We start from the raw sequence: 102,738 nt of genomic DNA, 5'->3' as shown, positions 1-102,738 counted from the left end.
GGATAAATGCTGGGCTTTGTCCAGCCCATCGGACGCTCAGCGTGTCTGGGGGTCTATGGGGCAGTGGGCTGGCCTGGACGCTCAGCTTCTGCATGATGATTGGATGATCTGTCTGAGGCTGAATCCCTTTTTGATTGACAGCGAAATGAGCGAATCAGCGATCTTTTGGTGTAAACATCTGTGGGAGCATTTTCATTCTGTTCTGAGTTGAACTGGAGACTTTCCTAATCCTCTTAGCGGCATTTTCTTTGTTAAAAACGACTAGCGGACAAATGGACCTTCTATTTCTGGTAGGTTTTTTTTGTAGCTGCTTGTGTTTGGAGACTGACTTCTATCACTCTGACTTCTATTGCAGTTTCTGTCCCTACCGAGCAGCGGGTGCTGCTGAGCTCCTCCACCGTCACAAAGCACTCACAGGCGGACACACTTCACATTAGCCTCGCGCCAGTCCCAGCTAGCGAGCTAGCTAGGTAGCAAGCTGCACATAATGGCAGACAATTTGAATGTTGTGGACCGGATTTTGGTGAAGCCATTTGATAGTCTTCCTTACGAAGAAAAACTTAGAGTTAAACAGCAGGGCAGATCAACTCCTCAGATTAATTTGGTGCAAAAGGTGGGGAAAAGTAGCTCAGCTCTCAATGGTTTGCAGGCCAAAGTTAAAGCAATAGCCCCCAGTGCAATGTTTGTGCATTGCTATGCACACACATTGCTGTTATGTTGTGGATTTCTAAGTTCATTTTGGAGATTATTTAAGTATTGTATTTATTATTTAAGTATTTAATTTTGATTACAACTTTATTTTTCTGTAAGATAATGTGAATGTCATTTGATTCTATTTTGTATTTGGATATTGAACATTTTGCACACCATTACATCTGAAAGAAATTAAACTATTTAACGTGTTTACTATAAATGCAGTCTCCTGCCTGCTGATGTTACTTTCAAATAGTTAAATTAATGAGCCATACTTATACATCACTCTGTATGTAGAAGTTAATTAAAACATATTTATGAGTTTGCTACCCCTTTAAGGTTAAAAACAAGAATGACACCTGTATGATGTAAGATAATTACAAGTAATGCTAATGATTGTGGGTACGTTACACACAACAGTGTAGCCTATGGAATAATGAGGCATCTGGTGCTGAGGTGATGGTAGGGGGGGCCCCCAAATGAAATTCTGCTTAAGGCCCCATAAAGGCTTGGACCAGCCCTGTATATGTTTGTAGATCAGAGTAATTGAAGATGGCACGCAAAAAAAAAAAAAGAAAAAAAAAAAAAAAGAAAATTTAATTTGCACCTAAAAACAAAGTACACTTTTAGGGTCAATTGTCCTTTTTAATGATGCAGCTGCAACGCAATACCTCTAGAAAATCATATTACAACATCTGACCACGGCCTGCACACCAGCCTGATCCCAAAAACTGAAGCAGAGAAGTTCTGGAGAGGCATGTGTTGAATAATATGTAGGCAGACTCTCCAAATCGGCCATTTCAGCACTTGCGCCATTTGATATTTCTCAGGGGCCAAACTACATTACTCATTTTGTTTCACTTATGTCACAAAGGGTATTCTTTCCATCCATTTAAAACTTTTTGGGTTTGTTTAGAAAAAAATTCACCACACAAAGCTCCTCTGCATCCCATGCATAATGCTAAGCGTACCTCTGAAGAAACAATGAATGTTATGCATGGTATTATCTCGAGAACCCATTGGCTTATGTGGATAATAGACACCTCTATGGAACAGTCCGAGCCAATAGGATTGAGAGGCAGTCCCCAAATCTATGTCAGCAACATCATTCTCCAAACACAACAAAGATTATGCATCATGCGTCAAGAGAAATCACTGCCTTATTCCCCAATGTGTTCCACCTCCTGGAATGAAAACTTGGCAAAAACACTCTGGAATAATTTCAGTGCAAACCAAAACTGACCTTTCTTACAATTCTTGCTGTTTTTACCCCATAACATTCAGTCATAGATAGCCCAAACTATACCTTTTTGGAATCTTTGTGATCAGGCACATAATGTGGTATAGCTTTCAATATGACTGGAGCATTTTTAAATTTTGACCCCTGTGTAATTCTTCATTGACCCCTAGCTGGCTGTCATATTGGATTTTCAGGTGGCCAGCACTTTTCTTCTCAAACTTCTCAAACACTGATGCTAAATCTGTCTCTGTCTTTGGTTTTTCATTTATCTTTGATGTCTTTTTAGTAGAATGCAATGGGCCCCAAACCTGGGGTCTAAAGTTGCACCCTAGGCTCTATAGTTATCCTAACCAGATCTGGCATTGTATCCGAGGGCTCTCTTCAAGATGGTGATCATTCCCTTAATTACAGACAACTGCACCTCATGTGCACTTGGGTGACTGGGGATTGCCTCAAGGTATTTCTTCAGGTTCTTCTTCATCAGGCCTGTTGCTCCCACCACAACTGGGATGATATCGATGTCTTTCAATGACCATGTTGTTCGTACGTCATTTTTCAGGTCTTGGTATTTCGAGATCTTTCCCCTTTCCGCTCGATTCAGGCCGTAGTCATTGGGACTGTCACATCGATGATTTTGGCTGTTTTCTCTTGCTTGTTCCAGATGACAATATCAGGTTTGATTTCACCTCCTTCAATGTGTCTTCCTGCTGGGATCTCTTTGTCGTAGAAGACCGTTACTTTTCTGCTGGATGAGACTGGTGCTGGCTCGTGCTCCCAGACATGTTCTTTGACTTCCATCTCCGGTTCCTTGCAGACCTTCCAGTGGAGATATTGACAGATCTTGTTGTGTCTGGATGTATAATGCCCATCTGCCATGAGGATCTGGCATGCTGAAGTTAGATGGTTTACACTCTCAACAGCTGTATGACAGAATCTGCATTTATCATTCTGTGAGATCCCTGCCATTTTTTTGGAGTCCCTGATCTTGTGCTCCAATCAGAATTCTTTCTCCATCAAAACCAAGTTTTCCATTTTTTAGCCACTGCATTGATCCAACTTTGTCGATGTATTCCTTTTCGAGTTCTTCTTGGAAACATCCGACTCTTTTGTGCTGTTTCCATCTTTCCACTCAATGTTTTCCTTCTCTTTTGCTGTATTGGTCTCTGGTCTGTCTTGCAAGTTTTGTTGCAGGCATGAGACTGTTGCTTTTTCTCTCTTGTAGAAGTTCTCCGACAAAGTTTTTTGCCAGTTTAGTGATCGAGATCCGTTCGGTTAAGGCCTCGTGGTGTTGTGCGACCCTTTTTATGATTTCTTCTTCAGAGCTCTTTAAGTACTGTCCAATACTAATTATCGATGCTCTGTAGGCCTGGTTGATTTCAGTGAGACCCATACCGCCTTCTCTGCGAGGGAGATATACTCTGTCCATGCACTGATTTCTGTATGTGACTTTGTGGAGGGTGAGCATCTTCCTGGTTTTTGTGTCCAACTTATTAAGCTCACACTGTGGCCAGTCCACTATGCCAAACCCATAGGTCACCACTAGTATTGCAAACTGGTTTATGGCTGTGATCTTGTTTTTTTGGTGTCAAATGTGTTTTGCAGATCTTTTTTAAGCGGTTTAGGTATTCTAGTGTTGTTTTTGTTCTCATTTTCAATCAATCAACTTTTTTCTTGTATAGCGCCAAATCACAACAAACAGTTGCCCCAAGGCGCTCCACATTGCAAGGCAAGGCCATACAATAATTATGAAACACAGTCTACGTCTAAAGCAACATAACCAAGGGATGGTCCAGGGTCACCCGATCCAGCCCTAACTATAAGCCTTAGTGAAAAGGAAAGTTTTAAGCCTAATCTTAAAAGTAGAGAGGGTATCTGTCTCCCTGATCTGAATTGGGAGCTGGTTCCACAGGAGAGGAGCCTGAAAGCTGAAGGCTCTGCCTCCCATTCTACTCTTACAAACCCTAGGAACTACAAGTAAGCCCGCAGTCTGAGAGCGAAGCGCTCTAATGGGGTAATATGGTACTACGAGGTCCCTAAGATAAGATGGGACCTGATTATTCAAAACCTTATAAGTAAGAAGAAGAATTTTAAATTCTATTCTAGCATTAACAGGAAGCCAATGAAGGGAGGCCAACACGGGTGAGATATGCTCTCTCCTGCTAGTCCCCGTCAGTACTCTAGCTGCAGCATTCTGAACCAACTGAAGGCTTTTTAGGGAACTTTTAGGACAACCTGATAATAATGAATCACAATAGTCCAGCCTAGAGGAAATAAATGCATGAATTAGTTTTTCAGCATCACTCTGAGACAAGACCTTTCTGATTTTAGAGATATTGCGTAAATGCAAAAAGGCAGTCCTACATATTTGTTTAATATGCGCTTTTCTTGTGCTCAATTGTATTATGTTGTTCGATTCCCAAATATTTGTATGTGGAGTCTACGGCCAGATCTTCAATGTAGCTCCCTTCATCCAATTGTATGTTTTCAGTTTTTGTCTTTTTACCTTTTGTCATTGTGCATTTTGAGCATTTATCCAGTCCAAATTCCATGCCAATGTCTTTTGAGAACTTATGGACAGTTTTCACGAGGTGACTGAGTCCCTTTTTTGTGTTGGCATAGTTTCAAATCGTCCATGAACAGCAGATGGTTCACAAATTTGTTTTTTTTTTCCTGCTTCTGCTTAAGTTATATCCGATGTCATGCTCCAGGGTTTTGCTGAGCGGGTCCATGATTAAGCAGAATAAGAGGCGTGAAAGGCTGTCTCCCTGAAATATCCCTCTCTGAACTCGTATGTCTGGGATTGTTATTTGTCCCTCTGTGTGACTGAGGGTGATGGTGGTGTTGTTCATTTGTGCTCTCAGGAAAGATCTCATTTCCTCATTGATGTTGTAGAGTTCTAAGCATCTCATGATCCAGGAGTGTGGTACACTGTCAAATGCCTTTTTGTAGTCAAGCCAAGCCATGCTGAGGTTCCTCTTCCTTTTCTTGCAATCCTCCAGGATAACTTTGTCTGTCAGTAACTGATCTTTAGCTCCTAAACTTCTTCTGGAACAATCTTTCTGTTCATTTTCCAGGTAGCCACCAGTGTCAAGATGTTCATAAATGGCATCAGCTATGATTCCTGTCAGCCATTTGTACATTGTTGTTAGGCAGCAGATGGGTCTGTACTTGTTGGGAAGCTGTGTTTCCTTGGTCTTTGGAATTAGGCTTGTGTTCCCTGTCGTTAGCCAGTCTGGTGTGTCCTCTTCTCCGTTTAATATTTTTGTGAAAGTCACAGCATAATGTTGGTGTAATGCTGTCACTCTTTTCAGCCAAAAATTTGGGATTTTGTCGATGCCAGGTGCCTTGAAGTTACTGTATTCACTCATTTTCTTTCTGATGTCCTCTTCAGTGATTACAATTGCTGGCATTTGTTGTTTGTCTTTGTTTTTCTGTTTTATTTTTTCAATCCATTCAGCCTCTTGGTGTTGTTTTGGGTCTTCAAAGAGTGGTCTCCAGAATTTTTCAATTTCCTCTCTCTCAGGTGGCTGTTGTACTTCTATTGTGTTGTTTGCCAGCTTTCTGTACACTAGTCTACGGTTTTTTGCAAATAGTTTATCTGTTTTGCTTGTATTTTCTTGTCTTTGTTCCTAATTTGTGCTGCGAAAGCTTTTACTAAGGCTTGATGTTCAGCCAGCCTTCCACCTAGCTGTTTGTCTTCAACATTGTATTTTCTTTTAATGCGATTTACTTTAAGAAGATTCTTTTTGTGGTTTTTGTTTCCCAAAAATGTGGCCATTTGGGAGATCTCTGCTCTTAGGCGGCTGATTTTTTGTTGTAATTTCTTTTTCCATCGTGGCATGGTATTCTTTTTCTTATTTGTGGTTCCGTTTCTCTCCAAATCTTGTGGGACTAATTTACTTTGTATGTACCATGCCGCTCCATAATTTACAGAGTTTAACTCTGTCAATGTGGTTTTTTGGGACCAGTTTGGTCAGTCCTATGTTAACTTTTTGCAGGATATTTTTGAATTTTGTATTCTCTTTTAGTTTAGTCAGCTTTGGGCGCTCTTTCATGTCCATTTTTCTTGTTTCTTCAATCTTATTTGCCAATTCCTCTTCTAGTTCCTGCTGTTCTGGGTCTGTGTGCACCTGTATATTGTTTTGTAGATGAGCTGGTGAGTTGCTCATTTTTTCGGGAAGCAGTGAGTTGCTCATTTTTTCGGGAAGCAGTGAGTTGCTCATTTTTTCGGGAAGCAGTGAGTTGCTCATTTTTTCGGGAAGCAGTGAATGGTTCGTTTTTTCGGAGATGTACTTTTTTTTTTTGAGGGCAATCATTTTTTGGTGGTGCAATGGGTTACGTCAGAGGGCAGATGCCGTCTCTGATCATTTGCCCAACCTCCTGTTGCATCGCTTTTATTTCATCCTCCAGGAAATGTTTTTGTTTGATAAAGTTGGATTTTTGGGTGGTGAGAGTCTTACTTGGGATGTCTTTCTTACTTGAGCAGTGGTGGTGGAATATTTTTTGCCATTCTCTAGATGTCTTTGTCTGGTTTTTGGTGTATTTCATGTTGGCATATTCCATTGCCCACAGCAGTATCCACTCTTCCTCCCTCTTCCACTGACTCCTTTCAAAGTGGAGTTGTTTCTCTTTATCCATCAATTGATAATCTTTTATCGCTTCCTTTTGGGCTTCTTCCTTTATTTTTTTATTTCCTCTGCTGTCAGATATTTTGCAATTTGTGAGGCGATCGATTGCAGTTTTGCAGTTGTGGTGGCTTCTTTCTTTTGTGGTGGTAGATCCGCTTCTTTTATGCGCTCCTCAAATACTGCCTTTTTCTGTCTGCCCCACTTCTCATGCCTTGAGTAAGTGAAGCAGTGAAAGATCTTTTTCTTCTCTTCAATGGTCCAATTTACTGTGGCATAGTTTCGCTTGTTTCTTCTGGCCCATTGATGCTGTTGTTGCTGGAGTCCAGGATCAGAACTATGCTGATCTGGTGGATTATCCAGCTGAGTGTCCTGTTCCAGTATTTGTCATCGATCAGAACAGCTAAATGGTTTTCTTCTTGTTTGCCGATCCTTTTGTTGCTTTGAGCTGTTCATATGACCAGATGTTTTTCCATATTTAGAAAAACATAAATAGATAAACATATTTTTATCACTGTCATCAGTCTCAGTTCCAGAACTGTCTGAACTCCTGCCACTGGTATCTGGTTGTAATTGACTGTTTGCATAAACATGTGAAGGATCATTTCAGTTATCTGCTGCACTAACTGGCAATAATTGTTGCCGAAGTGTATCACTGTCATTTTCTACTCAAAAAAAAAAAAAAATCATCAAAGGTACTAATACAACTTTTTCCACTTATAAAAAAAAAAAAAAATCTTGGCATAAACAGGTTAATAAAGCTCAATTGAAATTGAAACTTGAGGAGAGAGAGAGACAGTCAGAGAGAGTGCTGTCTTTTCCTCATTAAGTCTAGAAAAATAAAGACTATAAAAGTCTATAAAAAAATAAAAGTACTTAATTCTTTCACCAAAACATCAAATCTAGGCTTTCATCTTAGATACACCTTCTGGCAAATTGTAGCTCACCTTTCAGGTCTCCTTTTTAAGAAAATCCTCATATAAAATCAATAATAATTATAATAATATTAAAGTGAACACACCTCTGGTACCGGATTGTAAAAGTATCAGTATATATCCAAATTCAGGTATTGGGATTGGAAGTGAAAAATTGTGTTTCTGTGCATCTCTGCACGTCTAAACCATCTCAGTCTCACCTCTCTGACTTTGTCTTCAAACTGTTCAACTTGTGCTGTCCCTCTGACATGTTTATTCTCGTCACTCTCACAGTGAATCGCAACATCTTCAGCTCTGCCTCCTGTCTTTTTGTTAGAGCCACCGTCTCCAAGCCGTACAACATAGCTGGTCTCATTACTGTCTTGCAAACTTTCCCCTTCCCTCTTGCTGATATTCTTCGGTCACAAATCACTCCTGCCACCTTTTTCCACCTACTCCACCCTGCCTGCACTCTCTTCCACACACTTATTTTGTACGGTTGACCCCAAGTATTTAAACTCAACAACTTTCACCACTTCTACTCCTTGTAACCACACTTCATTAGGCCACTGAGGTCCCACTCACACACGTACTCAGTCTTGTTCCTACTGACTTTCACTCCCCTGCTCTTCAGAGCATATCTCCACCTTTCCAGGCTAGACTCAACCTGTTCTCTACTCCCACTACAAATCACAATTAGGGCTGGGTACCGAACTTCAGTTCTTTTGTGGCACTGACTGAAATGCTTCGGTAGTAGAGAGTATCAAAACATGTCTCACCTTTCAGTGCCAAGTTTCGGTACCCAGAGGTTAACCACGTGCAAGAAGAGCAGTCCACAACCGTTCTCCTCAGCATTCAAGTCCACCTGTGGATGTTACAGAGTACGAGCAGCCTGATTCAAAATCTCCACCACTGGACTCACCATTGGGCTTCATCTGAGAGTACCAACGATGGCTACTTAATGTTATTGCAACTTAATATGTGCATCACTTTGAAGGTTGAAGCGATGAAACACTGCTTCGACCTGCTGCTTCGTTGGTTCTTTGCTTCGCTGCTTTTCAGAAGTGTCAAATCCACTTCTTAACCTCTCAAAGCCATTAAAATATGTCAATCATGAGTCACTTTGTGTGGATTAAAGTCACTAACTGGGACTCCTGTCTTGTCGCGAGAAAAACGAGAATCATCCTCCGTTCCATTCTCAAAGTTCCACACGCTGCACAGCTCTCTGCCGAGTCAAGTTAGAAAGACAGAGTCCCGTCGGAATTAATAACTTTAAAGCAAATCATTTTAAATCAAACGGTACCTCTTTCAAAATGTTGTACTACAAACAAAGTGCAAGCAATCAAAATGTTTGTTTCCCCTCACAAAATGAGATGTCCCGTGCTGACGTGCAGCAGCTGGCTGAGCTCAGCTCAGAAGTATGGAGTGACATTCATGCCAAAATGTCTGAAAGGAAATGCTTTTGACAAAAACTAGAGTGTTTTCAAGTGCTCTTTTGCACTGGAATTTGTTTATTTTTTTCTGTAAGAAAACTGCTTGGAGTGGAAAATTACCAAAGCTGAAAAATAAAACTCAAGATTTGTACTATGTGTAATGTAATTTTCTTTTCGTTAGAATTAATCTTATAAAATTGGTTTTGAAAAAAGTATCGTTCAGGAACCAGTATCGAAGTGAAGGTATCGGTGTTGGTACCGGTATCTAAAATTTTTGATTGATACCCAGCCCTAATCACAATGTCATCTGTAAACATCATAGTCCATGGAGACTCCTGTCTGGTGTCATCTGTCAACCTGTCCATTACCATTGTGAACAAGAAAGGACTCAGAGCTGATCATTGGTGTAATCCCACCTCCACCTTGAATGAGTCTATCATTCCTACTATGCAACTCAGTGCTGTCACACCATCATTGTACATGTCCTGTACTACCCTCACATACCTCCCTGCCACTCCAGACTTCCTCATACAATAGTACAACTCTTCTCTTGGCACCGTGTCATAAGCTTTCTCTAAATCCACAGACAATGTAACGCCTTCTGGTCTTCTGTATACGTCAACATTATTCTCTGAACAGACATGATTCCTGTCACGGGGTATCGTATTCGAAAAAGATATAGGAATAAAACAATGAACACTAAATGAGAAGTAGCACACACGTGCAGTGGCACCTGAACATGGTTGACTTACTGTGAGATAACACTTGGAACTCAGTGTGTGCAACTTTAAAGGACATGTCTCCCTTTTTTTTTTTTTTTTTTTTTTTAAACGTCCCAGTCAGTAAGACAACATAAAAGCACTCATGATTTTAAGTGTCTCTGCACACGTGCTAATAATTAATGATCTCTGATGTATTTTATTCCTTTGACTCTGAGCGTTGGCAGGTGCATTTCCAGAAAGCGTTTCACTTGGCAATCCTCTGCATTTACATTGGCAAAAGTCAGAATACATTATTTCCAGGAATTAGTGGACATTATTTAACGCGCCACGATCGTGAGAGACACAGAGCTGCAGCCGCGGCGATCGCATGTGGGCTTCTTTGATCGTGTAAAATTTACATTTGGAAATTATTCCATAAAATGTCAGTGAGGCTGGCATGTTCAGACTTTTACCCCTTTTGTGTTCTGTGGCTAGATTTCTATTTTGTTTTGTTTTTTTTTTTTTTTTTGTTTTTTTTTTTACTTTGAGTGTAAATTCGCAGCTGTGTATCTGTGCGTCCTGGCAGCAGATGAATTTTTTTTTTTTTTTTAAAGATTTTATTGATAACACTCATAATTAATCGTGCACAAAGCTGAACCTGGAGCAGAGATGGGTATTGACAGGCTGCCTTTATGACTCAGTGCACATCAACCTTCTTGGAGCCGCAGATTTTACTGTGACTACATCAAAATGAACAGGCATCACTTAAAAGTGAGTCATCATAACACATCACACTTATGTGAACTTTGGAATTAATCTGTGCCTCCATTCTGAACATTATCAGCTACATTCCACTGAAGCACACGCTGGTTGCGACGTCAATTGTCGGAAACACCAGGGTGCTCATAATTAATAATCCATTTTATTGTGTAAAATAAAAGTATACAAAATGTATACAGTGACACATCATGACAAGTAACAAATAAAACATTTGAACCATATTAAATACATCATAAGTTAAAATAGATACCTTAAAAACAGAAATAAATACATTAAAACCGATGACAACTGATAAAAGACCTGGTGGTGTTACTAATATAGTATGAATCATCATTTTTCTTAAAAGCATTAATGTTTGGTGAGAGCACCACTTCACTAGGCAATGAATTCCATTGCTAAAGAATTTTTTTTTCTAGGGTTTAGTCTAGACTACAGGTGGGCGATACCAGGAATTTTGGTAATGATCCGATACCAAGTAAATACAGGCCCAGTATTGCAAATATCGATACCGATACTTTTTCATATTTAAGCTTCAAGCTTCATAGTTTTCTTGGTTACCCACGTTAAATATGATCCTCCTTCTAGATCCAAAGGATCCAAAAGACCTAGGACAGAATTTCACCAAACATTGTACGTGACAACAAAATACTTTATCACAATAAACATTTTTGTTTAAAAAAATATCACTGAACACAACTTAAAACAAAATCTCCTGAGGTCGAGGGCTGACTCGAGGACAGCGCTGAGTGGGCAGGCCAGGCTGGCCCTACCTGCATGGCTGTTGGCTGGCGCCGCTCATCCACGTGTCAGCGCAACAACAGAAGACCAGAGGGGGGGAGGGTGCGCTGCTCTGTGTTGTGTGACACAGAGCAGCGCTGCTCTTACAGAGATTAGACTTTGATGAATCTGCGTGTGCAGCAGTCAGTGTGTGCGGGAGAAAAAACGCTTGAGTATCTATCTTTTTACACGAGGATCGTTCAATATCAATACCACCTGTATTCTACATCTGGAGACAAGAAGGATATAACTCAAAGGATTGCTGATCATGGAAAAGTAGAACTGAGAACATTTAAATACACAGACCACAATGTACTGGACTTGGAGCACGATATAGACCCGGACAATAATTTCTTCTCAAATATCAATGACAGTTGTTGCTATTATACAGATGAACAGTTTAATCGGATCATTAAAACGGATAACAAATTATCAATAATCCATTTCAACAGCAGAAGTCTATATGCAAACTTTAACAACATTAAAGAATATTTAAGTCAATTTAAAAAAATATTTAACATAATTGCTATATCAGAAACATGGATCAATGAAGATAAAGGAATGGATTTTGAACTGGATGGATATGAATTTAATTGTGTAAACAGAAAGAATAAGAGTGGAGGAGGAGTGGCTGTGTGTGGATAAGAACATGGATTATAAAATAGTAGACAATATGACAACTGTGATTGATAACTTATTAGAATGTATAACTATTGAAATATGTGAAGAAAAAAGCAAAAATGTATTAATCAGCTGTATATATGCTGTGGAGCTCCCCTCCACAGCATGTCTTTTTCCTGGTTCTCTCCCTCAGCCCCAACCAGTCCCAGCAGAAGACTGCCCCTCCCTGAGCCTGGTTCTGCTGGAGGTTTCTTCCTGTTAAAAGGGAGTTTTTCCTTCCCACTGTAGCCAAGTGCTTGCTCACAGGGGGTCGTTTTGACCGTTGGGGTTTTACATAATTATTGTATGGCCTTGCCTTACAATATAAAGCGCCTTGGGGCAACTGTTTGTTGTGATTTGGCGCTATATAAAAAAATTGATTGATTGATATATAGAGCACCAGGATCTAGTATTGAAACATTCACTGACTGTATGGGAAAAATGTTCTCAAAAACTAATCAAAAAACTGTGTTCATTTGTGGTGACTTAAATATTGATCTGCTCAATCCAAATAAGCATAAAATAACAGATGAATTTATCAGTATAATGTACAGTATGAGTTTATATCCAAAAATCACCAGGCCAAGCAGAATTACATCCCATAGTGCTACCTTAATTGATAATATATTCAGCAATGATATTGAGAATAACACTGAGTGGATTATTAATCAATGACATTAGTGATCATCTACCAGTTTTCATCGTTTCTAATAGAAACCATCGGCGGAATCAGCCAGAGGAGAAAATAAAATACAGGCGAGTGCGGACAGAGGAAAACATGAACACACTAAAGGATTTACAGGAGCAAAACTGGGAAAAGGTATACAGTGAAAGTGATGTTGATAGTGCATATGAAACTTTTTTTACAAATATTTACATCACTATATGATAAAAATTGTCCAATTAAACAAGACTACAGAAAACAAAAAATCCAAGATCGACCATGGATGACGAAAGGGTTACGAAATGCATGTAATAAGAAAAATACACTGTATAGAGAATTCATAAAACTAAAGACTAAAGAGGCAGAAAATAGATATAAGAAATACAAAAATAGATTAACTAATATTATACGGGTATGTAGGAAGGAATATTATAGTAACATATTATATAATAACAAAAACAATATTAAAGGAATATGGGATATATTAAATAGCATTATCAAAAATGGTAATAAAAAACAGAGTTACACTCAGTATTTCATTGATAATAATAATTTTTTTGTAAATATTGGACCAAGCTTGGCAGAAAAAATTCCCAATTCCCAACCTGAGGATTGGGATAATAATCTCATAGAAAGAAATCCCTGTTCAATGTTCCTCACAGCAGTGGATGGAAAAGAAATTATAGACATTGTGAATAATTGTAAATATAAAACATCTACCGATTTAAATGAAATTGATATGGTGGTGGTAAAACAGGTCATTGAATGGATTATAGAACCATTAACATACATCTGTAACTTATCATTTCAAACCGGTAAATTTCCCAATCAAATGAAAATAGCTAAGGTTGTGCCGCTGTATAAGACTGGGGATAGACACCACTTCACAAATTATAGACCTGTTTCTTTGCTTCCACAATTTTCCAAATTATTAGAAAAGTTATTCAATAATCAATCAATCAATCAATTTTTTTTTATATAGCGCCAAATCACAACAAACAGTTGCCCCAAGGCGCTTTATATTGTAAGGCAAGGCCATACAATAATTATGTAAAACCCCAACGGTCAAAACGACCCCCTGTGAGCAAGCACTTGGCTACAGTGGGAAGGAAAAACTCCCTTTTAACAGGAAGAAACCTCCAGCAGAACCAGGCTCAGGGAGGGGCAGTCTTCTGCTGGGACTGGTTGGGGCTGAGGGAGAGAACCGGGAAAAAGACATGCTGTGGAGGGGAGCAGAGATCGATCACTAATGATTAAATGCAGAGTGGTGCATACAGAGCAAAAAGAGAAAGAAACAGTGCATCATGGGAACCCCCCAGCAGTCTACGTCTATAGCAGCATAACTAAGGGATGGTTCAGGGTCACCTGATCCAGCCCTAACTATAAGCTTTAGCAAAAAGGAAAGTTTTAAGCCTAATCTTAAAAGTAGAGAGGGTGTCTGTCTCCCTGATCTGAATTGGGAGCTGGTTCCACAGGAGAGGAGCCTGAAAGCTGAAGGCTCTGCCTCCCATTCTACTCTTACAAACCCTAGGAACTACAAGTAAGCCTGCAGTCTGAGAGCGAAGCGCTCTATTGGGGTGATATGGTACTACGAGGTCCCTAAGATAAGATGGGACCTGATTATTCAAAACCTTGTAAGTAAGAAGAAGAATTTTAAATTCTATTCTAGAATTAACAGGAAGCCAATGAAGAGAGGCCAATATGGGTGAGATATGCTCTCTCCTTCTAGTCCCCGTCAGTACTCTAGCTGCAGCATTTTGAATTAACTGAAGGCTTTTTCGGGAACTTTTAGGACAACCTGATAATAATGAATTACAATAGTCCAGCCTAGAGGAAATAAATGCATGAATTAGTTTTTCAGCATCACTCTGAGACAAGACCTTTCTGATTTTAGAGATATTGCGTAAATGCAAAAAAGCAGTCCTACATATTTCCTAATCCTAGTCCTAATAGATCAGACAAATTCATAAGTAAACAAATTACTTACTGATAGTCAATATGGATTCAGAGCACATAGTTCAACATCACTTGCATTAATAGAATCAGTTGAGGAGATTACAAACGCCATAGACCACAAATTACATTCAGTTGGAATATTTATAGACCTTAAAAAGGCTTTTGATACAATCAATCATGACATATTAATCAGTAAACTTGAACAGTATGGGATTAGGGGGTTGGTGTTGCACTGGGTGAGAAGCTACTTAAGTAACAGAAAACAGTTTGTGAAGTTGGGGGAATATACATCATGCTTGGACAATGCTTGTGGTGTCCCACAGGGGTCAGTATTGGGTCCAAAACTGTTTCTAATTTATATAAATGATATTGTCAATGTTTCCAAAATATTAAAATTAGTATTATTTGTAGATGACATAAGCATTTTTTGTTCAGGGGGGATTTGCAGGAGTTACTGAGGAGGATCAGTATAGAAATGGGAAAATTGAAAATATGGTTTGACAGAAACAAATTATCATTAAACTTAAGTAAAATAAAATACATGTTGTTTGGCTATTGTAATACAGACATACAGGTTCAGTTACAAGTCGAGGGGTAGATATTGAAAGGGTACATGAAAATAAGTTTCTGGGGGTGATAATACATGATAAGATAAACTGGAAGACTCATAAAACATATACAAAGTAAACTGTCAAGAAGCATTTCAGTTCTAAACAAAGCGAAACATATTCTGGACCACAACTCACTCCGCATTCTTTACTGCTCACTGATTTTACCATATTTACAGTACTGTGCAGAGGTATGGGGTAATACTTATAAAGGTACAACACAATCACTATCAGTAATGCAGAAAAGAGCTATAAGAATTATTCATAATACTGGCTATAGAGATCATACAAATCCACTATTTTTACAATCCAAATTCTTAAAATTCACAGACTTGGTTCATTTTCAAACAGTACAAATCGTGTATAAAGCAATAAACAATTTACTTCCAGCAAATATTAAAAATATGTTTAACAGATCAGGGGATTGCAGTCTGAGGGGGAAATTTAATTTAAAGCATCAGTGGGCACGAACAACATTAAAAGGTTTCTGTATTTCTGTCTGTGGGGTGAGGATGTGGAACAGATTGGGAGTGGGGCTCAAGCAATGTCCAAGCATGAACCAGTTCAAACAGTGGTACAAAAATATGTTTTTTTCTAGGTATAGGGAGGAGGAAGGGTAATGAGGGTTAGGGTGTTTTTGTTTTTTGCTTCGGCTTGTAAATATATAGTATTTTGTATGTAAGTAGGTATATATATATATATATATATATATATATATATATATATATATATATATATATATATATATATATATATATATTGATATCGGTTTAGGTGTGTAGGAATCTATGTGTATATGTGGCAAAGGGTATTACTGGTTGTGGGGAAGAAGGGGTAGGGATAAATAAGCTGATGCTTCACCCTACCCCTTTTCGGACATGTTGAGTACACAGTAGGAACTTTTTTGTTGTTGTCTTTACTGATCTATCTTGTAATTGTTGTTGTATCAAATGTTCGAAATAAACAGTTTTCATTCATTCATTCATTCATTCATTCACCTGTACCGCGAGGAAAACCTTCACAGTAGTCGGGCTAGTAAGCCTTCCAGCTCTTTGCGCCCGTCTGCCTTCCGCGGAGCTTTATCCAGTTGCTTCTTGAAGCCATTAACTGAAGTTGCTGTGACTACGTGGGTGGGGAGCGAATTCCATTGGTTTATAACTTGTTGGCTGAAGTAATTTTTCCTCAAATCAAGATTATATCTTGTCTTTTCCAGTTTCATTGTGTGGCCTCTGGTCCCGTAGGTATTAGCTGCTCTGCAGAAGAACTTTGTTGTGTGGGCCGCTGAAGAGGAGGTACTGCTGGCACACCACCACTAGAGGGCGCCCTGCCTGGAGTGCGGGCTCCAGGCACCGGAGGGCGCTGCCGCCTTACGGGAGCAGCCAGGACGACAGCTGTCATCCATCACTGGAGACAGCTGATCCCAATCAATACGGAGGTATATCAGCAGGACGGCATCTCCACCTCATTTGCCGAGATATCGCCTGACCAAAGAGGTAACAATCTCTGCCCATACATATAACTAACCATTGTTGTATTTCTTGTGGAGCATTTGTAGGACAGCTGACTACTGAACAACTTTTGGATAAGTACTCACCTTCCTACACTCCTGTATCGTTGTTAACGAGAGGTGGAGGTGGACTCTCCACCCTCCGTGTTACTGGGTGCAGCCGCATCCACACCTGACTGTTTTTGTTCCTTGCCAGCAGTACCGGATCCGACGAGCGGAGGCAGTGGCCACCTGGGGATTCGGGACTTGGCGGCTCCAGTATTCCCGGGGTTCGGTGGCAGAGGAAATCGGGCTGGTTCCGGTTAGACTTGGACAGACGTCTCCTATCGTCGAGCCTGCCCACACGACACCGTTGTTATTGGACTCAGTCTCAATATTGTAATCGGCTGTGTTGTTGTGCCTGTTTTCACAACAGTAAAAACAGTGTTATTTGATTCCTCCATTTTCCGTTCATTTGCGCCCCCTGTTGTGGGTCCGTGTTCCTACACTTTCACAACAAACTTGCCAGATTCAATGCATTCGAAACCTCCCATGATTTTAAATGCCTCGATTAGGTCTCCTCTTGTTCTATGTACTTCTAATGTAGTCAGCCTCAGTTTTTTTAGTCTTGCTTCATAATTGAGGTTCTTCAAGTCATCTTTGTTGCTGCTCTTTGTACTCTCTCTAGCAAGTTTAAGTCCTTTCTATACCAAGGGGACCAGGCTTGTATTGCATATTCAAGGTGTGGCCTAACTAGTTGTTTATACAATTTGCCCATTATGTATGTCGTCTTATTAGATATATTACATCTGAGCATTCCTAGGATCTGGTTGGCCTTCTTCACACTCACAATACATTGATGAGTTGGTTTCAGGTCGCTGGTTATGATTATCCCCAGGTCTTTCTCTGCAGTAGTAGAATTTAGATTTACCCCTTCCACTGAATATTGGTAGTGGTTGTTTTTGTTTCCCACGTGCATCTTCTTACATTTTTCGATGTTGAAGACCATTTTCCAGTCTTCAGACCACTTCGTTAAAGTGTCAAGATCATTTTGAAGTTGTTGCCTATGATATGGGCTAGGAACTTCCAAATAAATTTTAGTGTTATCAGCGAATTTGATTATGTGCGATGATATATATTCTCATCAATATCGTTGCCATATATAATGAAGAGTGTTGGTCCTAGGACTGAGCCTTGGGGTACTCCACTTAGGAGCGGTGTATTGGTTGATTTCTTCCCATGTAATACTACTCTCTGGGTCCTATTTGATAGCCACTTTTCTATCATTTTGAAACCTGTTCGCTTATTCCGTGTGCTTCAACTTTTGCCTTGAGGCGAATATGTGGGACCTTATCAAACGCTTTGGCAAAAATCAAGATAAATAGTGTCCACTGGCAAGCCTTTATCAAGTGCTTCAGTTATTTCTTCCAGGAAGACAAGGAGATTGGTAAGGCAGGATCTGCCTTTGATGAAGCCATGCTGGGAATGCCTTATTAAAGAGTGGGTGTCGAGGCGGTTAATTATCCTCTCCTTAATAATACACTCTAATATCTTACAGACAGTACTTGTTAAGCTTACTGGTCTGTAGTTCGAGGGTAGTGCCTTTGAGCCCTTTTTGTATATACACATCATGTTTGCGCTCCTCCAGTCTGAGGGAACTATTCCTTCAGTTAAGCTCCTCTGGTAGATAATACTCAGAGGGGTTGCCAGTACATCCGAAGACTCCCTTAGTATTTTAGGGTAGAGTAAGTCTGGACCCGGTGCCTTGTTCGACACCAGCGTTGGTATCGATATTATCAAAATCAATTTTATTTATATAGCGCCAAATCACAACAAACAGTTGCCCCAAGGCACTTTATATTGTAAGGCAAAGATATACAATAATTACGGAAAACCCCCAATGGTCAAAACGACCCCCTGTGAGCAAGCACTTGGCGACAGTGGGAAGGAAAAACTCCCTTTGAACAGGAAGAAACCTCCAGCAGAACCAGGCTCAGGGAGGGGCAGTCTTCTGCTGGGACTGGTTGGGGCTGAGGGAGAGAACCAGGAAAAAGACATGCTGTGGAGGGGAGCAGAGATCAATCACTAATGATTAAATGCAGAGTGGTGCATACAGAGCAAAAAGAGAAAGAATCATGGGAACCCCCCCAGCAGTCTAAGTCTATAGCAGCAGCACTAAGGGATGGTCCAGGGTCACCTGATCCAGCCCTAACTATAAGCTTTAGCAAAAAGGAAAGTTTTAAGCCTAATCTTAAAAGTAGAGAGGGTGTCTGTCTCCCTGATCCGAATTGGGAGCTGGTTCCAGAGGAGAGGAGCCTGAAAGCTGAAGGCTCTGCCTCCCATTCTACTCTTACAAACCCTAGGAACTACAAGTAAGCCTGCAGTTTGAGAGCGAAGCGCTCTATTGGGGTGATATGGTACTATGAGATCCCTAAGATAAGATGGGACCTGATTATTCAAAACCTTATAAGTAAGAAGAAGAATTTTAAATTCTATTGTAGAATTAACAGGAAGCCAATGAAGAGAGGCCAATATGGGTGAGATAGGCTCTCTCCTTCTAGTCCCTGTCAGTACTCTAGCTGCAGCATTTTGAATTAACTGAAGGCTTTTCAGGGAACTTTTAGGACAACCTGATAATAATGAATTGCAATAGTCCAGCCTAGAGGAAATAAATGCATGAATTAGTTTTTCAGCATCACTCTGAGACAAGACCTTTCTAATTTTAGAGATTTTGCGCAAATGCAAAAAAGCAGTCCTACATATTTGTTTAATATGCGCATTGAATGACATATCCTGATCAAAAATGACTCCAAGATTTCTCACAGTATTACTAGAGGTCAGGGTAATGCCATCCAGAGTAAGGATCTGGTTAGACACCATGTTTCTAAGATTTGTGGGGCCAAGTACAATAACTTCAGTTTTATCTGAGTTTAAAAGCAGGAAATTAGAGGTCATCCATGTCTTTATGTCTGTAAGACAATCCTGCACTTTAGCTAATTGGTGTGTGTCCTCTGGCTTCATGGATAGATAAAACTGGGTATCATCTGCGTAACAATGAAAATTTAAGCAATGCTGTCTAATAATACTGCCTAAGGGAAGCATGTATAAAGTGAATAAAATTGGTCCTAGCACAGAACCTTGTGGAACTCCATAATTAACCTTAGTCTGTGAAGAAGATTCCCCATTTACATGAACAAATTGTAATCTATTAGATAAATATGATTCAAACCACCGCAGCGCAGTGCCTTTAATATCTATGGCATGCTCTAATCTCTGTAATAAAATTTTATGGTCAACAGTATCAAAAGCAGCACTGAGGTCTAACAGAACAAGCACAGAGATGAGTCCACTGTCTGAGGCCATAAGAAGATCATTTGCAACCTTCACTAATGCTGTTTCTGTACTATGATGAATTCTAAACCCTGACTGAAACTCTTCAAATAGACCATTCCTCTGCAGATGATCAGTTAGCTGTTTTACAACTACCCTTTCAAGAATTTGTGAGAGAAAAGGAAGGTTGGAGATTGGCCTATAATTAGCTAAGATAGCTGGGTCAAGTGATGGCTTTTTAAGTAATGGTTTAATTACTGCCACCTTAAAAGCCTGTGGTACATAGCCAACTAATAAAGACAGATTGATCATATTTAAGATCGAAGCATTAATTAATGGTAGGGCTTCCTTGAGCAGCCTGGTAGGAATGGGGTCTAATAGACATGTTGATGGTTTGGAGGAAGTAACTAATGAAAATAACTCAGACAGAACAATCGGAGAGAAAGAGTCTAACCAAATACCGGCATCAGTGAAAGCAGCCAAAGCGAACGATATGTCTTTGGGATGGTTATGAGTAATTTTTTTCTCTAATAGTTAAAATTTTATTAGCAAAGAAAGTCATGAAGTCATTACTAGTTAAAGTTAAAGGAATACTCGGCTCAATAGAGCTCTGACTCTTTGTCAGCCTGGCTACAGTGCTGAAAAGAAACCTGGGGTTGTTCTTATTTTCTTCAATTAGTGATGAGTAGTAAGATGTCCTAGCTTTACGGAGGGCTTTTTTTATAGAGCAACAGACTCTTTTTCCAGGCTAAGTGAAGATCTTCTAAATTAGTGAGACGCCATTTCCTCTCCAACTTACGGGTTATCTGCTTTAAGCTGCGAGTTTGTGAGTTATACCACGGAGTCAGGCACTTCTGATTTAAAGCTCTCTTTTTCAGAGGAGCTACAGCATCCAAAGTTGTCCTCAATGAGGATATAAAACTATTGATGAGATAATCTATCTCACTCACAGAGTTTAGGTAGCTACTCTGCCCTGTGTTGGTATATGGCATTGGAGAACATAAAGAAGGAATCATATCCTTAAACCTAGTTACAGCACTTTCTGAAAGACTTCTACTGTAATGAAACTTATTCCCCACTGCTGGGCAGTCCATCAGAGTAAATGTAAATGTTATTAAGAAATGATCAGGGGGTTTTCAGGGAATACTGTTAAGTCTTCAATTTCCATACCATAAGTCAGAACAAGACCTAAGTTATGATTAAAGTGGTGGGTGGACTCATTTACATTTTGAGCAAAGCCAATTGAGTCTAATAATAGATTAAATGCAGTGTTGAGGCTGTCATTCTCAGCATCTGTGTGGATGTTAAAATCACCCACTATAATTATCTTATCTGAGCTAAGCACTAAGTCAGACAAAAGGTCCGAAAATTCACAGAGAAACTCACAGTAACGACCAGGTGGACGATAGATAACAACAAATAAAACTGTTTTTTGGGACTTCCAATTTGGATGGACAAGACTAAGAGTCAAGCTTTCAAATGAATTAAAGCTCTGTCTGGGTTTTTGATTGATTAATTAATAAGCTGGAGTGGAAGATTTCTGCTAATCCTCCGCCTCGCCCGTGCTACGAGCGTTCTGGCAGTGTGACTCGGGGGTGTTGACTCATTTAAACTAACATATTCATCCTGCTGTAACCAGGTTTCTGTAAGGCAGAATAAATCAATATGTTGATCAATTATTATATCATTTACTAACAGGGACTTAGAAGAGAGAGATCTAATATTTAATAGACCACATTTAACTGTTTTAGTCTGTGGTGCAGTTGAAGGTGCTATATTATTTTTTCTTTTTGAATTTTTATGCTTAAATAGATTTTTGCTGGTTATTGGTGGTCTGGGAGCAGGCACCGTCTCTACAGGGATGGGGTAATGAGGGGATGGCAGGGGGAGAGAAGCTGCAGAGGGGTGTGTAAGACTAACTTTGTATTATCGATATTAGGATCCATCCGCCCGTTCAACCTAAAGGCTCAGGTCATGGCCTCTCAAACAAGCATATCTCCTAATCTCAAAAAAAGTACTCACGAGTACTTTGTTTTCGGACGTCTCCGTAGCTGTTTGTTGCAAATGCTGTATACTTTGAAACCGGTCACGGAAGTGCACAAAGTAATCCCGGTGGATGGTCACTAACAGCCTAAATCTAAATTATGATTTTGGTGCGACATGTCCTCTAAGGCTAGCTAAAGGAACATCTTGGTCTACTTAAATGTTTAGAAATCCAACATGCTGAGTTTGACAGAGGAAGCAAAATAAAGTGGCAAAGCCAGCAGAGACTCGAACGTTTCAAACCAAATACATTTTTGAGAAGTTGCGTTTTCGTACTCACGTCTCTAAACTCCACAAGTCCCAGCTCTCCGAGTTCACTGATGCAGTCGTACGCTGATCCGGATTGTAGAAAAAGTTGGGCTAAACACATTTCTTCACCTCGGAGCAGTGAACCCATTCTGACAGCTCCGTCTTCACCCCTCTGACTAAGATTAGCACGCTAACAGGTGGGACGGTCACACTTTCCGTAAACGATCTATCAAAGGTAAAATACAGGGAACTCCGTCGTCCTTTTTCATGGTTTGGTTCCTGAGGTAAAAAAAAAAAAAAAAATCCGGGTTCACAGTTTTAACTTCAGGTTCTGTCGCAGAAGAGGCTCTGTCTGCTAGCTAACAAAAAAGCTAGCACCGAAAGAAACGCTGTGGAAAAACTTCTATTTAAAATTCGAAAATAGCTGGAATTAATACTACTAACATCACGCGTTCGCAATTTTTATCTCAAATTCTCTCATGGCTCGAATAGTTTTAAGGCATCCGTATGCACTCAACACAAAACTCCACGTCACTTCACGGCGTGCAGAGGAACCTTTGTGACGCCGCCCCCACCGCGAGTCTGCGCACTGCACGCGCACCGACTGATGTCACGTTTGTGACTGTCACGAACTGACTGACGTGAATATGCAAATCTGGTACGGGGGTGATCTCAGGATGTTTGACAGCGTTTTTTCCTCCCTCATATTTATTATCAAGCAACATGTACATACAGACCTTTACTTCCGCCAACGAAGTTGGAGGATGTTTTCGCCCGTTTGTATTGTTCGTGAACAGTCTGGAGCCTGTTATTTTTCATATATCGTTATGAAATTTTTCCTAAAAATTCATATCCTGATAAGCAACAAGTGATTCAATTTTCTAGGTCAAAAGGCAAAGTCAGAAAAAATCTTGGAAAATTGAAAATATAACACGATGCTAAAATACCCTTGGCCGTATGAGCATAATAGGAAATAGAATGTGACCTTTTGACCTCTTAAAATAGGTCAAGGTTAGTCATGTTTGAACTAGTCCAAGGTCTGAGTCCCAAGAATGTTCCCTGTGAATTTGAAGACGCTGGCAGTAATAGAACTGGATTTATGCTAAGCACAGACAGATGGACGCAAAGCCTTCGCAGTACCTGATAGCCATATTTTGATGGCTTCGGGTAAAAATCCTTTAACATTGAAAGAATTTTTAAAAATTCCTAACTGTCAAAATCAATCAGATTTCTTTCATATTTGACAACATTATGTAGTAGGATGGTATCCTTTAACGACTGACAAAGTTTGATCCGGATCTGATCCAGATTACAGGTTTTGTGGCCATTTCAATTTAACACTGAAAACCCCATTTAATGTATATTTTACATTATATCTTAATCAAACGTGCCCCAGTCACTCTCATATTTGAAAATGAGGTGCAGACTGGCACTATCACCTGACAAAGTTTGATCGGGATCTGATCCAGACTGTGGATATTGTGGACATTTGAATTTAATATTGAAAAACTCATTTGGTGTACACTTTGCATTATATCTCAATCAAAAGTGCCTCAATCACTCTCATTTGTGATAATGAGGTGTAAAGTGACACTCAATGAATAGACATCTGATCCGTACAGCAGATTTAGCAGATATTTGATTTTAAAATTGAAAAGCTCTTTTGATCTATATTTTATATATACACTAACAGGACTTTGACCTTGAATTTTTTTCCCAAGGTAAAAATTTATGGAATTGGAAACTTGAGTTATAATTAATAATTAATTATAAACTAGAGTTGGTACCTTAAAAATGCATCTTTTTTCCTTGGCTTTTAACACCAACAAGGCTTAGTTTGATAATTTTTAAATTGCATTTTAGTGGTTCTTTTTTATTTTATTGTGTTTTAATTTGTATTATGTTTGTAGTGTACAGCACGTTGTGTCAGTGCTGGCTGTTTTAAGGTGCCTTATAAATAAAGTTGGTATGGTATGGTGCTCTAGTTTTATTTTGTAGTGTCATATATTTAATTTTGAACAATCTGAAGCTCCAAAATGTAGACGACAGGTGAGTCCATCCCTGCCAGTGTGTAGATGACAATTCAGGTCAGATTAGGTCTGGGAGCATGTGCTAGTGGAGTGCAGTGGATGCCACAATGTGCAGGTGTCACCACAGCACAGAACTGCCTTGGGTCATGGATGGCAACTCAACTGAACCTTTATTTCTAAAGCACGTTTAAAACGGCAGCAGTCGACCAAAGTGCTGTACATAATTAAAAAATGGGCACCAAGTTATCCCCAATCTGAAATGAATAAATTAAAATTAACAATAAAATTGCAACAGGCAATAAAACAAATAAAAGACAAAGCAAAATAAAAGAGTAAAAAATAACAGGAAATAATTAGATTTAATTAATTTCATTTACATTGCGCCAAATCACAACAAAGCTGCCTCAAGTCGCATCGCATAAGTAAGGTCTAACCTTACCAACCCCTCGAGCAAGCACATAGGCAATAGTGGTAAAGAAAAACTCCCTCTGATGATATTGAGGAAGAAACCTCAAGTAGACCAGACTGAAAGGGGCGACACTCTGCTTGGGCCATGCTGCCAACACACTAGACAAATATACAGGAAATTTTGGGAGTTACTGCTGGTGTCCAGGATGGGAGGCCTGCAGAAGAAGACACCCATTCCTACCTCTGGATGGAGCCGCACATCAAACAGAGAGAAAAAAACAGAAGCAGGCGGCAGAGAGACAACAAATACGAGGTCTGTTAGAAAAGTATCGTACCTTTTTATTTTTTTCAAAAACTATATAGATTTGATTCATATGTTTTCAGCCAAGCTTGAACCTTCGTGCACATGCGTGAGTTTTTCCACGCTTGTCGGTTGCATCATTCGCCTGTGGGCAGGCTTTGAGTGAGCACTGGTCCACCCCTCTCGTCGTTGTTTCATTGCGAGGAAATGGCGGAATGATTTGGGCTTTTTTTCCATCAGAATTTTTTCAGAAACTGTTAGAGATAGGCAGCTGGAAACCATTCGAAAAATTTATCTGGCTTTCGGTGAAAATTTTACGGGCTTCACAGAGAATAAGAGTGTTACTACAGCTTTAAGGACGTCCCACAATGGTGCACGGCACGCCGCGCTCCAAGCCGCCATCGAGAGGCAGAAACCACCACATCATTTCTAAACGGATCACTGTGTGGAGCCGGGACCGCCGTGTGCAATTTCTCTGGTTATCACAAGAGCTGGACATCAGCCATTTTCCAGCAGATTTTACTTTTAACAAGAGATTCTGTCATGGAAAGCCGCGCGGAGGCTTCGCGCATCACGACCGATTCGCTGATGAAGCAAGACAAAGGAACACCTCCGTTTCGGAGTGTTAGAGGACAAGTTGGGACATGCCTATCTCGGCTTTCAGTGCTTACCAGTCGAGTGAGTATAAGAGAAATTGTGGAGAGCTGGGCATCTGTGATGGTGACAAGGGCAACTTATACATCTGTGATGGCACCATCAATGCTGAAAGGTACATCCAGGTTTTGGAGCAACACATGCTGCCATCCAAGTAATGTCTTTTTCAGGGACGTCCCTGATTATTTCAGCAAGACAATGCCAAGCCACATTCTGCACGTGTTACAACAGCGTGGCTTCATAGTAAAAAAGTGTGGGTACTAGACTGGGCTGCCTGCAGTCCAGACCTGTAGCCAATTGAAAATGTGTGGCGCATTAAGAAGCGCAAAATACGACAACGGAGACCTGGACTGTTGAACAACTGAAGTCGCACATCAAGCAAAAAGGGGAAAGAATTCCACCTACAAAGCTTCAACAATTAGTGTCTTCAGTTCCCAAACGCTTATTGAGTGTTGTTAGAAGGAAAGGTGATGCAACATAGTGGTAAACATACCACTGTCCCTGCTTTTTTGAAACGTGGTACAAGCATCCATTTCAAAATGAGCAAATATTTGCACAAAAACAATAAAGTTTATCCATTTTAACATTAATTATCTTGTCTTTGTGGTGTATTCAATTGAATATAGGTTGTAGAGGATTTGCAAATCATTGTATTCTATTTTTATTTACATTTTACACAACGTCCCAACTTCATTGGAATTGGGGTTGTAGACAATACCATATTATCTGTTTCCATTTCTTGTTCTCCCAGTACACCTTTTCGTCTACTTCTCGGTTTGCCATTATTTCCAATCACATCAGTCTATATTCATTTTATTTTGAAATCTTTGAAATATCCATGTTTTTAACATTGTTCAAGAGTCTGCATGAAAAGGAAGACATGACATACTGCGCTGGCACCTCCTGCACACTGGTACCTGCTAAATAGTTCAGGAATGTGCATCCATATCAACTTAGGAATTTCAAGGCATCATTCAGCACAGGGCCTGTATGTGCAGTACCTAACACACACAGGCATTAGCGTACAAAAAAACTAAGCTGCCTGAGGGAGTACACTCAAGGGCTGAGCCGAAATGATTCCATAAAAAATATTATTTTAATAACAAAAAAGTGCAACAGTAAAACTATTTACAAAAAGCAAGAAGGAGATACTCATATAATATGGGAAAGCACATTTTAGTGACAAGAGAACATGATTTTGTTGTAACAGAGATTCAACATTCACCTATTATTCTGCCTCCACTTGTCTTCCTTTGCATTTTCATCAGGGGTCATTCTAACCCTTTGTTTTATAGAGAGGTGCTGTTCCACACCTGTCGTATTTGTCTCCATGGAGTCCCAAGAACAGAAGCAATGAGAAAGAAGAAAACCAAGATAAGGCCCTTAGCCAGTGACTGAGAATATGGCTCTCCTGTGGGGCATAAAGTCAGAATAAAATTAATTAGGACCAAAAGGGGGCAATCAAAGAGCACACAAGTCCATTGAGTAGAAACCCCTAATGTTGATGAACAGGAACTTCAGGAAACAGCATAGTTAATGAGTATATGTAACAGTAGGTTTTGAATCAGTTGGAATAATCTGTCGGCATTATTATCCATCCATCCATTTTCTATACCCGCTTACTCCAATAAGGGTAGCATCATTATGTAGTTAAAAAATAAAGTGATTTAATTATTTTTATTTTAATGTTTCTCCAAAATCTTAACTGATCAAATCTGAAAGTATTTTTGTGTTCATCTTGGCAGTGTCTATCATAATCTCAAATCCCCCCTCCAACCTCCAGGAAGTAAATCTTAAAAGAAAAAAATGTTGTCCAGCATTATCTGTATTGTTATGCTCCATGCCAACACGCTTGCACTTAACATTCATTAAAATTGTTCATCAACAACTCCTTCCCTTGGGAATGCTCTCATTCTCCCTACCTTTTCACTGAAGCACATTACAACTTAAATCACATCAAACTCTGAATCCATTTGTTACACAAAAAAACTATATAAAATCTGTAAGTCAGTGTTTTGGAATGCCACCATCTCAGACTAATTTTGACGAGTACTAAAATAATGTCAAAAACTGTATAACCACTAAAGGATGGCACAGTAGTGCACCAGTCTCCCGAAGAGAGGACAAACTCTCACCTGTGTAATATCTGGTGATAGGGAAACCCAGCTCAGGCCAACATACATCATTCCTGTTGCAATCATACTCCGTGTAGTTGATTTGAAACCTGAAAAACAAAAAGTAAAAAACAAAGCATAAAACTGAAGGTTAGACTCAGACAGACTTTTTATATAGAGCTCCAGATGTCACATCACTCAATATTAGGAAAAATCAATGGTGCTGTAATGAAAATCAAAATACATTAAATATTACAGCCCTTTATAGTGCTTCACGAGTACTTTTCAAAACTATTTAAAGAGCCAAAACAACAGGACTTGCACTGTGGCCCTTAGCAAACGTTTTCTCTGCCTGCTCTGGATATACAGTATGACTGGTACTCTTTGGAGCACTACAAATACAAGAAGGTAGAAATGGACAAAATTCTGGATTTGTAATGAATACTAACCCTGACCAAAAACAGTACTGATAAGTATATAAAAAGTAAACTGGAAGTATACTTGAAACATACTTGCATGTACTACTTTTTGGTAAGGGAAGTTGTGCATTCTGGGCAGCGTGGTGGTCAAGCAGTTAGTGCGCTTGTTCCTACAGCATAAAGTTCCTGGTTCAAGGCCGCCCTTTCCCACTCTCCATGTTATGTGGAGGGGCATCTGGTGTATATTAAAAAAAAAAAAACACTGTGCCAAATAAATATGCTCCGGTGACCCCAAGGGAAAAATAGAGAAGCTCAAAGAACCTAAGTCCATTTTGCATCTCTCGTTTCACTAGGGGTCGCCACAGTAGATACACATATTGAATTGGCATACATTTTACACTGGATGCACTTCCTGACGCAACCCCACATTACATGGAGACTGGGTAGAGGTGGTCTTGAACTGGGAACCTTCCGCTCTGTAAAGAGCCACACTTAACTGCTTGACCACCACCCCTGCTGTGAAGCTAAAATAACTTACTTTATTAAATTGTGCAGTCTAATGTCTTCTGCTAAGACTGCTGTTATTACTGGGTGAATAATTGCCTGGCCAGCAGCAGCATTACACTGCTCTCGGTACCCGAGAATGTATTTGCAAGGGTCATTCATGTAGAATTCACTGTCTGACTCTGAAAACAGATGACTGATCTGTGTTATAGTCGCAGACATTTTTAGGAGCAGGCAGCACGGTGGCTCAGTGGTTAGCACTTGAAGAGAATTTCCTCTTCTTCATCCTGTACTAGACTGGAGATAATACAGTTTAAAGTTTTGCACAGGGTTCATTTAACCAAAGCCAGGCTTGCTGACATGTACATACTGTATGTTGATGTTGACAAGTGAACTCTCACTTGTTCCATTGGCACATTTTTTTCCTTTTTAAATTTACTTTCTTAACAAAACAAGGTGTTTTTAACAGAACCAATTTTAAAAATCTGCCAATGAAACAAGTAAAAATTCAGAAATCAAGAGCTCATTTAATACACTCTTAAAACTCAAAAGATGTTTTCATTTAACAAGACTTTTAAGATGCATTATCTAAAAACACGTCTTTATATTGTACTGAAATTTTACTTAAGTGATTGTGTCTTATACTAAGTGTAGATTAAATAGAAATATACTTGTAAGAATTTGAATTTTTGCAGTGCACACAAAGTAATGCCCATATTGTAATAAATATTTGAAAGCATGTTGTGCATTTCACAACTGGCTCTATAAAAGCAAACAGTCTACCCACAAGTCCCAAGTGGATTTATGTTATCTTGGAGATATTGACTATGTTGGATGGTGAATCTGGACATATGGAAATTGCTGAGCCCTGTGCAGCTCTATTCATGACTGCTTCAGCTGTTTCTGCCAATGTGGCAGAATTCTGATTTTGGGAAACTGTGACCTACATCCCTGTTACAGTGGTTTTGATGTTTCAGGAAGCACCTGGTTTTTGGCGCTCCTGTCTTGATGGGGATGTTGGTAAAGGTGACTGACGTAGTAACAGGAAATAACTGTGTCTCCATCGGGTCCACATATGAAGAGACCTCACCTCCTCCACACTCCAGTCCCCAAATCGACAAACTGTAACTAAAAACAAAGTATCTGTTTTGTTTTGTTTTTGTCATCCCTATCCAACATGTGAATACATTTTGTGGCACACACTGATAGGGGTACACAATAAATGTGTTCTTACTGCACACCTGACTTGTACAGAGGTGATTTCTTTTTGAGGTAATCCATCTATCACACCAGTGATTAAAGTCCAAACATGGATGTGCTGGTGGGATGGAATCCCATAACATGTGCCAGCTCTATCTTCCATAGCACTGCTTGAGTTCAGCGTCACATCTGTAAATTTCATATTATGTACAGGAGTGAGAAACAAAACGATGATTTTGCAGAACTTTATAAATGTTAGATTTACTGTATAAGCTGTAAAATTACAACAAAAATGATGCTCATATAAAATGATTAGCCATGCATTCAGATTGTTCAAAAACCTTTGTATAATTTATTCTTGCATCTACTTACAGCTTATATTCACCCAGTCTGCTGCTGTTAGAGCACCCGGGTTTCCGCTCTTAGCCACATATGTGGATGTAATCAAAGCTGACTGGAAAGAAGTAACAGTCTCTCTGCAGAACATGAAAGAAATTTGGCTTAGGCAAGTAGACATGCTATAGATGTAGCATACAGTATGAGGTCATGCTTAGTTTCTTACCTCAGGAGATCACACTGACTCAGATTCTGGCTGCTGACAGGTAACAAACATCCTGTGGTTGAATTTTCACCAAACAGAACTGGTTTCTTCTCAGCAGAAGAACAGAGTCCATCACCCACTAAGAGTCAGAAAAGGAAATAAATGTATGGTGTTATTTTTTTTATTTTTTTTTAGTGACAATATATTACACACAGTTCTGTGCAGTGAGGTAGTTATCCTAGCTGCACTATGATCATAAAAATGTGTTTTACCTGGTTTCCAAAGATTTATTGTACTCCTTTGTATTCCACCTGTATTGTTGTCCAATGTGTCCACAATTCCAGCAACAACGGGCATTCCTTCCTGATACCCTGTTATTTAATATTGTTTGTTTGCTTTAAATAATAATATAATTTATATACACAGCTTCAGTCTGGAACATCCTATACTTACATGGGTTCCCTGAATTGGGCTCCCCCATGAATTCTCCATTGAGAAACACAGCAGAATAGGTAGAAGTTAATGCCCCTTTCAAAGAAACAGGATACCAAAAATGATCTCAAAGTTATTTAAATCTATCAAGTTTTAATGGTGATAAATCAAATCTTACTGACCACTACCCTCCAGGATGACAGTCCCCACAGCGCGCGTTACAGTAATATCTGTGATTCTGTTTCCTTTCCAGTAGAATTTGTAATCTAAGGCCAAGGTCACATTCTCACACATCTGCCTCACATCTGCAGAAAAATAAAATTAATGTAAACAATTGTGCACATTTTCAACATTTAATTATCATAGGAAAAGCATTGTGAAGAGTATACCTGAGGACATCGGAGCACCCAAGCTTGAAATAAATGGACTCAAATCAACAGCCACGTGGTCCCTGACCTCCACTGTAATCACACCTAGAGCATACCCCCACACAAAAAACAAGAAATAAAGTGATTCACTGAGCTTTGAATGGTCACAAATAATGCTATGATTAAACAAAGCATACCCCCTTGCCCATCCTTCACTTGAATCCTTAAATCAGTTGCTGATGTCTGTAAGGGAGCTTCAGTTGGACAGGAGTGCAGCAGATTTAGACACCGGACCTTGAAATTTTTCAAGAATGCTACAGGAGCATTGTTTACACACTGTCCAAGGGCTTTCTGGGGAGAGCAATTTTAAAATTCTTAGAATTTATAGACTAAAGCTATACCACAGTGCATGATGAAAGAAAAAAGCACCAACAACAAACCTGTGGAATGGTGAAGTGCTGATCACTTAGAGTCAAAATTGGACTTCCTTGGGTATAAAAACTGACAGTCAATGGTGCTGACAAAGCAGGGCTTTTGAAGGACGGGCCTGGTTTTGGCGTGCTAGATACACAGAAGACACACTTTGTAAAAAATATGCAAAAATAATTAAATACATAAATAAAAAATAATCTCTCAAGTAAACAAACAAAAAACATTCACGAATAAAATGACCATTCCTCACATTTTGTCTCCCTGATAAAAGAGGCCAAGATAAGGGTTGTTCTCAGGTGGTGAAGTGACACATAAAAATGGAATCCAATCTGAAAAATGTTCAGAGGACACTGCGGAGCACTGATAGTTTGGGGTGGGAGAGACTTGTCCACCAAAAGGCCCCAGCAGACAGTGGGAGTCAAACAACTTCAAATCTCCAGGGGAACAGTCCTGTTGGAGTCAAGCAAGTCAAATACAACAAATACTGAAATAAATATTTTATTTAAAACAAAAAAGCCCTGTTCTTTTAATAATCAGCATGTAGTAAAAGATGTAAATACCTTGTCACAGCAACAACGTATATCACACACTCTGAGTGTGAGGTCACATGGACAAGAGCCCAGTGGTTGGTACACTTGGTTGGGAATCACGGTTATATTAGCTGAAGTGAAACAGAAATTTTGACAAAATTAAATGTGAAATACTTGGTTGTAATGTCTAAGTTATGTGCACGATATGAAAGCCCAATATACAATAAGATATGAGTTTTCTTACAAAGTCCAGCATCCTCAGGAAACAGCAGGGCATATACCCTGACCTGGATGAGTAGTGATGCCTGAGGTGTGTCACCCGAACATGCAGACAGCTGAAGGGTCTCCAGAACACATAGTGGCTTTGGACAGCAGTCTGTCTCATTATCAGCACACAAGTGCAGGCTTCGATTCAGTTGTACCTGAACTCGAACAGCATTCTGAGTAATCAAAAAAAAAGAAACAAATGTGAGAATTGCATGGGGGTCACGCCATCAGAGGTGATCAAATTTAAGAAAAACATCCCACCAGACCATCTCAGATCAACCTGAAAGAAATTGCAGCTGGAGGACACTGTTCTTAATAGGAAAACTGCCAGTTTTCAGGTCTGTACTGAAATCCTTACTTAAAAAAAGTCTCCAGTGTTTTAGGGAATTTTTCTAGCATTTTGTTCTGCAGAACTATGGAATGTGAATAGAAGTTTTTGTTTGGCCATTTGTTTTTTTTTAATTCCTCAAAAATCTGACTGCATGTGTAACCTGTGGCAACAGATATGAAGACATGTAAAAATGACTGTTTTAAAGGTAAAGGAGTGATATTTTATACACAGTATCACTCATCAGATTTCTGTCTGTATGTCAGTATGATTTAGATCAATTAAAGCTCAAAAACAGAAAACGCACACACATCCAAATGCAATGCAACATTCCCAAGGTATGACACCAGGCACCAAATTCAAATTTACTTTTTTAGGGACAACAAATTTCTGTTAATTTCCTAGGCTTTAGAACAGCTTTTGCATGTACTGTACCCTTTAAAATGCAGTATGGGAATAAATAGATAAATTAGTCCATCCCCTCTGGTTTGTTAACACAACTCAAAAGGTTGAAATGAGCTTACTTTTCAGTTTCTTTCATTTCCAAACCCTGGGTCTGATGCCCACCAAGGCCACTGTGGCCTTGCAAGGTTAGGATAGATACCAGTGGAGTTTTTAACCAGACTGTTTCATAAAATATTGGAAAGTGAGAGGATGCCTGAGGAGTGGCACAGAAGTGTATAAGTTTTAAGAATTGTGGCCATGTGCAGAGCAGCAGTAACTACAGAGACATAATTCTGATCACCCACATCATGAATTTATGGTCAGCAGTAGTGGCTAAGAGAAGAACTGGAGCTCTATATGATTTCATACTCAGAAAAAGGACTACAGATGCAATGTTTGCTTTGAGCAGAAGTACAGAGAAAAACAAGACGTTGCATTGTTTATGGTTTTAGAGAAAAGCTTATTACAGGGTTCAGAGGAAGAATGTGTGGTATTGTGTGAGGAAGTGGGGCAGAAAAGTATGTGATGATGGTGCAGTATGACAGTGTAACAGCAGTGAGATATTCAGTCAGCATGAATGATAGCGAGGTTCAAGGTGGAGGTGGGTTTGCATCAAGGACTGGTTCTAAGCCCTTTCTTGTCTGCAATGGTGATGGGGATAACACTGTGATCTGTAGTGAGAGTAGGAAGTACGTAGAGGTACAGTACACTCTGGATAGACGGTGAATGAAAGTCAATAAGACCAACACAGAGTGCTACATATGCTCTGAGGCCTATGTAGGACTCTATGCAGGGTAATCACTGGATTCCATAGCATGAAGCGAATGATAGTCTATGATTCTTCCTGGACGGGATGCCAGTCAGATGCAGGCTATTTTCCCAACCAAGGGCCACCTGTACCCATTTACAGCTGGGTGGACTGACAAAATGCAAGTTAAATGTGTTGTCCAAGGACACAGACAGGATTCAAACCCAGGTCTACATATTTATAGGCCAGGTCCTTATCCCTAATGGTATCTGCTCTGCTCCAAGACCTACCTACCTACTTTTTACCTACTTATTTAGAGTTCAAGATTCTACCATTTTCATTGTGAGTTACAAGGATGGATAGGATCAGGAATTACAAAGACAGTGCAGTTCAGAGGACTTGGAGACAAAGTGAGAGAGATAAGACTCATGTGGTTTGAGTATGTCCAGGGGAGGGGTGCAGTATATACTGGGAAAAGGATGCTGAGAATTGGAACATCAGGCAGGAGGAGAATAAGGAGGCCAAGGAGGGGGCTTATGTATGTGATGAGGGAGGACATGCACATTGTTTATGTGACAGATGAAGATACAGAGAACAGATTGAGATGGAGATGAAGGATCAGCTGTGCCAACCATGAACAATAGCAGTCAAAAGAAGAAGGAAAAGCAGAGGAATAAGATGAAAAAGATAAAGGAAGTTTCAAAATGCTTTTACGTATGTGATATGTGCACACAAAGTATATTTAATTCAGTCTATGAATGAGTTCCTACCTTTCCAACCTGTTCTCTCGAGAGAATCCACTTTGTTAACTCAGCTACACATGCAGGTGGGTCAATGTATCCTGTAACAAAACCATCAAATCTGTCCAATTAGAAGATTACATAATCACAATGTAGCCAAGTAGGAATTATAAAAAAAAGAAGAAAAAACTTTCAAATCTAAAATAAATTTTCTCAGTTCGTCACCCCACTCAAAAAACAAACCAAAAAGCCAAAACACAAAACCATGTTGGTCAAAACTTCACAAAAATATATCTTTTTTTTTTTAGCCACCTGGATGGTACAGAAGAGGAGTGAGTATCAAAGTAGTGCTGAAATGATTAGACTGCTTTTCTTTGTTCTATAGTACTACAATTATAAATGTCTTTGGGTCAGACAAAACAATCAATTTGAAGAAATCATCTTGAGCCCTGGCAAACTGTGATTTGCAACTGCTCTTAAAAACCGAAAGAAAAACAAGGTATCAAACAATTATAAATCAATTATTAAAATTGCTGTTAGTTACAGCCCTTTATATTTGGCAATGACTACATTTATTTGAACATGGAATCAGCAAACTGATTGTCTTACAGTCAGGCCCATAAATAATCAGACAGTAACACTTTTTTTCTTCATTTTGCCTCTGTGCACCACCAGAGAGGAGCTGAAATTCAACATTCAAGATGTGCTACTCGTGTTGATTGTTAGCTTTAAGTCAAGGAGTACAACAAAAATACTGAATTAACAGCCAGTTGTATACATTGTGCCTACCTTTTTAGTAGCACAAGTAATTGGATATGGCATTTCAAATACAAAAAGTAAACCACGTTTCTTAATATAAAAATTTCTAAAATTATCTTCATTAGACTCAAACTGAAAGTAAATCTCTACAGCCATAAACAAATTAAAATGCGTGAAATTTCAAGGGGCTGAATACTTTTGCAAGCCACTGTGTGTGTGTGTGTGTGTGTGTGTATATATATATATATATATATATATATATATATATATATATATATATATATATATATATATATATATATATATATATATATATATATATATATATGTGTGTGTGTGATTGGCTAAAATTGTGTCAATGGCGGCATTTATGAATTTGTCGAATTCTGCATAAATGCCAACTTTCGAGGTGGATATTTCAGTTGTAAGAGCTTCTTATTTTCATTTATACACATCAATCATTCGTTTATAGCACAGCCTATCTTCCCAGCTGTAGTTTATCAGCGGGTTTTCTTTTCCTTTAAATAGACAGTGGTTTTTGCTGTGGGTCATTTACAATAATGTTCCGCATTCATACTCCTTAGTATTTTTAATTGTTACTAATCAAAATATTTAATCTTGATAGATGCCATAGGTAGTACTAAGCTTGTCCTTACATGGGCACTGGCCCACCCTGACCCCTCTCTAGAACCACCATGGATACAGTGCACATTACCTACCAGTGGTGTTGGATGGAAACACGGTCCTGAGGTACAGAGAGATGTCTGAAGTGTTTCCCAGCAACAGTGTGGTGGCTGTTGGCCCACTTACAGTTAGATAGGATGGATGGAAAACTGGTGAAATAACACATTTAGGTTTGTTGCATTACACGCTAGCAACACATATTATAATGCAGCAGATAGGTAAAATGATTATGCATTTTTGTGACAAAAGCATGAAATCTGGCACACATATTCTAAATTAACTAATGCTTATTTTCAGATGTGGAGGCATCCTGGAGCTGACCTCTAATGACCTACAGGGATCAATGAAGAATTACACAGGAGTCAAAATTTAAAGTGTTCTAATCATATTGAACAGCATACCATATTATGTCTGATCATAATGATTCGAAAAAGGTATAGACTTGATTTTGACTAAATGTTGTGGATTCAAAGGGTCAGAACAGCAAAAACCATGACAAAGATCAATTTCAGTTTGTATAGGGGTCAAAGGTTAAAGTAAATGGACTGCATTTATATATTTATATAGCGCTTTTCCATCTGCATCACATGCTCAAAGCGCTTTACAGTTATGCTTCACATTCACCCATTCACACAAACACACCAATGTCAAGGTGCAGCCATGCAAGGCACTCACTACACACTGGGAGCAACTTGGGGCTTAAAGACCTTGCCCAAGGGCCCTTAGTGATTTTGCAGTCAGGCAGGGGTTTGAACCAAGGATCCTCTAGTCTCAAGCCTAATGCTTAACCACTAGACCATCACCTCACCAAGCTTGTGCCAATTTTGGTAATAAAGTGGTTCAAATTATTGGTGGAGCTAACAGATGGAATAGTTTTGTCTGTGCTGAATGCTTGGTCTCCAAAGTAAAGGTCAAACAAGGTTGATGCCCACTGGATTCTATAACCTATTTATATAGTGTAATATGATAACTAAGCATGACAGATCATGCAAAGCATTCCTTTTAAAAACTCTATTAACTCAACCAATAATTTGCATCACTTTTTACTAAAATTAGAGCAGTTTTACTTTTGACCCCTGCACAAACTGAAATTGACCTTTGTCATCCTTTTTGCTGTTTTTAACACCATAAAACCATAACATTCACTCACAGATAGTCCAAACTATACATTTTTGGAATCTTTATTATCAGACAAATAATATAGTATACCTTTCAATATGACTGAAACATTTTAAATTTTGACCCCTGTGTAATTCTTCATTAATGCCGCAGAAATTTGATTAGCAAATGCTAACGGATTAACTGTGCGTCTTACCGATAGCGCTTTTGGTGTTATACCAGGAAAAGAAGAATAAAATGAATAACAACAAGTGTGATTTAGGAGAGGAAAAGCAGCCATAAACCACATCAGCCATCTGGTTTATCCATCGGGATATAAAAACAAAACAAAACGACGCTACGAAGCATGAGTCAAAAAATGAAGCAGCGTATCGAAACCTAATTTGTTTATCCGTCATCACGTGGTAACACGTAAACTCAGCTACGTGCCTGCGTCACTGAAGCGCCTTACTTGAAAGAAAACGAGACTCCTGTACATTAAAAATGAACGCAAAACTACACTCAACAAAAATATAAACGCAATACTTTTGGTTTTGCTCCCATTTTGTATGAGATGAACTCAAAGATCTAAAACTTTTTCCACATACACAATAATCACCATTTCCCTCAAATATTGTTCACAAACCAGTTTAAATCTGTGATAGTGAGCACTTCTCCTTTGCTGAGATAATCCATCTCACCTCACAGGTGTGCCATATCAAGATGCTGATTAAACACCGTGATTAGTGCACAGTTGTGCCTTAGACTGCCCACAATAAAAGGCCACTCTGAAAGGTGCAGTTTTGTTTTATTGGGGGGGGGGGGGGGGGATACCAGTCAGTATCTGGTGTGACCACCATTTGCCTCATGCAGTGCAACACATCTCCTTCGCATAGAGTTGATCAGGTTGTCAATTGTGGCCTGTGGAATGTTGGTCCACTCCTCTTCAATGGCTGTGCGAAGTTGCTGGATATTGGCAGGAACTGGTACATGCTGTCGTATACGCCGGTCCAGAGCATCCAAACATGCTCAATGGGTGACATGTCCAGCGAGTATGCCGGCCATGCAAGAACTGGGACATTTTCAGCTTCCAAGAATTGTGTACAGATCCTTGCAACATGGGGCCGTGCATTATCCTGCTGCAACATGAGGTGATGTTCTTGGATGTTGGCACAACAATGGGCCTCAGGATCTCGTCACGGTATCTCTGTGCATTCAAAATGCCATCAATAAAATGCACCTGTGTTCTTCGTCCATAACAGACGCCTGCCCATACCATAACCCCACCGCCACCATGGGCCACTCGATCCACAACATTGACATCAGAAAACCGCTCACCCACATGACGCCACACACGCTGTCTGCCATCTGCCCTGAACAGTGTGAACCGGGATTCATCCGTGAAGAGAACACCTCTCCAACGTGCCAAACGCCAGCAAATGTGAGCATTTGCCCACTCAAGTCAGTTACGAGGACGAACTGGAGTCAGGTTGAGACCCCGCTGAGGATGACGAGCATGCAGATGAGCTTCCCTGAGATGGTTTCTGACAGTTTGTGCAGAAATTCTTTGGTTATGCAAACCGATTGTTTCAGCAGCTGTCCGAGTGGCTGGTCTCAGACGATCTTGGAGGTGAACATGCTGGATGTGGAGGTCCTGGGCTGGTGTGGTTACACGTGGTCTGCGGTTGTGAGGCTGGTTGGATGTACTGCCAAATTCTCTGAAATGCCTTTGGAGACGGCTTATGGTAGAGAAATGAACATTCAATACACGAGCAACAGCTCTGGTTGACATTCCTGCTGTCAGCATGCCAATTGCACGCTCCCTCAAATCTTGCGACATCTGTGGCATTGTGCTGTGTGATAAAACTGCACCTTTCAGAGTGGCCTTTTATTGTGGACAGTCTAAGGCACACCTGTGCACTAATCATGGTGTCTAATCAGCATCTTGATATGGCACACCTGTGAGGTGGGATGGATTATCTCAGCAAAGGAGAAGTGCTCACTATCACAGATTTAGACTGGTTTGTGAACAATATTTGAGAGAAATGGTGATATTGTGTATGTGGAAAAAGTTTTAGATCTTTGAGTTCATCTCATACAAAATGGGAGCAAAACCAAAAGTGTTGTGTTTATATTTTTGTTGAGTGTATGAAGTAATGTAATTTACACAGTGTAACGTGTTTAAGAAAAGGAGGAAAAGAAGGGGTAACGTCACGTTTTTCCACACTGGGAAGTTATGGAGCTAAATCCAGGCCAAAAGTTTTGTAATCTGAAAATAAAAAAAGATTGAAAAAATAAATGTTTTGGCCCCGTTCTGGCATGGGAGGGCGTGGCTTCGATTGAGAGGGGCGTGGAATTGTGAGTGACAGGAGAGCAATCAGTCCTCACATGATGTTACTTTCAGGAAACGTGGGTACTTTGATAGCAAGGTTGGGTAGGATTACTTTGAAATGTAATCCAAAAGTAATCAGATTACAAGTAATCCAAATGTATGTACATACATCCATGTAATCCACATGTATTCTTTCAAAGTAATCCTACCCAACCTTGTTTGATAGCTAATGACTTAACACTTTCTCTCCACTGTATTGTCTTGATACCTGTAAATAAAGTGATGCTAAGGACAAAGATGTCTATTACAAGTAATTCTAGACCACTCTTGGTCATTTTTGATGTTTAACAACTGGAAAATATGCAAGAATGTAAAGTTTAACACCTATACATAAAAAAAACAATGTGTCCCAAATCCACACAAGACCGTGAACACAGCGCAGCGTCACCGCATAAAAATGAGGCAGGTCGCTCATTTTACAGGCTGCCAGCAGTTATTATCCATCAAGCAGTGGAGTGTTACGAGCTTTCTAAGTGACACACAGAGAGACTTGGCTCAGCAGATCTGAAGGAAGCTTTAATATGGCCAGAACCAAGCAGACCGCCCGTAAATCCAAATCCAAAGCCACCCGGAAGAGCGCTCCAACTACCGGCAGTGTGAAGAAGCCTCACTGTTACAGGCCCGGCACCGTGGTGCTGAGAGAGATCCGCCGCTACCAGAAATCCACCATGCTGCTGATCCACAAGCTGCTCTTCCAGAGCCTGGTGAGAGAAATCACTTAGGACTTCAAGACCGACCTCCACTTTCAGAGCCCTGCTGTGATGCTCTGCAGGAGGTCAGCGAGGCTGACCTGGTAGGCAGCTTGCGGATCAGCAGCTCGGTGGATTTCTGGTAGCAGTGGATCTCTCTCAGCGCCTCAGTGCCGGGCCTGTAACGGTGAGGCTTCTTCACAACGCCGGTAGACGGAATGCTCTTCTGGCTTTGGCTTTGGATTTACAGGCGGTCTGCTTGGTTCTGGTCATATTAAGTTTACGCTGTGAAACTGCCGGACACTTTGTTACATCGTCATTAAATTCACTATCCGGTACAACATATGGATCCACTGAACCAACTGCTACACATCAATACAATAAACAGTTTCCCGAGGGTTTAAAGCCTCGTAATAAGCTTTCATTCTCTCTATTTTCTTTCACGTGCCAGCCGCGTAGTAATCCACGATGGAGACGGGAGCAGAGTCATTATCTATAAAAGTACCCACGTTTCCTGAAAGCAATATCATGTGAGGACTGATTGCTCTCCTGTCACTCACAATTCCACGCCCCTCTCAATCTAAGCCACGCCCTCCCACGCCAGAGCAGGGCCAAAAGTTTGAAACTGAAAAAATAAGATCTGAAAGTGAAAAAAGATCTAAAGGTGAAAAAAGAAATATGAATGAAAATAAATTAAAAAACAATTACAGAGCTGAATCAAAAATATATTTAAACTGAAAAATATATATCTTACACTTATTCTTATTTTAATAATACTTTTTAAATTATTATAAAATTCAAGAACAAACATTGAATTTTCAGTTTCAAAATTCATTTTTTCAATCTTTTTTTATTTTCAGATTACAAAACTTTTGGCCTGGATTTAGCTCCATAGGAAAGTCATCTCCATTTTTCGCTAGGATCATGTTCCGTTGCCATGGCAATTTGCGACTCAGTGTGATACAGAGAGACACATGGCGGCAACACAGACCTCTTGTACAGCTAAAGAGTTACATTTTGGAGGTGAAAAGGAAGCTATGGAGAAGGGGGAAACATAGAAAAGGGATCCTACAGGGAGAAGTTAAGTGAGAGTGATTGTTGGCGTGGGTTCCCTCCGTGTGCTCCGGCCAGGGGTGCCGAAAAGGGGAGAACAAGGAGAAGGATTCTAGGAGCCCATGATTGACAGGGGCCCAGAGAGGCCCTTAACACAATTGTAACACTGACAAAATAATATGGAGGGGTTGGCCAGTAAGGCTTCTTTTCACGACGGGGCCCAAAATCTTTGGTGGTGTCCCTGGCTCCAGCTTCCTCCCACTTTGACCGCAGGTGCAAGGGCAGATCCAGGATTTTGTATGGGGGGGGGGGGGGGGGGGGGGTTGTGAATGTATGTCCGTTGAGCTTCTGGGGTCATGCCCCCCCAAGAAAGATTAGAATTTTTAGGTGGCATTTCCTGCATTTTGGTGTGTATTTCACCACAAAATACAATCACAAGGGAAAAGATACTTTATAACCTGTTTTTTAATTAATTTGGACTTGCACAATCTTGAATGTGATGCTATGACATTATGATGACAAGTAACATAAAACATTTGAACTGTCAATGGTTAAAAAGGTGAACAACCTTGCTATACCTTGTGAATCATGGTCTGGTACATATTTATCAAGCTGAGTCACTTGTTGCTGAATAGAGCGTTCAGAAACAGCATTCAGTGGGTGTTTTGGTCCATGAAAGGAGGCGCATGCATCCCCCAGATCTGCCCGTGTAGGCGTGCGTGAGATTTTGAATGTGTCTGTCTACAAGTGGCCTTGCGATAAACTGATGTCTTGTCCAGGGTGTACACTACCTCTCACCCTATGCCTGGGCTCCAGCACCCCCAGTGACCCTAGATTGGAGTAAGCAGGTATAGATAATGAATAAATTCTAGATCACCTGCAAATCAAAATCACTTTTCCAGAACATTACCCATCTGCTCGCCAAATTTAATTGAAATCAGTTCATTACTTGTTGAGTTATCAACAACAAATGCTGGTGAAAACATTACCTTCTTGGTGGAGGAGGTAATAAAGAACTTATTACTGCGTCTGTTACTTTCAGTGGAAGGGTGTTTGTCCCAGAGCGGGTAGATGAAAAACAATTTCAAACAATATGACATTCTAAGCACAGAAATAAGGAAAAATAGTTTTAAAAACAGGTAGAGGAAAGAGGATTACAGTGGGACATGAGATATGTAGAAGGAATCATCTACTGCGATTTGTTGCACAGCTCGACAGCAATGTGCAACAGAGGAAAGTATGAAAAGAAAGAAACAAGAAACCGAGTCACAATCAATTTTTCAGCATGTCAGGAAGAAAGAAGATACGACAATTTAAATCTGAAATGCTGTACATTGCTTTTTTGAAAAGCCTGAGCCACACTCCAAGCCGCTAGATGGCAGCATGATATATAACCCTGTCGGTCCACATTGGTCACGTGACGAGCACACGAGTGCACGAGCACAGTGTTTTACCGGTGTCAGGGTCTCAGTACTGGGTGTTTTGTATAGTGCGTGTTACGTTACCATGTTTGCTTTTGAGGATTTAATTACAAATTTACAGGACTGTATGATAACCGAAGACAAAATTACAGACCATGTCAGACAAAGACTTAAGCTGTTTTTTCAGAAGTTGTCTGAAGCTTCCAGGTTGGTAGTTATTAACCACAGCTCGTTGCTGTCCTGTATGTTTCTGACTCTGTGGATTTATTCATGTCTGAACAGAAGTAGTGTGAAAAGATGCAAGGAGCGCTGTTTGGAGGAGGCTGCCCAACTACTGAGGCCACTTTCAGCGACAGAGCTCCATCTTTTGAAGGAGAGACATGTCCTCCTACTTGTCAGAGTCCTCATCTCTCTGCAGCTGCAGATGGGTAATAGCTCCACAGCCAGCCGGAAAGTGGACCAGGTCAGGATCGTTTAGGTTCAGGCTGCTTGCTTAAATCAGATCACCATTCTGACCAATCTGCTCTTTTCAGATGCTGAAGCATCTCTCCAACATGAACCACCAGTTGGTGTTTAGGGAAATCCACCACTGTTTGAGCTCCATAACCCAAACTGACCAGGTACAGAACAGACTTGCTGATGTTGGCCTGATCTTTGTACACGGGCGATGCAGATAACTCAACTCAGCTTAACTTTATTTATAAAGCACTTTCGAACAGCAAAAACTGAAACAAAGTGCTGTACATAAAGGTCATAAAAACAACATACAACCCTACAACAATTAAAAACACCAATAAACAAGCAAAAGCAACTAAAAGAGAGTGAAGTCTCATATAGTGTTAAAAGCCAATGAATAAAAGTATGTTTTAAGATCAGTTTAAAAAAACAGACAGTGAACTGGCCTGCCTAATGTGCAGCGGTAAACCATTCCAAATTTTTGGAGCTGCAACACAAAATGCTCTGTCTCCTCTGACCATTTGCTTGGAACTCGGTACCTCAAGGAGCAGATGATCAGCTGACCAGAGGCACCATGCAGGGGCATAGAGGTGAAGTAGCTCAGAGAGGTAGGGTGGGGCGAGGCCATTTAAAGATTTAAAAACAAATAAAAGAATCTTAAAATAAACTCTAAAATGCACAGGCAGGCAGTGGTGAGAGGCCAGGACAGGTGTAATGTGCTCCCTGTTTCATACTTCAGTTAGCAGACGAGTGTTGTGGCAGTGTTCTGAACTAACTGGAGATGTGGAAGGAAGGACTGGCTAACTCCAAAATTAAATGCTTTACAGTAATCCAGCCGAGAAGTAATGAAGGCATAGATTACTGTTTATAAGTGCTGATGTGAAAGGAAAGGCTTCACCTTAGCAAGCTGCCTAAGGTGAAAGAAACTAGACCTAACTACTGCACTAATTTGGCGATCCAATTTAAAATCACTGTCCATCTTAAAACCCAAATTAGTAGCAGTACTCTTTGCATAAGCTGCCAATGGACCCAAATCAATAGGGGAGGGTACACAGGAGCCGCTAGGGCCAAACACAATCACCTCTGTTATTAAATTTTGGAAATTTAGGGCCATCCAGACCTTAATATCCTGAAGGCATAACAGCAGAGGTTTGAGTGAAAAGGCATCACTTTTCCTCAGAGGAACATAGAACTGGCTATCATCAGCATAAAAATGAAAAGCGACGTCATGTTTTCTGAGGACAGGCCCTAGCAGAAGCATATACAGGGAGAAAAGCAAGGGTCCTAAAATTGAACACTGTGGGACCCCATGTAAGAGTGGAGCGGCGGAAGATTCACAAACCTCAAGACCAACGCCCATAGTCCTGTCTGTTAAGTAGGACCTGAACCAGTCCAGGGCGCTACCATTAATGCCCACTAGCTTCTGCAGACAGTGTAACAAAATACTGTGGTCTACAGTGTCAAAGGCAGCAGTCAAGTCAAGCAGGACAAGAACAACGTAATTGCCACTATCATTTGCCATTAAAATGTAATTTAAAATTAACCACTTTTACATAGTGTCCATCAGTCTGAACAGTATAGAGAGGGTGGCTCTGCGGATCCAGGGTTCAATTCCAGGTGTGTGCTTCATGCTACCTGTCTGCATCCTTGCATCCAATTTGTAATTGGTTACCAGCCTTGGCTGGGGAAGTAACCTGTGGTGCACTGGTGTCCTATCCAGGATGAGTCATAGAATCTCATCCACAGCGAAGCTAAAAGTCCATTCATCTTCTGCTTGACTCTGGCCCACCACAGCAGATCTGAGCCATCTCCGGTCTGCCTCAGATTGGGATCACCTCATTGAATCTGCATGTTGATTCAGCGCAAGTTTCACACTGGATGCTGTTATGCTGTTTCTGACACAGCTCCACATTACATGGAGAATGGGCATGAGTGGTCTTGAACTGGGATCCTTCTGCTCTGGAAACAAGTGCACTTAAGTGCTTGCCTACCAAATTCAAAGAGATCCAGTTTGAGAAAATTTCCTAAAGCAAAGGTCTGGAACATCATAATGTCTAACATGTATTATGATTCAGTGCCATGTACTTTGAAGTAGTTAGTAGATGTAGCAACATCAATGTGTAGTCAGTAATTGATTGTCAAATAAAATTAACCACAGTTCAATACTATCTATACAGTATTTATTATTGTTGATATTGATCTGAATGGTACTCTGTTAATAATAATGTTCTTTCCTCAAAAGTAAAATAAGGTTTGTATTTAAAAATAAAAAAGCTTTTGAAAAAGGCATCTTAAAGTGCTTAATTCTAGAACTAAAAAGTGTAGTTTGAGTTACTTGGTCAATAGAATAGAATAGTCTTTGTATGGGGGGGTGGTACAACAGAACCCGCAGAGCTACTGTACATCACAAAAAAGACATTTTATACACCACAAAATGCTTAAATATGAAGTATGTACTGTATACTCAGTATACAGAGCATACTTAATATTTAAACAATTTAAGGTGTATAAGATGTCTTTTTTTGTGGTGTCCAGTACCTCTGCGGGTTTCATTTTACCTCTCTCTCTCTCTCTCTCTCTCTCTCTCTCTCTCTCTCTCTCTCTCTCTCTCTCTCTCTCTCTCTCTCTCTCTCTCTATATATATATATATATACGAGGGCTGTCAATAAAGTAACGGTCCTTTTTATTTTTTTCAAAAACTATATGGATTTCATTCATATGTTTTTACGTCAGACATGCTTGAACCCTCGTGCGCATGCGTGAGTTTTTCCACGCCTGTCGGTGACGTCATTCGCCTGTGAGCACTCCTTGTGGGAGGAGTCGTCCAGCCCCTCGTCGGAATTCCTTTGTCTGAGAAGTTGCTGAGAGACTGGCGCGTTGTTTGATCAAAATTTTTTCTAAACCTGTGAGACACATCGAAGTGGACACGGTTCGAAAAATTAAGCTGGTTTTCAGTGAAAATTTTAACGGCTGATGAGAGATTTTGAGGTGATTCTGTCGCTTTAAGGACTTCCCACGGTGCGAGACGTCGCTCAGCGCTCTCAGCCGCCGTCGTCAGCCTGTTCAAGCTGAAAACCTCCACATTTCAGGCTCTATTGATCCAGGACGTCGTGAGAGAACAGAGAAGTTTCAGAAGAAGTCGGTTTCAGCATTTTATCCGGATATTCCACTGTTAAAGGAGATTTTTTTAATGAAAGACGTGCGGACGGGTCCGCGCGTCGGCACGCGACGCTCCGCCACAGGAAAAACACCTCTGTTGAAAGCCTTAAGGACAAGTTGGAACATGTCCTGCTGTTAAACAATTTCTCATATACTCACTCCACTGAAAGCCATCAAAAGCCGCCTGGATTTACAACACAAAACACAAATGGTTATCAACACAGAGGTGTTTTTCCTGTGCCGCCGCACCGCGTCGGCTGCGTCCCGACGCGCAGATCCGTCCGCACGTCTTTCATTAAAAAAATCTCCTTTAACAGTGGAATATCCGGATAAAATGCTGAAACTGACTTCTTCTGAAACTTCTCTGTTCTCTCATGACATCCTGGATCAATAGAGTCTGAAATGTGGAGGTTTTCAGCTTGAACAGGCTGACGACGGCGGCTGAGAGCACTGAGCGACGTCTCGCACCGTGGGAAGTCCTTAAAGCGACAGTATCACCTCAAAATCTCTCATCAGCCGTTAAAATTTTCACTGAAAACCAGCTTAATTTTTCGAACCGTGTCCACTTCGATGTGTCTCACAGGTTTAGAAAAAATTTTGATCAAACAAAGCGCCAGTCTCTCAGCAACTTCTCAGACAAAGGAATTCCGACGAGGGGCTGGACGACTCCTCCCACAAGGAGTGCTCACAGGCGAATGACGTCACCGACAGGCGTGGAAAAACTCACGCATGCGCACGAGGGTTCAAGCATGTCTGACGTAAAAACATATGAATGATATCCATATAGTTTTTGAAAAAAATAAAAAGGACCGTTGCTTTATTGACAGACCTCATATATATATATATATATATATATATATATATATATATATATATATATATATATATTGTAAACACTGGGGGCACAGAAGCCAATGCTGTTAAGGTGCTACCGGCGGGAGGTGGTGTGTTGTGTTATTTGTTGCTCGGGGAGGGGGGGGGGTGTAGATTGGGTGGTTGTTGTCTGGGGGGGGGCGTTTATGGAAGTAGGTCTGTGGGTGAGGGTGTGTGTGCGTGGGTGTCCATGGGTGATTGCTGTACGTATGGCCCAGGGGAAGAAGCTGTTTGTCAGCCTGCTGATGTGGGGCTCTGTTGACTTGTAGCATCTCCCAGAGGGCAACATGTCAAACGGGGTAGGCAGGATGTGAGGGGTCTCCTGTGATGCCCTTGGTTTTCCTAAGGCGGCAGGATATGGCAATGTTTTCCAGGTTGGGCAGAGGGCAGCTGATGATCTTTAGGGCAGTGTTTATGACCCTCTGCACCGCCTTTCTGTCCCCAGCTGTAAGATCTATTTTTCCTCATTGTAGAGTGTTTGTTTCCGCTTTGAAAATCTGTGACATTGCCTCTGTCTTCATTCAGGGTCTGGCCCCTACTTAGGGCTAAGCTTAGGGCTTAGGGCTGTGCCCGGCAAAAATTTTCAGGCCATGTTGTGTCGTTACCTATGTCCTAGTTTAGCGGCTGCACGCTTCTAAGGCTGTAATCATTGGGTGTTTACATTATAACATTGTAAGTGGCACGACTAGTCTGTTCCATTTCAAAGGCTGCTTGTGCAGCGGCCTACATGTGCAGCCTTCTTTCCCCCAAAAATGATACAATCGGTGTCCTTCACATCCCAAACAATCCTGTGAGTCATTATGCAAATTATGTATATGTATATTAGGGTGGGCCTCTACAGTGTGCCAAAAGTAAAATAGTGACTTTCTTAAGGTACTACCTGACAAAATTTTCCATCTTGAGAAAATGTTTTGGGCAAAATTGTATTTCGATGCGCCTATTCTAAACTGTCACACGCATGGTGGAAATTTCAATAGTTGAGCATATTAGCGCAAAGCAGCAATAGTAATGTACCTGTTCACAAATGAAATACACATTGAAACAGCAATCCTTTCGCCTTCAACTGACTATACAGGAGAGATAAAAAAAAGTATTACAGGAAGCTACATGTCCTTCATTGCACCCACCCTCCACAAATAATGTTGGCCCAGATCCTTAGCAAAAGTCTAACTTTTAGTTTGTCTCCCACCCCCCAGACATTATCCATGGAGGATCTGCAGAGAGGTTGGTGTGTTTGAAATGTTTCCTAATATTTAGATGTTAAGTTCAGTGTTTTTTTTTTTTAATGAACATATTTTTTCTGATTTTAGTCTGCATGTTCCTGGAAGAAAGCAGTGTTGCTTGTGAGGTGTGGCGTGTATCGTATATGTCCTTGCTGAATAAACTGGCTGAGCTATTTCCAGTTGTGCTTCGAGAAGAAGACCTGCGAGATGGGCCATTGTGCTATATTTCTGTCAAGGTGACCGAATCTGAGCTTTTTGTTGGTTTTTGTGGGTATTTATCTATCAGGGATCCGTTGTACCTGAAAACTGTGATCTGTGCAGGTGTGTCTTCAGATATTTCAGCTGTTGTCTAATGAATTGGCTCCTTTCGTGTGGAGAATGGAACACAGGAGCCCAACATTGGAGACAATCCTGCAGGCACTGATGGACATAATCCTTGGACAGGTTTCTTTCTCATGTATTAATATGGTGTATAAATCATGTGGAGATGTTTACGTATATTGCCCCCTAATCCTTCACTGTCATTTCTTGTAGTGCTGTAGCAGGGACTCTCGTCTTTTGGCTGGCACTGCTGTGGCCATGCTGGTTAACACAGCACCAGAGAGCAGAGCTGGAGGAGATGCTGCCTGGAGTCTCTTGCAGGTTTCTGACACAGGTGTGTAGTTACAAATACTGCTCTACAGTCATGCAAAGAAACTTGTCAGCTTTTAAAATTGATGAATAGATGTAGTCCCATACAGCCCTAATGTAAAGAGATTTACTTAATTTTCAGGTTTGTAGCTCAGCTCAGGTTGTTTGCTTTTCTTCAGTGCCATCGCTTCAGTATGGGTTTTAATAAAGGCTGTACTTTGTATGTGAAAACTAAGGCCCTTTTCTGACTTTAGCGGATACGTATTTTGGATGGTCACTATTTGAAACTTACCTTGGAAAACCTTAGAGGACTTTGTTATTCTGTTGTGGTGTTCTTTAACTGGTGAGATTTTTTTTCCCAAGATGTTCAAAAATTCCTCTTTTATATTGTGAACATTGAAAGCCTTTGGTAATCCTTTACATTTCCATGGAAACTCTAACATTGTTGTACATGTTATGAGAACACTGTGAGGATTTTTGAAAGTGGCAAGTTTGTGTATACTACCAATTTGCTGCCATTGTTTTGCACATCACATGGTACAAGTCCAGCATGTTATAACATTGAACCACATGCTAGATCACATTCATGGCCTACCATGATCTTCACGCATCGATCTGTCAGAGTTACAGGCCGTGACCTTCAGGGAAGTGTATACGTGAAAGTAAAAAATGGGCTTTTGATTACAACAAACAGTGAAAATGAGGTACTCTATCATGTAGTGTTGCCACACAGCAGGTGTTAAATGCAGTGTGGTTTCTACTTTTGACTCACTTCTTCAAAGGACTTACTAAATTCCAGGGTACACTGAAACAAATGTGGTGTGGAATTAGCTGAAAAAAGCTTGGTTAATTGTTGCAGTAATTTTAAATAAAAAATAATCACAAGTAGATCCATTAAAAATTTTCAGTATTTATTTTAAAACTTTATTTGTGAATTGTACTTCATTCTATTGCACCAAAACTGATGATAATAATAATAATGTTTTAAAAATGATTGGCGCTGTGGTTTTTCTTCTCCTCAAAGCACTGCACACTGATCCCTCATTCATCAATGTACTTGCACCAGGAGCTTGCTTTTCCTCCTCCTTTTGCTTTCTCAAGGTCATTTAGACACAAACGGAGAGGAGTACTCAGGAATTAAACCACCGACCCATCACTAAATGAACAAATAGTTTGGTTATTTGGTTGTATCTTGCAGTTACTTTGAAAATGGCAAGAGTTTTGCTGTGACATTCCAGTTTTGAAAGAGATTAGTTTCATTTGATTTTAGTCAGTTGTGGCTCAGATGGTTGAGCCTGTTTTCCATTAGCTGATGGGTTAGTGGTTTGATTTCTGGCAAGCAGCCTGTGTGTAAATGTCCTTTAGCGGGAGCATGAGAAGCTTGATCCTGGTGTGAGTATGTACTGTGTGAATGTGAGGCATACAATGCTTTGACGTTGTGTTTCCAGATTAAAATACAATTTTAAAAGCATTCTATTATTATATTTGGCACAATTAAAGTAGACTTTACTAACAGGAAAAACAGCACTCATGTTTTATTTAACCTGTCTTAGCTCCGTGTTTAAACCCTGTTTAGTTTGGCTTTTAAAATGTGTTTGTTGGTTTTACAGTTATACCTCATCAAAAAAAGTGCAAACCTTATAAGTGAGCAGTTCTACCAGTGAGTGTAAATGCTCTGAGGTTCCTGACAGAGTTGCTGATGATGTTCTTGTTCTTTCTCAGAGCCCTGGCTGCTGATTGTTGGTGGTCTACAGGTGCACTGCAGACCCATAGTGAAGGACAGACTGGACAGGGTGGCTGTGAGCAGGGGCCTTCTGACCTGCTGCAGATCTGACATTCTAGTCGGTTCACGTGTTGGCACCACAGAGGTCAGTCCAGTTAAATAACGCTCATGTGCCTTTGTTGCAGTTACTTTCACCAGTGTTTTATTTTGTTTTTTGTATATATATTTTTAGAAGTATTTACTGCTGAATGGTTTGTTTCCTCTGGTCTATGGACTGTGTGAAGAGAAGCTGAATTGTTATGCATTCGAAGGTGAATAAGGTGATATTACTCACCATCGTTAGTAATATCAACAGACTCATTTGTTTAAACAGTACAGTCACATGTCTAAATGTGTGTTTTTGCAGTATTAACACTATGGCTAAAGAAAGTCAAAGAATGTCTGAGTGATATCTGGAAGCTGAGCGGTGTTCACCTTTTGTCCGACAATGGCTGCCTGCAGCGTCAGCTCATCCATATTATCTGGACCAATGCTGAAAGTCCTGTGAGTTGTACAGATATCATTACAGTTAATTCTGATCACTGTAATTTATGTACACAGATACAGTTATATGCAAAAATTTGTGCACCCCTAATAATTTTCATGATTTTCCTTTAGAAATCATTGATTGTCTGGATCAGAAATTTTAGTTAAATATATCATCATAGCAGATGGACATACTGATATTTCAGAAGTGAAATGAAGTTTCTAGTATTTACAGAAAGTGTGCATTAATTATTTAAACAAAATTAATTATTTAAAACAAAATTTTAAACAAAATTGTGGCATCCTTGTCATTTTATTGATTTGAATACCTTTAGCACTAATTGTTGGAACACAAAATTGGTTTGGTAAGCTCATTGACCCTTGACCTCCTTACACAGGTGAATCCAACCATGAGAAAGGGTATTTAAGGTGGCCATTTACAAATGTTTCCCCTCTTTGCATCTCTTCTAATGAGTGGCAACATGGGAGCATCTAAACACCTCTCAAATGCCCTGAAAACAAAGATTGTTCAACATCATGGTTTAGGGGAAGGATACAAAAAGCTATCTCAGAGATTTCAGCTGTCAGTTTCCACTGTGAGGAACACAGTGAGGAAATGGAAGACCGCAGGCACAGTACTAGTTAAGGCCCGAAGTGGCAGGTCAAGAAAACTGTCAGATAAGCTGAAGCGAAAGATGGTGAGAACAGTTATAGTCAACCCACAGACCTGGTCCAAAGACCTACAACATGATCTTGCTGCAGATAGTGTCTCTGTGCATCGTTCAACTATACAGCGCACTTTGCACAAAGAGATGCTGTATGATGCTGTAATGCAGAGGAAGCCTTTTCTGCGTACACGCCACAAACAGTTGTTTGAGGTATGCTAAACACATTTGGACAAGCCAGCTTCATTTTTGGAATAAGGTGCTGTGGACTGATGAAACTCAAGTTGAGTTATTTGGACATAACTAGGGGCGGTATGCATGGCTGAAAAAGAACACAGCATTCCAGTAAAAACACTTGCTACCTACAGTAAAATTTGGTGGTGTTTCCATCATGCTGTGGGGCTGTGTGGCCAGTGCAGGTACTGGGAATCTTGTTAAAGTTGAAGGTCACATGGATTCCAGTCAATATCAGCAGAACAATGTTCAAGAATCAGTGACAAAGTTGACGTTGCACCAGGGCTGGATCTTTCAACAAGACAACGACCCTAAACACTACTCAAAATCTACTAAGGCATTCATGCAGAGGAACAAGTACAATGTTCTGGAATGGCCATCTCTCCCCAGATCTGAATATTATTGAAAATCTGTGGTGTGATTTTTAAGCGGGCTGTCCATGCTCAAAAACCAACAAACCTGAGATGTTTTATAAAGAAGAATGGTCCAAAATGCCTTCAACCAGAATCCAGACTCTCATTGGAAGCTATAGGAAGCGTTTAGAGTCTGTTATTTCTGCAAAAGGAGGATCTACTAAATATTGATGTATTTTTTCTGTTGGGGTGCCCAAATTTATGCACTTGCCTAATTTTGTTTAAAGAATTATTGCACACTTTCTGTAAATCCTATAAACTTCATTTCACTTCTCAAATATCATGGTGTTCGTCTGCTATATGATATATTTAACTGAAATTGCTGATCCAAACAACCAATGATTTGTAAAGGAAAATCATGGAAATCATCACAGGGGCCCAAACCTTTGTATACAAGTGTAACATTAAGCTTTTGAAAGTCAAAGATCTGTACTAGATATGTATTTTTTTTACATTAATACTTAATACAAAAATGGCACTTGTAAATAGTCATGGTTAAATTAAGCATTGACCCAAAATAGGAGCTCAAAAATTCTGACAGTTATAAGGTCCTATCAATGTTCTGGTCCATGTTGTACAGGGCAATAAGTGCATTTGGGTGTCATATCTTCAGTGCTGTTTACATATGAGCACAAAATAGGGTACAAAAGGATTGTGCTTCATCAGACTTTGGCCTGTTTTGGGAATAACATGACCAAAAAACAATTAGATTGTCAGCAGTTGAGTTCACTTTTTATGCAAGGGTGCCAGAAAAGGAAACCCGGTGCACTCCTAATTAAAAAGCGAACTGAGAGGTTTTGTGGCATGGTAATGATTTGCACCAATATGTCAAAGCATGCCAGCTGAGAGCAGCTACCAAATCTCCCTGAGGGGAAGCAGTAAGTTAAAGTTTATATTTCTATTGGCATTTACTTTTATTTTTCTTTATCGTTGTTCTCAGTTCAGTTTTATTGTGCATTCAAGCAGACCTCCTTTTTAGACTGAGGCGGACAAGGGCACACAGATGCTTACACGCAGACTTGCATTTTAAAGAATGCGCGTGCTGGGTTTGAAGATGACAAATGCATCAGTTGGATATGAATTGTTGTGTGTGCTGCTTTGCGCTGACTGGAAGATACAGCCCAAATGCTTTCATTGAAGTAACCTTTAGTAACAACTACACCCCAAATCACACCGTTCAGTTTGTCAACTTTTTAACTGTATCTGTAAATTTAAGAGCCTGTTACTGCCAGGATTGCTCAATAATGTCTGATTTAATTTGCATTGACAGGTGGAAGGTGTGTCGGAATTTGTGCACAGTGCTTTTTGTGTGCTGCTCGAACTCTATGAAATGGAATGTAAGCAGTTTGGTGACCAAAAGAAGACTCTTTATTCAGCTCTGCTTCAACGTGTAGCTAACCTTCCATGGAAAGCCAAAGCCAAATATTACCACCTTTGTGCTCTTCTCCCATATTTGGGTGTAGACCCGGTGAGGGTTAATTATTGCAGTTATTGTGATGTAACCTGTCATACTCATGATGTAATTGATATATTGTTCTTTAATAAACAAGGTGCTGGACCAATATGCTGAACTACCCAACCATCTCCTGAAGTGCCTGTCAACCAATCACCTGTCACCGTGTGCATCAGAACTTTACAAGTGTCTGATTCGACAGCAGAGACAAGAACTCTGTGATAGCTCAAATGGTGCTGCACCCACTGAGCTGGACCTAGCCAATCAGTGGGTAAGGCGCTGGAGTGCCTTGCTTTTAGAGGGGCTGACTTCAGATGTGATGCTTCTACAGAACAACTGTTCAACACAACTTTTACCCTGCACCTTTCACGTCTTCCCTTCAGCTGTGGTGCCTCTACTGGCCTCACTAGACACAGCTGTCCATGGCCATCTTCATGCCTGGGCCTGCATCATGAGTTCTCATCGAGCCACAGTTGGAGACTCAACATGGGCTTTGCAAGGAAGTTCAGCCTTTGAAACCCTCCATTTAGCTCTTGGATCTTGTGACGACAAGGTCCGTCTTGCTGCTCTTAACCTTCTCTGTTACAGCCCAAAAACTAAGGCTGGCCCAACCCCAGAGGAGATGTCAGTAATGAGAATGTTCATTCCTCAGAACCTTAACTGTGAGTCCTCCCCATTTCGGCAGCATTTTCAGGCAGCAGTGAAAAGGTTTCTTGTTCGCATTAGAGACAGCTGTTTGGCACATTTGAGAAGTCAGAAGAGCAAAATGAATGGAGATCCCATTTACTCAGAGATGGCAAAGGATTCACTGGACCACGGAATAGGTGAGCAGTATATTTTAATTCATTTAAAACTTTGCATTTCTGCACTCAGTGTTTTGGCCATGTCCTATATATAAAGAGCCTTAACGTATGCAACTCTGTGTGTCACATTGTAGGCAGGGTTCTCTGTGTAGTGGCTTTCTGTGTGCATGAGGCCCCACCAAAAACTAGCAAACAATTCGTATATGAGTTGTTAGCCAGTTGACACACCAAGCCATATTACAGAGATTTGTAATAAAATGCCCACAAAGGCCCCATTTGGTAATGCTAATGTTGTCCATTAGCATTGCGCTATTCAAAGCTATCCACTTCTAAAATGCGTCATTTTCAAAATACAAAAAAATCTGTCATGAATCGCTGATTTAAGGTGCTCACCTTGGTCACCTCATCAGGCAGTCTAAAATAAACACTTAAATTATTATTTTTAAATTACTTATTTGTGTTTACCTGCAGATCGCAAACCTGCTTCAGAGGTGTATACCGATACCTGCTGTATTGGCATATGTGGAATCATGCATTACTTATTCAAAGTCAATACAGAATGTGAAACGATCAAAAAATCAAATTGCACAATAAACATCGTAAGACTATTAAGAAATGGCACAAGTTTTGTAGTTTTTGAGACAATCATACAACACTTTTAAAAGACTGAACAACAGCACTCCGAATGTTAATAGTTTATATCCTAAAACTACTGCATTGTTGCACTGATTCCAGTGGTGTGCCTTTGGTTTTTATTTTGGCAGCACGGTGTTGCCTCACAGCGAGAAGGTCATGGGATTGATTCCCACCTGTGGCCTTTCTGTGTGGAGTTTGCATGTTCTGCCCGTCTTTGCATGGTTTTCTTCCAGGTATTTCAGTTTCCTCCCACATTTAAAGACATTCGGGTTAGGTGAATTGGAAACTTTATAATTGTCCAGAGCTCCCAGGTTACAAAAGAGATCTCGATCCCAGTAGCACTAACCTGGTTAAATAAAGGTTAAATTAAAATTAAAAAATAAATTAAATGTCTTATTTATTTATTTATTTATTACCATATTTACCCTATTAAATGCCCCAGGGGCCTGCACTTTTTGAAAAGGAATGTGTTTATTGACTATCACGCTGTACACAGTACGGCGCACACGGACATGCATACTGCATGTAAGAGAAGCAGCACAGACTCGAAACAAAGGTTTTATCTGCATGCAGTAGCTGCTACACAATTACATAAAATGGCTCTGTGCAAACATTGCTACTCAGCAATGCTCAAGCTAAAAGCTGTGAAAGAAGAGGAAGAGAAAGGGGAACCACCATACTGCTTGGATTTTCCCAGTTGATAGGAAATGCGTCCGGGAGTGATGTAGGAACAAGGATAAGCTTGCAACCCTGGCCCAAATACCAAATCGGCTGCCTGGTGGGGGGGAGGAAAGTGTATTAAATGGTTCAAGGAAAGGAGAATGTCAGGCGTTCGTGTGACAGGGAAGGGTCAGAAATATGAGGCACTGCAGCTGCATAAACAACATGGAAACCAGAACAGACTTGATGAGATTTCCTGGCAATGAGGTAGGGCTGTTTCATTTTTATTTTACTCTGTTCTCTTAGGAATTCACAATTTTACTACATGCAATCTTCTTCTTCTTCTTTGTCTTTCGGCTGTTCCCGTTAGGGGTCGCCACAGCAGATCAATCCTTTCCATCTCACCCTGTTCTCTGTATCTTCCTCTGTCACACCAACCACCTGCATGTCCTCTCTCAGCACATCCATGAACCTCCTCTTTGGTCTCCCTCTTCTCCTCCTGCCTGGTGGGTCCATCCTCAGCATCCTTCTCCCAGTATACCCTAGGTCCCTCCTCTGCACATGTCCAAACCATCTCAATCTCGCCTCTCTGACTTTATCTCCAAACCGTCCCACCTGAGCTGTCCCTCTAATATGTTCGTTCTTAATCTTGTCCATTTTTGTCACTCCCAAAGAGAATCTCAACATCTTTAGCTCTGCCACCTCCAGCTCTGCCTCCTGTCTTTTTGTTAGTGCCACTGGCTCTAAACCATACAACATAGCTGGTCTCACTACTGTTTTGTAAACTTTCCCCTTCACTCTTGCTGATATTCTTCGGTCACAAATCACTTCTGCCACTTTTCTCCACCCACTCCACCCTGCCTGCACTCTCTTCTTCACCTCTCTACCACACTCTCCATTACTTTGAACAGTTGACCCAAAATATTTAAACTCATCTACTTTCACCACTTCTACTCCTTGTAACTGCACTATTCCACTGGGCTCCCTCTCATTCACACACATGTACTCAGTCTTGCTTCTACTGACTTTCATTCCCCTTCTCTCCAAAGCATATCTCCACTTCTCCAGACTAGACTCAACTTGCTCTCTACTCTCACTACAGATCACAATGTCATCTGCAAACATCATAGTCCATGGGGACTCCTGTCTGATCTCATCCGTCAACCTGTCCATCAGCACTGCAAACAAGAAAGGACTCAGAGCTGATCCTTGGTGTAATCCCACCTCCACCTTGAATGAGTCTGTCATTTCGACTGCGCATCTCACTGCTGTCACACTATTCTTGTACATGTCCTGCACTACCCTAACATACTTCTCTGCCACTCCAGACTTCCTCATACAATACCACAACTCTTCTCTTGGCACCCTATCATAAGCTTTTTCTAAGTCCACAAACACACAATGTAACTCTTTCTGTCCTTCTCTGTACTTTTCCAACAGTATTCTCAGAGCAAACATTGCATCTGTAGTGCTCTTTCTCGGCATGAAACCATATTGCTGCTCACAGATCTTCACCTGTTTTCTAAGCCTAGCTTCTACTACTCTTTCCCATAACTTCATGCTGTGGCTGATCAGCTTTATGCCTCTGTAGTTACTGCAGCTCTGCACATCACTCTTGTTCTTGAAAATAGGAACCAGCACACTTCGTCTCCACTCCTCAGGCATCCTCTCACTTTCCAAGATTTTATTAAACAATCTGGTTAGAAACTCTACTGCCATTTCTCCTAGACATTTCCATGCCTCCACTGGAATGTCATCTGGACCAACTGCCTTTCCACTCTTCATCCTCTTCATAGCAGCCCTCACTTCTTCCTTGCTAATCTCTTGTACTTCCTGATTTACTCTCACCACATCATCCAGCCTTTTCTCTCGCTCATTTTCTTTATTCATCAACTCTTCAAAATATTCCCTCCACCTTCTCAGCACACACTCCTCACTTGTCAGCACATTACCATGTGCATCTTTTACCACCCTAACCTGCTGCACATCCTTTCCAGATCTGTCCCTTTGTCTGGCCAATCGGTACAAGTCCTTTTCTCCTTCCTTACTATTCAACTTCTTGTACAGCTCGCAATATGCCTTTTCCTTTGCTTTTGCCACTTCTCTTTTCGCCTTACACCGCATCTCCTTGTACTCCTGTCTACTTTCTTCATCTCTCCGACTATCCCAAAACTTTTTCGCCAACCTCTTTCTCCTTATGCTTTCCTGGACCTCTTCATTCCACCACCAAGTCTCCTTGTCTTCCTTCCACTGTCCAGATGTCATACCCAGTACTGCCCTAGCTGTCTCCCTCACCACATCTGCAGTACTTTTCCAGTTGTCCAAAATTGCTTCCCCTCCAACCAGTGCTTCTCTCACCTGCTCGCTAAATTTCACACAACAGTCTTCCTCCTTCAGCTTCCACCATCTGATCCTTTGTTGAGCTCTCACTCTCTTCTTCTTCTTTACCTCTAAAGTCATCCTACAAACAACCATCCTATGCTGTCTAGTGACACTCTCTCCTGCTACCACCTTACAGTCTGTGATTTCTTTTAGCTTGCATCTCCTATAAAGAATGTAGTCCACCTGTGTGCACCTTCCTCCACTCTTATGTTACCCTGTGCTCCTTCCTTTTCTTAAAGTAGGTATTCACCACAGCCATTTCCATCCTTTTTTGCAAAATCAACTACCATCTGTCCTTCCCCATTCCTATCCTTGATACCATATCTACCCATTACTTCCTCATCACCTCTGTTTCCTTCACCAACATGCCCATTGAAGTCTGCTCCTATCACGCTTGGGCACACTCTCCACCACCTCATCTAACACACTCCAGAAATCTTCTTTCTCCTTCATCTCACAACCTACCTGTGGGGCATATGCACTGATGATATTCATCATCACCCCTTCAATTTCCAACTTCACACTCATCACCCTGTCAGACACTCGCTTAACCTCCAACACACTTTTAACATACTCTTCCTTTAAAATGACCCCAACACCATTTCTCTTCCTGTCCTCACCATGGTACAACAACTTGTACCCACCACCGATGCTCCTGCTCTTACTTCCCTTCCACTTGGTCTCTTGCACACACAATATGTCTACCTTTCTCCTCTCCATCATATCAGCCAGCTCTCTCCCTTTACCAGTCATACTACCAACATTCAAAGTCCCCACTCTCATTTCACCCTTCTAGTTTTCTTCTTCTCCCGCTGTTCGTGGCAACGTTTTCCTCCTCTTCTTCATCGTCTTCACCCAGCAGTAGCCCAATTTCCACCGGCACCCTGTTGGGCAATAGCACCGGTGGCGAAAGTTGTTAATCCGGTCCGCGACCGATCCGGTATGGGAATTCGATTCTGAGTCTGCATAGTTGGGTTGGCTTGTTTTACACCGGATGCCCTTCCTGACTCAACCCTCCTCATTTATCTGGGCTTGGGACCGGCACTCAGAATGTACTGGCTGCACACTCCATGTGGCTGAGTTTACTACATGCAATGTGCCGGAAAAAAAAAGGGGGGGGGGGGTGTTTAATAGAGAGGGGTCTTTAATTGAGTAAATATGGTATTTATTTATTACAAAAAAACGCAACTTTGTAACTACTCCTCATTCAGGTGAAGACAGGTGCTTTTGCTACTTCTTTTCATATACTCAATTCAATTTCAATTTATTAATTTATATAGTGCCATCTCACGACATAGTCGATCCAAGGCGCTTCACATAACACACAATTTATGACAACACAAAGTAATTTAAAATCAAAAGGGCACAATAAAAAGGTAAAACACAGTAGAATAAAAAGAAATTACAAGGCAAACATAAAAACAGAATAGATTAATTATAAGACAGTCTAAAAAAGTGGGTCTTCAGTCTTGATTTAAAAGTCTCCACTGCATCAGACTGCCTAATAACTGCAGGTACATCGTTCCAAAGAGTAGGGCCATGGTAGGAGAAGGCTCTATACCCACAGACTTTTTATTCACCCTTGGAACACCCAAAAGCCCTGCGCTCAGCAAAACCACCAAAGCAAAAGTAAAATCCTGCTAATTTATTACATAAGGCATAAGACATACAATATATTGATTATCCAAGGCTATCAAATGTGACCTTTGGGTATTGCAAAGGCTTTGCGTCCATCCGTCTGTCTGTCTGTGCTTAGAGTAAGTCCAGTCCTGTTACTGCCAGAATTTTCAAATTCACAGGGAACATTCTTGGGACACAGACCTTGGACAAGTTCAAAGATCGCTAACCGTGACCTATTTTAAGGGGTTAAAAGGTCACATTCTGTTTCATTCTATTCGGGTTGTTTTTGAGTGGCGGGGGTGACAGCCAATCAAAGTAGTGTTGCACTGTGACGTCAGTGGCTGGTCTCTCCAAAACTGCTTTGTTTTGTGTGTTTATATACATGTTTCTCATATATTATGTAAAAGCTAGCAAAAAAAAAAAAAAACACTTCTAAAACTGAAAACGCTGTTTTTGGAACCTAATAACACCTATGAACTTACAATTTCATGCATGTTAGCATGGTGATGTCACAGTGTGGTAGCTAGCTGCAAACCTCTTTCATTTGTGTGTAAATTAAACCTCTTTGTCATTTATTTTGTACAAGCTAGTGAGAAATAAACACTTAACTGAAAATGCTGTTTTTGTAACCTGATAACACCCCTGGGATCATTTCCAAGACATTTTGTGGACATTAGCATGCATGCTAACTCAAATCTAACTTCCTATGGAGTTAAATTTGTCACATTAATACCTGTAAATGCACAGAGGGTGATCTACAAGTATTCTTTAATTTGCACAACTTCTGCTCTGGTAGAGGGACTTTATTGAACATGTACAAAATTATAAAGAACACATTGCTCATATGGCCGAGGGTATTTTAGCATTGCGTTATATTTTGTAGATTGTGGTTCCTTCAGCATATATTGAGAACACTTACAAGGTTAAAGCTCTTCCAGTCGATGTCCCAGTATACATGAGTATTGCTTGTTGACTAATCCTTTCAAAATGAATGATGAATAAATATCTTAGACATGGTCCACAATAAAGTCTGGTTCGCATCACATTGATGAATATTATAGCAATGATCTTCCCATTTTCATGCTTTCATTTGCAGTATTTTGTATGTCATCTTTTAGGATTTGTGGAATGGTTGTCCAAGCTTCCATACTGTTACCTATCAGCAGGACACAATTATCAGAGGAAGAAGACAGTGTTACTGTTGCTGTCTGCACTGTTGGAGACCTGCACTGACACTTGGACTCCAGACAAAAAGAAGGGACAACCACCAGGTCAGCTTAGGCGGGCAGGGTGTAGACAAAAAAGAAGAAATAAATTGATCCAGTATGCAGTGTGTGGAATATTGCATTATACCATTGTTGTCATGCATTTTTTTGTAATCAGATCAAATCTTAATGAGGTCTATAAAATCATTTTTGCAGCAAGCATTGGGTGTCTCATTAACTATGCCAGACAAAGAGGACAGTGGAACTTTTTCAGCAGGGAAAAACAGCTGGTCTTACTCACCTGTTTAGAAGATTCTACAAATGAGGTAGCTTTCTGTATACTGTGTCGGCTTATTTATTTATATATATATAGTTCAAAATGAAATCTGCAAGTTGAATGTACTAAAAAACAATTATATTTGCCTCTCCAGATCCGAGAGATTTCTGCAGCGTTATTGTTGAGATATTTCCCACCCAGCCTTCCAGATGATATTGCTGCTGTGCTGCTCACTCGAATCAAAGAACGTCTATGCAGTCCTCGTGTCCAGGAAGCTCAGATGAGTGCAATAATGATGAAAGTCTTCCTACAGAAGTGTGCTGTGTAACTTTTTGTATTTACCCTTTGAACCTTTTGTGGCAAGTACTGTAGTTAATTGCTTTTCTGTCTGTAGAACACATGAGTTTGGGGACTGCAGTCTGAACAGTAGAGTTACTGTCAGTGGTTCATCTAACCCTGAGGCCTCCAGTGTCATCAGATTTCTGGTGAAGGAACTAGAGGCACACTACCTCACAGCCAAGGCCGACATGATGCTTTCTGCTCGAACCAAGCCAATACATGGTGAGAGTTTGTGCTGTATGAGTTGATGAATCCTATGCAATGTTTTTGAGTTCTTCAAGTCTTATTTTTTCAGGTGTTTTGGGCACCATTCATAGGTGTTTGCTCGAGGCTCCCACTAGTGTCTGTGACACACTTGATCAGAGCATGGTCACTGAGATATTAGACTTGCTGGCAAATATCTCTTCACTTCTGCTGGGTGTACTGTATGGAGATCGGGGCACCTGTGCCAGTGTGAGAGGTAATGGAGCAATCTGCAAACACAATACTGAGTTGGGGTTGATGAAAAGCACTTTCAAGTTTGCGATGGTATCTGCAATTACTGTATTAATTAAGGGTCTCAGTCATCCAGGTAGAAGATATTTAGATGTCTGCACTTCTGGCAGCATACGCTTGTACTGTATGCTGCCATGCTTACTGCTCTACAGAACCATCCTGAGTACTAATTCGCAACCATGCTAACAAACTAAAGGTCCATCTCCACTACCTGAAAGTAGTCATCTACAGTATCTGTCACAGCCAAAAGAAACATAAGCGTTCTCTTCTCCAGTTGCTCGGGCCCTCAGATTACCTCAAGCTGGATCATGGAAACATGTTACAAGGCATGTAGTGTCATACTTAATGTTCCCTCGCTGTACAACCCCTGGCAAAAATTATGGAATCACCGGCCTCGGAGGATGTTCATTCAGTTGTTTAATTTTGTAGAAAAAAAGCAGATCACAGACATGACACAAAAAAGTAATTTCAAATGGCAACTTTCTGGCTTTAAGAAACACTATAAGAAATCAGGCAAAAAAAAATTATGGCAGTCAGTAACGGTTACTTTTTAGACCAAGCAGAGGGGGAAAAAATATGGAATCACTCAATTCTGAGGAAAAAATTATGGAATCATGAAAAACAAAGAACGCTCCAACACATCACTAGTATTTTGTTGCACCACCTCTGGCTTTTATAACAGCTTGCAGTCTCTGAGGCATGGACTTAATGAGTGACAAACAGTACTCTTCATCAATCTGGCTCCAACTTTCTCTGATTGCTGTTGCCACATCAGCTTTGCAGGTTGGCGCCTTGTCATGGAGCATTTTCTTCAACTTCCACCAAAGATTTTCAATTGGATTAAGATCCGGACTATTTGCAGGCCATGACATTGACCCTATGTGTCTTTTTGCAAGGAATGTTTTCACAGTTTTTGCTCTATGGCAAGATGCATTATCATCTTGAAAAATGATTTCATCATTCCCAAACATCCTTTCAATTGATGGGATAAGAAAAGTGTCCAAAATATCAACGTAAACTTGTGCATTTATTGATGATGTAATGACAGCCATCTCCCCAGTGCCTTTACCTGACATGCAGCCCCATATCATCAATGACTGTGGAAATTTACATGTTCTCTTCAGGCAGTCATCTTTATAAATCTCATTGGAAAGGCACCAAACAAAAGTTCCAGCAACATCACCTTGCCCAATGCAGATTCGAGATTCATCACTGAATATGACTTTCATCCAGTCATCCACAGTCCACGATTGCTTTTCCTTAGCCCATTGTAACCTTGTTTTTTCTGTTTAGGTGTTAATGATGGCTTTCATTTAGCTTTTCTGTATGTAAATCCCATTTCCTTTAGGCGGTTTCTTACAGTTCGGTCACAGACGTTGACTCCAGTTTCCTCCCATTCATTCATTTGTTTTGTTGTGCATTTTCGATTTTTGAGACATATTGCTTTAAGTTTTCTGTCTTGACGCTTTGATGTCTTCCTTGGTCTACCAGTATGTTTGCCTTTAACAACCTTCCCATGTTGTTTGTATTTGGTCCAGAGTTTAGACACAGCTGACTGTGAACAACCAACATCTTTTGCAACATTGCGTGATGATTTACCCTCTTTTAAGAGTTTGATAATCCTCTCCTTTGTTTCAATTGACATCTCTTATGTTGGAGCCATGATTCATGTCAGTCCACTTGGTGCAACAGCTCTCCAAGGTGTGATCACTCCTTTTTAGATGCAGACTAACGAGCAGATCTGATTTGATGCAGGTGTTAGTTTTGGGGATGAAAATTTACAGGGTGATTCCATAATTTATTCCTCAGAATTGAGTGAGTCCATATTTTTTTCCCTCTGCTTGGTCTAAAAAAGTAACCGTTACTGACTGCCACAATTTTTTTTCTTGATTTCTTATAGTGTTTCTTAAAGCCAGAAAGTTGCCATTTGAAATGACTTTAGTTTTGTGTCATGTCTGTGATCTGCTTTTTTTCTACAAAATTAAACAACTGAATGAACATCCTCCGAGGCCGGTGATTCCATAATTATTGCCAGGGGTTGTACAACTAGTACAAATTGTCTGTCTCCCAAAGTAGCCACTTATCTGACATAGTCATACTTCTAGGGTCCAAGGATTCTTCAAAGAGACGTAATACCAAATGCCTTCAGTCATTCATTCATTTTCTATTCCAATTAAGGATCACAAGGGAGCTGGATCCTATCCCAGCAGTCATTGGGCAAGAGGTGGGTACATCCTGGATAGTCCTCCTTTCTATCGCAGAGCCGACACATAGACAAACCAACGCATTCACACGAACAAACCTGCAGTCAATTTAAAGTTTCTAATTCACCAAACGTGTGTCTCTGGAAGTGGGAGGAAGTCGGGGCACCCTAAGGGAACTCATGCAAACACTTGGAGAACATGCAAACTTCATGCAGAAAGGACTAAGTGGGATGTGATCCCAGGACTTTCTTGCTATGAGGCAACAGTGCTAACTACTAAACCATCATGATGCACACATTCAGTCATTTCCTTAGGTTATTGGGTAGTGTCCAGGTCTCACAACAGTAAGATCAGAAGCACCAGGACTCTAAAGACTATGTCCTTTGGTCTCCTGCAAAGATGTCTGCCATACACATCTGCCCAGCAACTTCATGAATCTGTAATACCCCCATCACACTAAAGGCCGAATGAGCCCGAATGACATCCAAATGAAAATTCAACCTACATTCCTGCAAAATCGAGACTCATTCGAAAACCTCCGACAGCATTCTGAGTGCATTCCAAACAGTCAGGCACAGTTGTGCGGCCAGCCCGAATGTAGAGCACATGCTCTCTAATTTTGAGGTGCGTTCAAGGTGGAAAAATATCAAAAGGCAGTCAAAGTGCAGTCTGACTGCAGTCGGTGTTCTAAATATTCTCACAGCGTCATAACAGCATTTGAAATAGTCTGATCGCGTTCGAGGGATAATCGCCATGGTCAGGCACATCAGATCCTGCCGGCATGTCCCGATTGTGCCACTGGATGAGCTAGACTGCACCTCCAGTGTGTCCTGTTGTGGGTGCGCTAAGGACATAGTGAATGTGCAAAGTCTGTGGCACGCATTCATTTTGTGAACTAGATGTGAACATTGCGCAATCAAACCAAAAACTCTGTGTGTCACTGTGAGTCAGTGCGTGCCAGAGCCACGGAGCAGTGCGCACAACTGAATGGGGTGTTACAGCCGTACTAAACATAATTTACAGATACTGTACATTTTCATTCACTCTTATGGGTTAGATAATGTATCTGTAATATCATGTCCATCATATCTGTAACACCACATGCAGAAGCACTGCGCTACAGCAAGTCAGTGGGTTTCAGTGGCTCTGCGTGGTGCAACACAGTGCATCTGAACTGAGTGTCACAGCTGTAATAAACATATTATGACAGATACACCATCTAACTCATTAGACAGTCAGAGCATGTAACACCCGATCGCAAAGTTCAGAGAGTCCGTTATGTGCAACATTTTGTGATTGCCATGACATACACGCGTGGACCACAGTGATCATTTCAAAGAGCTAATATTGTGGAGAGAAGATGGGCGTGAGAGGGAGAGAGGGGGGGTGAGCGACAGTGGGGGAGAGAGAAAGAGAGTGCGTGAGTGATGGAGGAGCTGGACGGCCGCTGTGTAATGCTTTAATATCAACACCTGCCTTGACACTTTTCAGGATTACGTATGATATCAATATGTTCTCCTGATTATCGCGTACTGTGATGTATCGCGGGCTGTAGGCTATTACCAGTAATGAGTGTGCACGTCAGTGATTTGATGACCATTGTAGTCTGATCACACGCGTGTACGAGGTCTGTTAGAAAAGTATCGGACCTTTTTATTTTTTGCAAAAACCTGATGGATTTGAATCAAGTGTGCTTGCATGAGCAAACCTTGAACCTTCGTGCACATGCGTGAACTTTTTCACGCCTGTCGATTGCATCATTTTCTGGTAAGCAGCCTTTGTGTGAGGTGTGTGTCGTGCGCTCGGCATTTTTTCATTCCAAGGAAAAAGACAGAACGACTGGAGCAGTGCCGCATCAAATTTTGCCAGAAACTGGGCGACAGCCAGGTGGAAACCATTCGGATGATTCAGACGGCTTTCGGTGACGATCCTATGGGCATCACACAGATTAAGGAGTGGTACAACCGGTTTAAAGACGTCTGCACAATGGTGGAGAGCGAGTCGCACTCCGGTCGGCCATCAACACGCTGAAATGACCAGGTCATTTCCAAAGTGAACGCTGTGGTGATGTGGGACTGTCGTGTGACTGTCCGAGAAATTGCAGAAGAGGTGGACATCAGCACTTTTTCGGCACATTCCACTGTGACAGAAGATTTGGCCATGAAAAGAGTGGCGGTGAAAATCATGCAGATGGCTTCGGCACGAAGCTGCCGACGGCGGAGCAAAAGCGCCTTTGTGTTGAAGTCTCACAGGACATGTTGTGACATGCCCACCTCTTCCACAATTTCTTGGATTGTCACACGACTGAAAAGTCAGCTAAAGCCGTCTGAATCATCCGAATGGTTTCCACCTGGTTGTCGCCCAGTTTCTTTTTTTTTTTTTTTTTGAACATTTTATTTAAGATTTTCAGTTTAATACAAAAACTCAAAAGCAAACAGTACAAGAAATAAAGTCTGGCATATGCACATATAAAATATATCAAAGTCATGCCAACCAGTGGCATGTAATGTACAAAATCACCACTTTATGTGCAAAGTATTACAAGATATAAAAGAAAAACCCAACACAAACAATACAACACACACAAAAAAAAGAACAAAAAAAAAAAGGCTGCATATACACATCATATTGTTTAATTTCAGAGTGTCATACTCCCCACTCATGTAAATGGCAGACCCTCAACATACTCTATGAAGGATGCCCACATCTTCTGGTACTTTTGTAAGGAGCCCTGTAAACTGGATTTTAAGTACTCCATTTGTAAACACATCATAACTTCCCTCACCCATTGAATAAAGGAAGGTGGTTGTGCGTCTTTCCATTTTGTTAATATCAACCTTCTGGCCAAGAGAGATGAAAACGCTACAGCATTAAGTTGATAAGAGGTCAAGTCCTGTTGAACTGGGAGAACACCGAATACAGCTATAATTGGATTGGGATCTATTACTCAACCACACATGTGAGAAGGCCTCAAAAATAGAACCCCAAAACCTATTCAAATTGATTCAAATTGAAGTTGCATTAGTGTAGAAAGTTACATGGATCTGATCTGTTCCAGCTGTTGAGCTGGGCAATACCTTTATTTACAGTAGTGTTCATAATAATAATAGTGCTATGTGACTAAAAAGATTAATCCAGGTTTTGAGTATATTTCTTATTATTACATGGGAAACAAGGTACCAGTAGATTCAGTAGATTCTCACAAATCCAACAAGATCAAGCATTCATGATATGCACACTCTTAAGGCTATGAAATTGGGCTATTAGTAAAAAAAAGTAGAAAAGGGGGTGTTCACAATAATAGTAGTGTGGCATTCAGTCAGTGAGTTGGTCAATTTTGTGGAACAAACAGGTGTGAATCGGGTGTCCCCTATTTAAGGATGAAGCCAGCACCTGTTGAACATGCTTTTCTCTTTGAAAGCCTGAGGAAAATGGGACATTCAAGACATTGTTCAGAAGAACAGCGTAGTTTGATTAAAAAGTTGATTGGAGAGGGGAAAACTTATACGCAGGTGCAAAAAATTATAGGCTGTTCATCTACAATGATCTCCAATGCTTTAAAATGGACAAAAACACCAGAGGCGCGTGGAAGAAAACATAAAACAACCATCAAAATGGATAGAAGAATAACCAGAATGGCAAAGGCTCACCCATTGATCAGCTCCAGAATGAATGATCAAAGACAGTCTGGAGTTACCTGTAAGTGCTGTGACAGAAGACGCCTGTGTGAAGCTAATTTATTTGCAAGAATCCCCCGCAAAGTCCCTCTGTTAAATAAAAGACGTGCAGAAGAGGTTACAATTTGCCAAAGAACACATCAACTGGCCTAAAGAGAAATGGAGGAATATTTTATGGACTGATGAGAGTAAAATTGTTTTTTTGGGGTCCAAGGGCCACAGACAGTTTGAGACGACCCCCAAACTCCAAATTCAAGCCACAGTTCACAGTGAAGACAGTGAAGCATGGTGGTGCAAGCATCATGATATGGGCATGTTTCTCCTACTATGGTGTTGGGCCTATATATTGCATACCAGATATCATGGATCAGTTTGGATATGTCAGAATTCTTGAAGTGGTCATGTAGCCTTATGCTGAAGAGGACATGCCCTTGAAATGGGTGTTTCAGCAAGACAATGACCCAAAGCACACTAGTAAATGAGCAAAATCTTGGTTCCAAACCAACAAAATTAATTCCTCGCAGATGTGAAGAAATCATGAAAAACTGTGGTTATACAACTAAATACTAGTTTATTGATTCACAGGATTGCTAAAAAAGCAGTTTGAACATAATAGTTTTGAGTTTGTAGCGTCAACAGCAGATGCTACTATTATTGTGAACACCCCCTTTTCTACTTTTTTTTTTACTATAGCCCAATTTCATAGCCTTAAGAGTGTGCATATCATGAATGCTTGGTCTTGTTGGATTTGTGAGAATCTACTGAATCTACTGGTACCTTGTTTCCCATGTAACAATAAGAAATATACTCAAAACATGGATTAATCTTTTTAGTCACATAACACTACTATTATTCTGAACACTACTGTGTGTGTGTGTGTGTGTGTGTGTGTGTGTGTGTGTGTGTGTGTGTGTGTGTGTGTGTATGAGGTCTGTTAGAAAAGTATCCGACCTTATTTTTTTAAAAACCATATGGATTTAAATCACGTGTGATTGTGTCAGACAAGCTTGAACCCTCGTGCGCATGTGAGTTTTTTCATGCCTGTCGGTTGCGTCATTCGCCTGTGAGCAGGCTTTGAGTGAGGTGTGGTCCACCCCTCTCGTCTATTTTTTATTGCGAATAAATGTCTGAACGATTTGGAGCTTTGCTGCATCAATTTTTTTCCAGAAACTGTGAGAGACCTCCAGGTGGACACCGTTCGAAAAATTAATATGGCTTTCAGGGACGATTTTATGGGGATTAAACAGATTACGGGGTGTTACTGCCACTTTAAGGACGACCCACACCTGCTGAGAGCGCGGTGTGCTCCCAGCCCCCATCGACAGGGTGACACCCCACTGGAACAACCAGATCATTTCCAACGTGAAAGCTTTGTTGATCCGGGACCTCGTCTGACTTTCACAAAAAGGCAGAAGATGTGGACATCAGCACTTTTTCTGGCACATTCCACTGTTACAGGAGTTTTTTTTCATGAAAAGAAAAGCGGAGGGATGCGCCATGGAGCCATTCATTACGCGGGACAAAACGACCTCGGTGTTGGTCTCTCAGGACAGCTTTCAGGTGGATTTCAGACGGATTCCAGTTGCTTTCCAGTCGTGTGAATATCCGATTGTGATTGTGCATGAGCTGGACATGCCAGAACATGTCCCATGAGGCTTCATCACGGCGTTGCTTTGCACCGAGTGGCTGCACCGAGCGGCTGCACCGCGTGGAGCAGCTTCTCTTTCCATGAGAAAAACTCCTGTAACAGTGAAATGTGCCGTTCATTTTTAAACTGGACGCTGTCTTGATCTGGTATGTCATCTGACTAGCACAGGAATTGTGAAAACACGTGGACATCAGCACTTTTTCGGCACATTAAGACAGATGTGCGGAGGAGTTCCGCGCGTCGCGGTGCAGCCGCTCGGCGCAAAGCAACGCCGTGATGAAGCCTCACGGGACATGTTCCGGCATGTCCAGCTTATGCACAATCACAATCGGATATTCACACTACTGGAAAGCAACCGGAATCCGTCTGAAATCCACCTGAAAGCTGTCCTGAGAGACCAACACCGAGGTCGTTTTGTCCCGCGTAATGAACGGCTCCGTGGTGCGTCCCTCTGCTTTTCTTTCCATGAAAAAAAACTCCTGTAACGGTGGAATGTGCCGGAAAAAATGCTGATGTCCACATCTTCTTCCTTTTTGTGAAAGTCAGACGAGGTCCCGGATCAACAAAGCTTTCACATTGGAAATGATCTGGTTGTTCCAGCGGGGTGTCAGCCTGTCGATGGGGGCTGGGAGCACGCCGCGCTCTCTGGAGTTGTGGGCCGTCCTTAAAGCGGCAGTAACACCCCGTAATCTGTTTAATCCCCATAAAATCGTCCCTGAAAGCCATATTAATTTTTCGAACGGTGTCCATCTGGAGGTCTCTCACAGTTTCTGGAAAAAAAATTGATGCAGCAAAGCTCCAAATTGTTCAGACATTTATTCGCAATAAAAAATAGACGAGAGGGGTGGACCACACCTCACACAAAGCCTGCTCACAGGTGAATGACGCAACCGACAGGCATGAAAAAACTCACGCATGTGCACGAGGGTTCAAGCTTGTCTGACGCAATCACACGTGATTCAAATCCATATGGTTTTTTAAAAAAATAATAAGGTCGGATACTTTTCTGACAGACCTCGTATGTATGTGTGTGTGTGTATATATATATATATATATATATATATATATATATATATATATATATATATATTTATTTATTTACACAATTATCCCTTATTGACTGAGTTTCATTCATGAAATCAGTGGTGTGTGCACATCTCTGTGTGTGGGTGTGACTGTGAGCGGCACGGGTCATTATAATCTCTGAACAGCGGCTCGGTTAGTCTAAGGTGCAAATTTTAAAAAATCTTTCGCCTTGTCAAACAATTTTAATCATTAATGACAAGTAATTTAACTAGACATCAGTCTAGCAGGGGAAAATATCAACTAGACATAAGTGAATAGCTAATGGTCCGTGTCCTTGGACGACACAGGCGCGGCAGGCAACATACACCTGTTTATTGACTAAATGTCAGGGACAAAGTGACAACAATAACCAAAACCATTTACTTATGGAAGGAAATGTTGTCTCCCTTCTTCCTCTGTTTGTAGCTTTGCCAAAATGCGCAGCTTTCCGGCATATTCCACCTGTTTCTTGACGAGACTAATTGAGTGTCTATGGCCGCAAATCACTAAATTGCCCGGAATCAGTGTGACTGTGGCCTCTAGTTCTCAAATATAACCTCTTTGATTTCAGGTAACAAACACACTTATGATGGCTGAGTCCTTAAAATCATTGAAAGCTTGAATCTTAATCTTAATTCGGGACAGTCACGTTTCATGTACTGCAATCAGGACATCCATTGGTTCCACAAAGACTACAGCATCATATGCTGTCAAGGCCAGTGAACTTTTCCTCACCAACAAAAGGCGCCCAGGTTGCAGCAGTCAATGACTCTACCCAACACAGAGTCAATACAACCATTGAACACAGTAGGGGACCCGAAAACATCCGTGTCAAATCCAAGAATTTCCAACACTGCCTCCATTCTGCACAGCACTCACAGTTCAATAGTGTGAAATTATTTTGTTTTATTTTAGATGCACCTCCATCTTTTTGTGATATGGGTAAAGCCATCACTTCTCTGATAGCTGAAGCATCTGCAGGGAACCAAGAGGATACAGAGGACTCCATCCTTCTGTCAGAAGAACATAGTCTGGTTCTCACCTGTTGCTGGGTATCTCTCAAGGTCAGGACATCAATGCAACAACTAATTAGACAGTCCCTCCAGAAATATGTGATGCTAGGATTTCAATTTATACACACACACACACACACACACACACACACAACCCCAATTTCAATGAAGTTCGGACGTTGTGAAAAATGTAAATAAAAACAGAATACAATGATTTGCAAATCCTCTTCAACCTATATTCAATTGAATACACCACAAAGACAAGATATTTAATGTTCAAAGTGATAAACGTTATTGTTTTTGTGCAAATATTTGCTCATTTTGAAATGGGTGCCTGCAACACATTTCAAAAAATGGTATGTTTACCACTGTGTTACATCACCTTCTAACAACACTCAATAAGCGTTTGGGAACTGAGGACACTAATTGTTGAAGCTTTGTAGGTGGAATTCTTTCCCATTTTTGCTTGATGTACGACTTCAGTTGTTCAACAGTCCGGGATCTCCGGTGTCGTATTTTGCGCTTCATACATTTTCCACACATTTTCAATGGGTGACAGGTCTGGACTGCAGGCAGCCCAGTCTAATACCTGCATTCTTTTACTACAAAGCCACGCTGTTGTAACATGTGCAGATTGTGGCTTGGCATTGTCTTGCTGAAATAAGCAGGGACGTCCCTGAACAAGTCGTTGCTTGGATGGCAGCATGTGTTGCTCCAAAACCTGGATGTACGTTTCAGAATTGTTGGTGCCATCACAGATGTGCAAGTTGTCCATGCCATGGGCACTAACACACCCCCATACCATCACAGATGCTGGCTTTTGAACTTTGTGCTGGTAACAATCTGGATGGTCTTTTTCCTCTTTTGTCCGGAGGACACGATGTCCATGATTTCCAAAACAATTTGAAATGTGGACTCATCAGAACACAGCACACTTTTCCAATTTGCGTCTGTCCATTTCAAATGAGCTCGGGCCCAAAGAAGGCGGCAGCGTTTCTGGATGTTGTTGATGTATGGCTTTCACTTTGCATGGTAGAGTTTAAACTTTCACTTGTAGATGTAGTGACGAACTTGTGTTAACTTAGTGTTAACTGACAATGGTTTTCTGAAGTGTTCTTGAGCTCACGTGGTAAGATCATTTATACAGTGATGTTGGTTTTTAATGCAGTGCCGCCTGAGGGATCAAAGGTCACGGGCATTCAGTGTTGGTTTTCGGCCTTGCTGCTTACGTGTACAAAGTTCTCCAGATTCTCTGAATCTTCTGATTATATTATGGACTGTAGATGCTGGAATCCTCACCCCATCTTTGCTTGTTAATGGCTAAGCCTTTTGGGGATGCTCCTTTTATACCCAATCATGACACTCACCTGTTTCCAATTATGTGTTCTTTGAGCATTCATGAACTTTCCCAGTCTTTTGTTGCCCTGTCCCAACTTTTTCGAAAAGTGTTGCAGGCATCCATTTAAAAATATTTGCACAAAAACAAGAAAGTTTATCAGTTTGAACATTAACTATCTTATCTTTGTGGTGTATTCAATTGAATATAGGTTGAAGAAGATTTGCAAATTATTGTATTCTGTTTTTATTTACATTTTACACAACGTCCCAACTTCATTGGAATTGGGGTTCTGCGTGTTCATGTATATGTATGTATATATGTGTGTGTGTATATATATATATATATATATATATATATATATATATATATATATATATATATATATATATATATATATATATAAGAATATAAGTATTTGAACACCCTGCGATTTTGCAAGTTCTCCCACTTAGAAATCATGGAGGGGTCTGAAATTTTCATCTTAGGTGCATGTCCACTGTGAGAGACATAATCAAAAAAAAAAAAAATTCCGGAAATCACAATGTATGATTTTTTTTTAATAATTTATTTGTATGTTACTGCTGCAAATAAGTATTTGGCCCCCTACCAACCAGCAAGAATTCTGGCTCACACAGACCTGTTCATTTTTCTTTAAGAAGCCCTCTTATTCTGCACTCTTTACCTGTATTAATTGCACCTGTTTGAACTTGTTACCTGTATAAAAGACACCTGTTCACACACTCAGTCAATCACACTCCAGCCTGTCCACCATAGCCAAGACCAAAGAGCTGTCTAAGGACACCAGAGACAAAAATGTAGACCTGCACAAGGCTGGGATGGACTACAGGACAACAGGCAAGCAGCTTGGTAGAAGACAACAACTGTTATGATTATTTATTAGAAAGTGGAAGAAACACAAGATGACTGTCAATCTCTCTCGGTCTGGGATTCCATGCAAGATCTCACTTTGTGGGGTAAGGATGATTCTGAGAAAGCTCAGAACTACACAGGAGGACCTGGTCAATGACCTGAAGAGAGCTGGGACCACAGTCACAAAGATTGCACTAGTAACACATGATGCTGTCATGGTTTACAATCTTGCAGGGCAGCATGTCCCCCTGCTCAAGCCAGCACATGTCCAGGCCCGTTTGAAGTTCACCAGTGACCATCTGGATGATCCAGAGGAGGCATGGGAGAAGGTCATGTGGTCAGATGAGACCAGAATAGAGTTTTTTGGAATCAACTCCACTTACCATGTTTAGAGGATGAGAACAACCCCAAGAAAAACCATCCCAACTGTGAAGCAAGGGGGTGGAAACATCATACTCTGGGGGTGCTCTTCTGCAAAGGGGACAGGACGACTGCACCGTATTGAAGGGAGGATGGATGGGTTAGCTCGTGTTTGCTTGGCTACATTCTTGAATTTCTTAGTGCACAAAGTACACTACTAATTCTACTTTACACCCTCCTTAAATCCTGCATGATGTTGGAAGATAGGGTGGCTCTCTTAAGGCGGGCTTACACTGTGCGAGTTTTGGCCCTTTTTCAGCCGATTTTTCACTCGTGCGAGAATTTTTTGGATCGCGCCGAGTTTCAGCTTAATTGTGCGTCCTGCATCGTGCAGTCTACATGGAGTAACGAGCTGCGTTTAACATCTCACGACCACCTCCCGATCAGGAATCGTATGGTCGGAAGAAAATCAAACCTGTTTGATATTTTGGTCGCCCGTCGTGGCTCATGAGGGTTCTGCGCTGTTGCAACAAGCATCTACGCACACTGTGCATAAGCAAACACCGGAGAGAGCAAACAGTGATCTCATGTAAAGTCTTATGTTTTTTTTGTGTGTGTGTGTTCCCTCACAATAACCTAATATCATATCATGCCTATCAGCACGCACAATGAGTGGAATCAGGCGGTGGGAGACTGAACGTATATGCGCACGCGCGCACACAGCAGACAACAGCAGGATTTATGACAGATGAGGGAATAAGTTGCTGCACCTTGCACAGCTGTATGACTCCGTATGAAACATAGTTCATTTATACAACAGTGTAAGTAGCAACACCTGTTATGAATATTTGTTTTCTTTTTTTTACTGTCCTCTCATGGCTCATGTTGCTGTCTGCTGTGTGTGCGTACGCGCGCATATACATTCAGTTCCCCCCACCTGATTTCAAGCACTGTGCGCACTGATAGGCATGAAATTTTTTTTTTTTAAAGAAAAAAAAGCTTCCGACGTGTGGTTTTTGAACGTACAATGTGAGCTATCAGATCGCATCAGAGCATTGGGCCCGTACAGTGTGAGAACATGAATCGTGCGCTCTGAACTTTTAAACCCTGCGGTTTTGTCACACAGTTTGAGCTGGAGCCAAGTACAACGATTGAAAATATCATACAGTGTATGCCCAGCCTTAGAGAGCCGTGTCCGTAAGTTAGAGCAGCTTCTTAGTGCAGTGGAGTTAGATGTTACGGGCACTCCCGATGAGGTTAGTCTTGGGCCGGCTAGCAAGCCCATTAGCATCAGCTTAGAAACGCCGGCTGTGGAGGACGGCTTTCGGACTGTGGCTAGGCAGAGGAAGCCCTGTAGGGCTTGGTGCCCGGTTGTGGTACCCCGATCACACTTGCCATTGCGAACTGTGAATCGGTTCTCCCCCTTGGATTTGCCAGATGTGAATTCTCTGAGCCCACAAGTGACTTCCACTCCTGTCTCCAGGCCGAAACACCAGACTTTAGTGATAGGGGATTCTATCACCCACAAAGTCAGGTTACAGACGCCGGCTGACATTAAATGTATTCCTGGGGCCAGAGCTCCCGACATTGCATCTCATCTTAGGGCGCTGATGCTGCAGAAGGGAAGACAGATGAAGGAACATGACATGAGATATAGTCACATAGTTATTCACGTTGGCACCAATGATATCACGATGAAGCACGCAGAGTTACAAAAATGGACATAGAGAGGACTTGTGACCTTGCCAGAAAGATGTGTCAGCATCGATTAATGGTCTCTGGTCCCCTCCCCTCCCGGGGTACTGATGAGGCATTTAGCAGGCTGACATCATTAAATAGGTGGCTGGTGCAGTTTTGTAGACAGCAAGGCTTTAGCTTTATTGATAACTGGCCTTCGTTCTGGGGCTGCCGTGGCTTGCTAATGCCGGACGGCCTCCACCCTACTGAGGAAGGCGCCACCTTGTCACACACATCTTGTCTGCGAACATAGATAGAGCTCTACAGGGAGAGTAACATTAGGAATCTACAGCAGGCCACTGAGCAGGTGATTAGAGACCCTGCAAGGCTTATGACAAATGTGGGTGTGGAATCCATTAGCTTAACAGAGAATTTAGTGCAGAAAATCCACTGTGGTGATAGTGCAGTTTATTTGCCAGGGAGGGAATTTCAACAAGTTGAGACTGTGGCCTGCTTCCGTAGTCATGTCCATAAAAATCATAGAGGGATATGCTTTCCAAACTTAATACCCATTACTATATTGGATGATGTTGAAATTGAGGATGGCCCAGTGGTTGTTCCAGCAATAGCAAAGATTTTGTGTCTGCTACCTACAACGTGCATGGAATGTCTTAAACCTAAACCTACTTCTAGGCATCTTATATATGCTACTTTGGAACCACCCCTAAACCCAAATAGTTCAACTGTCAACCCCACTGAGGTCCTTAGACTGGGTCTCATTAACATAAGATCACTGTCCTCAAAATCATTGTTGATCAGTGATCTAATTATTGATCATCACTTAGATATGATTGGGCTATGTGAAACCTGGCTTAAACCTACAGCTCTCCTCCCCTTAAATGAGGCCTGCTCACCAACATATACATTTAGTCACGTCCCTCGTGATGCGAAGCAAGGCGGGGGTGTTGCTCTTATTTATAAATCTAGGTTTAACTTATTAGCTGTTGGGGGTTACAAATATCACTCATTTGAGCATCTGATTCTCCGCTCTGCTCAGGATATTACACATTGCCAAGGTCAGAAGAATAAAAATCAGTCGTATTACTTTGTCACTGTATATAGGCCTCCTGGCCCATATTCTGAATTCTTAGATGAATTTGGTGCGCTCATCTCTAACTTGTCAGCTAGTGTAGATAACATTCTGATCATTGGTGACTTTAACATTCATATAAGTGAGCCTTCTGATCCCCTCTGCAAATCATTTATGGAAATCGTGGATGCATTAGGATTTCAGCAATGCATTCGGGATTCGACGCACATTAGTGGAAATACTCTGGATCTGGTTCTCGCACATGGTATTGCTGTCACGAATATTGACATCATGCCTCTTACATCAGTGGTGTCTGATCACTCACTTATTAAGTTTACAGTTTCGCTGCCGTGGTTAGTGGAACAACAACCTTATATATCATTACGGCGATGCATCAACTCCTCAACTAAGACTGAACTCGAAGCTAGACTGCCTGATGTCTTAGCTTCACATTTGACAAATACCCAGTCAGTAGACAGGCTTGTGGATAGTTTAAACTCAGTGCTCAAAACTACACTCGACATGATTGCACCACCTGTGTTAAAACTGCGCTCCCCCAGATCACAGTCACCTTGGTTCAATGATTATTTGCATAACTTCAAGCGTAAAGCAAGAGGTCTAGAACGGAAATGCCGTCGTTCAAAATTAGAAGTATTTCACCTTGCGTGGCGTGATGCTATCTTAGACTATAAGCATGCATTATTGGCTACAAAGCAGACTTACTACTCTGATTTGATCAACAAAAACAAGCATAACTCAAGAGTTCTTGTTCGACACGGTGGCAACACTTTTGCATGGACAACCACCTGCAGTTCACTCTCCTTTTACAGCACAAGATTTCCTGGATTACTTTGGGAAGAAAATAGAAGACATCAGGTTAAACATATCCTGGCATGCCTTAATCCAGCCACTACACCCTGCTATTGATGTGGGCGCCACTACTGAGGTATTACCTAGATTTACAGAATTTGACAGTATCTCACTAGGCATGCTGACAAAACTCGTAATGTCAACAAAAAGCACAACCTGTTTATTTGATCCTATACCAACAAAACTGTTTAAGGACCCGTGGCCCACTCTTGGGCCGACTGTGCTGGAAATTATTAATCTTTCTTTAACTTCTGGATCTGTTCCTAAATGTTTCAAATCTGCAGTGATTAAACCATTACTTAAGAAACCTAATCTTGACCCTAGTGTATTGACAAACTATTGGCCGATATAAAATCTATCATTTTTCTCTAAAATTCTGGAAAAAGTGGTGTCACGGCAGCTCGTAGACTATCTTACTGAGAATAATCTCTTTGAGCCACTGCAGTCTGCTTTTAGAAAATATCATTCCACAGAGACGGTTCTCACTAAAGTGGTGAATGATCTTCTGCTTACAATGGATTTGGACACCACTACGGTTGTGTTGCTGTTAGATCTCAGTGCTGCATTTGATACAGTGGATCATCATATTCTACTTGATAGGCTGGAAAATCATTTTGGGATTACTGGGAGTGCCCTTGCATGGCTGACGTCATACTTGACCAGTCGTTCTCACTGTGTTTTATACAGTAACACTACCTCTAACCTTAGTGACATGAAATTTGGGGTTCCACAGGGGTCTGTCTTAGGCCCCCTGCTTTTTTTATATAGCACCCCTTGGGCACATATTGTGGCGTTTTGGGATTACCTTTCACTGCTATGCAGATGATATTCAGTTATACATGCCGATAACTGCTGGTAATCTTGTTCACATAAAATCCTTAGAAGATTGCCTTGCAGCAGTGAGAAGTTGGATGTCTAGAAACTTCCTACTTTTAAACTCTGATAAGACTGAAATGATGGTTCTTGTTCCAGTAAGACATCGGCATCAATTTGACCAGTTAATGCTCACCCTCGGCTCGTGTGTCATACATCACACTGACAAAGTGAGGAACCTTGGGGTAATTTTTGATCCTTCGTTGTCCTTTGGCCTCCACATTAGAAATATTACTAGGACTGCTTTCTTCCACCTGCGAAATATAGCGAAGATTCATCCCATCCTGTCTATGGCTGATGCTGAGACCCTGATCCATGCATTTATCTCTTCTAGATTGGACTACTGCAATGGTCTATTTTCTGGTTTACCACAGTCTAGCATTAGGGGTTTCCAATTGTTTCAAAATGCTGCAGCCAGACTTTTGACACGAAGCAGAAAGTTCGACCACATTGCAGCCATTTTGGCATCCCTTCACTGGCTTCCTGTCCCAGTGAGATCAGATTTTCAGATTTTGCTACAAACCTATAAAATTATTCATGGACTGGTACCTCCCTTCCTAGCTGACCTAATTAAACCTTATGTACCGGCCCGGGCTTTACATTCTCAGGGTGCAGGACTACTTTGTGTGCCTAAGGTGAATAAGAAGTCTGCGGGTCACAGAGCTTTCGCTTATCATGCCCCTGTTCTGTGGAATGATCTCCCTGCATCAATAAAACAGTGAGATTCTGTGGAGACTTTCACATCCAGACTTAAGATGCACTTATTTTCCCTTTCATATGGCTAGCATACTGGTACAGTTTTGTTTTACGCTTTTTACTCTTTTAATTCATTTATTAGTAATTGGAGCGGGCCGCAGCCTCAACTTTACCTAAATTCTGGGTGTTTTAATGATGTTTAGGGCTAGTGGTCGGTGATCACCTTAGTATTTCTGTTTTTCTTGTTGTTTAATGATGGCAAATTATACAGTATTTTTTTGTCTTTCTGATGCTTGATTCTGCTTTTTCTCTCTGTTTAAGGTGTAGCTCCATCCAGAGATGGGAGTTGTATTCGTGTTGGCAATCCTCCTGTCCTGTGCGCCAATAGCATTTGTTGTATATTCGTCCGTGAATTGTTCTGTGAATTGTTATATAATTTATGTTTGTACAACCCCTGGCAAAAATTATGGAATCACCGGCCTCGGAGGATGTTCATTCAGTTGTTTAATTTTGTAGAAAAAAAAGCAGATCAGAGACATGACACAAAACTAAAGTCATTTCAAATGGCAACTTTTTGGCTTTAAGAAACACTATAAGAAATCAGGAAAAAAAATTGTGGCAGTCAGTAACGGTTACTTTTTTAGACCAAGCAGAGGGAAAAAAATATGGAATCACTCAATTCTGAGGAAAAAATTATGGAATCACGAAAAACAAAAGAACGCTCCAACACATCACTAGTATTTTGTTGCACCACCTCTGGCTTTTATAACAGCTTGCAGTCTCTGAGGCATGGACTTAATGAGTGACAAACAGTACTCTTCATCAATCTGGCAGTTTTTGCTCTATGGCAAGATGCATTATCATCTTGAAAAATGATTTCATCATCCCCAAACATCCTTTCAATTGATGGGATAAGAAAAGTGTCCAAAATATCAACGTAAACGTGCATTTATTGTGATGTAATGACAGCCATCTCCCCAGTGCCTTTACCTGACATGCAGACCCATATCATCAATGACTGGAAATTTACATGTTCTCTTCAGGCAGTCATCTTTATAAATCTCATTGGAACGGCACCAAACAAAAGTTCCAGCATAATCACCTTGCCCAATGCAGATTCGAGATCATCCACAGTCCATTGTAACCTTGTTTTTTTCTGTTTAGGTGTTAATGATGGCTTTCGTTTAGCTTTTCTGTATGTAAATCCCATTTCCTTTAGGTGGTTTCTTACAGTTCGGTCACAGACGTTGACTCCAGTTTCCTCCCATTCGTTCCTCATTTGTTTTGTTGTGCATTTTCAATTTTTGAGACATATTGCTTTAAGTTTTCTGTCTTGACGCTTTGATGTCTTCCTTGGTCTACCAGTATGTTTGCCTTTAACAACCTTCCCATGTTGTTTGTATTTGGTCCAGAGTTTAGACACAGCTGACTGTGAACAACCAACATCTTTTGCAATATTGTGTGATGATTTACCCTCTTTTAAGAGTTTGATAATCCTCTCCTTCGTTTCAATTGACGTCTCTCGTGTTGGAGCCATGATTCATGTCAGTCCACTTGGTGCAACAGCTCTCCAAGGTGTGATCACTCCTTTTTAGATGCAAACTAACGAGCAGATCTGATTTAATGCAGGTGTTAGTTTTGGGGATGAAAATTTACAGGGTGATTCCATAATTTATTCCTCAGAATTGAGTGAGTCCATATTTTTTCCCTCTGCTTGGTCTAAAAAAGTAACCGTTACTGACTGCCACAATTTTTTTCCTGATTTCTTATAGTCTTTCTTAAAGCCAGAAAGTTGTCATTTGAAATGACTTTAGTTTTGTGTCATGTCTGTGATCTGCTTTTTTTCTACAAAATTAAACGACTGAATGAACATCCTCCGAGGCCGGTGATTCCATCATTTTTGCCAGGGGTTGTATATATATATATATATATATATATATATATATATATATATATATATATATATATATATATATATATATATATATATATATATGTGTGTGTGTGTGTGTATCCTCCTCCTGGCATCCATCTGTCTGTTGGAGATGATGGTGTAGCATCCAGTTTGTTTGTTTTTTGTTTGTCTGTTTTTCATACACTTTTTCCATTCAGTTTCAATTTATTTAATTTATATAGCGCCAAATCACAACAAAGCTGCCTCAAGGTGCTTCACACAAGTAAGGTCTATCCTTACCAACCCCTAGAGCAAGCACACAGGCAACAGTGGTAAGGAAAAACTCAACTCTGATGAGGAAGAAACCTCAAGCAGACCAGACTCAAAGGGGTGACCCTCTGCTCGGGCCATGCTACAGACACAGTTGATAATACAAATATACAGGAAATTTTTGTCTTTTATTTCTATCTGCACCTGTGCGAATGACTTATCAGTCTAATGCATGAGTGACAATCTCTGCTGCATTTGTTGCACGTGTACTGTGATGCCTGCTGAGGCTGGCGATGTCCCTCCTTCCTTTCTAGCTTGTTGCTCAGCAAGGCCTTGGTTCCTCTCCTGCTCAGCCCTCTGTGCACCTGTTCTGACAGTAAGGCGCCAGGCTGCACGGCCCTCTGCACACTGCTGCCATGTGTTGACATTGATGCTGCACATTTTTATATCCTTGCAGACATCCTTGAAGTGCAGGCATGGTCGACCAGTCAAACAAGTGTATATCTATATATACATATATATAGATAGATAAAATATGCATATAGCTATGTATATAAAGATATATCCATTTTTCTGTATCTGTCTAGTGGTTGGATTTGGGTTGTGTGCACCTGTAATTGGGATGGGTCATGTATATTAGTTCAATTTTTTTATTGAATTAATGCTGAAATTCTGGCATAACAAATTTCTGGAGGGTCTGGTTTGATACTTACTGCAGTGGTTTGGCCAAGATATTTTACAGTTTATATCATATGCTGCACGTTTCTCCGGCAATCATAGTTGCATTTTTTCTCCTTAGGAAATCGGAATCTTAATAGGTTCACTGGTGGAGAAAATTCTGTCCGATTCCAAACCCAACTTGTGTCTTTTAACACTAGAGGACCTTATAAAGGCTTCAAAAATATTCAAAGATATTCTTCTCAAATGCCGACACTGGGTAAGATTTCTAATTCCTGTTGTAGACATCAAGTGTTATGGCATTGGCTCTTATGTGCTTTCCTAAAAAGCTTGTTTCTCTTCACCAGGGGGCAGTAGAGGGATGCTGCACAGGCTTCACCAAGTTCTGTGCTTCTCTGTTGAACACTAATGATCCTGAGCTTAAAGTTATCCCAGCCCACATGTTGCAACAGGTGAGTTGTGATGCTCGTGTAATTTCGTGATGTGATACTGTACACGGATATGCTTATAGGCTTATGTTTGCAGGGATTACAGGTACTACAGTCTCCGCCTTCAACATCGGTGACACGGAGGGCTGCAGGGTTGCCTATGCTTATTTTGTGCATCGTGTCAGCAGAGGAAGCTAGTAAATCACGACCATTATTGACCAACAGTATTCATGTCTTATTGAAGACAGCCAGAACCCCTCTACCTCAGAGCTGGGACCAAACTCTGGACCTCACACAGGTTCACAGACACCAGTAATTATGCCGATACTGCTCTCTGTAATAGACTGATGTGACAGCTATAAATTTTATTCTTTCATTCTCTTACAGGTGTGTGCAGTTCATACTCTGCAGGTTCTGATGCGTGGTTCTGGGCTGGGAGTAGCTGTGCTTCACTTTGCCCCCGCTGTAGCTGTTCTGTCACTCACTCTGCTCAGTTCTCCTTGCTGGGCAATGAGGAATGCTGCTCTACAACTTTACAGTAGGAGAGAAGTTCATTTTTCTCAGTTTAAATGTTTTTGATATTTTATTAGGTTGGCCCAGACATTTTTTTTATTATGCATCAACTATTTGAAGGGTTAAAGCATCTTATGTTAATTACAATCCATTGTCAGGTTCCTTGTGCTCGCGAATGCTTGGCCAGAGTCCCAGAGGTGAGGACGGCGGTCCTACCCAACATGGCATGTCTCCTGTTGCGTTTTTCTTCCACTACCCTGGACTCCAATCCTTCCTCCTGGATGAGCTGAGAGGTGCAGCAAAAGACCTTCAGGTTCCACCGGATGATGCCAAGCTACGACTCCAGCCTTCGCTCTATCCCGTGCTTACACTGCTGGCCCAACTCCAGCCTGGAGTTCCAGACTCATCAGAGTGATGATTGATTACAAATCATTACACAGCTTAGTTAGGCTAACTCTTAAGGGTCTAACATAGCATTAGTTTCCATCCATGTTCTATTTAACCGTAAAAATGTTTTGATTTTTACCACAGTTGAACCTTATTAACTGAAGAAGATGTTGTGACACTAATGTTTGATGAATAAATTGCTGACATTGTGCCTATCTTGTTTGGTTTTGTCTGTCAGATCTCTGTCAGATTTCTTTGCTCCTTTGCTGCAACTGTCTGCCAGTCCCATTTACAATGTCAGAGTGATGGCCTCAAAAGCACTGGTTGCCATGCTGCCTCCCTCAAAGTACATGAGCATCCTTACCCAACTCACAGCTGAACTGCCCAGCCCACAGGAGCACTGCTGTCACAACCGACTCCATGGGCAGCTGCTGCAGATTAGAGCTCTTGTGGAGAGAACTCTCTGCACAGACAGGTGAGACTTAAGAGGATTTACTGATCTTTTTGTAACTTTAGTGAGAACTGTGTCTATATCCTTGGTACAAAATCACAAGTCCTTTGATTATAGCAATCCATCCTTCAGTTTGTCTGCCACTTATGTGTGTCTGGGCCACGGTGGCATTAGGCCTCATCCCACACTTCCTTATCCTTGGGCAAGTCCTATAACTCTTCCTGTGAGATCCAGAGGCATTCCAATGCCAGCTGGGAGATATAATCCCTACATTGTGTTGTCCCCGGGCCCTCCTCCCAGTTGGATGTGCCTTGGGAGATGATCAGGGAGCATCCTCACCAGATGCCAAACTACCTCAGTTGGCTTCTTTTGATGCAAAGAAGCAGTGGCTGTAGATATTAGCCAGATATTCGAGCTTCTCACCCTGTCCTTGAGTGTAAGCCCAGATACCCAATGGAGGTATCTCTTTTCCGCCACTTGTATCCAAGGCCTTGTTCTTTCAGTTGTTACCCAAAATTCATGATCATAGATGAGGATAGGAATGTAAATCAAATGGTAATTCGTGAGTCTCGCCTTCTGGGTCAGGTCTTGCTTCACCATGATGGTACAGTACTCTTTTGCTGCAGAGTGTTCTCTTACCTTGTCCAGGCTTCTTGCTAACTGAGGCTCACCATTTTACCACCATTTTACCTCCTCTACACCTGCACACATCTCTTGCAGGAGGACATGGTGTTGCTGTTTTCCTTTGGCTCTGCACCTTGGAAAGCAGCCCATACTTGGTTGCCCTGTTGTCCTGACAATGGCATGCTGTAGCCTTTCCTCTGTCATCTGCGAGTCTTGAGCAGCACAGCACTTTCTGCCAGTGCAGGCTTCAATGCCAGCTGCTACTACGTTAGGGTCCCTGAAATCTCGTTATTGCATGGCCTCCTTTGTTCAGGTCACCATGAATTCTGAGAGCTTGCTGAAAAGTAGCTGTAGATGTTGGTGGACCCATACAGAGCAGCACTGCTCAAGCTCCTCGGTAAACCAAGCATCCTTCACAGATAGCTGCTGATCTTTTCCATAGCTTCCACAGTTGACACAGGAACATCAGATGCCACAAAACCCTGGCCAGAATGGTGTGTGTCCTTCAAGCTGCAGTCAGAAAGTTTACCCAGGCTCTTGACAGGCTGTTCAGTCAGTGCAGGAATGGTTGTGTTCACTCATGAAATGGAACTTGTCCACAGCGTTCCTTTTCTTTAGCATAAGGGACCTTGACTTTCATGGTTTGAAACTCATCCTTGCCCAAGAGATGTATTTCTCAAATCCTTGTAGAATCCACCTACTACATGGGATTGAAAATGGCATCACAGTCAGACTGTCCATGTAGCCTCTGACTGGTGCCTACCGCACGCAGGTCTTTGTGAGGGGTCCTTGGCATCAGATCAGCACTAAAAACCACACTTGTGTAAAAAATGTGTTCGGGCGTATTATATTATTTCACACGCGTAGATATTAACTGCGCGCGCACAAATTATCTCTGTTGCCTTCTTCAAGGAGGTGGTGGCGTAATGGTTTGCATGTGATTTAAGAGGTTTTACTTTGTCATCTGATGGTTAATAATCACATTATTCCCTCAGATGCGCCAGGTTTCATTAATCTCAGGTGATTTTTAAGACTTTCTGTAATTTATTATTAAATAATGCTGAATTTGTGTAGAAATGATTGTTGTACAGAAGGTTCAGAGATCTGTTGATGAGACAGATGATGACTGAAGTTTTAAGCAGAAACGAGACAATAATCAATTAACGCTGTTGTGTCCGACTGACTGCCAGGTCAGAGGAGGGTTGTCATTCAAACTTCACTCTCCAGAGACAATCAATCACAGCGGAGCCAGTGCCGACCTGGTTCCCTCCCCCATAGTGGCAAAACCCTCCTTCCACAGTGCCCTCATTTTTGAGCGAGAGCGTAGAAATCCCCTGCGCACGTGCAGAATTCACCTTTGAGGGTGCTGGTCGTCTCTCGCAGCACCTTTTCCCTCGCTCGAGGAGACGTTTCCTCATGCGTGCAGTTAATATCTACGCATGTGAAATAATATAATATGCCCGAACGCATTTTTTACATGAGTGTTTTGGCGCTGATCTGACGCGATAGAACTCCATCTCTGCTGATTTTACAACCATGTTCAGAAAAGCCTCACTGGGTTTGTTGGTCTTTGGCCATCCACACTCGAGTGGTGGGATTGGTTACTAGCAGATCAGTTCTGCTGAATAGAGCTAAGGATGTCTTGGCCCCTTCACCTGCGGCTACCACAACTCAGCCACAGATTAGCAGGATGTAGAGAGAATTCGTTGATTACTCAGACATCATGCTATTAATAGAATAAATTAATTGTCTGTACACATTCAGGGGTAAGTTTCTGGATTTGTGTCTGTTTCCAGTCCTCAGTCAGTCAACCTGTGTGAGGTGGTGAGCAGGGTGGAATCCTCACTGTGGCTTGCAACTGGAGCTCAACGCTGCCCCCTGGTGCGAGCAGCGTATTTGGAGGTGGCCAGCTCACTAAGAAGTTTCTGTTGTGAAGTCTACCTGGACACACTCAGTAACACACTCAAGTGTGAGCTTTGCACACCTCAACAGGGACTTCAGGTACACACATTCTGACAAGCGACTGCATATACAAAACAAATCCTGCTCCGAATGCTTAATGTGTGTCACCTCCACAGGTTGGGCTGGCATCCTTCCAGCAGAAAGCCATCCAGTTTCTATGTGCAGACCAAAAGTGGGCATATCAGATGTGGGACAGCTTTTCTACAGTGAGCCCTGATTTGAGGCTGGCACTATTCACTTGGGTGATAAATGGGCGGGGCTTGCTGCAGAGCAGTTTGAAACAGGCGATCCAGGGGGTATTACAGGTGAGGTATGATTATATAGAAAAAAAAAACTTTTCAAACAGATTTCAGGACATAATAACTTTATTGAAGCACAGTATAAGGCAGGGGTGCCCAAGTTCGGTCCTCGAGATCTACCTTCCTGACACTCTTCGTTGTCTCCCTGTTCCAACTCACCTGAATCCATTGAAACACTCGTTAGCAGGCTTTTAATGAGCCTTTCATTGGATTCAGGTGTGTTGGAGCCCTGCTCCAACACAATGAAGAGTGTCAGGAAGGTAGATCTCAAGGACCGAACTTGAGCACCCCTGGTATAAGGCGATTGGGAAAGCAAAGCTGGGCATTAATTTGAGAAATTTTTTCTCCCTGACTGAAGAAACAACAGAAATATCATCTGTTATATTCTGTTAACAAGAAGATTTTATTAACATAAAGTCCACCGTATCTCCATTTTTCCATTATTTACGTGGCAGACAAACTACATGTAAACTCAGCTACAGCTGTTTGTAATTTCCATAGTCCATTCAGCAGCCACTAACCATCCTGCAGGTGGCAGACAGTTATGGAATAACAAATACGCTTTTTCAGTTGATCTGCTACTTTAAAGTTATCTACTGTTTAATCACTTTATCCTCATTATTTGCTCTTTTAATTTGGTGAAATCCATATCCAAGTGGTTAGTGCACTTGTTTCCACAGCAAGAGGCTCCTGGTTCAAAACCGGCCCTGCCCATTCTTCATGTAATGTTGAGTTGCATCAGGAAGGGCATCTGGTGTTAAATGTGTCCCATAAATTGACATGTAGATCCATAGTGGATCTGCAGTGGTTAGCATTGAGTTGCATTTAAAACTGATAAGTCACCTCTAAATCATGTTCCATTTACCATTCAAGATTTCTTAGATTGCTTACAAAAGAAAATAGATAACAGTAGGTCAAATACATCCCAACATGCCTTAGTCCCGCCACTGCATCCTGTTACTGATATGGGTCCCATTACTGATACATCACCTCACTCATCTTCAGCTGCTTATACCAAGCTGAAGGGGTCGCAGGGGCTGGAGCCTATCCCAGCAGTCATAGAGCATGAGGCGGGGTACACCCTGGACAGGACGCCAGTCTGTCGCAGGGCCACTTATACGAGGTCTGTTAGAAAAGTAACGGACCTTTTTATTTTTTGTAAAAACTATATGGATTTGAATCGTGTGATTGCATCAATCAAGCTTGAACCTTCGTGCGCATGCGTGAGTTTTGTCATGCCTGTCGGTTGCGTCATTCGCCTGTGAGCACGCCTTGTGGGAGGAGTGGTCCAGCCCGCTCGGCGGATTTTCATTGTGAGGAAATTGGCTGAGCGACTGCCGCTTTGCTTCATCAAAATTTTTTCAGAAAGTGTGACAGACAGCCAGGTGGAAACCATTTGGACGTCCCGGATCAACAAAGCGTTTACTTTGGAAATGAACGGCACATTCCACTGTTACAGGAGTTTTTTGTCATGAAAAGACATGCGGAGGAATTCGCGCGTCGGGACGGAGGCGCAGGGCACAGAACAAAAAGCAACGCCGTGATGAAGCCTCACAGGACATGTTGTGGCATGCCCAGCTCATCCACAATTTCTCGGATAGTCACACGACTGAAAAGCCACCGAAAGCTGTCTGAATCTTCCGAATGGTGCAAGAGCTGGGCATGTTAGGGCTTGTCCTGTGAGACCAACACGGAGGTGCTTTTGTTCCGCGCCATGAGCGGCTCCGTGTTTAATTTCTCCGCTCCTTTTTCCATTACAAAAACTGCTGTAACAGTGGAATGTGCCAAAAAAGTGCTATGTACAGCTGTCTTGCCATTTCTCTGGTAGTCAGATGACGTCCCGGATCAACAAAGCGTTCACTTTGGAAATGATCTGGTCATTTGAGCCTGTCGATCGCCGCTCGGTGCGCGGCGCGCCCTCAGCCGCTGTGGGCCGTCTTTAATCCAGTTGTAATTGTCCTTAATCTGTGTGATCCCCATAAGATCTTCACCGAAAGCCATCTGAATTTTCCAAATGGTTTCCACTTGGCTGTCTCTCACACTTTCTGAAAAGATTTTGATGAAGCAAAGCGGCAGTCGATCAGCCAATTTCCTGACAATGAAAATCCGCCGAGGGGGCTGAACCACTCCTCCCACAAGGTGTGCTCACAGGCGAATGACGCAACCGACAGGCGTGAAAAAACTCACGCATGCGCATGAAGGTTCAAGCTTGGCTGATGCAATCACACGTTTTAAATCCATATAGTTTTTGCAAAAAATAAAAAGGTCCGTTACTTTTCTAACAGACCTCGTAGACAGATAAACATATCTGTCTGCATACATAAAAATATCTGGAAAATCGGGTGTCTGACTTGGAACAGTATTCAAGAATGAACGATGTCATCATCTCTGGATTAAAAATTAAACCAAGGTCCTTTTTACAAGCGGTAACAGGAGTTACTGCTGAGGACAGCGGCCATTAGGAAACTACGGAGGAACAGGTGTCTGCATTCCTCCATAGTAAACATAATGACATTATCAACGAAAATATCAAAGCATGTCACACATTGCCGACCCATGACAAGACATCCACTCCAATTCATTTTGCAAATAGAAGACACAAAATTGAACTGTTCAAACAGGGAAGGAAGTTGAAAGGCACAAACGTTTATATCAACTAACATCTTACTAAAAATAATGCGGACATCGCCAGGAAAGCAAGGCTGCTTAAAAAACATGGCAACTAAATTCAGTTTGGGTCACAAACCGTAAGGTTTTTATCAAACCGAAGGATGCATCTGAAAATGCCAGAGGACTGTGCATTAGGAACATGAAGTTAGAACGCTTTGAATAAGGATGTTTCAGCATTTGTTAAGGGACTGATTTTGAGATATTCTGCACCATGTTTAGGTTTACACCGGGAAGTTAGTTTATATAGTATAGTGTTAGTATATTGCTTTTCTCGGACTGTGGATTACATTTCATTTAGTATGGCAACCAAGTTATCAAATCTTACTCCCGCACGAGTTCAATTGAAAATTTTTTGAAGACACCGAATCTAAATTTCACAATATCGAAAATAATATTAATCCGGATTTTTTTTTTTTTTTTTTTTGGTGAAAATATTATTCATCATTGTAAATACTTTACTGAAGAACAATTGAAGGATTATTCTTTGACAAATGGGATTTTCTCCATAATACATTTTAACAGTAGAAGTCTTCTCATGAACTTTGCTTGTTTACACATTTTGAAATTCTGGGACTTGGTTGATTATATACAGACCATGTATAAAGTTAACAATAAACTCTTGCCTCAACATGTCCAGGAACTGTTTAAAATGAGGGAGTCCTGTTATCACCTGAGAGGAACATTAGTATTTGACAGCTTAAAGATTCAAACTACTGTAAAAAGTCACTGCATCTCCGTAAAAGGTGTTAAAATCTGGAATAACTGTTCTGATAGTATTAAATTATCTGGTACTTTGGCTGGCTTGAACAGACTTTATGAAAACAATATAATTACTTATTATAGTACAACAAATTAGGTTAACTGACTTTGTTACTGTTCTTCTGTTTTATCTGCGTTGTACTGCTGTTTGTTCTGCTTTTTGGTATTTGTTCTTATGAGTGTATATATATATGTGTATATAGCAACTGGTGAAAGGGGTGAGCATTTATAAACTTTTCCTTCAGCCTACACCCTTTTGGCCGCACAAAACTGGGAAATTGTTTGAGTTTTTGTTTTCATTTGTTTTGTTTTATGAGAGATTCCTTTAAGTATGTGTGCATGCGTGCCAAATAAAAATTTATTCATTCATTCAAAACACATTCACGTCCGCACGCACACCTATGGACAATTTTAAAGTTTCCAATCCACCTAACCTGCATGTCTTTGGATGTGGGAAGAAGCCAGAGCACCCAGAGAGAATCCACACAAACACGGGGAGAACATGCAGACTCCACACAGAAAGACCACAGGTGGGAATTAAACCCATGTCCTTCTCCCTGTGAGGCAACAGTGCTAACCACAAAGCCACCGGGCTTGACCCTGTTCTAAGGAAAGTGTTTAAGGACCTGTGGCCTACACTTGGGCATGCTGTACTGGAAATTATTACCTTGCCAAAACAAAGTTTTTGCAAGATCTGTTAGTCAGTATGTATGTTTGTTTGTTTGTATCTTGCCAAGAACAAAATTTTTGAAAGATCTGTTGGTCAGTATGTGTGTATGTATGTTTTATTTATTTTTTAAGTGCTTGTGCCCATGGTGCCATGGCTGCCATCCCCTAAATGGTGCCCCGGGCAGTTGCCTGGTTCGCCCATACCAAAAACTACTACTTAGACCTTACTCATTTGAAGCGTCTTGAGTCAGCAATGTTGTGACTTGGCATTAAAATTTCAACCACAGTAAATGTGCCTAAAACCTTATGCACATCCCTATAGTGGTTTTAAATCATATAGAGTGATTTTCCTACTGTACTGAAATACAAATGCATGCGTTAAACACAAACACTATAAAAGAAGAAAAATAGTAAGTTCTTTCAGCTTCTCAATGTTTCATTTGGAGTCACCACAGCAGATCTGAAAATAAATCCACAAAAAAAGTTGCTGCCTGGTAAAGATAAGTGTACATAATTCTGAACAGGAAGTCTTATGGTAATGAGAGTTTCTGTGTCCAGTCAAACCTGAAGGAGGCGTTAAGGAGCCGCTCTCTGGAATACCGTAGGAACTACCTCACAGCCATGGTTGCAGTGATGACTGAGGGTGATTGGACTTCACTCCATCATCCTTGTCAGTCTCTTGCACTGGACGTTCCAGTTCTGCTGGATTGTCTGGATTTGTTGCTTGTGATCCTTGAGGACCAGGCAGGTGGACCGGAGTTCCTGTCTCAGAGTCTGTACGCTGCTAGCCTGCTGCTGGCTCGGTGCTCACACTCCAGGTTTCAGTAATTTTATTTTTTGCACTATTGACTTACTTAATGTGTTTGTGATGCTTTGTATTCACGTTCTCATCACTGTTTAAACCAGTCTTCAGTCATCCACATGCCAGCGCTGGTGTAGCATTTTGGAAGGTAGGCGGTCCCCAGTTGTCCCTGAGGTACTCAGGCTGGCCTGTGCCGAAGCTTTGTGCCTGGCTGGAGTTGTCTTAATGAGACTCAGCCTGACAGAAAAGAGCTTCTTACTCACAGTCAAGATCAGGTACCCAAAAAAAAAGAAAAACACGTGCACACGCAGGTTAATCAGTCAAACAATACGCTGTCATGCCATACAGAGCAGCCACTTAATCTCAGTCTTTCCCTGCAGGTTGATCGACACGGGCCTTTACCTGCTACAGGATCAAAACCAGGAAGTGAGGATGAAAGCAGCATGTTTTGCCTCCATTTTGCACCATGAGAGGAGAGGAGAAGGACAGAGCAGTCTCTATCTCATGCAAGTCAATCAGGCAGTGCCCATCCTATTGGATCTACTGCTGGAGGAATGCTGGGATACACCGGCTACTTTGGAGTTGCTGTTGAGTCACCTCCCTCAGTCTGACCTCCAGTTTATACTGAGAGGACCCTCGGAGGAAAGGTGTGTTGTACAAGTAGATTGATGTAGAAGTTTGCTCACTCAGGGACATCTGGAAGGAGTGTTGCTTATTCCTTTGTATTGTTTTCTTTTTTCCTCAGCTTCATGAGTCTGTATGAGCAGGACGAGGCCAACGTGTTTGCAGAACCATCTGTGATGTGCACACACATCCTCCCTTACTTACTGCAGATGGCTGAGAAGTACTCTGAATCCTCTGCATTAGCTTGCTGCATGGATGTATGGGCCGAGGAGAGTGCTGCGCAGATCCTAGACAGCCTTGCACTCTGCAAAGACAGTCAGCCTGGTAATATAGCAGGAGATGAATTTTCAGTGCGCTAAATAAATTAACATCAGACTGTCACACAGACACACGCACAGAACCAATACCCCTGCTCACAGGTGTAATCACAGGTTTGGCTGGTTGCACTTTGCATGGCTGCAATGTGCATGAATGTGTATGTATTAAGTGGACTCACACAATAGGGAACAGCATTTTATATAAGAATTAAATACTTCTTCACTGGTATAACCTTCAGAAAATTGAATTCTGAAGGCTTTCTATACATGCCAACATGACAGTACCACATTTTATAGTTATCTACTTAAGCCCCTTTCACACTGACGTATTCGTAGAGCTGCGTATTGTGGCATATAGTCTACACCAAGTTGAACAGCTCTACGCCCGCTTTTAGCAGCAACAGTATGTTGAGGGCTACGTACGTAGGATGGAAAAAATTAAACATGTTTAATTTTAATTTTATTAATTTTATTTTTAATTTTAAGCAGGTCTGCACAGCGTTACTGCATGCAAGTCTGTGCAACACGGCGCTCCTGTACACAACCAAAAACTGAGTGCGTGAATCCAGAGGAATCAGCTGGAGAAGAGGATCACACAGCTGCAGCGCCTCTGTGTGATCAGAACAGGGAATCGAACCTCAACTCAGAAATCCAGAAACAGCAGGTCGATCGCTTGCTCGCTCGCTCTCTCTCTCTCTCGCTCTCCGTCACTCTTTCTGTCTCTCTCTCTGTGTCTGATCAAACAATAAGCGCTGTGACTCTTTAAAATAAATGCCTTGTCGCTGCATGTCAGTGCGATCATCAGACGACCTGATCGATCAGGTCTGATCAAATCAGCGGACCTGATCGAAGCAGCCGGAGCTTTAAAAGTTTTTAAAGAGTCACAGCGCTTCATTCACAGTAGCCTTTACCACAGCCAGACACAGCAGCATCTGTACACAATCAAAATTATCCACCAAGACAAAAAAGAATAAAATAATGTTAAATGACTCTGTTTCTGATGTGCACCACACTGTGCAGTAGAGAACAGAACGCACCTCCACAGGCAGAAAATAATCAGCTTTGGCTACATACGTGGCAGTAATGATACTGTAAAAACCTCATGATACAGTCCACTGTTTTCCAAGTGCAGCGGTGTGTTATGCACAGCCGGCAGCAGTGAACTGGATTTAAATAGCGGCAAGGGTTACACGCGACTGTGTGCAGACATCAAAAAGCGAACACACGCAGCTGCAAGCAGATCTACGAACACAGAAAAAGGCTGAGTACTTGCGCATTTCTGGCATATTTAAATGAAACACAACACCGCAATACGCAGCTTTACGAATATGCCAGTGTGAAAGGGGCTTTAGAAACCTTATAAAATTCTCAATAAACCACTGTTTACTATAAAGCAGTACCTGCTCACATGTGGAATATTCTTTAATGGTCTGAGACATCACATGGCTTTTTAGTTTGTTTTTGTTGGTTTATGCACTATTCTGCCTGCGTATAATTTTCATAGAGTTGGAAGAGCTGTGATCTTTTCTAATTGTTCATTCTTTGTAGCTGCAAACCTGACCCACGCCTGGACAGCTGTTCTTGTTGATCCTCGTTTCCACATCGCCCTGTGCGGCCTCTTTACCCGGGCCGCCTTTCTCCTCAGACTGCTGCAAACAGCTGATGACGTGGGACCCCTCTGTGACCCTTCAACACTGCACCAGAGCCTACTGGAGGTTTTTAGTCTGCTTTGTCAAAGTGGCGTTCACTTGCCTTCAGCTTTCACAGCCACAGTAACTTGGAAAGGTGCCATTATGGCAGATCGGGAATGCTGTACCCTCAGCGAACAAAGCTAGGTGACTGAGGTTCACTGTATAGTTGCGTGTGGATAATCTAATGCCTGTGATGTTGGTGTTACTAATTTAGTGTTGAATGTGCCTTGCAGTTGCTGCTGCATTAATGCTTAAGCAGCTGGTAAGCTGACGTGTAAGAGTTCAACAGCTGCAGTCCAGCCAGTTTAATTCAGGATCATATTAAGTCTTCCTATTCATGCTAAAACTGCATTTATAATTTAAATGTTTTTAAAAGAAGAAAGTGTTTTAATGCAGACTTGCAGCACCAGTAGGGAGTTGAATCAACTGCCCTCATTCTTATTTACTTTCATTCTACCGTCTGTTCGTCGCTATATTTAATAACAGTCAGGGCTCAGACTGACTCAATGATGTAATCCACCAATATTAGGAGGAATCATCTCCATGGCACTCAGCAGGGAATAAATTGTCGACCATAATGTTCCATTAAAGCCACTCTGGCTGGATAAGTGTCCATTTTCCAACCACGTGGGCCTGAAAATTGACTGGATTTGATGGAAAGCTGTCAGTGCTCGGCAACGGACCACAAACTAACGCAGTCTTACATCATCAGATAACTGGTGATTTTGTTTGAGAAGGGCTGCTCCCAGTACAAGACAAACACTGTTATGAAAGCAAAGTCTTGATGCACTGATGACTTTGCTTTAATGTTTCATTTTTTACAATAAACCAAAACATTGAAAGAATGTTGTACCTTTATTTCCACTGATTTACAGGCCTGCTTACTCTTTTAATTTATAATTTAGATCATACAGTTACTATAGTCCAAAGATTCATGAATGATTTACACTTAAATTTTGTTTAATCTATTTTTGTAAAAGTCAGTCCTTTGAGATTGACATCTCTCAAATCAGCCATACAGATACGTCCTGTTAGGAACATAAAGCACAAAAGTTAAAATACACTAAACAAAGTAGACTTGTGGGGCTGGCTGTCTCGTAATGGGCCCCATCTTTCACCTAGAACAAAAAAACTGCACATGTCACAATGCAACTTTTATTTGTAGATTCGTCATGAAGCAGTTATGGTTTTATGCCCAGAGTCCACATCATCAAAAGCAAGCTGATTTATGTTCACCTGTACCTCCATGAGTGTGTTGGTGTTATGGGGGCTTCACACCAGGGACTTGGGCCAGAATCAGGTTACACTTGACCCCAAATCCCTGTAATATGAACATTATTCACCATACTCAAATATGGATCGACCTGTGCCTGGGTTCACTTGAATGGGTGGTTTGTTCACACATGCAGTTTTCTTCCTGGGACTGCAATTTTTGCATATTTGTGACCAGAACTTCACATTCACTTTCATCCCACTGCAATATTTTCTCACACTATGATTTTAAATCAGTCAAAGGTGCACGGCGCCTATCAATGTTAGTGCTGGGGAACAGAGCATCTTAAAAGTTTTCTCAAGCGAGATATTGAGTCAACTTGACCAATACACTTAGAGCTGAGCAAGAGAGCATGGAAGTAGAGCAGTACTGAGGTGCTGCATGTTACCTTTAAAGACTATTCCACACTGTCTTCTCTTAAGGCTTTTTATTTGTTTTTTACTGCATGCATTCAGTTTAGATGTGTGTGTACTTTTTTTTTTTTTTTTTTTTTTGATAGGGTGGCACAAATTGATGGACTCCTATCAGGTGGTGCTACGGTAGCGTTTTTCAACAAGGCAACATGAATCATCAAAACAGCAATCATGAGCAGCACCTCTCTGAAAGCAAATCTCTATTGAATGTTTTATAAAATAAATTTAAGAATATCAGCATTTCTTATTTCTATAATCCAGATCTCATGGGTCTGCAAGTATATATATATATATATATATATATATATATATATATATATATATGGGTAGCAGTGGAGAAAGGAAGAAGAGGGCCAGGATTATATTCCATAGTATGCACCAGACAGAAAAAAAATAATCGGACGCACAGATTTATATTTAAAAAAAAGAGAGATGCGATCAGATGTGACCTCCATGGTGTTGAGTGCTGGAGTGCTGCACTGTTATACAGCATAGACCCACAATGGGCAATTTCACTCTTTCAACACCTTGGACAGTGGTGCAGCCTCAAGACTCATGTCCAACGGATGTGTCATGTCCTCACAAGCTATTTTTGTTGTAATATTAAATGATTTTCACAAATAAAGCTCTGAAAAGGGTGTTGGACCTCCACAGGCAGATGGTAGAAGCTGAGGAGAGGCCCAAAGCGATACTGGCTTGTACTAATACAGACACACTGACATCGAAACTTGAGGTGGCAGAGGTGATGGTGGCCCAGCCCCTGAATTTGGAGACAGTGTTTGCATTATAAATCAATACTGCACAAACAAAATACATTTTTGTCCAGAGTGACAAGATGAACTCCACAGCTTATGAATGGGTTGAAACGTTAAACGTCCCCTACAATGGCAGTGGCAGGTGCCACCATGGTTGATTTTAAGTTAGGCCAACAACACAATCATGACTAATGTGGTGACTTTCTCTGACCCCTCCATACCTAGTGCCTGGTTTGTGTTGACATTTTGTACACCATAAATTGCAATGTATGGGTGGACACCCCCAAATGTGCTATAGATCATCAGGATAAGGCCCTGTAAGTTCTTAAATCAACTTATCAAAATTGTTTTGTTTTAATGCTGATAGAAGATGACTTCACAGAATGTTTGCAGAAAAAAAAAACCCCACTAGTGGCTCATCAACAAGGCAAAGTCATATGGAATTAGAGGTCAAATCTTTCGCTTGTGGAAATTGTGATAGCTGAAAGAAGGAGCAAAAATTTCCCATTTTGACAACGCATTGGTGTACCACTTCATTTCTCCTCATTTCACTCAATTCACAGAACTTTTATAACACCTCAGCCCCACCCATTAACTTCACAGGAGTTCTGACAGGAAAAGCACCATAGGGAGCCAAGACAGCTTGCCATATGCACAGCAGGAAAACGCATTGTCAATTACCCACGCAGGGGACAAAACAAGAAATATCAATATGCACATATCGGCGTGTTAACACCTGCAGAGCAGCCACCAATGGCAACACTTTGGTATGTGCTTTGCACATCAGGGCATGTTACCACATACCAAACAGGAAACACACTCAGTATGGTGAATTATGGCCATTATCTGTTGAATGACCGCCACATTAGATTAGATATATACTTTATTGATCTCACAATGGAGAAATTACGTTTACACTCTAGTTACCTCAGACAGCAATTAGTCCACAATTATTACTTGTTTACCGTAATAATGGCACACATCAGAATTAAAGGCAACACATACACATTTGACATTGTTTCTGTGCACTAAGTTTGAAGAAGTCTGTTATCCGAATAAGCGAAGTGCGCATCGCATCTGCGCATGCATGGGTCAAATGGGGGCAAAAATCCAGCTACCACAGAGAGAAAACTGACCCACCTTTCGTCAAAAAAGTGACAGCTGCCAATCAAAATCGGCCACGTCACTAAGCCCCGCCCCCTCTATGACGTCATAGCCAATCAGAATCGATGACGTCACTATGTCCCGCCCCTAAGCCCCTCCCCTAGTCCCGCCTCCAAGCCCCGCCCCTTATGACGTCACAGCCAATCATAATCGATGACGTCATTATGCCCCGCCCCTAAGCCCCGCCCCTGATCCCGCCTCCGAGCCCCCGCCCCTTATGACGTCACATCCAATCAGAGTCGATGACGTCAGTATGCCCCGCCCCTAAGCCCCGCCCCCAGCTCCTCCCCTAGTTCCGCCCCTGGCTCCTCCCCTAGCCCCACCCCCAAGCTCCTCCCCTAACCCCGGCCAAGCACCGCCTCCAAGCCATACCTCCCCTCCCACCCAGGGTCTAATATTTTAATGTCATTTTATTTCATGAATTAAAGAACGATTAAAAATACCTAGATCTTTTTAATGTATTAAAGAATTAACTAATTCTGAAATAATTAAACATAAATCACTGTCTATTATTTAATGACCCTTTAATATCTTTAATTCTTAAATTATTACGTTTCCTTTTCTGTTTTTTAATTCGTAAATTAAAGAAGGGGAACAAATACCCGTCTCTCTCGGCTGTAAGTCTTTGCAGCAAGACGGTCAAATACCCACGCAATAGAGCCGCTCGCGGAAACATGACCCCACGGCTGTAAAACCTGTTGCAGACGCTGTGTCTGTGTGAGTGCGTGTGTGTGTGCGTGTGTGTGTGTGTGTGTGTGTGTGTGTGTGTGTGTGTGTGTGTGTGTGTGTGTGTGTGTGGCGGGACACCCGCTGAGCGGAGATGCTGCCCCGAGGTGATGAACCCGAAGAACAATAAACAATGCTCCTTATCACTCACGCCAGATGATGTTTTCTTTTAAGATATTAGCCGATCGATCATGGGGCGCGGGACACCCGCTGAGCGGAGATGCTGCCCCGAGCCCGAACAATAAACAATGCTCCTTATCACTTACGTCCCTGGGAACGAGTCAGCGAGCATTTCCACTACGACCGGTGAAGAGTGAAGATGCCTGGACCCCCAGCTATGGGTATAAAATAGAATAAATTTGCGGAAAAAATCCTGGAAAACCATGTTGTTTAATTAAGTTTTCTTGTCTTCGAGCAGAGTGCGAAAACCGCATCAGCTTTCAGGGTAAGTGATTTAAGTAATCTGTTTTGATAGAAATGAGTGTTTTTAAATGATGCACGCCGTCTGAAACTGTTTTTTTTTATTTTTTTTTAGACAAAACCACGCAGACGGTCCAGAGCGCGTTCGGACCCGTCCTCGGTAATATATTTGAAATAGTACAGAATATCCGCTTGCGAGGGTGATGCTTGTATTCATTTATTTATGTTAATTCTAGAAATCAAGTCAGAGCCCCCTGAAGAAGTTCGAAGGCTGGAAGCCCCGACTTCACCACGCAGATGTAAGTACAGCGATCGAGATTAAATCACGATTAAAACTCTGGAATAACCCGATTTTTTCTGTCACAGCCCATGGAGAAGCGGGTCAGTGGGAGAGACCCGTAAAACGATCCGCGGATGTACACGGTAAGGAGTCGGAGTTTATGTATTTATTTATTTTAAATATTTAATAACTAACGATTTTCTCTTTTTTCAGCACGCGGTGGAGGGAGGACCGTCTATTTTCCACAGAGACGCAAGGCTCGAAGATATTCTGAGCTGGGATTAACCTCATCACGCAACTTTCTTGAAAATGTGTAGTCTGTTTTTATTTTTTTATTTTTTCTCTTATTCCGATGGAACGGGAGAATTCATTTTGAAGAGGTATATTAACTGAATTTCTTGAGGTAGATTCTTCCTGCTACAGATTTTAAAAGATGGAAGGAGAGAATTCACATCGGGAAAATAACTTCGGACGTGTATTGGATTTAAACGCTTCAATAATCGACTCAGCGGGGAGCGCTCCTGGAGCAGATGGTCCATTACCCGAGGCGTTAAATTCACCGCCTCAAAATAACATCGAGTCCGGAGAGAGACTTTTAAGCCGTGTTCGTTTAACACCGTTAAATGAGGCTCTTAACAATTTAGCGGCTGAACGAGAATCGGAAGAAATTAACCCCTACATCATTTCTGCGATTAACGCTATAAATTCGACGGTCCAGTCTGATACTGAAGAGCCCCCTGACCCCCCGCACACCTCACCTCCAGACGAGTCCGGTCCCGCGGCGTTGAACCAGGTACGTCTGACTCCGTTAAATAACGCCGTAAACCTCCTCGCGTGTGAAGTTAATCCTCACGTCCAATCCGCGGTGGATGAATTAAATCAAACGCCTAACGACGCTCGCGCTTTTTCACCTTTAAGAAGTCCCTCCCCGCGCAATGCGCGCGGAGAAGAGATTTTAAACAGAGCTCGTTTAACCCCGATAAACGCGGCGATCTCTGTTTTGATGGAAGACGGGGATGATGCACGACCGGGGTCCAGCCGACACTCTCCCATGACGGGTGGTGGGGCTGCTAACGTCATCAGGAGACCTGCTTTTAACAATATCGAAATCAGGCTGCCTCTCAATTTCCAGCGCGCCGACGAAATTCCCGACTACGCGGAATTTTACCGTAACGTCGTTGGGGCTCTTCATAACTCGGTCGAAAAGGCTTTAACACACGCCAGGGCCGGGGACTTTATCCAAATGGAGATTCGTGGGGACTCAGTCTACAACGAGGCCGCTTTGATCAGCTCATATAACGACGCTGGCGATGTGACGGGCTTCCAAAATCTGTTAGAACGATTGATACAATCAAATTCCAACGTTTTAGCCGACGAGTCTCTGGAATTAGTGGTTCAAGTCATCCGCAACCAGAACGGCGCGGGGAAGCGCAGAATAGATGACCTCCTCCATCACGAGGTTCTGAGGAAAAAATCCAAATGCCTTAATATCGTGTATAATCCTGACAACAGTTTATGTTTCGCGATAAACCTCGTTCAGTTATTGAATCCTCATCTGAGTACGCACGAGGCGGAGCAGCGCGGACTGGCGTTACAAAATAGCGTCGGATTAACGGCTGCTACGCCTGTATCTTTAGAGCAGGTGGGAAAATTTGAAAACGCTCTGGGTTGTAAAATTGTGGTGTTTTTCAGAGCCGAAGGGGAGAGAAAGCTGACAAAATTCCAGACAGGAATACCGGCGCAGCAGAAAACTCTTTTCGTTTTCTGTTTAATAATCATTTTTACGGAATCATCGATTTAAAGAGATTTTTGGGAGTGAAATATGTATGTAAGTTTTGCTTTGAGGGGTACAATAACCACGCCTCCCATAATTGTCCGTCATATTGTAAAATTTGTGAATCCACGCAGTGTTATGAGAAAATAACCCTGTATTCTGCAGCGAATGTAACAAGGAGTGTCGCTCTCCCACCTGTTACAGCCTGCATAAACAGCCGAAGTATCGTCCTTCCGCCGGTAAGTTCGTTAATGTGTGTGATAACAGAAAAAAATGCTCTCGATGTAAACGTGAGTATTACATAGCGTTTTCTAAAAACAGCGCTCCGCACGTGTGTAAGCAGAAGAGGTGTCATATATGCGGCGAGGCTCTCCAGGAGCCGAGCGAGGGTCACCTCTGCTATATGACCCCGCTCAAAGCTGAAGAGACGCATTCAGAGAAATACGTTTTTTATGATTTTGAAACGTATGTCGATAATAACGGGGAACACGTACCGTTTTACGTCAGCGCTGTAACAAAGACGGGTGATTTTTGGAGCGCATGGGGGACAGACTGCGTAGCCCGCTTCTTTAAACATTTTAGAACGAGAAAATTCAAAGAATACGTGTTCATCGCTCACAACTCAAAAGGTTTTGACGGCTATTTGCTTCTAAAGTATTTAGTCCAGCAGGGCGTAACCCCCGCTGTGATTATGACCGGGAGTAAACTATTACTCATGACAGACGCCGCCTTTAAACAGAAATATATAGATTCGTTATCTTTCCTTACAATGCGCTTATCTCAGATGCCTAAAGCCCTGGGGATCCGGCTGAAAGACGAAATCATCCGCAAAGGTTACTTTCCGCACCTGTTCAGTTCAGAAAAAAATCTGAACTATGTCGGTCCGTACCCTGACTCAGCGGCTTACGGGGTCGCAAATATGTCAGAGGGAGAAAGAGAGGAATTTAACGCGTGGTACGTGCGGAAAAAAAAACGCAATTTTCGATTTTAAAGCCGAGGCCGTTATGTATTGTGATAACGACACAAA

General features: G+C 41.3%; 3 protein-coding genes across 3 annotated transcripts in view; 1 reads left to right on the top strand and 2 right to left on the bottom strand.

Moving 5' to 3' along the window:
- The window catches only part of atp6v0a2b (ATPase H+ transporting V0 subunit a2b), an 82,187-nt gene extending 59,483 nt beyond the window's left edge, over positions 1 to 22,704 (bottom strand). Inside the window, exon 1 of the mRNA XM_034170292.1 lies at positions 22,191 to 22,704. Coding sequence (XP_034026183.1) covers positions 22,191 to 22,307 — 117 coding nt within the window. The 5' untranslated portion in view covers positions 22,308 to 22,704. The remainder of the gene's footprint in view (positions 1 to 22,190) is intronic.
- A 3,939-nt stretch (positions 22,705 to 26,643) lies between these two features.
- Positions 26,644 to 37,531, bottom strand: tctn2 (tectonic family member 2). Its single transcript, XM_034170291.1, has 18 exons — positions 37,378 to 37,531; positions 36,098 to 36,211; positions 34,650 to 34,720; positions 32,337 to 32,532; positions 32,123 to 32,223; positions 31,813 to 32,012; positions 31,571 to 31,691; positions 31,328 to 31,481; positions 31,152 to 31,235; positions 30,945 to 31,067; positions 30,784 to 30,858; positions 30,603 to 30,701; positions 30,352 to 30,469; positions 30,162 to 30,265; positions 29,831 to 29,978; positions 29,574 to 29,717; positions 27,688 to 27,776; positions 26,644 to 26,963 (listed from the first exon to the last, which is right to left on the bottom strand). Exons 1-18 carry the CDS (start codon positions 37,475 to 37,477, stop codon positions 26,842 to 26,844), a joined length of 2,163 nt encoding a protein of 720 aa, XP_034026182.1. The 5' UTR covers positions 37,478 to 37,531; the 3' UTR covers positions 26,644 to 26,841.
- A 5,217-nt stretch (positions 37,532 to 42,748) lies between these two features.
- Positions 42,749 to 95,500, top strand: si:ch211-225b11.4 (thyroid adenoma-associated protein homolog). The gene is made up of 31 exons (XM_034170290.1): positions 42,749 to 42,922; positions 42,998 to 43,178; positions 43,249 to 43,335; positions 48,400 to 48,427; positions 48,514 to 48,662; positions 48,748 to 48,870; positions 48,961 to 49,081; positions 50,779 to 50,924; positions 51,012 to 51,090; positions 51,186 to 51,322; positions 53,887 to 54,084; positions 54,167 to 54,893; positions 61,289 to 61,441; positions 61,592 to 61,701; positions 61,807 to 61,967; positions 62,047 to 62,213; positions 62,287 to 62,451; positions 71,996 to 72,144; positions 82,832 to 82,969; positions 83,058 to 83,162; positions 83,236 to 83,436; positions 83,526 to 83,676; positions 83,810 to 84,062; positions 84,277 to 84,513; positions 86,910 to 87,114; positions 87,192 to 87,380; positions 92,031 to 92,290; positions 92,379 to 92,549; positions 92,655 to 92,921; positions 93,020 to 93,222; positions 94,764 to 95,500. Exons 1-31 carry the CDS (start codon positions 42,801 to 42,803, stop codon positions 95,048 to 95,050), a joined length of 5,670 nt encoding a protein of 1,889 aa, XP_034026181.1. The 5' UTR covers positions 42,749 to 42,800; the 3' UTR covers positions 95,051 to 95,500.
- The last annotated feature ends 7,238 nt before the right edge of the window (positions 95,501 to 102,738 follow it).

This window comes from Thalassophryne amazonica, chromosome 5, assembly GCF_902500255.1.
Source record: "Thalassophryne amazonica chromosome 5, fThaAma1.1, whole genome shotgun sequence".
In the NCBI taxonomy this organism is placed as follows: domain Eukaryota; kingdom Metazoa; phylum Chordata; class Actinopteri; order Batrachoidiformes; family Batrachoididae; genus Thalassophryne; species Thalassophryne amazonica.
This window is presented reverse-complemented; position numbering and strand designations above follow the sequence as displayed.

What these genes read in the sequence shown, in the direction of transcription:
- tctn2 (XM_034170291.1), bottom strand. Translation starts at nt 37,477, where the DNA reads ATGGCTGATGTGGTTTATGGCTGCTTTTCCTCTCCTAAATCACACTTG. An exon ending in TCCTGAGGATGCTGGACTTT is followed by an intron (nt 32,224 to 32,336) that starts GTAAGAAAACTC and finishes GTTTCACTTCAG; the next exon opens with CTAATATAACCGTGATTCCC. An exon ending in ATCACCTCTGTACAAGTCAG is followed by an intron (nt 29,718 to 29,830) that starts GTGTGCAGTAAG and finishes CTTTGTTTTTAG; the next exon opens with TTACAGTTTGTCGATTTGGG.
- si:ch211-225b11.4 (XM_034170290.1), top strand. Translation starts at nt 42,801, where the DNA reads ATGTTTGCTTTTGAGGATTTAATTACAAATTTACAGGACTGTATGATA. An exon ending in GTTGCTGGGTATCTCTCAAG is followed by an intron (nt 72,145 to 82,831) that starts GTCAGGACATCA and finishes TTTTCTCCTTAG; the next exon opens with GAAATCGGAATCTTAATAGG. An exon ending in CACCTCAACAGGGACTTCAG is followed by an intron (nt 87,115 to 87,191) that starts GTACACACATTC and finishes TCACCTCCACAG; the next exon opens with GTTGGGCTGGCATCCTTCCA.